The 144,179-nt window shown below is 33.1% G+C and overlaps 1 protein-coding gene and 1 long non-coding RNA gene across 2 annotated transcripts; one reads left to right on the top strand and one right to left on the bottom strand.

Moving 5' to 3' along the window:
• Positions 1 to 16,647: 16,647 nt before the first annotated feature.
• Positions 16,648 to 38,492, bottom strand: LOC146995808 (uncharacterized). The gene is made up of 3 exons (XR_015042563.1): positions 38,335 to 38,492; positions 27,696 to 27,884; positions 16,648 to 17,343 (listed from the first exon to the last, which is right to left on the bottom strand). It is a non-coding gene; the product is annotated as an uncharacterized LOC146995808 (long non-coding RNA).
• Positions 38,493 to 44,103: 5,611 nt separating this feature from the next.
• On the top strand, positions 44,104 to 115,351 carry LOC146995809 (uncharacterized). Its single transcript, XM_085822987.1, has 2 exons — positions 44,104 to 44,234; positions 114,415 to 115,351. The coding sequence occupies exon 2, from the start codon at positions 114,518 to 114,520 to the stop codon at positions 115,349 to 115,351; it is 834 nt and encodes a 277-aa protein (XP_085679113.1). The 5' UTR covers positions 44,104 to 44,234; positions 114,415 to 114,517.
• The last annotated feature ends 28,828 nt before the right edge of the window (positions 115,352 to 144,179 follow it).

A 144,179-nucleotide genomic window follows, 5' to 3' on the forward strand; every position in this document is an offset into this window, starting at 1 on the left:
TTTTAAACAAGGTTTCTTTTAAATTTTAATATGGTATATCAATAGAGTTTATGGATGGACATGGGTCAAGTGGAATAGCGACACATTCTACAGGATATTAGATGAATATGCGTTTAGACTAACATATAATATAACATCTTTCATATATTCCAAAACGAAAAAAGACTTTCGGCCCGCCGCGTATTTAGAGTGCCCCCCATGCCGCACAGACACTATACATTTACAAACATCCATGCAGTCTCCGGGATTCGAGCGCGAGTCTTTCGGTACGGTACTCAGAGTCACTAATCACTATCCCGGTTGGAAAAATGTGATCACATTTAATGGAGTCTTGGTGTATCACGATGGAACGGTGTTTGGACACAACAGGGTGCCCAGGCACAGTCGCCTTAACCCTTCTACAACAAGTAAAAAATTCCTAAATAGTGCACGAAATAACTAGAGCAACGCATATAATTTATATGTATATTTGTATCTAATTTAATTCTTGCTTTTAATTTATTCCTTTTACAATTGAAATTTTGTTATTCATGATTTAATTCCAGTCCCCGTTAAACATTTTTAACAATTTTCATTCAAGTTGCTTAAAAACATCTTTCGAAATAGAACTTACTAAGTATGGATTCACTCTTTTCAGATAAATCTACTATAATTAATCTTAGAAGATAAATATAATCAATATTATTTAGTAAATAAATTATATATATATATATATATATATGGATATGGTATGTGTGTGTGTGAGAGAGAGAACACGTTTTAATTCTAGTTTGCAGTACATACGGGATTCGGCGGCATTATGATGAGCAGTAAACGTGTCATTTTGGTGTTGGCGACGATTTTTAAAGTCGCGTCAAATGCTGTTCCGTATACTAGGATTTTACCTAGAACAGGGTTTCTTAAACTGTAGGTCACGACTCCCGTGTTGGTCGCGGGACCTGCAGTAGGATGTTGCCAAAATTTTAGCAGTTTTGATATTTCTTTAACTTAATATAATAATTTTACAGTTATCAAATATTTTTACACAATGTATCTGAAAATAAAAAAAGCTATACAATACAGACAAAGGGAAAAACGAAAACGTTTCGACGCATTCTTTTTATAATATAAACGTTCATTTTCCTTGCTTTGCACGTGAAGCTGTCATTTCGTTTGTTACATATTTAAAAATTTCACATCGTTCTATGTCTTAAAATTAGAAATTAAAGGGAATGACCTGAAACTGCAATAGTATATTACAGTACAAGTGAAAAAAATTGAGAGTTTCACTCACGCGTGTGTCTTATTTGCGCAATACTTATGGAGTCCCACAAAATTTGTGTAAATATTACGGGGTCCTGAGGTTTAAATGAAAGTTTATTGCAAGGTGGTAGTAGAAAGTTTTCCCTGCCATTTATATAACCGTACTTGCTACAATAAGATATTCCGCCTCTCCCGAGTAGCTAGTCAAATTATTTCGTTTGTCTAAAACTGAAGTGAAACTCATTTCAATTTAAATCTGACAGTTTTCGGAAGCGAAGTGTTTGTTTTAGACTAAAAAAATCACCAGCATTAATTGAAATGGTAACAAAGGATTCGAATTTGCAATGACCAATGCCTTTATCCCCACATCATCAAAGAATTATTTTTATCGCCAAAAAGAGGGTTCCGCAAAGAGGTAAAATTTAGTGCCAAATGTTAAATTTAACAAGAGTAACTGCCTTCTACAGTGAAAAAAAGGTAAAAACACTGAAGGACTTAATTTAGTAAATTTTTTTGTGTCAAAAAAGGGCCAGAATCAATTTTGTGAGGGGTTACATCATGAATTTTGACAAGCATCGACGTTTCCTTGATCAGTGGTTGTTAACAAGAGCAGAGTGAAAACGCTCGAACTTTATGTCGCCAAGTGCTTCGGGTCTGGGAGGGGGCCGAAATTTACAATTAGCAAACGGTGCAAATCCATCCAATGAAATTTTAGTGTAATTTTTAACTGATTTTTCTGATTGGCTAGAAAGGGCACATGACCGTTCGCCACTGACTTCGCGACGAAGTGCAAAAGCTTTACGGCTCATACTAAGGTTTAGAGGAGCCTTAGCTCATACTAGACTTTAACTTTGTTGGATCTAGGTGCTATTCTTGCGATTAAAATTCTCTATATATTTTTCATTGTCTAATTTGATCTAATTTTCTAATTCTTTTTAAGATCTTTAATAGCTTTCTGTTTGATATATTTTTTGTATAATTTTCTAATTCTTTTTAAGATATTTAATCTTAAATATCTTTGTATTTTTGATTTTTTTTAATATAATTTTCTAATTCTTTTTAAGAATCTTTAATATTTTTTATAAATTTTCTAATTCCTTTTTCAGATATTTTATCTTTGTATTTGATATATTTTTTTTATATAATTTTCTAATTCTTTTTCAGATATTTAAGCTTTAATATCTTCGTACATAAATATTTATTCTAACCTTACTAACATTTGTATATAATATCTTTGTATATAAATACTAATTTTTCTTACTAACTATTAACATTTGTACATAATATTTTTGTAAATAATCTTTGTAATAAATACTTTTTCTTGCCATTAAAATTTTTGTATTGTAGTATATATATTGTAATTTACTTGTGTAATAAAAATAAAAATTTCTGAAATGGAGTCCGAGCCTTTCAGCTCCAGGTAATGTATATTTGCGTATTTATATTGTTTTATTTATTTTTTTAGCACTTCACTCGGTTTGTCGGTACTACCAATGTCCCGGTTAAATCTTTGTTGATGAAAATTAAATTATCTGCATTAAGTTTTTCATAATAAACTGTAGTTAAATTCTTTTAATGTATTGCATCAGTCTATTCTATTGGTTATCTATTTAATTAAGTGTTAATATTTGTGTTTAATTTTTTACATCAGTAATTGTTACTTAACGAAAGTTCATCCACTCATTAGTATGTACATGATTATTAATTTTATTTTCATCGTATTTAAAAGTACAGTTGGCGTCGTTTGATTTGCGTAACGTTTGTCTAGAGCTATTTTGTTAACTATATATATCGTTGAGCATAGCAGCAGAATTCAATTAATTTACTATAAATATAACTATAAACGGATAAATCGATGCTTTCACAGTATATTAGGAAAAGGAAACAATTGGTTTAATCCTATTTATTCTCTGTTTGAAACAACGCAGCAAATATAAAATTAGGGTGTGAAGTGCAGAATCGCCCACTTATTTGGCGCTTTTTACAAGAGTAAGAAAAACTGGATTTTTGTCAATTTCCTTTGACTTTTTTACATCAATGTGTACTTGAACAAAGGAAGATGCACATTGCCGATATTGTGCAATTCTCTGATGTTTTTTTAAGTGAAAATACGTCGATGTGTTACCGGATAGGGTAAATCATCTTTATATGTCACAAATTATACAAATTTACACAAATTTCATTTACATGATCAGCGCAAACTGATGCAAAACGGTGATATACAATCTTTTCTAAATTTGAAAACTGAGATTTTAGTTGGAAAATGAGCTAGACAAGTTAAGGTACTGCTAAAATGCAGCTTTGTATTAACAAAACACAGAATCACAATGAACAGTATTTCGATAGACTTGCTTTCGATCGAATTTCGGATCCTTTAAATTCGGTGATATCGGAAAAGCTGTGATAGAAGTGGCGGTACGCCTCAATGCCGTATAGGCTATCTATCTTGTCCGGAAAAGGTCTAATATTTTTTGCCGATTTGAATATTTTTTTTAAAGTTTGTTCAGCATATTGTGAATTTCAGAAATGTTGCATGAGTATATGAACACAAGATTCATGTAATGAGAAGTGCAGTGCATATGGATTGCTTTTGGAGCAAAAGCTTTAATCTGAGCTCCAATTCCCTTTTTTAATCACGTTACCTGCTCCATCATAACTCATAGCTAATGTTGCTACCATCTAACCCGGATTTTGAAATTATTGAGATTATAGAATTATTATTGAGTGGACCTGTAATCTTAGCTAGTCTGAGAAAATGTAGGATGTCTTTCTTATCTAATATTTTTTGACTGTTCACAAATCATCTTGTACACCATCATAAAGTTTCCTTATTATTTGAAGTGACTTCATCAGTTATAATGGAATAAAAGTGAGCAATGGTATTGCTGTATGGGAAAAAAATTTCTTTACCTCTAGCACGCAAGGCTATTGGAAATTTTGAAGATAGGCCTTTTTCAAATATTTTTTTTATATAGCTGTTTACTTGAATTTTATGTGATTTATGTACGAAGAACAGGCTATTTGAGAATTAAAGGTAACACACAAAACATTAAAAGAATTCCCTCTGGGTGTAATATAAAATTTGAAATCTTTCAGCTTTTATTTTAATATTTTTAATTTTATATTTTTTTCTAAAGCACAAATGTGAATTACCCCAGAAGGGCTATTAGTTTCAAAATGGCATTTTGTGTCAAATCACTTTAAATGTCCGAAGCACTTTTCTAATTGTTGTCACCAAATATTATCACCCTGTATCGTATTTCATGAAACTAAATAATGATAATTTGCATGAACATATGTATGTTTACGCATTGTTGAAAAACAATGTTGCCTATAGTCATTAAATTTTGGATAACATAGTCCTCCACCCGAACATATAGGCACTTGGAAGCCTGAATTTGGAATTAACATATTTTTATTATCTATTTTATACTTTGTAGAAATTTAACAAATTTTTGATTAAAAATCATAGTTTTAAAGTGAGCAGTGTAATTATTTTACATTTTGTAAAAATTTAACTAATTTTATATTGTAAACTGAAATTTAATAAAAGTAGTTAAATAAGAAATTAAAAGATCCAACTCAGTAAGTCAGAGCCGGAACAGCTAATGAAGGTTATGAGACTGTGATATTACTTTTCGTTTTGTGAAACGAAGGATTACTAGGATACTTTCAGATTGAAGTTCTGTAGAAACAAAAGTTTAAGTACCCTCCCCCTTTCTGAAGCTCTTTATTTGTTTATTGACTTTTGCTTATTAAAATGTCACTAAAGGAGATATGAGCAGAAAAACGTACATTCGGAGTTGCGATTCGTATGTTACGCTGTAAGAAAGAAACGTAGTGCCAGAGTGTCACTATGGTATATAAATGTATTGAAAGTAAAAGTGTTATTTTCTGTAATGTGTGTGGTGTTATTTTATTGTGATATATAGCTATTCATGAGAAATAGAATAATTCAATTCAAGTGTGTTTGGTGAATTGAATTATTCTATTTCTCGTCAATAGCTATATATCGCAATAAAATAACACCACACACACATTACAGAAAATAACACTTTTACTTTCAATACATTTATTTTCCACGGCGACAGTCTAGCGCTAGCTTTCTTTCTTACAGAGTAACATATGATTCGCAACTCCGAATGTGTACAACAAGAATCAAGTTTATCGAAAATATATTTCAGCGGCGATTCTAGTGGCGCATGCGCTATTAGACAAGATTCTGCTCTGTCGCCAAGTATTTCTCAGCTAATACAAAACAAAGCCACTGTACTGAAGATAACACAGTTCAGTGAAAGAGTCTCTAAATGTCAATTACATTTAATGTTGCTGACGCAGACTCATTTTGCGTAGGATGCATATTCATAAATCGTTTCAGATGAACATACACTTGTTCGTGGTGATTAGAGAACCTTTCTTCTAGTAATGAAAAGGCTAATTTATAATTAGAGTCAACTATGGATATTGACTGAACAATACGATTAGCATCTCCTCTTAGCGCAGATTTTAAGTACTGTAATTTGACCACATCTGTTAAATTAGGATTTGAATCAACACTGGCTAAAAAATATCTTTAAGTGAAAGCTACTCGTGTAAGTTACCCGAAAACGTTGGCAAAATAATTTTGGATAATTTAACATTGACCTAAGCATTCGTGAAAACCAAAGGTTCCTATTCAATTTCTTTGGAAAGCTTAGCTAATTTACGATTTAATTCGACTTCTACATCTAAGACAATATCGTCAATCTCTTCTTTCTCTTTTACATAAGCATCAATACAATCAAAAGTCTTTAATCCGGACTTGTCAGGACTTCAGCGATTCCAGATTATCGGTTTTCCCGGATTATAGATCATCAGTTTAAATCTGGTAAAATGGCATGCATAAATTATAAAATTAAAAATATAAAACCGTAATTTATGAAATAAAGAGCAATTATGATCTAAAGGGTATCAAAATTTACAAAAAAATCTTAATATTTATTTGTTTACTTTATTAAACATTTCTTTCAACCCGCGCATGCGTAAAGCATACATTATGCATAGAAATTAGAAAATTGCAACCAGAAAACTATTTGATGTGTATTCGTGATATTTATAATGACGAGGAATTTGATTTAAATCATATCAAAGAGGGAGCAAATCGAGATGAAATACTACATTTAATAAGGAATTATAAGCCGATTAAAATAAAAACATCTGCCATGAAGATGAGGATAGTGCTGAGAGATCAATTTCCAGTTCATTGCACGCCGTGACGTCCCCCCTTCCCCGCAGAGCAGTTTGAAATTGATAAACAGATTTTGGAATGGTTAGAGAAACAAAGGATATGCCTTTATCCATTTTTTGCAGCAATTCCACTTTTTGTTTGATGGACATCGAAACATGCTTTCCCTTTGTAGATTCTTTGCAGCTCCAGTATCGGAAATTGTGTTTGACATAATCGAAAGTTCCAACTTACTTTTATTAAATTGCTCTAATAGTCTAAAAGAAAATAATAAGCCGTATCCAATTAGAAGATTAAGGAACAACACAATCTGCAACATTAACTGAAATAGATTATTTTAGCTTAGCTTACACCGTCCGTTATACATTAAACGCGCATGCGTAAACGTATTATGCATATGCGTAAACGCATGCGCGGAAAATTTGTAGCTTTGAGGTCCGGATTATAGATCATTCCGGATTATGGATGTCCGGATTAAAGACTTTTGACTGCACTTTCTTCAATACATAACCCGAACAAAGAATCGAAATTGGAATTTATCTTTGTCTCGAACACTTTAACCTTATTCTTCAGCACTTCCAAATCACTTCTTTGGATATTTTTGTCGGCAACGTTTTGTTTTAACTTTGTTTCAATGTATGTTTTTTCGCTGATATCTTCTTTAGTGACCTTTTAATTACCAAAAGTCAATAAACAAATAAAGAGCTTCAGAAAGAGGGATGGTACTTACTTTTTTGTTTCTACAGAACTTCAATCTGAAAGTATCCTATGTAATTCTTCATTTCACAAAACCGAAAGTAATATCACAGTCTCATAAACTTCATTAGCTGTTCCGGCTCTGACCACCTAAACAATTAATTAAACAACGTTGAACAATTTAATTAATTGTAACAAATTGCCTCAGGCTCTTTTATAAGTATTAGTTTATGTTTTATAAAAATTTAGCAAATTTTTGATTAAGAAACATATTTTTAAGGCAAGCAGTGTAATTAATAAAACATTTGTATTTTAAGTGTGCAAGACAGTCTGTCTGAAATTGTAGCTTTTAAATACTTTTAGTCCAAAGTAGCATTAGCCCAAACATCTAATGATTGTCTGTAAATGAAAAAAATTGCCCGTTTGGACCTAATTTTTATCCTATAAAATCTGAGATTGTTTTCATTATTTATTTGAGGGGTACTGAACCCAAGGTTTGCATAACTTTTCAACCACAAGGTTTGTGCTTACATTATTTTCTTATTTTTTATAAAAAGTTTTAGAAAAGTATTTAAAATAAATGGATCTTATATCGAGTTAAAGAAAGTGCTTACAGATTGTATTTTTTAAATAAGCTAATTATCTTTAAGATAAATGCTATTATTTTTTTATGATGACAATAATAGGAAAATAAGGGGAATAAAGTCTCCTGAATATTTCTTTTTGCAGAGTTATTTATATTAAAATAAATTTCATAATCTTTAATTTTATTTGCATGAATTTCACATATTTCATAAAAAAACAGATGCATATTTGTATCCTATAAAATAATTTGTTAAAATTCTACAGGATATTTGAGTGGGCTTCCCAGACACTGTTATTTCATAAAATAACAAGCAAATATTTATATTGTATACATCAATGCCTTTAAAGATTACGTTATTTCATGTAATTGTAAGATACCTGTTTAAGTATTTATTCCATGCTAAAAGAAATTATTTGTAAATTAGGTGATATTAATTTCTTTAAAAGTAATTCATGGGTTCAGTGCAAATTGCATTTTATTTTATAGAAGAAATTTTGTTTCACAAACTTTTTGCATACACAAAGCTTTCGGTCGAAGGCTTCTTAGTATTTTTCGGTTTCGGCACGAAAATCGCCTACAGGTCGGCAGATAGTGTGGCTGGATACGAGGTTTTTATTTATGAACCTCGCGCTGTAACATCTTTCTCTATTGATTGCTATTTCCCTACTGCCAGTTGCCGCATTCATTCGAAACCATTTCGTATTTATCAAAATCTGACAAGAATATTCTGCGTGTCGTGATTTGGAAAGCCATCTTTCAATGCGAAATAATCCGTAGATACACCTAGAAGATTAAAGGTGCCATTTAGTTGTTGAGTTATCGATGAAATGGTTTCATTTCATGGTTCTTGGACTATAGTTTAAGCCTAATTTTCTATCACGAATGAGGCCCACCAGCGGCCGAGCGGTGGAGTCGCCGAACGCTGGTAGTCGGTCCGAGGTTCGAATCCCAGGAACGGGCTGGGCGTTTTCGTGGTTTTCCCCATGTGTAACGTGTATACGAGCCAGTTTCCCTTAGAAAGTGCTCCACAAAGGCACAGGCAGATAGCCCTTGAGGCTTTGTCATAATCACACACAATCATGAATGATGCCTTTTCTTTGTCAAAATTTTATTGCAAATTTTTCATCTCTGGCAATTTCTAAATAGATAGATTCGATGCACTTTTAAAAAGTTTAAAAAGTATACCAGTATTTCAGTGGTAAATTAAAATTTAGAGCTATCTAAATTTATGTGCAGTCATAATTCACTTGCATTTAGAAGTATCTAAATTTATGTGATGTCAATTTATGATTTAAATGGATGTGTGTGCCAAGTTTGGTGCTTTTATGCATGTACTGTCACTGTGGTTTATTATGGTCTCGGTAATAAAATTGTACCTATTTTTGTTTATTATAGGAATGCGAAGCGCCCAAGAAGAGGATGTGAGCAAACAAGCCCTGTGGATGTGGAGGCTGAGAGGTAAGATACCAATTTTTTCTCTTGGCTTCTTTTTTTTGTTATTGTTGCTTCTTTGTCTTTGCGTATGGTAGTAAAGTCATGCTGCGATAATGATGTTAATGTCACACTGCGACTTTTGTATAACTTCACAAAGTGACATAAATTTAATTGCTTTAAAGCAGCGGTTCTCAACCTTTTGACTAACACATACCATCTAAACAAAAATTTAAAAACCTTAGTACAACCAGTATAATTATTGTACATTTTATAATACTTATTCAGTTTCTCAATATAAATAGAAAAAATAAACGTTTTGCCATTTGCACAAGCTATTGGCTATCTGTATTAAATAGGCACACATAAAAAATATTAATTAAGAATTGGTTACCATTTTAATTATCAAAATTTAAGTTATATACTTAAATTTAGTGTAAAATTTGGGCCTGTTTAAGAGAGATCAATTTCTTTATCTGGCCATATTTCACTTAGCTTTAAGTGTGATCCACTTTTAATTTTATTCTGTATTTATTTTTCAAATAAAACATGGAAGAAAATCCTTGTTCACACAAATAGGTTGTGCGAAAAGGCAATAAAAATTTAGCTTTATTTGAAATGCCTTTAAATTCTTTTTTTCGGTGTAGCCAAAAGTTATTATTTATGAAATCTTCAGTGGAAGTGCAATCACAGGAATTTTCTAACAATTGTTCTTTTTTTCTTCATAGAATTTTTGAACTTTGTTTCTTTGCCTACCACCTATTTTTTATCTTGTGTACCACCTGTTGAGAATTGCTGCTTTAAAGATCTGTGTGGGTGTCGCACAGTGTTACATTAGTTTAATCAGTATAATGTCGCAATAGCAGTATTTCAGACATCTCCTCCAGTAAAACTGATAACAGCAGAAAAGCGTTTTATTGATCCAGTAAGAAGTTACTCTTCCAGTTATTAAAATCTTACTGGAATCTTTGGAATTTTTTAATTATTGAATATAGTCATCACAATCATATCAGATTTCCTCAGTGATTATTGTTATATCTCATTGTATTGAAATTATATAACAGATGCGTTTATGATTAATTTACATTTTTATGTAAAACCTTGCTCTCATAAATTGCTATAAAACTATATGCTCATAGTTTTTGTGTATCACTTTTGTGTACTTGCGTGTATTGCTATAAAACATATGCTAATAGTTTTTGTGCAAATAAAACTTACATTTCTTCATTCAAATATTTAGTATAGCCAATAACTACAGTGAGCATAGTTATGTGAATGAAATTAAGCATATAAAACAATTTGTTTTCCAATAAATGTAAGAAAGTTTTAAATAGCAAATTTTCTAGTGTATAAGACGCACTTTTTTTCTTTGAAAATAAGTCGGGAAAAAAAGGAGGTGCATCTTGTATGTCGATACTCAGTTTTTGATTGCATTAATTTCTGGAAATTTCCTCTTTTTTTGGAGTTATGTGATTTTTTTCTTGTTTCCTTGCGATGTGTGGGAATATTACAGTTACGGAGAGCTTAGTAAATGTGCATCTGGCATGAAAACTGCAATTTTTGCGAACGACTTTTAAGTGTGGGAAATTTCAACTGTTTGGTGTTTCTTAAGTTTGTTGGCAAATTATGGTTCAAAAACAACGTTGAAATTGCTGTAACAAAGCATGCAAGCTGGATGCAGGCTTCAAATTTTGAGGTTACACCATCAAGAAGAAGGGGAAGGCCTAACATTTGGAAAGTTTGTGAATGGGTCAAAGCATCTTGGGATGCTGTGAAAACAGAGGCAGAGGTTAAATCATGTATGAAGTGTGGCATTATTAATACACTGGATGGTACAGAGGACAATCTGTTGTATGAGGACTCGAATGCTGATTTAGGAGAAGTTTCAAGTGACTTTTCATTTAGCTATGGTGATGAGTGTTTAGGTTTTGATGAAGAAAATTAAAAGCTCTTCCCCAGATGAATTGTGGGTATAAAGTATTACTTTGTATTTATATTTAAAAAACTGTAAATTCATTATAATGAAATGTGTATAAAAAAAGGGGGATGTGCCTTATGCGCCTGCAAATACGGTAATAAAGATATAAAAATATCCATTCACTTAAGAGAAACTTAAATTCATTTCCTGCAAAAATTTTAAAAGATCTTTTTAATATATTTAATGCAGCCTTTTCTTAATTAATAAGAAGTTAATATTGTTAATAACATATTTTATTTATATCGGCAATTCTGTCAATGTATACATGTTTTTCGAATGGCCTTTCATCGAATTTTACAAAATATGACTCGTATTCATAATATAAGTTTACAATGTCTCCTTCAGCCTCATGAAATTAAACAAAATATGCATTATTATTATAAAAAATTATAATGCTATTATATGCATTGAGATGAGCAGTGACTGGCAAGAGTTTTAAAGCTATTTATTAAATTTTAAATTACTTTAAAATTGAAAGAAAGCTCCAAATATTTAAATAGGTACTAAACATTTTGATGATTGTTTGATTTACTATTTTGAAGCTTTATTATTTATCATTTATACTTTTATTATTTTTGAAACTCGGACGCTTCCAAACATATGAATTTATAATACTTACAATTCAGTAAAAACAAATACAAACTTAAAATTTTAGATTCTAAGCTTTCAAGACAGCTTCTGTACACAAAAGTACTCGCTGTTATACACTCATGTCCATAAATTAAGGATAATGCAAAATCAGGCAAAGGAAAAGTTAGAAGCAAAACAAATTTGACTTATTTGTAAAGCTTATTTATTAAACAAAAGGTAAAGAACAAAAACAGATGCTATATGTTTGATATTATTAAAAAAAATTAGCCATTTTTTTTCTCCCTGGAGCAAATTACCAAAAAAAAAAAAAAAAAAACTTATTTACAAAAAACCAATATTACATGGTTGGTTTGATTGTTAATACATTGTATGTCTCCCAGACGATGCAATACAGTCCGTACAACGCCTAGGCATCTGAGTATCAAATTATCGATCTGATCTTGGGGGATATTACATCACTCAAAAAGCAATGCACTCCGAAGTTCCGGTAGACATGTAGAAGGAGGTTGACGGGCTGCAACTCGTCGGCCAAGCATGTCCCACACGTGTTCTACTGGTTCAAGTCTGGTGAGAATGCTGGCCAGTCTGTACGGGTGATATCCTCCGATTGAAGGCATTCGCTTACGATATTTGCACGGTGAGGACGGGCGTTGTCATCCATAAACAAATTGTGTGCCCATGGCACCCCGAAACAAATGTACATGTTGTTCCAGAATGACGTCCCGATAGATATGGCTTGTCATGATTCCAATTTGAACATGAAGGTCAGTTCTGGAACCCAGAATAATTCCACCCCAAACGAGCACTCCTACACCACCGTAACGGTGTCGTTCAATGATGCTTTCTTGGTGGTAACGAATACCTGGAGCTCTCCATATGAAAGTCCGGCGAGAATCAGACTGCAAGCTAAACCTGGACTCGTCGGAAAACATCACACAAGCCCACTGTTGCGGTGTCCACAGTGCATGCTCTCTACTCCAGGCTAACCGCAGGCGACAGTGAGTTGCAGTAAGTGGAACGCATCTGACAGGTCTACGAACATATAAACCAATCTGCCCTAAGCGTCTGTACACGGTCTGCCTTGAAATTGTCGTACCAGTGGCTGAAGAGAGCTGACGAGGCAGGTCTCAGGCTGTGCTCCACCTGTTTGTTTTGGCAGTAACTGCCAAATACCGGTCCTTATTCGGCGCTGTAACTCTGGGGCGACCTGTGCTGTAACGTCTACTCACATTACCATCATCTGGGAATCGTTGCCAAAGCCTGGAGATGACACTCTGGGCAATTCCAAGTTTGTCTGATACTTCCAGTTGGGTACGCCCACATTCCAGACGGCCGATAATTCTACCACGTAAAAAATCATCCAAATGCGTCCTTTGTCGGTTATTGCACTGAAATGCTTATAAAGCCCCTGCGAACTATTTGGTTATTGCACTGAAATGCTTATAAAGTGCCTGCAAACAATTTTACTTCTTTGCCTGTATTCGTTATATATCACTTTCCTACATTCTCGTCATTGTGAAGTACCATCGGTGTCATCTGGTTACTTCCTAAAATTTGCATATGATTCTTGAAGATGTGTGTAGTGATGTTACAGGTGATATTTTAGTATATTTTAGAGTTCGATTTCCGCGTGACTCCGAATTATCCTTAATTTATGGACATGAGTGTAGTAGCAACTTTGTTGCAGCATATTTTGGGTGCCCCCATGCTGCACAGACACTATACATTTACCACCCACCAACCTTTTTGAGATTAACTGTTATAGTAGCACCTTTCTTTTCAATTGTTGCAGGGAGATGAGTTTGCACTATCTCTAAAAAATACATTAAATGGAAAATTTACTTGTGAATTTTTAATTATAATTACTGCATATTTAAACAGAAAGTCAATTAATTAAAAACCATAACATTTTTGCGATGCAACTATCACACGGAGGACGAGTCCAAGGATTTTCAAGTTCTCTTTCCCTACGATCAGCTTCTTGAAAGAACTTTTCGGCTTGCAGCATATTTTCGGTGCCCCCATGATGCACAGACACTATGCATTTACAACCCCCGAACCTTTTTCGAGATTCGAACCCGAGTGCTTTGGTACGGCAGTCGGCCTGATCGAGCGGTAAAATATAATGTAAAAGAACAAAGCTTTACTTAATTCAGCTCAATTACTGACAAATGGATAGATAACAAACTAAGTAACAATACATCATAAAAATTAAATAGCAGAACAAATGAGGATTAAACATCATTTTAAGAATAAAAAAAAGTTAGACATTTTAAATAACATTTTAAACATTTGCGATCAGATAAAACTGCTATTTTATGTTGTCTTCTAATTCATTTAAAGTCTTCTTGACATAACAGGTTCATACACTAAATATATTACTCTTCCTTCATGCATTGGGATATCTTTCCAGATGCTAATATCTACCTGCTTTATTCCTTCTGGGATGGTCACATATGCATTTAGTAGCACTATGCATTATTCATGGAAGTCTGGTCTTATTTTATTCGATTTTTTGAATAATTAAGATTTGACTCAGGCTGAGAGCTACGGGTGCTGGGTGTGACTTAATTTGGCAGATTTCATATTATACGTAATGTAAATTATCAAGATATTTTGTAAATGATGATGTACATAAAAATATATTTATAAATGTTGACTTATGTAAAATAACCTATGATAACTTCAGGGATTTAAATGCCCCCCTTTTTTTTTCACTTACCCAACTGTACTCTTCGGCTAGCGTGTCCGACATCACTTCAAAATATTTGTTACGATTACTATTAATATGTTTACGTTAGTCTCCTTTAACATTAATATGTTTCAATTCATTGACCTAAATAAATAAATATATAAATAAAAATTGACTTTAATCTATAAATGCATAACCAACAAGATTTCTTATTCTATCATTTAAGAAAATTATTTCAACTTCACAGAACACTCAAGAAATCTAACTTTCCTCAAAATAAAATGCAAATGTAATGGAAACTTATTTATAAAATCATAACGTTTTCATTGCTTTGAGTTCCATATTTGTATTTTAGTACATTTTATGCAGTTAGTTTTTATGTAAAGAAAATAAGATAATACTGAAATAGAAAATTTCATTTAAGCAAAAACGTAACAGAAATTACTTTATAAAATGAAAATGTGTGCAAAAAGTAAACAAAATAAAAAAAAAAAAAAAAAAAAAAAAAAACTATTAGGATTAATGTAAAATATTATTTTACAATACCACAGGAGCTATGTTGTTGAGAAACATTCTCTCTAAAAATTGAAGTTCTAATTCAGTTTTTAATTGGAATATATTTAATTCTGAATTTTTCGGTTGATTGCACAGTTAGGAGTTTTCAGCAACTCCACCTTTTCTTGCAATATTTGTAATCTACTTGATAAAGAATTTAAATTTTTTAAGATTAGATGTTGAAGTTCTGCGGAAGAGAAAAGGTCAGGGTATTACATATTTAATTCAGAAGTCAAACAACAAAAATCAGCGTTATATTTACAAAATTTTCACAGTGACTGTTTACTGTGAAAATTTTGTAAATATAACGCTGATTTTTGTTGTTTGACTTCTGAATTAGTATTTATTCGGCGTGTTATTGTGTCTTTATTACATAATTATTCTAAAAACCTGAAAACAGAACACTTTTAAAAAATTGACTATTGGCAAATTCAGAAAGTTACTGTTAAAAAATTTCCAGCTGCGGTAAGATAGATTTCCCACAAAGCAGGTTTAGGATTTGCTAGATTTGGCGAGAAATCACCCATTTGGCAACATCTTTCAGCGAAATTGGCAATATGCCGTAGACGGATGGAGAACCATTTAGAACGAGTTCTTACTGGTTTGACTTAGAATGTTCTCGAATGCAAGCTAAAAGCTATATAAACCCTGCCTGTATGCGGAGTAGCAGTAGTATCTCGAGTCTATCGAGTTGATTTTCAGTCTAGTATTGCGTTGATTGGGGAGTGCGTAGAGAGAGTCTCTTAATGTATCGCGAGTTAGTGCATCATCGAGTCTTATCTTGGAGTGTGTTGAGCTCCAAGAACGATTGAACTGAGTCAGAAGCTGTATTCTAGTGCTTATTGTGGAGTGCATCGCGAGTTGTAGCGTCGAGAATCTCGACAGTACGTCGAGTTCTGAGAAGACTGAACCTAGTCGGGAGCTGTACTCTAGCACTTTGCTGTGAAGCTGTCTTCACTGTTATAGCCTAAAGGCTCTGTTGCTGATTGTTTCAATGTGCTTGTCGCAGTTTTTGGACGACTGTAAACATGTTTTTGGAGATGTCCTGAATAATACTGGCAAATACATTGTGTGTTTATTAAGTGTCATCGTTAATCACTCCAAATTGCATGAACCTGTACAGGAATGCAACAGTACGAAACCTTTATTGGGTCTTTCTGATGAGCCTGCTTTTGGAGTATTAGTCCTCAGATTTGCAGTGAGGACTAGCTAAAACAGATGCAGAAAATTCTGGTTGAAAATATTTTCCTTGTGTGCACTCTGGTAGCAATGGCAAGCACAGCTCTGCTAGCTTTTTTACTATAGTACTTTTTTACTGTTTTTTACTTGTTTACTTTTTTTACTCATCTGAAGAATCGGAGAATTTAAATCGCTGGTGTTCTTTTTTTTTTGTTGTTGTTTCCGCACCAAATTCTGCACTTTTCGATGTCTGAAAACTTCATAGCCAACTTTAACTTTTCTATGCCTTTTTCACTGAAAATTTTAAATTTCCGTTATCACTCATAAACAATAATTTAACATAAAGCAAAAAGAATGAATTAAATAATCGTTTAATGTTAGATTAAACATCTAAATGTTCTAGCAGCATTTATTTGCTCATGTATAATTATCGAAATATTTGATGTAAAATTAAATTAACAGTCATGGCTACATTATTTTATAAAATTCTGCAAATTTCAGATATTTTGCAACAATTTATTCAATAAATAAATCAAATAGAATTTTTATGGTTTCGAATTGTAGGATTATACTATTTCATTATTTTTCCACTGCAAAATTAAGGTGACCGAATAGATTTTGAGAGCATCAAATTTGTATAAAAAAAATGCAGTTAAATGTTAAAGCAAATATATATTATATCCTGATATGATTGTTAATTTTTGAATTTTTTAATACATGCATTCCTATTTTTAAACAACTAGTCTGGTAATTAAAATAATGTTAAGATTCAAAAACCAAACTACCAACTCGTACTAATAATTTATGGATAAAAGTACTAAAAATGGAGATGTTACTATATTTTAAAAATATTTTGGTACTGATGTCATTCATAACAGCATTTTCCATGTTCTATTCAGCTTTCTAAATTATACAGTGAGAAAAATGAGCAACAAGAACACATAATTATAGAAAATATCATACTTGTCGATGCAAAAATTTAGAGAACCCGGTGAAATTGCCAAAGTTCTCAATAATCTGGGGCTTGATGTGATGCAATCATTTTGTTCAGTTTGATTCATTTTTTCATATTACATATGTCATTTATCCATATCAGCCCAAAACCAAGAATTTGGCACCGTTTGTACACCTTCATCAAATTCAGCAATGTAAAAGAAACTCTTGAAAAGCTAAAATAATTATTTTAGGTATTTTAGGTAAATTTAAAATAGATCAAGTCTTAAAATAAATAAAAAAGCACTATTTCATTCAAAATATTTCAGGTTCAAAGCATAAGTTTAGAGAAGAACAATTTACAAATAGATTTGAGTTTTAATACAATTTATTCCTGTGTTCTTATTAAATACGCATTACTGTTCTTTTTTAATCGATACAGATTTAAGTTTTGGTAGAGGGATAATTTTTTTTTACTTTGGTGTAATAAAGGCGTTTCTTCGAAAACATAAATTGGAAGAAATATTCTTGATGAATACTTACAAAATAATCTCTCTCTCTCTTTATTTATTTATTTATTTATTTTTAAATCTTAAATGATCATAAACAGCGTTTTTGTTAAAAATGCTATCTGTAAAATTTTCTTTAGTAAACACCAGCAAAATGGAAACTGCCCTAACATAATTAGAATTTTATTTATTTTATTAATGTATGTATAATGATGTATCTAAGTATGAAATCAATTAAAAATCAGCTTGCCATTTAAAAAAAAGCCTTGCTTTTATCAATTAACCCAAGTACATTTAGAAACAAATTTAATTGGTTTAATTATTCAGAGACTACTTTTAAGGAATGACTATATAGAAAATATTTCATATGAAATAAAGTTGCAACACTTAACTAATAGGATCACGTTCATTATTCTTTGCAGAACTTTATTGACATAGCTAATTTTATCTGCATATACATGTTTATGAATTAAATGTATATTCAACTGAGTAAAAGGAAATAATTATTTAATTTAAATTTTGTATATTTTGCTCTTTAAACAACCTGTTATTAGTAGTATATTCTGAGGCAGGAAAGTGATGTTCTATTTTTATTGCATTGCATGATTATTTTCGTGTTATGTAAAAAAACATTAGCAAGCCTTGTGAAAACATAATCGAGTATATTTAGTTATCAATTAAATAAATTACATCATCAATTAAATAAATTACACAGACATCAGAAGTATGCAACCTGATAATGTAATGAAAGTATGTAGCATTTATGAAAAATTGTAGCTCGAATTGAAAGAACAGGAAATTTCTACAAATATTCTCATATTTAGAGTTGATTTTGGACTGACATCACTTTCATGAATTATTAGTTTTTTCTTCTTGATTGGTATGATGTCTCTTTCATCACTTGAGTATTCGTGATACGATTCTGCTTCAATAGATGATAAATTAGGGGAGATCTCACATCGACTAGACTTCATGATGAAATCCATAATTAACAATTGCCTGTTGTTTTTTTTTGTCCCCCTAAATCTTTTTAAACATCCGTATATAGATTTAAACACTTACTAAGCTCCCCTTGGAATCGGAGATTTCATTCGACATTTGTGTCATATTGTAAAAAATGATTACCTAATTTTCTTCCCAATTCAAGTCCTACACTGATGACTTTAGCTGTGAATGCAGCTGGTTCAGATTGGTCTTCATCATGTTTATTTGTTTCATGAATCATGTTAACTAACTCATCCTCATTTAGTTCTTCATCAACCATTATTCCTTTAATATATGCTTGAGCTAAATCCTCAAAACCTTCTCCTACTACAGTTTGAGCCAATTTAGTGATCTGAGAATATTCACACTCTAATGGTAATCTATCATTCTCATCTTTAGCAACATCCAGCGTATTGCTTTCCAGCATGCGTTGAGCATTGATTGTTTAATCTGAGTATATGACAGTCCAACACAATCTAAGATTGTAAATTTCTTCCAAGCATCCATAAGAGTAAGATTCATTATTCTCCATTTTTTCTAAAATATACCTAAAGGTTTGTTTGATATACACAATGTTGTAAAAGCCAGAAAATATTACTTGATTCAATGGCTGTAATAAAGAAGTTGTATTTTTTGGGCAAAAAGACTATTTCTACTTTTTTGTGTTGTAAATTTTGAAGATGACCAGGTGCATTATCTATTAAAAGAAGAGTCTTAAAAGGCAATCCTTTTTTACCTAAATAATTTTTGACATCTGGGACAAACATGGTAAGAAATCATTCATTGAACCTTATGGCAGTGACCCGTGCTTTCCTGTTAGGCATCCAATAAAAGGGAAGGTTATTTATATTTGTTCCTTTAAATGAACATGGTGTTTTTGATTTGTTAATAACCAATGGTTTCATTATATAATTGCCTGAAGCATTGCAACAGAAAAAAATTGTATGACTTTTCACTACCTTATGACCACTAGCTGATTTGCAAGGTACAGTCAAAAGTCGTTAATTCGGACACCTATAATCCGGACCTCAAAGCTAAAAACTTTCTGCGCATGTGCCGCGTTAGCACATGCGCACAGGCGTTTTACGCGAGCGCGTAAGAACTTGACTACTGCGCATATGCGTGTGAGCAAGCGCAGAATACGTTTTCGCCTGCGCGTTTAATGTATAACGGACGGTGTAGGCTAAAATTATCTAATTATCTATTTCAGTTAATGTTAATGATTGCGTTGTTCCTTAATCTTCGAATAGGATCCCGCTTATTATTTTTTGCAGACTGTAAGAGCAATTTTATAAAAGTAAACTTGAACTTTCGATTATGTCAAATAGAATTTCCGATGCTGGAACTTCCAAAGGATCTACAAAACGAAAGTATGTTTCAATGTCCAACAAACAAAAAGTGAAATTGCTGAAAAAAATGGATAAAGACATGAAGAATGTGACAGAGAGGTTAGTGAAAACGAAAAAATTTCCATTGACCAGTTAGTCGGTATTCTCGGCACAGCAATTAACGGGACTTGAACAGCAGAACTTTTTAACTGAAAAGAAATTATGTCTGTTTATAGAATTAAAGAGAAAGTATTAGTATCACATAAAATGAAGCAACTTAAACAACTTACATTGAAAGAAATGTTTAATAAAGTAAACAAATAAATATTAAGCTTTTTTTTTTTTTTTGTAAATTTTGATACCCTTTAGATCATAATTGTTCTTTATTTCATAAATTACGGTTTCATATTTTTAATTTTAGAATTTCTGCATGCCATCTTACGAGATTTAAACTGATGATCTATAATCCGGAAAAATCGATAATCCGGAATCGCCGAAGTCCCGACGAGTCCGGATTAACGACTTTTGACTGTATTTTTTTTTTTTTTCAGAACAACGTAGACACGTCAGCATTGAAGATCTGATCAGAAATGTAGGAGATCGTGGCAATTGATTTCAGCAAATTTTGCTGGATATTGTTGTTACATTCGAATCAGCAGATGCACTTTCTCCTTTCAATCTTAGATTATGTAAAGAATGCCTTTGTTTAAATATTATTAAATCTCTCAAACCAACCATGACTTGTGGAAAAAGATACCTTTTTTTCATCTGACAAAGTCGATAGTGACCGATTCTTAAGTGCTTTATAAATTTTTAAAGCCTTGTTTCTAATAGCATCAGTATCAATTGGAATCCATTTTAAATTTTCGTCTTCTACCCATATCTAATTCTTTTTCTAGTAGAGTCTTCATTTTTTTTTTTTAATTGTCCTTATTGTGGCTTCATTCATGGAGTAAAATTTAGCAACATTTGTTACTCCTTCTCTATTACATAGATGATCTAATATTTTAATTTTTGCTTCTAATTTCATTTTTGATTTTTTTTTAAAAATCGTTTTGGCATTATAATACTTTAAAAAATTTACATAAATTATAAAAAATGCCACAAAAACTATAAATGTTGAAAACTTGCTAGTAAACATTCAGATATGTAGATAAAAATGATGTAATCCTTGCTGCTAAAATACTGATGCTGCATTAGTTCGCGTGAACCATATAATTTAAAATTTTACTGTTATGAAATACATATACATACTATTGAGATTCCCCTAACACGGGGAATCCCCATCCTTGTTGTTGCCACCAGTGTTACCAAAGAAATGAGATTAAAAAATGACTTCAAATGTATGTATTTGCATTTATGCAGCAAATACTATTTTACTAAGTTTTTGAAATCTGTTAATTTTTAAACTGTGTAAAACTGAAATCATGTAAAACAGGTAAGTACTGTATAAATCGAGGGATAGGTGTATTTCCACGAGATGTTAATACATCAGAACTTTAAATGTCTGTACATATATACTTGAAGATGAAATCCTGCAAAGTTGACAAATGTTTTTAGGAAAATGAAAATTAAAATGGAAATACAAATTTAAATTTCAATAAATTTGACTTTCTTATCGTCAAGACTGCACTTGCATTGTTTTAGAGTGGAATTCATACAGAAAAGCTTCTAATTTCAAAATTGTCGTGTAGTTTTTGTAGTAAAATATATTCCTGTTTCTAACTTTTCCAGGTCTAATAAAGAATACTGCTTTAACATATGGTTAAATAAAATGAAAAGGCATGATCTTTTGTAGTATTTGTAATAATTTGTCTGTCATGTTACCACAAGTTTTTGTTGGTGTTAATTGTTTTTTATTTTCATTTTTTACTCAGAATTGCAGAATTCCAGGTCTTTAAATTTTTAAAAGATAAGCAACAAAGCATAGTATTTAAGAAAAATTTTTATTATTTGCACTTCAAATGCCGCATATGTCAACTAAGTTTAAAGTTGTATATTTTAATACAGAATTAAAAAGAATTAACACCAACGTGCTGCTAATTTGTGTGTGTCCAGTGAATTAGAGGAAAGACCATTCTTAATGCCCATCAACCATGATTTACCAACAATGCGAGAAACAGGCCATCTTTGGAAATCAGAATTTATTTTAGCAACATAAACGTTATTTATACTAGATTTGCATTTGCTGTCATGTAAGTTTTTGATGGGCTTCTGAAACAAAAGAAAATATTTGTTGGTGGTATGATGAAATAAAATATTTGATACTAATACTCTCCGACTGTCATCTAAAATCACACAATCGTTTCCTTTGTTGAAACAATTTATTGTGAATAGGTTTTCTTTTCCTTTTTTATTTGGACATCTGCAGCTTCATTTAGAGTATGCCCTTCCTCGATGAACTAATGTTCAGTTGTAGTGGGTTCCTGGGCATAGCCTTATCCCAGTGTAGTAAGTTAATACTTTTACGAATGTTAAAGAAATAATGTTGCTGAAGTTCGTAAAAATAAAAATTCGAAGAGCAGTTATGGCAGTGAAATGAAATGAAAGCAATTGTGACATTATAATCAGTAGTAATGGCAGAGTTTGCAGCAAATATAAGATGATGAGTTTTGAAGTTAAAACCTAGAGCTAGTTGGAGTGTGAGCAGCAGAGGCAATCGGGGGCGGAGAGAGAAGAAAAAGCCCTTTTCTTCCTTTTTCTTCCCCCTCTCCTCGAGTATTCAAGGCTGAATGGTTCAGTAGTCAGGTGGTAGGCGGGAGCTTGTTGAACTTCTGTTGGCTGGCAGAGGAGTAATCCTATTGGGTGAAGTGTGATTTACAGTGTGCTACGGGGAAGGCCTAGGCTGTTTTCAATCCATACTCCTTTAGAAGGGTACAAAGACACACATCATTTCCAGGTTCCTGGGTTGTACCTTATCCTGTGTATAGCACGTGAAATACACTGGTGTGCAAAAATTAAGGACGAAGTCGAAAAATTAGCATATCAGCTGAACGAAGAGGCAGAGCGGACAGAAAGACCAATCCCGAGATTAAGTAAGGTGATCTACGGTAGCACTTGCGCAGATATGCAGGTAGACATAATGGGGGAGTGTCTGAGTTGTATAAAGCATGTTCCTGGGTTGTACTTTATCCTGTGTATAGCACGTGAAATACACTGGTGTGCAAAAATTAAGGACGAAGTCGAAAAATTAGCATATCAGCTGAACGAAGAGGCAGAGCGGACAGAAAGACCAATCACGAGATTAAGTAAGGTGATCTACGGTAGCACTTGCGCAGATATGCAGGTAGACATAATGGGGGAGTGTCTGAGTTGTATAAAGCATGTTGTCGGTGAAAGATCAGTATTTCTGGCAAAGAGATTGCACACCGTATAGCAGTTAAAATCACACTGAGTTGCTGCCTCGGCGAGAAATGGCGAATAATCAATCTGTTAGATGACATCTGGATGCTTTTACCCGAGGTCATTGGGAAGTTGGAGGAAGGCCGCCGTGTGACAAGTGTGGCTGCAGAGATCGGAATTGCTCACAGCATCGTTTCACGACTTTGGAGACAATTTAAAACTACAGGAACAGCTATCCGGGGGTTTAGTAGTGGTCGTTCACGAGGAACCACACCTGCAGATGACCGGTATATTGCCTTACAGGCCAGAAGAAACAGGCGGCAGACAGCGGGAGAAATCGCTAGACACACGACGCAGGCGACTGGACGACAGATATCGCGTTTTACCGTGGCCAGAAGACTGCAGGGTGGTGGTCTGTTTGCACGACGCCCTGTACGGTGTGTACCTCTAACGCCTGCCCATCGGAGAAGGCGTTCTCTGTGGTGCCGGGAACACCGGAATTGGAGAGACAATGAATGGGGACGAGTACTCTTTACAGATGAGAGCAGATTCAGTCTGAGTAGCGATTCTCATCGCATACTCATCTGAAGAGAGCGGGGAAGCCGCAATAGTCGATCGAACATCATTGAAAGGGACAGGTATGGAGGTGGCGGTGTTAACTTCCGAAGGTTTAGCAAGACGGATGTTGTCTGTTTTTGGTTATGAAAAGTATAAATTGTTAGTGTAACTAACTGTGCGTTCTGTGTCTGGGTGTGAGATGTTAATGTAAAACTGAGTAGTGTAGTGATCAGCTAGTGACTCAGCTTTCTCAGTTTCTGTGTATGTGATCCCAGAGGGGCCATTAAGAGGCAGAATATTTGTGTAGCATCTATTATATCTAGAAGCAGCTTTCCATATACATGATCATCAGTAGAGAGTGATTCTAAATATCTAGACCATTTGTTTTGTGCGTGTACTGACTTCCTGATTCAGCCGATTTAAAATTCTCTTAACTTCTGGGCATCTGGTCCTCTGCCATATTTTTCTAGCTCTCTTTCTGTTAGCTAAAAGTTCTCTAATAGCAGGATCTCTGGCCCTACCAGTCAACGGGACCGCCTTGCTATTTTTCAGAGCACGGCTAAGTGTGCTAGTAAAATCTTCGATAACTGCGTCTAACTCGTCTTCACTGTGTATCGCGGGTAACGGGTACTGAGTGTTGTTTAGAGCTACCCAGTTCATAATAAAGGCTCTTTTGTGTGATGTACTATAGCTACTGATATTCACCTCCATTAAAACAGGGTTATAATCAGAGAATAGTTCACGTAATCTTTCTATCCTTGATGGTTGATAAATATTTTTTAGCAGGAAAAATTCAATAATGCTTGCAGATCTATAGCATGTTGGGTAGGAGGGAGCTACAACAGTAAAGTTGGCCGTTGAGGCAAATTGATTAACAATGTGACCATTTGAATTATCATTTCTGCAGTTCCGATTTTTGTGGTGTGAGTTAAAGTCTCTACCTATGATAATTTTATTGTTTAGTTTGGATATAGCCATTAAATCGGCGAAAAATCCTTCTGTGGTTTACGGTTGAGTAACTAGATCGAGACGAACGTGATTGGTTGTAGAGTGTGTGGTATGATTATGATAGCTACCGCCTTCATGGCCGAAAGCTGTTGAACTGTGATTACAAAGTGAGAGATGGAGCGCTTAAGGATCCTCGTTAAGCGCTCCATCTCTCACTTATTTCAATTTTTTCCACCAGCATTTTTGTGATTGGTTGAAATTCTTTCTTGTCTTCAATCCATACTAATTTAAAGGGATGGCTGAGTGAATGAGGGGGTAGAGGACATGATGGAAAAATTAAATTAAGCTTGCTTCAATATTAATTAGTGATCCGATAGGAATAAAAATTTTAATTTTCCCAATTTTTGGTGCTAAGCTAGGCAATTAGGTATATTACAATAATTAGTTAAAGAATAATTAGTTAGTTTTTTGGGTCTTTTTTAAACTGGTGTAAAGGCCCTTATTTTCGTGAGCCCGTCGTAATCGCAAAAATCAAAGCTTTGCGAAATACTTTTTTTTCCCCCCAACTTTACTTAAGTACTTTTAAAATTTTTCAACTTTCTGTTCTGTTCATATAAAATTCGTGAAATTTTCAACTCGCGAAATCACCGATATATTCATTTTTGTGAAAATTACGGCCTGCAAAAATAAGGGCCTTTACAGTAATTAAACGTTTATCAAAAACCTTTATTGTATGTCTCTGAGGATGGTTTTAGGCCTTTTCCTGTGTTCTTCGGATTTGATATGATTTAAAATTGGTATTGTGGACTTGTTTGCCCTGGTTATATCATTGTAGAATTTTTGACTGGAGGAACAACTTTTGGTTGTGGTGGTGTAGGTAAATTTTGACTTGAAGTGCTTCGTTGATTTACAGTGTTAACTGCATTCTGGACATAATTAGTATCGTTCTCAGGGTCCAGAGGACGAAATATATTTTTCATGGCAATGAAATTTGATGCATCTCTAAGAATTACAGTTTTTTAAAATCTGTTTTACACGGGAACCGATTGTCCGATTTTGATGCGGTTTCCTGCATTCAATAGCAATTTCATGCTCCACAAATTTTATATCTGCATCTCAAATAGGATGCAAGTTGTAGGAAAATGCTTTTGAAAGCAGCAAGCCGCATCAAAATCACACGACTCGAAAGTAATGATCCATTTTGATGCGTTTTGCTGCTTTCAACTGCAAATGCATGCCCCATCATTTTGATATAAGTTTTATGTCTGTATCTCAATTAGGGTGTAATTTCGCCGGGTTGTCTGTCTATACCAGGGTTTCTTAAACTGGAGTCGCTGGACTTGCAGCAGGGGGTTGCCTAGAATTTTAGCAGTTTTGATATTTCTTTAATTTATTATAATACTTTTACAATTACCAAATATTTTTACATAATACAATACATCTTAAAATAGATATGGCAATACAGACAAAGAAAAAAAAATGAATCCGTTTCGACGCCTTCATTTTATAATAGAAACGTTCATTTTTCTTGCTTTGCACGTGACGCTGTCATTTCATCTGTTACTTATTTAAAATGTTCACATTGTTCTATGTCTTAAAATTAGAAATTAAATGTAGTGACCTAAAACTGCAAGTGTACAAAAGAAAAAATTGACAGTTTCACTCACGCATGTGTCGGATTTGCGCAGTACTTATTGGGTTCCACAGAATTTTTGTAAATACAGTCAAAAGTAGTTAATCCGGACTCGTCGGGACTTTGGCGATTCCGGATTATAGATCATCAGTTTAAATCTGGTAAGATGGCATGCAGAAATTATACAATTAAAAATATGAAACCGTTATTTATGAAATAAAGAACAATTATGATCTAAAGGGTATCAAAATTTACAAAAAAAAGCTTAATATTTATTTGTTTACTTTATTAAACATTTCTTTCAACAAGCACATGCGTAAAGCATACATTAAGCATAGTCGAAATTAGAAAATTGCAACCAGAAAACTATTTGATGTGTACTTGTGATATTTATAATGACAAGGAATTTGATTTAAATCATATCAAAGACGGAATACATCGAGATGAAATACTACATTTAGTAAGGAATTATAAGCCGAATAAAATAAAAACATTTGCCCTGAAGATAAGGATAGTGCTGACAAATCAACTTCCAGTTCATTGCGCGCTGCGATGTCCCCCCCGCAGAGCAGCATGAAATTGATAAACAGATTTCGGAATGGTTAAGAAACAAAGGATATGCCTTTTTCCATTTTTTGCAGCAATTCCACTTTTTGTTTAATGGACTTCGAAACATACTTTTGCTTTGTAGATCCTGTACATATTAGTAAATATATATCGGAAATTCTGTTTGACATAATCGAAAGTTCAAGCTTACTTTTATAAAATTGCTCTAACAGTCTGCAAAAAATAATAAGCCTGATCCAATTCGAAGATTAAGGAACAACGCAATCTGCAACATTAACTGAATTAGATAATTTTAGCTCAGCTTATACCGTCCGTTATACGTTAAACGCGCATGCGTAAACGTATTATGCGCATGTGCACAGGCAAAGTCACAGCCGTAAAGGTCTTACGAGCACACGTAAACGCGACGCATGCGCAGAAAGTTTGTAGCTTTGAGGTCCGGATTATGGGTGTCTGAATTAATGACTTTTTGACTGTATTATGGCGTCCTGGGAATCGCAAAAAATTCTCAGTGGTAATAAGGTATTGCAACTGAAAAATATACTATACGTATGTATGCCTTATAGGCTTACCATCCTCGTGGTTAGAATTAGCGTTTGAATTATCCGAGATTTCATGTTGTTTTCTTTTTATATTTAACTTAAAATTATCATTAAAAGCATTAGCAAGGCTATCTAAGGGTTTTTTTAGCATACTGAGATATTTAAAAACACACTTACCCTTAAGGGGCTCCAGTACTTTCAATGTATCACAGTTTGCTTTTGCCGTAAGAGGTGTATGCTGGTCCATGTCCGATGCGACTCGTACAGCATCCAATTGTTGCTTGAGGAGACGAGTATTCTCAATCTTAGCTTCTAAGGGGATGATTTGAGTATGGAACGAGTTAAGAGAAGATTAAGAGACATATCCTAAAATAATATGTCCAATTGTATCAAAATATTAGCAGTTTACAGCTATAAGGTGAATTATTCAGTATAATGATTTTTTAATGTTGACACTGATGGCAAATTGCTGCTAGAAATTCTGTGGTTTAGAGATATATAATCGTCCAGAATATAATATTTCATCACAATTATTCTTTTTCAAAGTAAAAAAATAAAATTTACAATAAAGCTTAGAATTAACATGAAAACTAATAGATAGTTCTTGTAACTATGCAATACATCTGGATTTATATCATAAAAATATTTTTCAATAAATAATAGATCAATAAATAAGTATCTTAATATTTTATTCATACTTACGAGCCAGATGATGGGTAACAGGTATAAGAACACACCTCTATTTTCCATGCAGTGCAGAAAAATACATAGTAGCTTCATCTGCCAAACGGGTCTAGTACATTTATGCAGCATTGTTGTCTAACAAGACTCCAGGTAACTCGAGAATCATGGGAATATTCCAAGTAAACACCACTTTCCCATTGAAATTTTTAAATTTCAGTCACTTAAATCTAATATCCATACATAATTTACATAATCTTACCACATAAAAGATTAATCATTATTATAATTAAAAGATTTACTTCAAAAGATATTTTACAAATAGATATTTTAGATAGGAGAAAAACATATTTATTATATATGCCTTGTACAATGACTAGAACTTTAAGCACTTAAGTGTAACTAAGCAGATGGAACAAATAAATATAATACTGGTTTTTGAGTAAATGGAATCTAATTTCAAATTTTTAAACAAAGTAAGGGGGTATCAAAGTATCAATATACGACAATTCCAATAATGAGTATAAGGATGGTACCTTACTCTAGATATAATATTACATGAATAATTAATTTTTATTAATCATGTATAAATATTCCTTTCTTTAGTTTTGTTAGTCAAAACATACTTTTATTTTTAATTATTAACTGTACAATGTTTGTCATTTCACAGCAAAATGCATTGTGAAGGAAATACATAAAGTCCATGCGGTGACCAGACAAAAGGACGAAAGTGCACACGACAAAAGCCCACAAAAATGACCCCACTGGGATAATTGCCCACGCGACTAATACCCACACCGATGAAAGCCCACACAGATAAAAGCCCACATAGATAGAAGGGCACGCTGATAAAAGTCCACACTAACAAAAACCCACACCGATATATACGTCATGAATAGAGATAAAATAAAAAATAAATGAATAAGAAATAATTGAACAATAAATTTAAGTAGCGGAACACATTTCATTTTCGTCTCCGGCTGAATTAAATTCCTATATATATATATAGTACAGAGAGTCAATCAAAATAATATAATTAAAAACATATACATGTATGTATCTTTGTTTTTACATTTACGCAAGAAATGGAAGTGCCTTTGTATAAGTGTGACAAAGGGAGGTGAAAGGGAATACTGGCCACACAGCTTATTTTAATTCTACAAAATTATAAGCAGTATAATATGTATGTAAATTTTCATCATATACAGAGAATAATTTATGAATAATTTAACACTACAGAAAATTTTGCATTATATGAATTTAATATGGAGAATTAAAGCCGAACTTTCATTTTAACGAAAAAAAATAAAAGTACAGTATTCTATTATGATTAAGCGCAAACACCGTTTTAATGGTGAATAAAAAGCATGGTTTCAAATAATCCAGTTAAATTTTGACAACTTGGATTTTACATAAATTAATTTCATTCCCACTTGAAATTTAATTTTTTTAATCATAATAATTACTCGTAAAATTTTTCAGGAAGTCGTAGTTATTTTGGATTTCCTGAAAATGTGTGCTGGTTTTAAGTGGGCATTCGTCTTGTGGGCTTTTGTCATGTAGTTTTCTAACTGGCCGCTGGCTATTCAGGCAGGAAACCATTGCCTTCCTTTTCTTTTGCCCCCAGCTGTGTGAAAAAGCAGTTAAAGAGAGGAGAGCCTTGCTTAATTGCTTTATTCCCTATGGAACCTGGGGCGCCAAAGAAGGCCTCAGAAGGGAGGGTGTGGCAGGAGAACAATTAAAGAGGATTTTAAATGTTTTTTGTTAGTTACCTACTAGAAAATAACATTATCTGAAATTCCGCTTGTAACTGAAGTTAACCCCTTTCTTACATTTCTTTAGTATAGTTCTTGAATAACCTTTTGTCTAAGGATTTAGTTAGAATTTCAATTATTTTAAAAATTTCAATAATTGGAAAATGAAAGGAATTAAATATTTTTTAACCATTTTTAAAGGGATAATTCACTGTTTTTGCAGTAAAACTGCAGAGTGGAAAAATATGCTAGTTCCTGATTTGATAGTGTCTCTAACAACTTTTTGATGAACTAATTAAACATGCTTGTTATATCAAAGCCATTGTTTAAAAGTAAAACTACTGAACTATTTCTAAAAACATTAAATTATTACATATATTAAAATTTACGTACAAGTAATATTTTTCATTTTAACTTTCATATGGTTGAAAACGCGAAAGTGTTTCGTCTGGTGTCCGCCGACAACATCGCGGCAAAAACATCGCGGAGAAAACAACGCAAGGCGAAAACGTCGTGCTACAAAACATCGTGGGAGAACACATCGCAAAGAGAAAAACATCGCAGTTCTAAAACATCGTGGTACAAAATATCGTCGTCGAAAATATCGTGATAAAAAATAAAGTATCTACAAATCATCGCATGACGATAACATCGCAGACATGCTTTAATAACTGTAAATGGATATTCCCATAATGATTCGTGAGCGCAAGAGGGTAAGAAGGATAATTTTTACTTTCATATTTTTTATTAATACATTTTTGCTGAGAAAATAAAAAGGAAACTTAAGCATAGAAAATTAATGCAACTTATAGCACTTAATAGAATTTTAAATCGACATAGTTAACTAACAAAGACCATAATAAATTATTTTTAATAAAGATTTTACAGGTAATTTTTCATAAAAAGTATAATCTATTAAGTTGCATTTAATTTTCTATGCTTAAGTTTCCTTCTTATTTTTTCAGCAAAAATTTATTAGTTAATAAAAAAATGTGAAAGTAAAAATTATCCTTCCTTACATCACTTGCGCTCACAAATCATTATGGGAATATCCATTTACAGTTATTAAAGCCTGAAAAAAGCATGTCTGCGATGTTATCGTCATGCGATGATTAATAGATACTTAATTTTTTACCACGATATTTTCGACGGCGATATTTTTAAACTGCGAAGTTTTTGAACCGCTTTATTTTCGACGACGATGTTTTGTACCACGATCTTTTAGAACTGCGATGTTTTCTCCCACGATGTTTTCGCCTTGCGTTGTTTTCTCCGCGATGTTTTCGTCCGCGATGTTTTTGCCGCGATGTTTTCGGCTGTAACCGTTTCGTCTTTACTCGAGTTATAAGTTAAAGCCAAACCGGCAATTCTAGTCAGGCCAAATATTTCCGCGAATAGAAGGAATTATGAACCAATGCTGATATTGAAAGAACTTATTCTTATGAAGCATTTTAGTCAATTCAATTTGGAGTAAAAATCAATTACTGTAGAGAAATCCTATTTAACTCGAGTAATCGTCCCCGACACTTTGATGTTTATGCATTTGAGTACTATATTATTTGTAGAAATTAAACATTGGAAATTGTCATTATGAAATCGAATTCAAAGTAAAGTTGAAATAAACATAGAAGATTATAAAAAAAGATAAATAATGCAAAATTTGTAAAAACAAATCAAAGACAATATAAAAATAATATAAAATATAATATAGAAAATAATATAAATAAGATCAGTGAATGTACATGAAGATATAAAGGCCAGAAAAGGTATTAAGTAACTGTCTATTAGCTCTTGGACAGTGAAAATGCTTTTTTCCTTTCTTAAATTCTTAATCATTGCGACACGACAATTAGCCAGAAATTAATTAATTTCCATTCACTAGTATTTTCAAAAAAATCTTAACAGATGGTGTCTTTCAGATAAGAACTCCACAAAATACATCCCTCGAGAATTCCAAGTCCCACCCACTACCATAAATTGCTTCAAGTTTTACCGACTGATATTATTCAAAGCCCCTACTGCCGTTAAGAATTTTCGGACACCCTACACTTCTGAGTCAGACACGAAGAGAACACTTTGCCAACTCCCCCACTAGAAAGAATGTAAGTTACTTAATACCTTTTCTGGCCTTTATATCTTCCTGTACATTCACTGTTCTTATTATATATTATTTTCTATATTATTTTTTATATTATTTTTATATTGTCTTTGATTTGTTTTTACAAATTTTGCATTATTTATCTTTTTTTATAATCTTCTATGTTTATTTCAACTTTACTTTGAATTCGATTTCATAATGACAATTTCCAATGTTTAATTTCTACAAATAATATGGTACTCAAATGCATAAACATGAAAGTGTCGGGGACGATTACTCGAGTTAAATAGGATTTCTCTACAGTAATTGATTTTTACTCCAAATTGAATTGACTAAAATGCTTCATAAGAATAAGTCTTTGAATATCAGCATTGGTTCATAATTCCTTCTATTCGCGGAAATATTTGGCCTGACTAGAATTGCCGGTTTGGCTTTAACTTATAACTCGAGTAAAGACGAAACACTTTCGTATTTACGTATTTTTATCAATTATTGTTCATTGAACGGGAGTTGGTTTGTTCCCCTTGAAAAGTCAACTAATTTCCGATCAATGACAATGATTACATGTTTTAATTTTTCCTTTTACAATTGAAATTTTATTCTTCATGATGATTTAACTCCAGTCCCCGTTAAAACATTATTAACATTTTGCTTTCAAATTACTTCAAAACATCTTTCAAAATATAACTTACCAGTATGGATGCACGCTTTTAAAATAATTCTACTTTAATTAAACTTAGGAGATAATATAATCAATTAATCAATACTGTTTAGGAAATAAATTATTATATATATATATATATATATATGCGGGAGAAAGGAAAAATAAGCAATGCCCTCTTCGAGACTCGAGCCTGGATCTTTCGAATACGAGCCAATTGTACTAACCGTTACACCATGAAGGCATTCTAGAAGGAGGGAGAAAATACCTTATTTACTCCCCCTTTTAAAGGCCACTGGGTATTAGGGGACCCAGTCGTCAAATCTTGGTGGAGAAGAATCATCATCCACCACCTTTTTTTTAGTTCAGGCATCATGCAGGAGATATGAAAATTTAGCAATGTGCTTGCCTGGACTCTTAACTTGAACCTCTCGAATACGCGCCGAGTGTGCTAACCATTACACCGCGAAGGCATGCTGGAAGGAGGGAGAAAATACTATCCTGTTATGTATTATTTCAGCCTGTACTGTCAATTCTACTTTCCGCTTCCTCACCCGGATGTAAATAAGTTAGTAAGTAAACATGTTTAGAATGCAAATGAGTGAAGAGTATTTATGGCGACGCTTTTGCGATTGAAAGGAATTGCGAGAATTGGCTATGTCAACTTTTGCTGTCAGGGTTTAGCCGTTGCATTAAGTGCAACAGTAAGTTAATTTTCTGAAAAGGCCTGTTAGGCTAATCTTGAAATCCTCTATTTATTACCTTGAAAATTTAGTTTTATTGGTTGTGCTGATGCTTTAGCAACTCAATATTTTGTCGATTGAGTTGTTAAAATATCAACACAACAATTTAAGTATTGTTGTATGGTTGTGCTGAAACTTTAGCAACTCATTCGTCAATACTGAGTAGCTAAAGTATCAGCACATCTGTACAACAATATTTAAATGTAAGCAGTAAGCATAAATATGCAGAATGAAGTAAGCTTTGTAAACAATTTTATAGCTAACTTAATTTTGATAGCAAACACTCATGAAAACAGATCATATTTGCAAACACGCCCTAAAAGAACATCATCAACATCATGCCTTTATCTACTGCAATATGCAATGTCCTGAAAGATGATGCCTGTACCATTACAATAAATAATGCCATAAAACATATACATGTACAACTATGTATCGCTATATATATCATGTAATGTAATGCATTTTAATTTAACGCTCGAAGGTGCAGAACTTGCGGTGTTGGCTGGAGTCACAATTTCATTGTGACTCGAAGACGCCGGAATGTTGTTGTTTTTCTAGTTTGTGTTTAGAGCTAATGTGTACTTACTTCAGGTAAATATTAGGTGGCTCCTTTACTTCTACGTAACATAACATCACAAGCAGTAGTCTATATGTTAAGCACAAGGTGTACTCTTGGATAAAAGGTTTCAACCTTTAACCTTATTCTATTGTTACTGAACATCAAGTTGATTAGTGAGTTTGGTTTGGTTTAGTGTATGTGAGCACAGCAAAGCCTCGAGGGCTATCTGCCTGAGTAGAGGGATGCCTTCGTGGAAGTCTTTCTAAGAGATACTGGCTCATGTACAAATTACACATGGGGAAAACTACGAAACGGCCCATGCAGTCAGCCCGTCTGCGGGATTGGAAACTCTGACTGAACTTCCAGTGTTCCACGACTTTACCGCTTGGCGGACTCTTTTGACTAGTGAGAAGTCACCAGCAATCTTACAGAAGGTCATTGACAGTTTGCATGCTCCTGTGAAGGATTATAACTTGTTTGTTAGCTCCATTCTTGAAGCTAACATTCAAACATAAAATTCTATGTTTTACTGGGGTTAGTTTCATAAAAAAAATTTCTATTGATTTCAAAAGAGAAAAAAAAATTGAGCATTTTTTGAGATAAGAATAGTTGAGATAAGCAGTATGCATAACAACTTACATATGTTACATTCTAAACGTGAAAAAAAATTTTTCGATTGGTAGAACGTATCTCATCTAAGACTTAATCATTTATTTTGGATTCGCAAAACTTTCTAGACATTGTTCCTTTGAAAATAAATCTGAGAAAAAGTTCAAATATCAGAAAAAATAAATAATTAGTTAGACAAATAAAAATTAATAAATAATGGAGTAAAAGCTGTACATTAAGCAAGCGTCAGTCATCCAATTCTCAAGCTTTTCATGTAGGCACAAGGCTCAACAGCGGCTAAGCGGTAAAAAACATGGAGGTAGGAAGTAAGATGAAGTCGTCCTAAACAAGTTTCTCCGTACCCTGCTCTGAAGCACCGGCGATCCCTACGTGGTGACCAAAAAATTGGGTCATTTACCATTGAGTTCTATGGGATTTGACGCGTTCTGGTGTAAATATTTTGTAATTACGTCGCAAATATACATATAAATGTATATATTTTCTTCATTCTGAACTGAATTAAATGCTATACTTTTCACAGGACGGTTTAATTTGAATGAAATATTTTCACAAGTTTTCGTTAATTACATTAGGAAAAAAAATTAAGGTAATTCGATTTTATTCGGTTAAGGTACAAAAATTAAGATCAAAGTTTATTGTATTATTAATATTAAAATTATGCATTATTTCTTTTCTATTTATAGAGCTTCTTCCTAAAATTCTTTCTTAAATATGACATGGTTTTTTGGCTTCTTTTAAATCGAAAAATGTAAGTCAATTTATAATTAATGCTCTATTCGGTTCATTTTAAATTAGAGAATTATTAGGAATTAGCGAAAAGGGAATAATTCTTTTAATTATACTTATCAGATTTTTTTTTTTTTTTTTTACCCTTCATTTCAACAATACATATTCCAAAACTCTTTATTACGTTCTTAAGTGCACATCTCATAGCATTTGCTTTACAATACCTTTTAGCAGATTGCTTTCCAATACGAACAATTCTTGCTTAAATAGTTTTATAACGTATTTGTCAACAGGATTTCAATTTATGTTTACAATTCAATATTAAAGTTATTATATATTTAGATAATATTTATAATCATTATAAATTAGATACATTTAATCATTAGATTTCTTCACAGTACTTTCACAGTTGTTTATAAGTGAATAAATTCTTCATTTCAAATACATTTATAAATAATTTAATGAATATTTAAGTATTTTGTCAAAGGCAGATATATGCTTTTTGCAAGCACGTGCATAAATACCCATACATATTTCCTATTTATCATTTCCGGCATGTGCAAATCTTTAATTTCTGTGCATTCACTATATTTTTCGTGTAAAGTAATTTACACTAATTTAGCATACACCCGAAAGTTTTACATAAAAAATATATATGAATATAATTTGAATGAAAATTATAAGTATTATTTTTAATACCCACTCAAAGGTCAGTTTTTCTTCAAAATTCCTCCACGATGGCATCTATCTCTTTAGGCAGATAGCCCTTGCATGCGTTACTCTATTTAATAAAATCTTAATCTGACCTATGTGCCTAATTACAAATATTTTAACATACATAATTTTATATTTACATTTAGCCATCAAGTTTCAAACTTTTCAAATCTTCTAGAAAATAAATTTTGGCAGATCTCTTTTAGCAATTTTCTTAAAATCTATATTTTTGTAGTGCAACAGCTTAGAATTTTATAAAACAAATTCATAATCAAAATCGCTGTTGTTAGTTATCGAAAAATAACCAAGATGCGATTTTTGCGTAAATGTCAGTAAACTATACAAATTGCTATTATCCATCACACTATGAATGTTTCTTTCATGCGAAAGTGTCCCTTTTTCGATTTCTATGGAACTGTCGTGTGTCGAAATACTATCAGAATCTTGTCAAGCGAGCTTCTGAATGTAAACAAAGAACACCCCGTCTGGTGACCCAAGCTTCAAAGCAGTGCTTCACTTCTACCGCGGAATGGCCCCTCCTCCCTTTCCTACCTCCATGCTAAAAAACGCTGAACACTGGTAGCTCGGTCCGGGGTTTAAATTCCGATGGAAAGGCTGACAGCATGGGCACTTTCGTGGTTTTCCCCTTGCGTAACATGTGTACGAGCGAGTTTCCTTTAAAATGTCCTCCACGAAGGCATGCCTTCCCTTGGCTTAGTGTCATTTCGTCCGTTCTCTTTTCATGCCGAGTTTGAAATAGTGTCGTTCGTCTGCTGCCATTCGCACTTATTCTGTCTTTCCCATTTCATTCGATGTGCGAAAAGTCACATTATGATTAAGAAAAGATATTCAAACGAACTGACCCTTACTACTTTGACCTAAGTTAGCCTTTGTGTTCTAATATTTATTAAACATTTTCTTTAGATAAATTTATTCTGAGCAGAATAATGAATTTCAGACATGTTCAAGAGGTGTGTGTTTGAATGTAATTCCATTTTTGTCATATAGTGTCTTTTTTTTTCAATTTCACATACTTCTAAATAAAAATAGAACGCCTGTTCCTCTGCTTTGACAGAAAATCAAAATGTAGCAAGTGTATAACGAAGATGTACATGTTTTATTAAAAATATAGCGAGCCCTCTATAACGCAACCGTTCATGGTTTTAAAGGATTTTGGTTGTAGATATGGTGATCTTAGAAATGTGATATTCACTGGCAATGTTTGTTTATGTTCACAAAAAATACAGGTTTCTTTCAAAAGGTGACCTCTTAGAAATGTCGTCAATAGATATAATTCACTGTAATTATTTTCTAATGGATAATGGAATTAATTTAATCTAATGTCTAGAAAACAGCTATTTACCGTAGGGAGATTTAAAAGCACTATAACTGTAATTAAGAGCACTGTAATTGTTCCTTCACAATCAGCTGTAATATAAGATTAGCTGGTTTCTGTGTATTTTTCATGTTATGTAACTGATATCCATAAATCTTGAACAAATATACAGCAAATGCAAGAGAAATTATTAAAAAATTACAATTTGAAACATTAATACTATTTTTCTATTACTATATATAATACTATTAATGAATGGTGAATTTATATAATATGTATACTTAGAATCTAAAAGCGATGAACTTTGATGACTCTATAAATATATATTTATGTAGTTACAAAATTTTATTAGATGTTATTATATGCATAGTTCTTTATAATCTTCCCAATCTCTAATGAAATGTTACATATTTATTACTACAGTTTGAGATGATTTTACTTAAATTTGTAGATATGCTGACTTCTGAGAGTTGTTCTATCCCCACCCAAAATAAATAAATAAATAAAATAAAAATTAAAAACACTATTCCGAATTGCTGTAGTTTAAAGATTAAGAGGTTACATTTGGAATTCATTTTTTTGACAGGGTGTCAGCTGACAATTTTAATTTATTCTGAAGTCCAAAAGAAACTATTTCTAGAAAATCACCAAATTATAATTGTTACATTCAAAAAAGCTTTCAGTGAGAAATATGTTTAAACTTTGATAATAAGCTCAGTTTAAAGTAAAGAATAAAGTATCTCTTAGCCAAGTTTTCATTGTGCTTAACTGTTTTAATATTCCTAAACTAAAAAGGAACTAAAATGAACTAAAGGAAAAACTAAAAAGAAATTTAAAAAAAAAAAAAATCTGAAATGTTTCAGATTTTAAATTACGTCCGAAGGGGCGTTTTTTAACATTTTGTGTGTTACCTTTCTTTATCAAATATCATGTTCCTCGCACTTAAACCATAAGATCCAGTGCAACAGCAATATCGCAAAATACTCGTAGTTTTAAAACGAGCATATCTTTAGAATTTCCGATACAGAGACTCACGCGCTGGAGATAAAAATGTTTTTTCTGCACAACGTTGCCATTGCTCGCTTTGAAATCCTTGAGTTTGTTAATCAAAAATTCGTCAAAGTTTTAAAAAATAGGAAATCGATCATAAAACAAATTTCAAATTTCAAATTTGGTCTTCCACATGCTCATATTCGTTGGAGGATTACGTTATTCAAAATTCGATGACTCTATGTACCATTGTTTTATCACAATACGAGAAATATACATACATTTATGCAGATTTTTCATTATTTAATTTCTTCAAATGTAATGCAGGACTCTAACATTTTGTGGCAACAGTTTGAAAAGTGAACCGACGTTTATGAGTCCGACGCAAAATGCCAAAACGAAACTAATAGTCCTTCGGGATTCAAATCCCTTTGGACTAAAAATAAAATTCAAGTGTTTTTAATTAAAAAGTTAATAATTTTAATAATGAAACATAATTATATTTAATCTCAGTCATATTACCTTAAAAATGGCATGTGAGAAACTCCGCAATGATATTTTTCATTTTCACATACTCATACCAAAGTTAAATAAGTAAATAAATAATAAAATGCAATTTCAGATTTATCATCCAAACGTTATAGCTAATCACTTAATCAGAGAGTATAAAGTTTGCTTTCAATGTAATAAATTAAACAAATAAAGAAGTGATAAAATACAAACTAGACATATATTTGAAACATTGAAATTCACATTTGAGTCCTCCATTTATTATAATTAAAATTATAAATACACGATTTAGTAATAAAAAAATAAGCCCCTTTTATCGGCGTGTGCTTATATCTGTGTGGACTTTTATCAATGTGCGCTTTCATCGCTGTGGGTATTTGTCGCATGGTCAATTATCATAGTGGGCCTTTTTTTTTTGTGGGCTATTGTCTGTTAACCAGTCCATGCATATCATTAAAGCTTCTTTTGATAAACATTAAACATAACAGTAAATGGCAAAAAATAAAAATTATCTAATATAAAGTATAACTGTGTGTGTCAGTAAGATAGAATAAGAAACAGACTGTTGTTTAATGCAATGAATAAGTAAGAATAACAAATAGTTTATAAAATACACATCATAATACGTGTACATCCAATGCACATTAACTTTTTGGAAAATTTTGGAATGTGTATATTGAAATCACTTGTGAAATGCAGAGTTGCCAACTCTCCCGATTTAGGCGGGAGACTCCCGATTTTCGACCGCTCTCCCGCCAATCCGATTTACAATATATTTCTCCCGACTTTTTCTCACGAATCTTTTAATTTTTCTGGGGGCTTCATAGTTCGTGCTGGTCTTTTCTGTACAGAATTTCCATGACTATCATTTCCAGGTTCTTCATTTATTTGTGGATACTCGGTTGGCTTTTCCAATGAATTGTTATCATCGTGTTCATCATCACTGTTGGATGGCAAAATTTTCTCAGCTTCTTCATCTGTTGTATTATCTTCTCTATGGTATCTGTCAGTTATTTCTGAATTATTTACATTTCCATTAGTTTGTTCCTTATAAAAAATAATAAGTTCTTCTAATATTTGATTTTTATCGAATTTTAAATAATTTTCTTTTAGTAAAGGTGATCTATGTTTCTGTTCATCAAATTTTACATCCCTCACTTCTTGAATTTTATTTAGTTCAGGGCTATAAATTTTGTATGCTTTTCTCTTCATGCTATAGCCTATCATAATTCCTTTTTTAGCTTTTAGATCCATCTTTCTATGTTTCTCTCGTCTTATATGAACATATGCTTCACATCCAAATCTTGTAAGATAAGTAATGTTAGGCTTGCGTTCTTTATATAGTTCATATGGTGTAAACCTTTTATCATTTTTGTGACTCCTGTTATTCACATGTACAGCTACCTTAACGCTTTCAGACCAAAATTTTATCGGTAATTCTGCATCAATTAACATAGTTCTAGCAGATTCAATTATAGTACGATTAAAACCTTCAGCTTTTTCGTTACTTTCCAGAGTATAAGGCGTTGTAAGTTCATGTTTAATTCCCATTTTTTCAAAAAAAAAAAAAAAAAAACTTATATTTTTAGCTAAAAACTCACTACCATTATCACTACGAATTCTTTTTAGTTTGTTTCCTGTATGTCTTTCTACTTGAATGATAAGTTTGATTAGAGCTTCTCAAGTTTCACTCTTCTTCTCAATTGTTATCACAAATATGAAATTACTGTAATCATCTACCACTGTTAAAAAATAACAGCTTCCATCTATTGATTTCTTAATTGGTCCAACTAAATCTATGTGCCATAATTCTAAAATATCTTCAGATTGCTTAAATTTCACACTTTTATAAGATGTTTGTGTTATTTTACCTAATGTATAAGGTTGACAATTGTTTTCAGAAATTTTTACATTTTCTAACCCAATGACCGATGAGTGTTTTTTCATTTCTATCAGCCTTTGATAATTTATATGACCTAGTCTCTGATGCCATAGTACATCATTAACATAACTAATTTTAGCTTCTTCAACAATATTTCCTTCAACTTCAAATTTATTTCCATTTCTGTTAGCTATATATAGAATGTTTCCCTGTTTATGATCACTTCTGCTTTATTCTTGATAAAAATTACTTTTAAATCATGATCTACAATTTTTGATACTGACAGCAGATTTTCCCTTAAATTCGGTACTTGCAGAACATTTTCTATCAGTTCTTATTTCTATCAGTTTGCATTTTAATGTTACCAATACAACTCTATTTGATCATGGCCCCTTTTTCAGCCGTCATTATTTGTCGTTCTTCATCTTTAAAATGAGTAAATATTTCTTTATTAGTTGCCATGTGAGATGTGGCTCCTGAATCAATAATCCATTTAATTTTTCTATTCTGTTGTTCATTTATTTTATTCTTTCGATAATTTCTATCTTGATTAAGATATGTGCTTTCTATTTTCTTAGGTACTTCAAATAAGCATGTAGCTGATTCATATTCTCTTTCCTTGACATTCTATAAGTTTTATTTGTTACATTTCTCTGCTGTCGGTGTTCTTGTTTAGTTTTCATTTTACATTCAGTTGATTTGTGGCTGAATTTTCCACAGCAAAAGCATTTTATAATATTATTATTATTTCGACATTCTTTTATTAATTGTCCTAATTTTCCACAATTAAAGCATCTTCTTTCATATTTCGATTTTATCCAGTTTTCTTTTGCCTTAGAACTTACTTCTATTTCTTTTCCTCTTTGTTTATTTTTTCCTTCTGTTTCTTTTAAAGCTTGTCTAATTGAAGCTAGATCTTTCTCTTTATTGCTTTTAATAATTTTAACATCAAATTCCTTTCTAAGTCCTTCTAGTATGAAGTAAATTAATTCTTTATCTCTTATTTCATCTCCAACTTGAATAGTTTTACTTTAGAATTACAGCTCTATTCATATAATCATCTACTGATTCATTTTGAGTCATTTTCAGTTGAACTAATTCTATTCTACATTTGATTTGAATATCTTCTGTTCTTGCTGTGGGCCCACCAGCAGCCGAGCAGTAAAGTCGCTGGACACTGGTAGTTCGGTCCGAGGTTCGAATCCCGCGAACGGGCTGGCTGCATGGGCGTTTTCGTGGTTTTCCCCATGTGTAACATGTATACGAGCCAGTTTCCCTTAGAAAGTTCTCCACGAAGGCATCCCTTCTCTTAGGCAGATAGCCCTAGTGTGCTTTGCCATAATTAAATACACCAAATGAATGAAATGTCTGTTCTTGCCGCCATTTCATTTTTGATTTTCTCCCATAACTTCTTTGCGTTCTTTTCATTCGCATGTTTTAACGCTTGTGGAGCTGTCATAGTTTGATTCATTATATTTCTTGCTATCGCGTTATTATCATCCCATATTTCCCAAGTTTTTATTTCATTTTCGAAATTAACATCATCCTTTTTATATGGTTTTGGTGGTTCATCAGCTTCTATCATACTTCTCCATATTTTTAAACTTTTTAATTCACTTTCAATTCTGTTGGCCCAAATAAAATAATTATCATCACTTAATTTTTCTGTATGACTCAAATTTATCATATTATATGCCATATTTTCTGATTTATATTCACTAATTATAATACAAGTCTAATTTTTCTCTTAGAGAAATTGGCGATTTTGTTAAGCCTAAACAACATTAATGTTCTGAAAGTTATAATGAAACTCTCCGTCTTCCAGATACATTTTTAACTTATTCATTTTACAATTTACTATCAATGTTGCCAAAATATTAAAACTTAAAATTATGCTTTATAAACAAATACTATCATTTTTTCCCCTAAATCTTTGTAAACATCCTCATATTGATTTAAACTCTTACTAAGCTGCTATTGGAATCGAAGAGCTCGTTCAACGCGTCATATTGCAAAAAATGATACCTAATTTTCTTCCCAATTCAAGTCCTACGCTAATGACTCTAGCTGTGAATGCAGCTGGTACGAATTGGTCTTCGTCATGTTTATTTGTTTCGGGAATCATGTTAACTCATCCTCATTTAGTTCTTCGTCAACCATTTTTTCTTCAATATGTGCTTGAGCTAAATCCTCAAAAACCTTCTCCTCCTATAGTTTGGGCCAATTTAGTGATCTGAGAATATTCATACTCTAATGGAAATCTATCATTCTCATCTTTAGCAGCATCCAGCCATATTGCTTTCTAGCATGCGTTGAGCATTGATTGTTTAATCTCAGTATATGGCAGTCCAACATGCTTAACACAATGTAAGATTGTAAATTTCTTCCAAGCCATCCATAAGTGTAAGAGATTCATCATTCTCCATTTTTTCTCAAATGTACCCAAAGGTTTGTTTGATATACAATGTCATAAAAGTCGGAATTATTACTTGATTCAATGGCTGTAATAAGGAAGTTGTATTTTTTGGGTAAAAAGACAATTTCTATTTTTTGTGTTGTAAATCTTGAAGATGAATAGTCGCATTTTCAATTAAAAGAAGAGTCTTAAAAGGCAATCCCTTTTTACTTAAATAATTTTTGACATCTGGGACAAATATGTTTAGAAACCATTCATTGAACGTTATGGAAGTGACCTATGCTTCGAGATTGTAACATGAATCTTTGGCATTCGGTAGCATTACTAGATGAAGAGTCTGTGCTAGCAGCTAGATGAATATGCGTTTAGACTAACATGGGAACAATGGTTATACCTAAAAAGGGAGAAAATATATATTATAAATAATTCTGCATGAATTAAATGTTTTAAATTAGCTATATTGTGAATTTTTATTTAACTGAATTATATTCAAAAGTTAAAAAAATTAATCTATTGCTTTGTTATTAATATTATTAATCTGTTTCTTAATGTCTTAGTTTATTCATCAGTAGGAGACCAAATAACTTTAAAACATAATTATCTTGTATTTTTTCGAATGGCCATAGGCTAGTAAATGTGTTAAAGTAAAATAACATAAAAATTGCATTTCAAGACTATTGGCCCATTTGGGCTAATAAATTCATCTCTAATTTCTATGATGCTAACTATTTTCTTGATCCATTGAGTATTTCTGTAAGAAAAGAGTATGTATTAATGTTATTATAATTCATATTGTAGTTTTTACAATTGCTGAACAGTATTCTTTACAAATTCTTCTGTTTAAACGAATTATAATATAAAACTGTGTAATTTAGGCCAGGCAGGATGTTAAACTCCCTGTCGTTTCAAAACCTGGTGGCGTAGGAGGTGATGTGAGGATCCAGAGGAGACACCACCGATGTCCCCTCGAGTTGGGACTGAGACACAAAATGTGCCTCCAAGGAGCGACCTGGGTAAAATTAATACTTTATTTTAACTTTTTCTTTTTGTACTTTTCATGAACAGCTTTCTTTTATAAGCTAAACGTTTGGAATAGTAATTTTTCCATCTTTTCTCAATAACAAACTCTTTTTAGAAAAGGCCTGGTTAATTTCAAATTGCGTTAATAGGGAATCTTTCATAAACTAGCAACAAGCATTCCAGAATTCCTTTGTTATTAAATTAATTTTGTCCCTTGTGCTGAGAAAGGACTATGATTTGACACAAGATGCTTCCTAACTGCATAAATAAGACATTTTTCTTAAATCCTTTATGAAAGTCTTTTTCTATTGAGTTGAATTGAATTTATGAATTTTTGTGGAATTTTTGCATGCTAAAAACAGACTTTTTTGTTTTACATGATGCTAAATTTGACTTTTGAGTGCCATTTTTTTTAATACAGTTGCAAAATGTATTGCAACTGTATTCAGGGACTACTGTAGTTCTCTAGGAAAAACGATTTGACGATTTAAATGAGCATCTGAGATGCTGCAATTTCTTCTTGGTCTATGATATCTAAAATAAATAAAATAACAGCATTGGAAATTTTTGCAGATTTTATGTCCTTCTAGGAAAGTGAATTTTTATATTATACTGATATATGACATGCTTTTATAAGATGGTAATGTTCTTTTCCATGTAAAGTCATTAAAAATGGGAATCTAAAATATTTTTTGTTTTATGGAAGAATTACTTTTTCCAATATCTACAATTAAAATAATTTGGCAGATTATTTTTCTTTGACTGAAACATGTTTACTACGGGTTGAGAAGTGAATAGAGTGTTTATATCAAACATTTAACTGTATAGAAGTTTGAAAGTGATTTCAAATATCAATACTGCTTATATTTCCTTTCAAAGAAAAACCTTTAGCTGTCCCCATTAAATTTTAAAATATTTGCCAGAAACAAGAATACTGCTTGCACTGATTAAGAAAAAGCAGAGCTTTTTGCCAACTCTCTCAAAAATCAGTTCAAGCCAAACGTTTTTCCAGCTAACAACCCTCTGGATCAAGAAATTACGAACTTCATGACTGATGGGATTTCCTCCCCAAAGAATATCACACTTTACCTCTCCACCTGAAGACCTCATGCAGCTCATTAAGCTAGATAAATTAATTACTAATATATTTCCACATATTTGCTTTAATTCCCACATCTAATGATGAACTTGCAAATCAGTCATTTGCCTGATCCATATGGCAAGCCGCCACTGCCTGTCACTTACGATATCTGATAAGAAAAATCAAACATTTATTTAAGAAATTAAAATTTTGTATTATTTCATGTTTCCATTAAAGTAGGGGTTTTCAACGTTTCACGCCTGAGAGCCACATGGATAAATTCATAAAGATCCGCGGGCCACGTGTCTGACAAAAAAATAGTGTAGTCTGAAAATTTATAAAAAAGGGAGCTTTGTTTTGTAAGACTATAACTCATTCTAGCCAAAGATATAGTGTTACAGATTTGCATATATATATATATATATATATATGACTTTTTGGAACCAAAACATCAAATGGAAATTGAATTAAAACGTTTTGGAACTTTTTTTTAACTATGAAAAAAAAAGCGTAAAGATGATTGTAAGGAACGATGTTACAAAATGCATTTACAATAAAAAAAGAAAACAAATTACATTACTGGTGGGATATGGTAGATACTTTAGTTTTAAAGTAAAATTTGACGTTGTTTTTGCTTGATTAGAGCTTCAATATCCGGTTTAATCTGTCTTGCTGAGTTTCCTCCAAATGTCTGTTTGTCAGCCGTGTTCTTGTTTTCGATTTTAGGATTTTAATTTTACTACAGAGCTGTTCACATATGTAGGTACTGCCAAAGAAAGAAGACAAGAAGTGTGTATGTTTACGAATTCCCTGGATACTTGTCTTTGGTCACGTACTTCGAATAAAAATTAATTAGTGTAGGATTTTCAAGAAACTTGTGTTTTACTGCAGTCACACTCTAAATCTGAAGTTCAGGTGAAACACTTGCAACGTCTACTGAAAATGGTAAGGAGAACAATCTAATTTCATTTTTACGAAAATCACAAAATCTGCTTTTGAATTGAAATTTGAAATGCATTGTACATAATTATTTGTATTCCACGCTGTAGAGTTCTTTGCACACTCCACCAATTTTAGAAAAGTGAGTGGGATTCTTATTTAACTATTGACTTTCCCAGAGGATTAATTTTGTATTAAAAGCTTTTTACAATATAACAAAGATTACGAACAAGTAGATCTTTTAATTAAGACGCAATAAAACGTCGAACAAATATAGTAGACGATACTTTTACCCTGTTTGAAGGTAATAAAGATGATTTAAATAAAGTTCTTTCAACAATGAATTCCATTGATCCTGCTATTCAATTCACTTTTGAACTTGAGACTTGAAAATCTCTTCCGTTTCTCGACACTCTAGTCACGCAAAACACATCCATCTTCAGTACTACGGTTTACTGAAGCCTTCCACCTCACTTCAAATCATGTCATCCGACTAAACAAAAGTTAGCTTCATTTTATTCCTATGTTTTCCGGGCTCTTCAAGTTTGCTCCTCCAAACTATCCTTTGATGAAGAACTAAATTATTTAAAAGCGATAGCTATTGACAGGGGCTTTTCACCCAACATTATTAATGAAGCAGTTAAAAACTTCTCATCTCAACACACAAAAAAGCCCACTCTTGTTTTAGGAGATTATAAAAATTCCGTTGCCATTCCCTTCTTTCCATCAATTGGCTATAAGGTTGCACGTATTTTGCAGAAAATTGACTTTCGGGTCATTTATTCTCCGATCAATAAAATTCCGAGTTCTATACTCAAGGACCCCATTCCGGATATGAATTCCTGGGGTATTTATAGGATTCCTTGCCAGTTTGGTTTAAATTACATCGCCCAAACTAAGAGAGCCTTAAAATTTCGCGTTAAAGAACATGAGGCATATGTTAGGAAAAAGGAAACACAGAAGTCTTCTGTTGCCCAACATTGTTGGTATGAAAATCACAATTTAAATGTTTCTGCTGCCAAAATTATTCAAAAAGCATCTTCCATTGGTGAACTGGATTTTCTAGAGGCATTTCACATTAAAAAAATCTTTCTGTTCTAGTTAATGACCCTGATTCCAATCCACTTGCCTTCAGCCTTTAAAGAAACTATGTTTTAGTTCTGGTTTCTTCAACAGATGGCGCCAGTAGCTTGTTTCTTGTCCTGGCTTTTCTTGTCTTATGTTGTCATTATATCTTATCTCGTTCATTTGCTCTTTTGCAGCTGAATATGATGGTTCGGTAAAACCATCGAAACTAGTCCTGCGATATTTGAAAATATAACGCTGATTTTCGTTGTTTGACTTCTAAATTAATATAGGTAGATCTTTTCCCTGTAAGCGGTAGTTCATATCATTGAGATGACCTGCAATGTCTGCAAGAAATGCAAAGTCTCTCAACCATATCTCATCACTGAACTCGTGAATAGAGTTTCCTTTAGATTCCATGAATTGTTGAATTTCGCTCTTCAAACAAAACAGACGCTGAAGCATCTTTCTTCAAGAGTGGACAAGATCAAACAAGAGTGGCCTCAACCAAGGTACTTCCACATAATACACAACATCACCATATCCAGCTTCCAAATCAATCAAGAACTGTTCAAATTACCTGTGATTAAGTCCTCTAGACCGAATGAAATTAACCACTTTTACAACAACACTCATCACATTGTTCAAAGTTTGAGAATAACTTCTTGCACAAATTTTCTTGAAGAATGATGCAGTGGAAAATCATCATAGTATTATTTCCACTAGCCTTCATATGAGATATGAGTAATGTTCTTAATTTCATTTTGTCTCCAGTCATAGATGTAGCACCATCCGTGGTTATAGCAGATATATTACCGAAGTCAACATTACATTTATCCAAAGTTTGTGTCAGACTGGAATATAAATCCATTCCTCGTATTGTACTTTTAAGTGCAACAACTCTGGCTTATTCCTCTACTATTGTGAAGTCTCTATCAACGCAACGAATAAAAATGGTTACTTGTGCAATATCTAAATTGTTGCATCTGTCGATTCATCTATCGCTACAGAATAAGACTCAAATTTTTTGCATTTACATTTTAATTTTCTGAATATATCTCTTGCGAGATCCTATATGCGCTTGGCTACTGTCACACCAGACAAGCTAATATTCGATATGACTCGAAAGCCAAAGTACATCAACTGCACTCTGAAGACATTCTTTTGAAATTCTCCATAAGAAAATGGTTTTCCACCCTTAGCAATTTTTCTGCTATTACGTAACTAACACGAACACTATTTTCATATTCTTTATTCGCTGTGGTGAAGAAAGACTGCTGAAAATTTAGTTTTGATTTTAATTCACTCACCTTATCACTTCGAAAATGACCTTCCAGTGCAGAATGTGTCTCACTGTGCTTAGTATCATATCTCTTAATGTTGTATTCCTTCATCACAGATACACTGCCGTTGCAAATAAGGCAAACTGCCTAAAATTCATCATTTTCAGAAAATTTTACCTCAAATAATATGAGGCATGTCAATAAAATGTTTTAAATATCAAGAATAGGAGGGATTTTTTTTTACGAGAAAAAGCTGACAAGGCAAGTTTTCTTGAAATCAAAAATTCTTCAATGTTTCTTCAAATTCAAATGTGGGGCCACTAAAACACCTTCAGCGGGCTACGGGTTGAAGAACCCTACATTAAAGTAATGGCAGCAACATCGAGTTAATTTGCTGACTTGTTTGACATTTTATACATAAAACATTATAATAAATTCAGCGGCAATGATTAGACCCCATAAAATTTGAGTTACTTTCGAAGTTTGAGAAAATAATGAATTAATTTTCATTTCGATTGAAGTGGTTGCCATTTGTATGAGGTTTATTATGCTGAAAGCCAGCTTTGAACTGCGACCGCAATGGTTAAGTGTGGAGCCATATTTCTGTGACCCTTCACACGCGCATCGCGATTGCACTAATACCTGCTCTACTATTTCTTTGGTTATTTTAACGTTCATCTGGAATCTCTCCGCTTAGTTTTGTACAATAACTTATAGGAATAACTATTCATGCTCGATTCAAAACTGTTCGATAATTTTCTAAAATGTTTCAAAATTTATCTTTGTATGTCTGAAAACGGACGACATTCGCATTTTCAGACTTGTCTTTAACAGAGACGATTTCAACGAGGAATATCTTCTATACTTCAAAATCTCCTTATAAGTTGGCTGTGATTCGTATAATATATATGCGTTCCGATGCAAAACACAACGAAAGACCATATTAGTCTATGAAAGTCAATATTACGTAAAATGAAATAAAAAAATTACAGTATTCAGCGTTAGTAACAATTATTATGTCACTGGAAACTGCATATGTGTGCCGACAATAAAATAATCACCAGTATATGAGGCGAATGAAGAAATATGGTGAAGTGAAAAGTGGAAAAAAGGTTAAAAGCAGTAAGAAAAAAAATTCAAAGGTTTCAGATTTTAAATTAATTAAAAATTTAATTGCGTTAAATTACTTTTTTAACGTTTTCCTTATTTTTTAAATATCATGTTCTTTGTATTCAAACCATGAACCTCAGTTCAACAGCAATATCACAAAATAATTTTTAAATGAGTATATCTTTAGAAATTCCGATACAGAGTCTCGTGCCCTGGAGATAAAAATGTTTTTCTTTCGCACAGTGTTGTCACTACTTGCTTCAAATCGTTTAGTGTTTTGGTCAATAACACGTTGAAGTGTTTCTGAACAAGAAATTGATAATAAAACAAATTTCAAATTCAAACTAGGGCTTCCACATGCCCATATTCTATGGAAGATTACGTTATTCCAAATTTCAATGGCTTTAGGTTACGCTATTTTACAGTGCGAGGAATATACATACATTTATGCAGATTCTTCACTATTTAATTTCTTTAAATATAATATAGGGCGATAATATTGGGTGGGAACAATTTGAAAAGTGATTCGCCGTTTATAGTTTTTAACGCCAAATGCCCATGTACTTTAAGTTTACATTTCTCAGCTTTAAAACAATACTTTTATTCTATTTGGGTCTTTCAAGATGACGTATTTATCTGTTTTGGAAAATTTCAAGATGCAACATTATTTGACACATCTTTTCAAATCAAGAAAGTATCTCTGCCCTGAATGCTGTTGATGTGTAGTTGTGAAGAATATCCAGTTGCGTTGATAATATTGTATGATACTTCAGTATTCCTTTCTGCAATGGCAATGAAATTCAAGTACTTATTTAACGTTCAAAATTGCATTTCTTGTCAATTTTTTGTCAGCAGTGTATTATACAAGCAAATAAATATTTACTTAATTATATGTAGTTGAAGAAAGTCTGTCGAAGAGAAACCTTTATTTACAATGTATTGATTATACATTACGGTTGCAAGTAATGAGGTTTTCTATTCGTTCAATTTATATCTTTAAGACAAAAATATACCCACTGGCAAAATGATTTGTGTAACATAATATGTATATTATTTGATTACGACAAAGCATGCATGGGTTGTCTGCCTAAGGGGAAATGTCTTCTTGGAAGGAGTTTTAAGGGAAACTAGCTAGTATATTCCTTAAACAGTAGACAAATCATGAAAACGCCGATGCAATCAGCCCGTCTGTCTAGAATCGAGCTCAGGTCGAAGTACCAGTGTTCAGCATCATTATTGCACGGCTGCTCATAGGTCAATGTAGCTGGATAACACAACAACTCTGTTTTCACACCATCTATATATATAAAGAAGAAAATTTGTGCGTTTCTCACCAAACTTTCTAAAATTGTTTTCTGGGTCTTGCAAAGGTCGACCACCACTTTTTTCCAAAATGAAGTAGCTAAAATCAGAGATATTAATTAAAAACTTTGGAAAATGATAATTTTCGCCCTAATATTTCTGAGTGGCAACCCTCTCGCAATCAAATCCTAGAGATTATTAATAAAAAATTTCTAAGTTTGACAATGAAATAAAAATAGAATTGCCAAACATTAAATACATTATTCCCGATTCCAAAAATCCGTGGTAAGCCATTTCGACTGGTCCCATCTTCTTTCGAATTTAATCAGCTGACATACTAATTAGAAACTCTGAAAGCGCTGATTTTCGCACACATTTTTCCGAGTGGCAACAGTCTCGAGCTTTGGAGATAAAAATGCTTTATTTCGAAGTGTTGCTACCGCTCGCTTTCAAATCATGGAGTTTTTTAATAAAAATTTGTAAGTTTTACAAAATCTTTACATATAAAGAAGAATGTATGTTTGTTTGTTCATGTTATTAATTTCTGATGAATAAAGGTCAAGATTTTGCCACATTTAATCAACTAAAATTAATTATAGGTGAAATATTGAATGGAAATTAAGCTTTTAGGACTATTTGATAAGAAAAACAAAAATCATTCAAAACTGCGTGCCATTGTTGCTGATATAATGAAACAGAATTAGCTTATTTTTCTATCGAAAATTTTTATGTGGGTTCCATATCGCATCAGACTGAAAAATGTATGAATGTGAATTGTACTTTTTTTTATCGTTTTTAGAGAAGGATTATAGCGGTATTACAGATCTGTGCTGTTAGATGCATTGCTCTCAATCCAACTTGTACTTCCGCTAGTCTCAAAATAAATTTGCAAGTTTTATTCTTTTGAAACTAGTTGAATTTTATCTGCAATCCACGTTTACATGGAAACTTTGAAAGAGAAATTAAAGGGCCTGTTATATACCTTGATGCAGATATAAGGATACTGCACATAGCAGGTAATTCTCAGTAATCTGAAATACTTCCACAATGGATCTTTGAGAATTTTCCTAATTAAATACCAAAGGACCAACGATATAAATTTCCAAGCACCTACTATCTTAAATATCGTTTCATTCCACGCGCTTTACCAGCTCATATCAAGTGAGATGTAATTAGTACTTTGACACATACGTGATTATACTGAGTTTCTGCTGTTGAGTTCTAGAGCCAGGTGAACCTGAATAAGAGTTAGGGGGGGAAATGCTTAATGTTGTAACAATTCTGAGGAAACATTTATGTGGAACAAAATTTAAAAGAGTATAAACAAACATGACACTCAGAGAGCAACTCTAAATTATTATTAGGTCCCAGGCAAAATTTCTGTATATGGAACATGAGTCGTTTTCTTAGAAATGTTTCTACTGTTGGCTTTTTCGGAGGGAAGGAGAGTTTCGAGTTACTTGAGGGTTTTGGTTAGTTAAACGAGACAGTCCGAATTTCAATGTGCTACCTGTTATTAAATGATTTAGCTTAAAGAGCTATTTTGAGCTGTGATTTACATGATTATTGGATGAATGCTAAAACTTTCTAAAAAATCTTTTTAGTATCATAATTATAATACCTGAGACATGTTGTTCTGTATAAAGGAAAAACGGTGACAGATATCAGCGATAGAAAACTAACAGCGAAGTGATTTGTTGAGGCACTTGTGTTGAAAGCGACCTCTGTTATTTATAAAAAGAATGATTATCCTATCTTAACGTTGAGCTTCTATTCAGAAGACTATGAGATTTCTTTTCTACCTTATTTTCTATTACGTGATATCAGATATTTAGAAGAGATCTGTTTGGCAAAATATACTTTAACAAAAAAAAAATTTCTTCCATCAATCTCAATAGTGGCTTCTTTGGACCTTGCACGAAAGAGACTGAGTGGGCCGGACTTGTGTTCTTCACATCTCGGAAGAATATCATGTGATGTACCAACAATTTACGTTGTGTGGTATTAGCGTTTCATAATACAGCCAAACCCCAAAACACACGCCAAAATAATAGTAATACATATTTATCTTGTGAGTAAAATTGAGAAGACTTGGACTGTTGATGCTTTAAAAATGAATTAGGTATAAAAGATTAGGCATTAAAAATTGTTTGCTGTATTATTTTATAATTATTTATCTAGTTATTCGAATTTTTCAGTTTTTAGCATTTGAAATCATTTGTATACTTTGTTTCAGAAATTTCTTGCAAATATTTCTGAAGAAGTAAGGATTCTGAAACTGAATTAATTTCATGTAACGGTTATATTAAAAAACGAAAGATGATAAGAAGCAATACTTTTTTAGTTTAATTAATTAACTGCTGGAAAACACAAACTGCAATCATTATTCCAGCTCCAATAAAAGTAAAATATAATTATCAAAATAAAATATTCTAGCAACGATAATAACGATAAGTCATATAAATAATTAAATATATAACTTCAACTCTTTGAACAAGATTTGTATCTGTGATTGTATTCTTATCCAAAGATTTGTAATTTTTGAATAAGATGTAAATTTTCAGAGGCCGGACTCATGTTAATTTTTAATGGTAATCAAAGTAATGTGAAAGTGAACTAAAAGGCAATAAAATTTTAAAATATCTCCCAAATCTGTATACAGGAGGACTGGACTGGTTCTGTTAATTGGCAAGAAAACTTGATCATGCTTTTATTGTCGCAGATAATTTAAATATAATTCTAAAAAAGCTTTCCTTCCATGCAAATGTTATTTCTTGCTTGGTGTTATTTATAACAAAAGTGCTTTTATTGGGTTACAAACTTTTCCATTTGTGCATTGTTTCGTTGTTAACATATGATATATGCACACCTTTCTTCTTGCTTGTTTATACTATAGATATAGCGCAACTTTTATAAATTATGACAGCAAATATTGTAAGAATGTAAAATAATAAAAGAAGTGTTATTTCAGCCCCCTCAAAAAAGGAAAATGCATACTTAGCAATATTTTACCCTTTATTAAACTTTACAACTCAGTACATCATACATAATTAGAATAATCATCGTACATAATTAGAACAGTCTTTGGGTTGTAAGCGTCTTATTAATAATGGAGGTAAACCCAGTTGAAAGGCATCTCTTTCTACATTCTGAAGTCTTTTCCTGATACTAATGTAACACAAGTTTTCCAGCGTATGACACTGCTTGGATTTATCATTTATATATATAAGCATCTTAATGCTTTCTTCATTTCCAGAGATTATCAAATTATTTCTCCAATTCTGTGTGCATAATTTAGCACCAGCAATTATAAGTAAATCCACAAATCTCTGGCTACCTCTTCTACATGCATAGAACAATGGGGTAAAACCATACTCATCACGCCTGTCGATTTCAGCTCCAGAAATGAGCAATTTTCGCACTAAAATTTCTTGTTTTTCGATAACTGCCAAGTGAAGAACAGTACTACCCAACCTAGTGGCATTAACGTCACATCCCCGTTCTATGAAGAGCGTAAATAAATCTGCATATGAATATTTTTCACTACCTGAATTTATTTCGTCGAAAGCAGATCTGAATACAACAAACATCAATAATGTTGTTCCGATATCATCGGTGAGGTGAATCTGAAAAAAGAAAAAGTTTAGAACTTTGTAAAAGGGAAAATATTTTAATAATAAAAAAATTACAAAAGCATACAAAAATAATTGATAAACAATAAAGTCATAAAAATGTCTATTTTTCATCTGAAGAAAATCCACAGCTGTCAACAATGAAATCTCAAAAACTGGAGATTTTTGTAACGTGATTGAAAACCAGTAGAGTTAGCATCTATGAAAACCCTAAATATGAGCAATCTCTATGCAAGATATACAGAAAAATGTGGTTGAATATTTCCCCAACTGAATTAAATAAAAAAACAAATGCATGTCCAGTAATTAACAATATGGATACAAAGCATTATAAGAAATTCCTTTTCGTCAAGAAAATAATGCATTTATTTATTAAAACACAGAATTTTTCTAACAAAACACCTAATAGTTGTAACATTTTTGACCCTTAAAAGAAATTTCACTGCTGAAAATGCAGCTGAGAAATGAATTGCTTAATTTCTAACTTAATTTCGACCTCACCATCGTTACTGAGATTTTCCAGGTACTTTTTTTTTCCCCTCGATTTTGTACTAAAATTGGAGGAAATTGTATATGTCTCATTTGAAGAATTTCAAAGTAAAGAAAAATGAAGTTAAAGAATGAGAGGGGCGTTCTAAAATACAATTTTGAAAAATAAAAATGATAATATAAAATTAAATTCAGTAGGTAGGCAAGCATATAATAAAAAAAAGACATGTAAATTTTATTATTATCCTCAGTATTGTAACATGAATGGCATTTCACATCAAGAACAAAATATTTCAACACTAGTATATGTGTCTGTCACAGCTCTGTTATTATATGATACATGCAAACAGTTAGAACTGGATAAACCATTTAGCAAAATAAGCATATTTTTAGGGCAACAAGGAAATGGTCATTAGGAACAAAACGTCGTTAGAAACTCGAGGAAAGGATGTACTTTTAAAGGAAAATATGCAGTAAAATTGGCATAAAAAAAAATTTATGCCAGTTTTACTGTGGATTGAACCAAGACCAAGAAAGAAGAAATGGGGGGGGGGGAGAAGTAAATGTATATGAGGCTTAGTCTAAATCTGGGTCTACATATTTTATATATACAGTATGTATATATAAAATAATAATAATCTTCATAATATGCACATGGAAATGTAAATTTTAAAATTTAGTTTAATTAAATATTTATTTTATAAGGCAAATGGATAATTTTAAGAAAAAAATTGAAAATTATTTTGAGTTTTCTTTTTCTGTGTGACAAGTGAAATATCTGTTAAGAATCTATGATAATTATTTAGGAAGATCAAATTAGATTCAACATTTCAAACCTAACAATTTTTATTTCATCTTCACCTCCAAACTACACACGTGCACCATCGCGCGCGTTCGACGACTGACTCTCTCCTTGAGAATCTTGGGATAGAATTTTGTGGTCTGTAATTATATGCTGCCATCTCTCAGCTGTTCTGGGGTTAAATTGGTATGATATTTTTTTAGACTTTTTCAAATAAGATAAACCACAACAAAAGTATCCCCCCAGTGAACAAGCGAAGTGAGAGAACGACAGTATTTACACATACATAGCATAAACAAAAGGGAATTGGGATGCTGGGTTGTGTCAGTTGCTGAAATCACTTACATACATGAAATTAAATAAAAGTAGAAAACAAAATAAAGTAATACAGGTTAAATCTAATTGACATGAATAAATGAAAATAAAGGTTTTTCAGTTCTGAAATTTGTAGAGAATAATTGTGATTTGATGAACATTGAAAATCGAGTAACTCAAGAGTAATTATGATCAAGTTAACCAATTTCTGTGATGAGTCTCTTGCTAAATTTCACAATTCATCCAGATTTTGTGGTTTTGGAATTGTTGACAGAGTTTCCAGTAGTATTTCCTGGGACTTTAGGTTCATGCTCGTGAGGAATTTGTTGTATTTCATCATTATAATTGCCTTTCATTCGGGTTGTCGTACGGATACGCGTTTATCGAATATAATTTCAGAGGATAGTAGAATTTTAGTTGGATGTACGTTAGTTATTTTAAACTTTATGACATATAACCGCTGCAGGTTACTTTAATCTCTATAGCATTGCACATTTTATTACCGCTATAGGCTGTTTTTAACTTTATGATATGTACCTTTTCTTATTGTAAAAACTCGTATTTGTTTAATAATTGTGAGAGTTTATTCCTACATATTTTTTTTCATCAAATGACCATTAAAAAAAGCTTGATATTCGCGGTTTTCAAGACCCTTTGACGAATTCATATCGATTCCTACAGCCAAAGGATCCTCCTCTATACTTGTGTTACGTCGCGATAGCTTCGTATGTCGCACTTCAGGTGTATAAATACACTTTCAAATTAAACGCCTGTATACATTTCAGAACTACTATGAGAAATATGAACTTATAAGAAGAGCTATTACTGGATACAAGATATAGGTTACTTTATTTTTTTTTTTTTTTTTGGTTAAACAAATCTAAAGCGACCGAATATAGTTTCGTGATTGTTCACTGTATTGTTGCCACGGTTGAGGGATTAGGGTTACCATCTCGGTAAATCTTGAAAGAAACCTCATTCTAATGATAAACCTACTCCTATCGGGCGGAGTATTTAACGTAATCTGCGTGAAACGTTCTTCAGACTCCAAGAAATGTTGCAAAGGGAATTCTTTACGGCTTCAGATGCGCTTCGTGGTATATTTATTGTTTGTCTATGAAATCCTTGATTTCTTTAAGAATATCAACCGCATGTAAGCCTGTTGAGCTGATGCTTCAGGGTCTATAGCCAAATTTCTAAACATCAATCTCGCGATTGAGTGACTGCAGTAAAAATGCAAAGTATTGGAATTTGTAAAATAAACTTGAAAATTAATACATACTTCACATCAACAATAATCAGATAATAGACTTGCTTAACGGATGTATTTCGCGCTAGAGTTTTCTTTTCAGTCAACGTCATAGAAAAATGTATATTTCAGTGTTTTATAGGCATGCTCATGCTTTGCCAGCAGGATCGCCATTTGCTAGACAAGCTTTATTTACGCGTAGATGAAAAATGTTAGAAAAGTTTTCCTGTCTGCATTTTAATCTCCTTGGCAAAGCATAAGGTGCAGAGATAATTGAAACTGATCTCAGAAACAACGTACTGTCAACTACTGAAGAGCCCAAGGTCGATATCAATGCCAGGATCATTCGGAGCTTCTTCGTCGAAGGCGCCTCGCTTCTGTGACTTTTCACTTTGCGCATTTTCGAATGTTATTTGTTTGTTATCATTGCGTATTGCTTTGATTGCTTATAGCCAGGCAGCAACAGTCCCCATTCCGTTATTTTCTATGCAGTCACCCAGAACATTTTTGTTGTATTTGAGAGGTTGACTATGTCTTCTTGGTGTAACCTGATTAAGAGTTTATAGCTATTTTTGACAACAAAGAATGAAACAAATTAAAGAATTTCGAATCTTGTCGTGGTCTAGGACAACACACCCTGCGGGAAGAGGCTAATACCAAGCTAGAGAAAATAGATGTAAAAATTCATAAGGGCATGCAGCCTGAGTTCTTGATGAACACTGAGTCGGTTAATAAACCTCGACTATTGATAAGTGATAATTAGACAATGGTTTAAGGGTCAACTAGAATAGGTGGAACTAGAAAAAGAAGACTATCTTTGCACAAGAGCCTTTATTTCGTATGATTGTTTCACAAGCTCTGGAATGGAGGTTTCTATGCAACTGGGAAAAAGAACGGAATTCAACAAAAAATAATATTGAACTCTCCTTTGATGAGTTTTTAAAAGTGCAAAAGGCAGATGAAATATTTATTTCGCTGAAACGTGATAAAGAAAGAGAAAGAGAAGAGCATGTTTTTTTTATTATATCGAAATAAAGCCAGAGGTTTTTTGGAGAAGCAAAATCAAAATTTCTAGATGTAATAGATGCCACGAAACTTAAAACCGGTATCAAGAATGTAAGGAAAAAATCAGAGGTGGTATACTGGTTGAATGCATGCATCAAATGCACACGAAAACTTTAGGTGTATAAATAAAGTTAAATGCTTTATGAAAAGACGAAATTTAATCACCGTTACCGGCTGAAATAATATAAGATTATTACTTACAATGCTGAAATGACTCGTGATAAGAATGAAGGTGCTATCAAAAGACAAAATAAAAGTTTTGTGATGGTGCTTTTCAACTTTCTATAAAAGTTTCTATAAAAGTTAAAAATGGTAAATTGCGTGGCTTTGCTGAAGTGCATCGAGGAAAATATAAACATTTTCTTAAAACTGGAAAATTTAATTTGAAATGGTTAAGAGAATACTTGACTGAAGAATATCGTGAAGAATTTATCTTGACGTGATAAAATATTTTAATGCCAAGGTTATGGACATTTTATCGGAACGAAATCCAATTTTCTCTATATATAAGATCAGGATAAAAAGAGCGGGAATATAGGAGTGATTTTGAATGCATGGATTGTAAAAATGCCAATGTTAAATATACATTGCGTCTTTGCGTAAAAGTCTAATGTCTTGACAAGATATGCGTCTGCTTTAAAAGATAAATAGACTTCTTAATCAGAAAACCAGATTATGGATCTTAGAATATGGAAACATCTTAAGAAAGATAAAAGCTTTAGAAGTATTCATACTTCTGAAAAAGATGTTTAAAAATATTTTTGTTAAGTGTGAATGTGAAATATGTTTTTTTACTATTTGATGTTAGCGAATTTGAATGAAAATTAGTAAAATAAAAAATGAGCAGAATTGCATTTTAAACGAAAAAAAAAGTATATTTTGTTGACTATTACGGACTAATTTGTAATTTATTAAATGTAATGAAAAGCTTTTCTTCAAATATATTTGTTATATGAGATGTAAACGTACGATTGCGTAGTATTCTGAGTTTTCTTAGTCATGATGTACTTGCCTGTTGTGTATTGAACTACTGCATATCAGGTTTATATATTTTGGTAATCCACCAATCCTGAGATCGAACACTCAAACAAATTTCAGTCCCTCCAACTAGATGATGAAATGAACTAGGGAATAACAGACAGTAATCCTGAATCAGATCATGCAACAGCAATGAAGACATGAGGAGTATCACGCAACAGCCATCAAAACAGAGCCACTAGCAATAAAGATAGGAATCGGATAACGAAACAGCAAAAATGACATGAGAAAATAAAATCTGTAAGGAAAGCTGTTAATAAAATTCAATCTCTTATTATTTCGGATTTACATATTAACTGGGAAAAGATGAAAGAAAATATAGACTTACTCTTCAGCATATATATATATAGAGAGAGAGCCCTTAAAATGGAAAACTTAAATTTTAAACTCTACGATGCCGAAGATTATAAGAAAGCTACAGGTTGCAGACTCGAAAGGAATATCTATTTACTTTGTTTTTAAACCCAAATCCTTCATAGTAATGCGCAGTTGTAGTATACTAAACAAGAGGAATAATAATTTTTAAGCAATCTGAAGAGCTTTGTGCTGAATGTGAAATGATACTTGCTCTTTTAACAACTTTTACATGTATAGAGATTAACGATTGTGTTTTCTTATTAGATTACTGAGCGTACCAGCGGCCGAGCGGTAAAGTCGCTGAACACTGGCAGTTCGGTCCGATGTTCGAGTCCCACGAACGGGCTGGCTGCATGGGCGTTTTTGTAGTTTTCCCCATGTGTAACGTTTATACGAGCCAGTTTCCCTTAGAAAGTCCTTAGAAGGCATCCTTCGACTTAGGAAGATAGCCCTAGTGTGCTTAACCATAATTAAATACACACACACACACTCTTATTAGATTACTATAATACATATGTTTTAAATATTTATGGAATATTCTGAGGAGGGTAGGAAATGAAATGTTCGCAACTCAGTAAATAGAATATTCGCAAGCTTGTCTATCAGCACCATGGAATCTGCTATCAGAACAAATGTTTAGACTTGATAAATAAGCACGTTATATAATTTCTGTTAAATAAAGACCTTAATAGCAATTAATTAAATTATATTAACACAATTTAAATTTACGACACAACACATATAAAACTGCAGAACGATTGAGATTTAGACCTGTTATGGCTTATATTTTTCTAAACATTCTTTAAATATTTTCTAATACATTAGTCATGACGTAATCACCATGTAATTACTTTATTTCTTTAGCGTGCTATTTTTCAATTGCTGACTTATAATAACAAACTCTAAGAAATATAGAAAAAAAAAGGTAATTTCCTTCAGTTTTGCAGACACATATTTATTACTAGTGAATTAATTTAAACTGATATTTATAAGAAAAATCACGAAAAGGTAATTGCACATTATATTGACTATTACAACAAATAGCACTCAAAACTTGACATGCCTTAAAAAGACATGCAATGTTTCCCTTTTTAGCCCTTCCTTCAATCAGGAGGCCCACCTATATGTTCTCTACACTTTATATCTAATATGAAGTTATTGGTAATGAATTTCTGGACAAACCTCTCAAGGCCTTATGCGCCAAACACAGGAGACATTAACAGGTAACAGGTGACGGAGGACGGGGACGCTTGGTGTCTAACATAGGTAAGCAGGCATGTGTCCCGCGTCCTCCCCTATTTAGAAGCATTAACTCCCTGGAGCCATAGAAGGCTCCACCGGGAATTTATAATGATTTGAAACATAGAGGTAACAGTATCATACTGGAGCGGTTTCAGATTTACATTGGTGATAGAATAACATAATGCTGTGATTGTACAAAGGTGCATATAAATATAAATAAACATAGAAGAGTAACAGAGAGAGAAGGCAGGAGAAAGAATGACAGTAACAAAATGCGGTACTTACAGTACTTACAAGTTCACAAGACTGGAGCAGATACACAATATTTACAGATACGCTGATGCTAGTTATTACAAGTACACAATTCCTACATTAGCAAATACGTAATACAGTTTCTAACACATGCGCAAATACATCATATACATGCATATACATGCGCAAATACATCATATTTACAAATATGCTGGCACTAATATTACAATTGCATGATACTTATTTTTTAAAAAAAAAAAAAAAAAAAAAAAAAGCAAATTCGCAATTCAAAAGCAAGTACGCAATTACACATATACAAATACCCTAATGTAGATACATTAAAAGCAGATACACATTACAGTTACATCGATTATAATATTGTATAGAAATCGTAAATAGGGGGACAATAGCTATGCATGTTGACATTCCTATTATGTAAATAATTATGCTATTATAGAAATGCTGGTGTTGTGGATTATTCTGGTAATACACCGATATAAGTGCTTACAATACAATACTTACAGGTGTCAATACTGGAGTAAATGCATGATTTTTACAGATACGCTGATATTAATATCTACAGGTACACAGTTCTACGGAAGCAAATACACAATACAATCGAGAATACGCAAATACAAGATATTTACAAATGCGCTGTCACCAGCGCTAACAAGTACATGATACTTACAAAAACAGATTCGCATTACAAACGCAAATACGTAGTTAAGGAGACATTAACACCAAGTCGGGCTATATTACCTGGCTGCTTCTAGAGCGCCTTAGCATGATTCACAGCCTCCCTCGGACGACTGTGCCGGCGGGGCGCCAACGCACCGAACAGCTTGCAGAGACTTCTCATGTTCATCGCAACAATTCATCACACTGCGGGCTGCGTGGGGAGTGGTCCCCCCGGCACAGCGCTTAATATCTACATGAGAGCGTCCCTATAGCGAAGGCAACAGACACGACAGTACTAGTACGGTCCCTGCCAAGCCTGCAACTACCATAGGATAGACCTATGGTTCTAGTCCTGTGAAGTCTGATTATATACCCAAAGAGACCGACGCTGTCAGGACACAAGTCTAGCCAGTGGTCTGAGAGAACCCCAGGGCTCCTCCCATAAATGGTCGGTTCCGGAAATTCCCAACAGTCGATCCCCTGGAATCGGTTTGCCCAGCGTCATTAGATTATACGAGCCAGGGCTTGGACCAAGGCATCGTATAGTTTCCAGCGGGGCCACGAGGAGGCTGACGCTGAGCTGTGGGAGACGCAAGCAGGCGAACCTGAAGCCATTCCCACAGCCCCTGCCCATGGATCAAACGTCGGGTTTCCTGCCTTCCTCCACTGCTTACGACAATGTCCCGCGCACGGTTCACGTCGCTTACAGTGTTTTCCAGCCGATTCCAGGCATCCGACCCCCGGGTCAGGGAACCGGCAGTTCGGCTTTGGATCAAACAGCAGGTCTCCTCCCGCTATGCGGTCGGTTCTGGATATTTGTCCTCGGGTCCGAACACCACCCGCTTAAACCCAGGAGACAATATGAAGTTGCTGATTTAAAGTGCCAATTGAAAGAACTTCACACCTAGAGATAAGAACACATGAACTAAGTCTCACTCGTAAAGACTGAAAAGAAAATATTAAAATTGAATATTGATCAATGAACGAATCTTAATTCTTTTGTCTGTCTAAAAAAGTATACAATATTCCAATCATCTCTTAAAACAACGATAACCTACTCACCAGTCTTTTTCTACGTTTCGCATGATATAAAAGATTTTTTAAAATCGGTTTTTAGCACTCGTACAAACTTACTTTGAACAAAACTGCGTTGCTTTTATAAAGCAAAGCGGTGGATGTATATTGCACTGTAGGCATTCTGAGACCATAAAATTTGAATAGCGTAAAACTTTCATAGAATATAGGCGTGCGGAAGCCCAAAGTTGAGTTTGAAATTTGTTTTATTATGTTTCGTAGCAATTCAACGAATTTTTGATTAACAAACTAAACTATTTCAAAGCGAGCAATTGCGACACTGTACGAAAAAAACATTTTTATCTCCAGCTCGCGAGACTCTGTATCGGAAATTCTAAAGATATGCTCATTTTAAAATTATTTTGCGATATTGCTGTTGAACTGAAATTTATGGTTGAAGTGCGAAGATCATATTTAATAAATAATGGTAACACAGAAAACGTTAAAAAAAGTTCCTTTCGACGTAATGTAAAATCAGAAAACTTTCAGATTTTTTAATTATTATTATTATTATTTTTAATTTTATTTTGCTTTGGTTAGGACACTATTCCGAACTTCCTAGTATACTTGCGAAGAACATGATATTTAATAAATAAAGGTAACACACAATATGTTACAAAAACGCCCCTCTGGACGTAATTTAAAATCTGAATCCTTTCAGATTTTATAGCCGAAAGGAGCGTTAGCTCAGGAGGGTTGTTAGTTTCGTTTTGGCATTTTGCGTCGATTCACTTTCTACGTTGTTTTAATTTTTTATTTTATTTTATTTATTTATTTATTTATTATTTTTATTTTATTTTATTTTTTTTTTTTACTTTTGGTGCTCCAAATGTCAAGTGGACGAATTGAAACGAGTCTTTACTCTTTTTTTTTTTTTTTTTTTTAAATTTTAGTGCTTTGAATTATTAGCCCTTTACGAGTCCATTTGAATCATTAAAATGAATAATTAATTTGCATTTTCATAGTTTTTAGTTTAAAATAGTTCTAAAAAATTTCAACATATTTAACATTTCAATTTACATTTTACTTCATTCTATAATTTATCCTTTTAAATTGGTTTCCTAGGATACTATATTCTATTTTATTCTGATTTGAAATTTAACTTTTATGTATATATATATATATATAAGATGTATATTTATATTATTAATATTTAACGAAAGAGAAGCAAGTTTATATTGTTTGATAAATGCAAACCTGACCAAACTTATTCAGTCAGTGTACGTATTTTCAGTTTGAAACCGAATATATCGAAACAAACTATTATTCGAAGAATTAATGGATTTTGAAATTAAATACAATCTAACATAATTAACTGCTAACCTGCTGACCGCCAGTTTTTTCTTGCCCTTTCGCAGCATAAAACTTTGAAGACGCTACCAAACTTAAGAGAAAATGTTTTTCAAAAACCTCCTTCTTTTAAACAAACAACTGTGCGTTGACTCTTCGGGGCAAAGTGGTGATTATAGAATAATTCTTAGAAGGGGGCGCAATTAATGTGATACCTTACGCAAACTAGTGGGTGAAGGAAAGGTTTTTCCGGTAAAGAATAAGGAAGAGATAACCATGCATTTGGAATGTATATACATGCATGCATACGCCTTACAGCATAGTTCTGTACTTGACCGTTCCCATCAGCGGAATTGTTTTCCTATTTCCATATGTTTATGTGGGTTTGTTCCCTCTTGATGAATTTTCTGCCTTTTCTAAAAGTGCAAACAAATATGCGTGATGGCAATCCATCACGCTTTATAAAATGAGCGGAATTTTTTCTTAAATTCTAAAATATTTATCGAGAGTTTTTTGCATCGAATTAAGTATAAACCTGCAAGGTTTTTCAACTAAAAATATATATACAACTCAGAATATATTGCCCTATAACTCCGACGAAAAATGTATTTGTTCTGGGAAAATTCGCCTTTGAAGATGGATTTTCTTTAAGCTCCGTGGATAAATTTTTAGCAAGTATACATGACAATTTTCCATGTTACGATACTATGAATAAGTAGAATAGGTAGTATTCCACAAATTCATGGTCATGATATACAGGTCATGATTTCTCAATCGAGAGTAGACTTGCCATTAAAGAAACAAAGCTTCTACGGTAAGCAAAATCTTACTTACCCGGACAGAATTTTAATAAGACACAGAAAGGACGATTAATCTATATTATATTTAACAGAATATAGTAAATTCATCTAAATTTCTAAACAATTCATATAAATTTTCAATTAAATTAATTTGGGAACTAAGTTAATTTTTTTAAATTGAGTCAGGATTCAGAAAAAGAAAACCTTTCAAATTAGAAAGCGAAAATTTTGTTCATATTGTTTTCTTTATTTCGATCGGACTCAATGTGAAACAGAAGATTAGTAGGCAAATATTTAATATGTATTTGGGATTCAGTAATTTGGTTTCAATGGAGGATTTAACAATACTTATGTATTTTAGATTCTGAACGTTTAAATTAAGCATATAGAACTAAAATATGCGAATAAAAAATCTTTGGAATCATAAATATTTTTTAATTATCAGCTGTTACTTTTCGTTATCATGCTGATTTTCTACCTTTGGATTTCCCGTAGAAATAGCTTCATTCTGATAGTTTATGACAGTAGTTTTTCCTACGTTCCGGCAAAAGAAAGCAAAAATTGAAATGGAATACAAATATAAAATTTTAAATTATTATTAACCCAAAAGGAAGCTAGCGCAGAAAGGCTATTAGTCTCGAAGTAGCATTTTACTTGGAATCACTACAAACGGCTCTATCACTTTTCGAATTGTACCACCGAATATGATCGCACTGTATTCTATGTAAAGAAATTAAATAATAAAAAATGAACGTATGTTTTTTTCTTGCAGTGTTAAAGATCAGCGTAACCTAGAGCCATCAAACTTTAGAATAACTTAGTCCTTTGTTAAAATATGGGCATCTGGAAGACCGAATCTTTGAATTTCGCTTTGTTTTATTATCTTTATCACATTTTTAAACTTTTAATGATTTTTTTATCAAAAAACTCTACGACTTCAAAGCTAACAGTGGCAACACTGTAGGGGGGAAAATTACTTTTATTTCCAGTACATGAGACTGTGTATCGAAAATTCTAAAGATGTGCTGTTTCTAAATATATTACCTCAAATGTTCTCGAAATTTGTGTGAATGAATGCATGTGTGAATGAAATTTGTATTCATGAAATTTGTATGCATGTGAATGAAAAAAAGCCTCCGTGAGCGTAATATAAAACCTGAAACCTTTCTGATTTTTTATTACTTTAAAATTAATGAAAAAAAACTTCCTTTGGCGCATACCTTCAGTTTTTTTCCTACAGCAAGAGACCCGTGTCTTATTATCTTCTAACTCCATTCCTCCTTATTCAGAGCCTTTGCCTCATTCAAACTGCTGTTTTGTCTTGACTCTTTTTTTAACACAAAGGCCTGGGTCAAACGCCCTGGATTTGTAATCGGTATCTGATCCTGTTTGGATTTTTCTTCATTATAGATGGTATTGATTATCTCATTATTGATCATAAATATATAAATAGATCTACACATTCAATTCCCAGGTTTTTTTTTTTTTTTTTTTTTTTTTTTGGTTAATTTCATACAACAAGATATAAAGTTTCTTACACTTCACGTTTTATTTTTAAAAAAGTATTATTTCCAAGAAATGTTTTCTGGGAAACTTTGCATACACACTATTGTCTCCAGACAGATTCCCTTTTATTTGGCTTTGCATTAAAATTAGAGATATGAATTCAAACCTTCTCATATAATTATTTGAGAAAAAGTGATAAAGTAGAGGAAATACGTTCTGTCTAATTTGAGCGTTGCAAAGTGTTTTATATAAAATATAATTTCGGAGGTTCGCTTAATGTTGCAAATATTTTGCTTGTAACGAATTAGTTACAAAGTAGTTTTGCGCTGAGTGGTGTGGTTTCTTCCGAACATGTGCTGTACCACTACGGTAGTTAGATACCAGGGTACATTTGCACACTCTGATACCACTTCTAAATCCATTCTTTAAAAGTTGCTAAATAAATTTGAAAAGGTAACTTGGTGAGTTAGAATAAGGATTAAAAAAAAAGGGCTATTCAGTTGGTAATTCAGAAAGCCGGTGAGATGGGGACAACAAATGCAACTTACCATTAAGCGCTACTGAGAAAACAATAAAATAAATGCAACATATACACACAAATCGTAATTAGAAATCCAAAAACACAGCACAAAGATGAGCATATTCACAGATGACCCTTTTGCTGATGATGGGTGTCTTAGAGTTTTAAACGTTTAAATTTCGTGGTTCTTTATATCGCGGAAGACGCAAGAGCTGCCCATCTTTCAGTTTTTTAACCTAAATATTTTTTCTAAGCAATATTTGTTTTTTATTTTTCGAAGTAACGGAAGAAATATTACAGCTTTTTCTTACAGAATCCCTGTCTATGTTCCCTTTCAATGACAGAGTTAATCCTATGTTATTTAGATAATTAATAAACAAAGGCGAAGATCTTATTGTTATCGCATAGTCCTATATGCATATATACGTATTTGATGAAATATATTTTTCTAGAAATTTATTCACTGAAGTAAAAAATTCCATATACCATTTACTAAAATTTCCTCCCAGTTTATATCAATCTATGTCAGGATACGAACATTTCATTATTAATTTAATAGAGTTCTTTTGATAGCGAGAACATAATAAAGCCCTCGTACATGAAACTCAATTTTTTATAAAGGGCATATTTATAAAGTTATAAAGTTATATAATATATATATTTATAAAGGGATCCTTTAAGCATGAAAGATGAAATTTATACTTTTACGTTTCAATAGTAAAACATAATCGTTAGTGAACATAATCAAAAGTGAAATTAAGGGAATATTCTCCCAAGAGTATACAAATAAATAGTTATTTACAGCAATATGTACTTTGTATTGCTTTTGCATATGATATAAATATTCGTTGCTTTCTTCGTCCATTTTGAACCCTAGCCATTTTAATCTTAGCCTAAACCTAACCAAATTTTAGAAATAAAAGTGGGTGTAGCAAGTATTTTATATCTTAATCTCTTTTCAAACTGAAATAGGATGTAAATTTATTTTATGTGAAACTTCAAGCTACTTTCGTAATAGATGTTTTGTTCATATGAGGTATTATAACCAGTTACAGAAAGAGTTAAGTCTTCTGTACTGAATTCAATATTCGTCATAGAGTGTAAAGAAGGACTCCAATCTTCAAATATCGTTTTGACTAGAAGTATCAGTGCGTATTTTGTGCTTGCAGTTAAAAAGGGAACAGGGCTGATTTAGTGCATCAGTTTAACGTACAGTATTACCAGAATTATAATCTGAATTAACACCAGTTTTAATTGTATAATTTTAAAAAGACAGGAATTATTTGGCACCGCAACATAATACTAATTACTTTTCTATAATAAACAAAACTTCTATTTCAAATATTGGTAGTACATATAACATTACAGATCAAAATAAGCACTTACATGTGGTAACTTTGTGTTACTTCGGACATCCGTTTATTAACATTGGGATCCGGAAAATGTAGAAGATTTCTTTTTATTAGTTTTGTATTTTTTTAGTTATGCTTAATTTTAAGTCATTTTGTAAAAATGTTACATTATCAATATTATATTGATAATGAAACAAATTAATTATGAGTGACATATTAATTATCAATATTAATTTGTCACTATAAGTAAACTGAATTACATTGTTGAAGTCATTATTTATACAGACCCGTTTGTAGCACAGTTATTTAAATCTTGTTAAATAACTTTTAAATTATTTAAAAAAAGGCTGAATCTTTCTTCATCAAACGAGATGTACTGGATAAGGGAATTGATTTTATTTACCATATACCCCATTATGTCCATTGGATAAAGATTCCGGAATATTTGATACTGAAAGGGATGCTGAGAGGCACATTTTGGGAGGCATATTTTTATGCATTGCTTCTGTTTGTAGCTTTATTTGCAAGCTAGTCTAAAGAATTTTAATTTCTGTAGACATTACGATCCATCATTACAATAACCAGTGTCAGTTGTTAATTAAAATGCCGAAATTTGACGGCACAGTAAGTACAAGTTCTATCAGAAATCCGAATTCATATTTGGGAAAGATGAATAATAATAATAATATCTAGTGGTACTTAATAGGGCTTCTTGGTGAATCATTCCATTCAACATTTAGCCTTAAATAAATTCCTGAATGAATCTTAACTCACTTTTATATCCAACTTAATTCCTCATTTTCTGAAAGAAAAATGTCTAGACTACGATTTTTGAATTTTATTGCAATTTCGGGCGATTTTAAATTAGCAGAATTTTCTTCACTGACATTACAAATAAAAGTTCCGAATTATATCGCAGACACATTTAGTAGCCAACACCATTCTTAGGAATAATTAGCTACAGAAAAAGCAAAACAATAATCTAATGTTTTCCTAAACCACCGCTTTGCCTTAAAAAGCAACGCAGTTTTATTTAAAAGCTTCAGCACGCCATTTCAGACACACGATTAATCTTACAATTGTTTCCAATTATTTATACCTCAAGACAGAACGAAAAAACTGGTGGTCAGCAATTTGGCAATGCTTTATGTTACCTATTACACTGTGTTCCATTTTATTTTAAACTCCGCTTTTCCTTAAAAAAATTCGATTTTAGAGTTTTCATCCAAAGTGAAAATGCATATATATATATAACCCAAAAGAAGAAATCTGCCTAGTCCATTCTCTAAACTGTGTATGTTTTCTTCCCTTTCGTTAAAAATTAGTAATTAAAATACATATCCTGCAATTTATATATATATATACGTACATATATATATTAAAAATAAAATAGTATCTCGAAAAGGTTTTTAATAGATTTTAAAAATAAAACATAACTAGCTATTAAATTTTAAAACCAAGTAAATTGTCAATTGAAATTCTAGAATACATTAGATTTTTTTTATAAATATTTTAAACTAAAATGATAAATAATTATTTAAATGTATTATTAAAATAATATTAAAATTTTAATATTATTAAAATAATATTAAAATGCAAATATGTATATGTATATTATTTCAAAATAACTCATCAAGGGGTAATAATATAAAACATTAACATTCGTAGAAATATGTTCTTTTGGCCACGCGTTTCGTTCCACTTGACATTTTGAGCTCCAACGAATTCAAAAATATAAATCTTAAAATAAAAATAGCATCATAATAATGATAATATGCATGTATATATAGAGAGATGTAGATAACTAGATGAGATAAATAAACGTCTCAAATAGATAGATACGCATAGGGAAATTCAGGCGTTAATCTAGAATAAATGTAAAATTAATTACAAGGACAGTTACGATGCAGAGTATTTTAAATTTTAAGATTAAAGTCCGAATATGCAGCACTCAGCTAAAAGGCAAGTTGCCTCAAGCAACCGGAAGATTTTCCAATTTTAAAACTTCATTCCCCTTAGGAAAAGTAAGCAAATAAGGGACTTGAGGTCTTTGTAAAAGATATCTCTCACGTAAAACTAGGCGTACTAAAAACGTACGTACATACTTTGGATGAGGTGGTCGTGGCATTGCCCATTTTCTGTAATGATAACTTCGTTCTTAAACTAAACAGTAAATCTTTTTTTAATCTACCAGATGAAGTACTTTATCTACAATACGAAATACAGCATTCTGTAAATAGAAAAAATTGAATTTAATTCACAGTTTTTTACATTTTAAACATGCTTTATATTAATGGTTGGTTTTTTTGCCTCATTTCATAAAACAGGTACTTATTTTTGGGATAACTTCTCTATGCGACCCCGTGGCCGTCATTCGCCCAGTAAAAATATCTGCGAACATACCAGTGATTTTGAGGATCTGAAAAATTCAAATAAATCTTATAAAACGAGCTTTTTGTGGGGGAGGATGTAAATATTAGATTTGTTAAGTTTTTCGATTGTATGTAGCCGTTACGAAAGTCTCAAAGCGTGTGAGGGCCTCTCTTGTAGCGACATCAAATGACATTAAAAAGGTAATATAGGGCTTTCATAATGATTCATACGTTAGTAATACATGCCCGGAAGAAAATAATCCACTCAACTCAAAAGGGTTTTGTAGCTAATTCATTTATAACGTTAGGTAAGTCTTCGAAATTATATTTTATCTAATACATTTTGTAACTCTCAAATTAAGGAGAAATTTTCGCCCCATATTTATAGAGGCCGCTGCCTTTCCACGCCCAATTTATCGTTGTTTCTCAAATCATAGTATGAGAAGGTTTGAATTAATATCTCTAATGGTAGAGAAAAACAAATAAAATACGCTGTCTGCATGTAATAATGTATGCAAAGCTTCACGCAAAAATATTTCTTCACATTTTCAAACATTTTTGAAAGCCATTTTGAAAAAGGAAAATGTTAAATGTAGAATATATGTATTTTGTTGTATGAGAATCAGAAACAAAATCTAATAATGGACTCTTTCTATATTGCCCACCAGCAGCCGAGCGGTAAAGTCGCTGAACACTGGTAGTTCGGTCCGAGGTTCGAATCCCGCGAACGGGCTGGCTGCATGGGTGTTTTCGTGGTTTTCCCCATGTGTAACGTGTATACGAGCCAGTTTCCCTTAGAAAGTCCTCCACGAAAGGCATCCCTCCTCTTAGACAGATAGCCCTAGTGTGCTTTGCCATAATTAAATACACACGTTTCTATATTTATTAGTAGTAATGCGATAATCAATACCATCTATAGTGAACAAGAATGCAAAACACAATCAGATACCGATTAGAAATCTTGGGCGCTTAAACCAGTCCTTTTATAAAAAAACGTTAAGTGACGAATTAATATGATTCCTACAACAAACGATCGTCTCCTAGACGTGTGTTATGTCGCGACAGACTCGTATGTTGCACGTCAGGTGTACAAATATATTTTCAAACTAAACATATGTCCACATTTCAGAATTAGGATGAGAAATGTGAACTTATAAGAGGGGCTATTAAAGCATATGAGATATAGGTTACATATTTTTGGTCAAACAGTTGGAAATAAATCTACAGCGACCGAATATAGTTTCGTAATTGCTCACTGTATTGTTACCACGGTTGAGGGAGAGGGGTTACCATCTCGTTAAATCTGGAAAGAAACCTCATTTTAATGAGTTTGTTCGCAAGGCAGAGCCAATAAACTCAGAAATCCTGATTAACTGATGCGTCGTAGAAAGACCCTTCCTGAAGCCGTATTGCTCATTTGGGAGAAATCCTAGATGTAGTAGTAGTCTGTTATAGAAGAGACCTTCGAGTATCTTCCCTAGTAAGGAAAGGATGCTTATAGGGCGATAACTTGGATGTTTGCCCGGTGGTCTTTTGGGCTTGGGATTGAGAAAGATATCAACGTGCTTCAAACAGATGAGAAATGCGAGTTATTAAGACAGGCGTTGTAGATGCTCACAAGCGTGCAGATAGCACTGTGTGGGATGTTTTTCAGCAGTTTATTTGTAATTCTGTCGTTTCCGAGGGCTTTCATGCTTTCGGAGTGCTTTATAATTTCCCAGACCTCTCTGGGAGTAGCAAATTTAATGGTATTGTGCGGAGTAGGAGTTGCAATCCAGTCTTTAACGTTACCAGTAATGGCGGCGATCGAGCCTTGATCGGAAGGAGTATCGTTCGCGATGAACTGCTCGGATAAGTGACTTGCGAAAACAAAATCATTTTTTTTTTTTTGTTGTTGTTTTGTGAAGGCAAAGCCGTATTGGCTTTTGATTGGCGGGATGATCTATGAGGGTTTCTTGATTCTTCTCAGATAGTTCCAGAATGAACTGTCTTCTAGATTTAAATTTTAAATTTTTGCATTCCAAGTTTCAGTGCGATGATCTTAAATTTTGAACTTGGTTAGTCTATTAATTTCAGTTTTTATTGCAGAGTTTCAAGTGCGGTTAGATTGTTTCCTGGTTATATTTCTCAGGGTGATGATTGATCTGATGTGTGAGGAAAAGGTGCCGTGAGTGTAGGAGTCGATCTTCTCTGTCGTGGCCTGAATTAGGAAATCATTCAACTTTTTCTGAGAATTTTTTCACAGCCGTGTCAATATTCTCTGGAGTCCTTAGGTTAACAATATTAATTGGTGATGTCAATGCAACCTTATAGAAAAGCTTCCAATCTGTTATTTTCCTTGGGTGAGTAAAATTAAGTTTGTTAACACCGAGCCTTGCTAGTACAGGTACGTGATCCGAAGCTAGATCCGTAATCACTTCCATAGAGAAGGGAAGATTGAAGTTTGCAATGAAAATGTCCAAGATATCAGAGCGTCTGTTGAGGATGTTTGGACGATAGGTCGGCTGATCTGGTACAAATATAAATAGGTTCGTTTTCCACGTAATGGTGAATTACATTCCCATTTGCGGTCGAGTTGAAGTCGCCTCCAATATTTGTGGGGGTTTGATTACTGAGATAGCATTCCAGGTCTTCTTCTGTGATGCGATTGTTAGAGGGATTATAAATTGCACAGAAGCTAACGTTGTCTAGTTTAGGAATATTTACATTTGAACATACGATTTCAAATGATTAAATGCAGAAGAAAAACCCTTTTCAAAATTTAAAATAGATTTTAGTAATCTAATTTATCTAATTTTCTTTCAAGTCTTGCAAAATGATTTAGAAAGTGTGTCCAGTGAGGGTACAATCATTTCTCTCGAGCTATCTATGACTTCGACAGAAAGATTCAGCAGTCTTTGTAAAGAATATCTTCTGTCTTTCATAATAACCCCCAAAAAATTAAAAAAAACCCTACCAAACGCTTATCACTTTTAAAATTTAATAGTGCTAAAATACTATAGTTTATTATTAAAGTTCTTAGAAATTCCAATAATTCAAAAACAAATCTACTATTCATTAAAAATTAGGTAATTGTCAAAATCCAGTTTTAAAAAATTGCATTTTATTCTTTCATATAAAAAAACTTCATTCAGCCATCGATTTCAAAGGAAAAAAAAAATTAATGTAAACTTTTTATAAATTGAGCTCTTATTTAAAACTTATAAATCTATTTATGAACTCAAAGGTGGAAAATCTAAAGAAAATTTATTTAAAAGATCTGTTCATCTGTATCTGTTGGTACAAACAGTAATAGTTTCTGAAATTTTCCCCTTGTTCGGTAAATGAAAATATGCGCGGAAAAACGGTTTCAACAGAAAATATATATATAGATAGATAAAATTGTAAAAAAAATCGTTTCTGCACGTTGCCTTTTGTAAGCAATGTGAACACAGAACTTAGACACGATAGTTTATTAAAAATTTTTTAAAAAAAGGATGCATTTTTGGACCATAACGACAGACACCAAGAGTTTAGCTAAATAAAAGCTTGAATTACAGATTAACATCGATGACACTTCCTTACCCGCAATATATGTCAGCAGTAAAAGCTGTTTTACAGACGATAGCTTTTCACTAAATTTCAGAATACTCTTGAAATACTTGCATATTCTGCTATTTCTTCTGTACAATAAAATGAAGCTTTTTCAAGCGTGGGTTCAACTACATAAATTTACAGCTCTATCGATTCAAACTGAAAACCACATATAGCTTTCTACGCTTAATGAACGCGGCTGAAGGTATTCAACGTTCTAATCTAATGAGCATCTTTTTAGACAAGAAGTTGCACACAGTTGAGAATTTGATTCAGAACGTGAGTTCCAATTACAACCTAATCCTAACCTAGCTAGTATGCGTAAACGTCTGGACTGAGCGAGAACATTATGAAACAAAACATAAAATAAGGAAATTAACTTGAAGCTAACTGTTTAAAAAACTAAAATTACAAATGTCGCAACTCTGGCATTAGGTCTGAAATAATGTGCCATTAGAACCTGTAGCGCCTTGGTCCTATAGCCTTTTTCTTGTAGTATCAAACAAAAGCCAGCATTGGAACAAAAAACAGGTTTATTTCTGAAATATAACTTTGATTTAAGACATTTAAAATTAAATTGAAGACCATTAGTGCGTATAAGAATAATTAAAGCATTTTCAAGTTGTGCGCCATCTACAATTCTTTAAAAAAAAGTATTATCAAATAATTCTGTAACTTACTATTACAGTAACTTTAGTTTTAAAACAAGTAGTGGCTAGGTAACAGTACGTCTTTACAAGAAATTCATAGTCCACATTTTTATAGTTAACATATTTTAAGTTTGGTTATTTGTGTCTGTCCGTTAGTTCAAAATTAAAAGGACATTTTAAATGGGCTATAAAAAGACGATTTTTTTAATAATTTAAACATACTGTTTTTCAGTTTATTAAATACATTAATTAAATTTTCTAAAACATTTAGTAACATTTCATTTAGTCAAATGTTTAGAGGCATTTTGCTACGAAGTGAGAGACTGACGACATACCAGCCTACGCATGGATTGATTTCGTGTATTTAATTATGGCAAAGCATTCGAGAGCTGTCTGCTTAAGAGGAGTGATGTCTTCGTGGAGGAATTTCTAAGAGAAACTGTCTCGGAAATGCGCTACAGATGGGAGAAAACCACGAAAACGCCCTCGCAACTAGCCCGTTCGCTATTAACAGTGTTCAGCGACTTTACTGCTCGGCCGTTGGTGGGAACGAAGATCACGCTGGGAAGAGCGTCAACATCCTGGTACTTTGATGATGATCACGAATAAACGACAGCTAATTTGAACATATAAATGGTATTAAAACAATTGAAATACCAAAGTAATAACAATTTTACAAAATCATATGACTTCAATTCATACATTACGTGTATAGAAAATCTATGAGAAATATAACATTTCGTGTAATATTTATATTAATTCACAAAGTTTAAAGCTGTAAGTTGCATGATATTTTATTGCTATTGTGTTTTAACTTTATATCGTAACACCACTGGTAATATTGTCCTTATCATTATGCACGTTGACAATTCTCGCAAGATAACGTTTTAAATATGCTACGCCATCAGATTCTTTTTTTAATTATCATTTCATCGAAGGAAATACAATATTTTTCTAAGACTTTAAAAATAACGAATTCTATTCATCTTCTGAGGACATAGCCCTGTTATAATGCTGCAGGAGTTACATCTGACCGGAAAATCATAAGACGATATCACAATACCAGCAAGAACATAATTTTTACTTTATGGATCCATAGCCAAAAAGAGAAATTTCCGCTACGCCATCAGATTATCACAAGAACTGTAACAGCCCGAAAGGAGTACTGCTAGCCACAGCACTCGTCCACCTATCGAGGACTGTTTTGTCCGGGTGAGAGTTGCCAATGTAACTGATAAGGAGAGAGTTATTCAGAATGAAGTAGTTGCAGCATGTACTCCAGTGACCAGTACTAAACGAAACCGTAACACCCCGGAATCCGTCTTCTCACAAAGCATTAATAAGAGTTATTGCAAAATGCACAATCAACTAAACGATGAAGAGAGGAATGCTGCCAAACATGTCAGTTAAGAAATTCAAGTAATTTTTCTCCCGCTCATCTTCTGACGTGGGTCGAACCAGTTGAGAATTGATACCGGGCTTCATCCACCAATTAAGCAACATCCAAAACGTCTACCAGTTTCTAAACAGGAAGAGGTAGAATCATTTCTAAAGGATATGGAAGAAAGCGATGTAGCATTTAAAAGTCAAGTATCATATATTGGTAAAGGCCGTTAATGGTCGATTGCCTCTTACTAAGTGATATGACATAGACATAGAAAGCGATGTTATCAGTAAGTCCACGGGCATCCCCCAATGGGCCTTGTCAGAAGGAAAGACGGTTGAAGAAGATTTTGCATTGACTATCGCCAGTTGAATGACGTAGCAAAAAAAGACAGCTACCCCTTTTTCAGAATTTGACGATATTCTGGACACTCTTTTCTGGAAGCAAGTTGTTTTCGACGCTAGATCTAAACAGTGGAGATACATTCGATGACCGAGAAACGATTACCATTTATGATATTAAGCATTTAGCTCTGATAACTGTAACATACGTCTGTGATAATTTATAACAAACTTCTAAATGATGTGAATGTAACACTGCAGCAACTGGCAAATTTATAGTTTTCTCTGAAATCCATTTCGCACTTCCGCTTGGGTTCTCTATTTTGGGTAATAGGCATAAAATCTTTCGCGGCTGCATCTTAAAATGATCCAATATTATGCTTATCATGAAAAAATAAAAATTTCTGTCGAATCTTTGTCTACCAATTCCCTCTTGCAAAAGTGTGATACAAAGATTTTCAATAAATGTGCCTCACATCCGCATTAAATTCCATGATGAACTCTTTTAAAAAAAACTGCTTTGTCACTTTCAGGCAAAGCGGTGGCTATGAAATATATTGTTGATCACTCTCCGCTGTTCCTTAATGTTGCAGCAGTAGTTTCAAGTTTTTGCGTTTTGATATACCTGCCATCAATATTTAGAACTTCTGATGCTGTTATATGCTATACTTCCTCAATCCCAAATTAGTTGCATTTTAGTTTGAAAATTTTGTCTCAAATTAATTGCTACATTTCAAGTAGGAGTCATAAATAACTTTCGATTCAGTTAGTAAATCCACAAAAGTAAAATTATACAATGTTATACAATGAACACAAATAGGTAATGTAACTAAATTTTCATTGTCAGTTTTTACTTTTCAGAAATGTAGCACATATATTAGGACAATTTTTCGTAGCAAATTCACAGGGTTCGCGCGCTCTTAAAATTCACGCCCCATTTTGTAAGGACTCTACGCCAGTATATCCGAAAGATCATGTTTATATGATTAAGGTAAAGCTTCGAGGGCTGTCTGCCTAAGGCGATGGATGCCGTCTTGGAGGACGTTATATGTGAACTGGCTCGCATACACGAGACAGATCATTGAATTCACAATTTATTAGCTAGAAGTTAGTTTTACGCAATTACTGATGGAAGAGTCCTTACAAAATGAGGCGTGCCTTAAGGGAGTCCGAACCCTGGATTTTTTAAACTAATTTGGTACTGATTTAAGGAGGGAATGCTTGGTAAGTAAATGTTGATTGATAACGTAGCGCTCTTAAATTTCTGAAAAAAATATACAAATGATTTCGTAAGATCTTCAGTATCAATAATCAGTACAAAAGTATTCAAATGTAGGAACTAATTTGGGACAGAGTTATAACGTGTACTTTCCTATATTATACTCAAAAGATTTTGTTTCTTCATATGTTAGAAATGCTTATGGTCCGACTATGCTACTATGCTTATATAAAATAATGTTCTTTTAATCACCATCACCTGCACTTGTTTCGTAAAACTGCTGTCATGGAATGCTTTTTTACATGCTTCTACAGCATGGGCACATTGTAAAAATAAAATATAAGGCATTACCAATTTATAAACTCTGAAGATTTTAGTTCTCACTTTTTTTTTCCTTCATGGATAATCTTTCTGATGAAACTCACTATCCCTGATATTGTCTGAACAATATTTCCCCGTTGGCACAATAGTAACATTAATTTATTGGCATTCTTTATTTCACAACAAGTACAGTAAGCCATTTTTTTATTGTCACCTTTCAAGTGATCCTTTTATTCTATTGCGTCTAACTATCCATGCCTAAGATTGAGAGCTTGGTTTTTATATCACTGTTTAGATACCTTTGTTACGAATCTTGTGTTCGGTTAGGTATTTTTAGTAGTGCTAAACATAGAAAATGCCGTGGTCTACAAAGCTAATATTTATTATTGAGATATCCAGAGATACAAGCACAGATAAGTAGAAGCAGAATAATACTAAGTACAAACAAGGATAAGCGGTTACAGAGGTCATATATATAACTTTATAACAGATCATGGTTTAACAAATCATAAACAAGACACAATAAATAATCAATCAAAAGTAACGTACAGAATGAGATTTAAGTTTCAGAATAACTCGGACCTGGCTGAAAGCTAATGTATGTATCGGACGTGACAGAAAGCTATACTTCCTTTTAACCAGTAAGAATGCGATTACAAATATCTCAACATTCCCCCTTAATCGCACATTATACATAACATAGAAGAATTACACAATTTTTAAACAGCTCAATGATAGCAGTTCATAGAATTTTGTTTTTTAACAAAGACTTAGTTAACATGTCTGCAATTTGTAAACCTGATTTTACATATTCAATTCTAATATTATTTTCCTTAACAATCTTACGAGTGAACTTTAATTTTGTATCTATATGTTTCAACCTACTTGAAAAGTTTTCATTAACAATACTTTTAATACATGATTGGTTATCCTAAAAAATATAAACATTTTTATTACTGGAAATTTCATTTACTACATTTTTTATCCATAAAACATCTTGAATACCTTTACATAAAACAATTATTTCAGCTTCTGTTGATGAAAGTGCAATACACTTTTGCTTGTTACAGCACCACATAATAGGACAGTTTGAAAACATTATAAAGTAACCAGTAATTGATTTCCTATCTTGAGTATCTCACCCCCCCCCCAATCTGCATCTACATCTGCACAAGTTTGCCCTTTCCAAATCACCCTTGGTGCTACTTTGGTAGACGGTTGCACGGATTTTGGCGATTTTTTGGCGACTTTTCTTTTGGCGAGTAATACAACTTATGGTAAACCCATTGCTGGATAAGTTATTTATGGTAACCGATACTTTGTTGTCATTTTATTAAAAAAATAATGCGTTTTATTATGCACAACTTCCATGTTTTAAATATTATTTATGGCTTCTAAATATTAAAAATCAATTTAATTTTACATTTTTATTTGAAATAAAAATTTTGTTGTTTATAATATTTTATATAATTTTATGCTGTTGATGATGTAATCAATGACGTCACCTTACTTAAAAAGTAATTGGTTTTATTAATATCTATAAATTTAATCTAAAGTTTTAAACATTATTTATGGCTGTTAAATATTAAAATACAATTTATTTTTGCATTTATTTTAAAAATGATTTTATTATGAATGATTATTTAAATAATTTTAATTCTATGCGTGATGTAATCAGCTGCCTGATTGGTTACTGAATATTTGGGCATTACCACGCCATTTTAAAATTTTATTATTCATCTCTTCGAATTCGTCAGATTTCAAATGGAATGGATATATTCGTTTCGAAGATGAATGTTGGTATTGGAATAAAAAAATTTCCCTTTGAGACCTTATTTTGGCCAACCTGGCTTTCCTAATCAAAGGTTTATTTATAAATTGTTAATAGCGTCAGAGGAAATTTATTTAAAATTTTTGGAGGAAATGACTACCTCTTCAATGAAATGCGAGATATGAGGATAACAGATGAAGATGATTAAAAGAGACGATTCAATTATGATTTCGATTTTTTTGTGGTACTTATCAATAAACACGACGTTAAATTACTCAAAAAATATAAGTACATATTTTTCTTTTATTTTGTAATTGTATACTGCAATTTTTGTTAAAAAAATTAATACACTATTTTCAAAAATTGCTGAGATAATTATTGTCACATATGTTTTAATGCTAATTATATTTCATATAACGTATTTTAAAGTATTTGAATTTAATAATATTCTAATTCTTTTAAAAGTTGGTAGGATGGTTTTTAATTCGATATTCAATTTCAGTAATATTTTATCAAATTAAACGTTTGCACAATGTTTTTATAGCCGTGTTTTTATTCTTTTTCTTTTTTTTTTTTTTTTTTTTGCTAAGTAATAATAGCCTTACTTTAGTATTTTATACTCATAGTAAATGTATTTATTTACACTTGCCTGCCATCTTAAAAAACAACATTTTCAACAAAAAATTAATCCAATTACTTTTAACGATATTTAATTTTTTTTTTTTTTTTTAAGTTTCGAATACTTTACTATGCGTAAAAACAGCGTTTTTCAAGATGGCTGACGATTGCAAAAATCGCGCCAACGTAAATCGCCAAAAATCCGTGCAGTCGTCTACCAAAGTAGCACCTCACCCTTTTTGTATATCAATTTTAAATTTAAGGTGTTTTTCAAGTACCTAAGAATTCTTTTTAGAGCACACCAGGTAACATCAGTAGGATGCTCCTGCAGTTGGCTTAAGCAATTTACTGCAAAAACAATATCTGGCCTTGTGATATAGGCTAAGTAAAGTAAAGATCCAATTAATTCTCTGTATGGGCCATGAAATGCATTTCCTTTCTGAAAATCAGCTGCTGTAGATTTTGGTTCAATGGAAGTTTGGGCTGTTTTACAATCAGACATTTTAAATTTATCAAGTAATTTTCAATATATGGTTTCTGATCTAAATATAAACAACCAGATTCAAATTTCAGTCTAATGCCTAAAAATTCTGAAACCCTTTCAGATTTTGACATTTGAAATTCACTAGACAACAATGATATTATAATATTTGTTTCTTTTACATCTGAACCTGCAATTAATAAGTCATCAACATAAAGAGCCATAATTACTTCCTTACAATTTAAATTTCTAATGAAAATACATGGTTCAGAGTCCAATTGCTTAAAATCTAATTTAATAACATAATTAAATTTCTGATACCATTTTAGCACAGATAGCACAGATAAGTAGAAGCAGAATAATACTAAGTACAAGCAAGGATAAGCGGTTACAGAGGTCATATATATAACTTTATAACAGATCATGGTTTAACAAATCATAAACAAGACACAATAAATAACCTATCAAAAGTAACGTACAGAATGAGATTTAAGTTTCAGAATAACTCGGACCTGGCTGAAAGCTTATGTATGTATCGGACGTGACAGAAAGCTATACTTCCTTTTAACCAGTAAGAATGCGATTACAATTATCTCAACAAGTAGAATTATAATTACATTTTTTTTTTATATTCCGTGAAATGCAGCACGAGATATATTTTAAGAGAAATCTACGTCCGAAAAGTAAAAATACATGAACACGCGCGTTTAATATTTAACAAATAGATATCTCGTAATTTATATTTAAATTGAATAAATGTAACCGTAATTCTACTCTCTTGGTTTTTAGAAATCTGGAGAAAACAGAAATGACCAGAACTTTCCCGTTACCGATTAAAGAGCCTTAAAAAGGAAAGGTTTTCTTGTAGTACTTCCATCGGCTCTGAAATAACAGGAACTTTCCCATGACTCTTGGGAATAACCCATTCCTTTCCTTTGTCTTCATCAGTAGGTAGACGTTTTTCTTCTGTGCAACGTTTTTTCGCTTGTTCATCACCCTTTTTTATCTTCTATTTCGCAAAAACTCCAATAACATTTTAAATTCCATGTGCTTTAATGAATTTCATTAATTCATGGAAATTTGCATCCTCTTTGTCCTTCTGCGGGACTAGAACACTGCTTCTTCCTGTGTCGGACATCGCTTTTGAATGCCTTTCTCCCTTTTCGTTTCTTTGGGATTGTCGGATGTTTCAGGAAATCATCTCGTTGTGGAAAGACAGGCTGTGACATCGTAGAATTCTCAGGATCAGCGTAATCGCTGAAATCATCCTCGTCTCGAGAATTAGCTGTCCTAAAAGAGGACATTTTAAGTGAAACCCGAAGGTAACAACTGCAGTAGTTGAGCAAATTATTAGACTGATACTGGAAACAGAGCTATGTGTAATACGTTTAATAGCCACTTAATGATTGACAAGTAAAAATGGAAATGAACGCTGATGATCAAAGGCCTATACGATACCGCGACATTAATGGAGTGGGTTATTTTATTCTAGAAATAATGACGTTAACTGCTTCTTACACAGGTCAAAAGGAATCTGAAGCGTCTCCAATCGCTAAATAGAAACTTAAAATGTATCTTTTTGTTCTTATTTTTAAAAACAATACAGTTGCTAAACCAACCTCCATCGCAAATATTTCGATAAAATGTATAATTCAAGAATAACATTGATTTTTATTTCCTTATTCAAATTTGGAACTTTCTTGTCATTTTGTACCATCTTATTTATTGAAATAAAGCCTATAATTCCATTTTCATTTGGAAGCACTGTTGCATGATCTCACGAGCGGAATAGTAACGAAATGTGAAAAGGTAAGAGATAGAATTTTGAAAGCGATGGGAAGAGAAGGATTAGAAAATTAATGTCAGTAAATCAAGAAGAAATAATATTGTTAATATGAAATTATTCAGAGAACACCGGATTACTAAATGAAGAAGCTTTGTGGACAATTAATGCAGATACAAAACAAAAAAATAAATAAGTGTCCTTCGGTGATTATTTCTCCTTTTCAAAAATACGATTCATGTCCCCTGAACAGAAATTTCAAAGCTTTTTCGATCGGATATGTTAAATCATACAGGAATGAACGCAGAAACGTAAACTTTCCCCGAATATGGGCATCTGGAAGACCAAATTTTGAATTTGTTTTAATTATCGAGTTCATATTTTGTAAAACTTTAACGAATTTTTGTTAACAAGGATTTCAAAGCGAGCAATGGCAACGTTATGCAAAAACAACATTTTTATCTCCAGGGCGCGAGACTGTATTGGAAATTTTAGAGATATGCTCATTTTCAAATAATTTTGAGATAGAGCTCGTGAACTGAATTTTATGGCTCAAGTGCGAAGAACATGATATTTAATAACTAAAGATAACACACAAACCGTTAAGAAAACGCCTCTTTGGACTTAATTTAAAATCTGAACCCTTTCAGATTTTTTATTAATTTTTTTTAATTTTATAAATTTTGGAGGATTTTGTATTTTTTAAACATATATAAAACACTAAAGCAGAAAGAGGATAAGAAAGATTTTACGAATTAATAAGGATCTTTGACATGTGTGGCTAAATCAAAGAGCTGTAAAGTTGTCGAAACGCTTGGAAATATTAGATCATCTTATATATCATAGACCATCACTCATAAAAAGGGTATATGACCCTGAGGCTTGTGCCCTACTATATTTGTTCCATCTGGGAGTCCTAAAAAGAGAAGAGTAATCCAATAAATGTGCAAATCTATGCACTATTTGTTCTGAAAACTTCATATATACCAGAGGAGAAATATCATAAAATATTGTTTAACATTTATTACTGGTAAGAACATTGGAACATCAATTTAATTTTTAGCAATCTATGCAGTACGAAACCCAAGATTGGGAAAGTCCGAACTTCTGAAAGTCTTCATTTTCAACGTATTTCCTCTCTTTCATTTCTACCAATTAGCTATATTTCCTGTATTTAAAAGAATAGTGGAATTGCCTGTTAATTTGACGATGACTGGGGTTTTGTCACTGCAGTTAAACGTCTGATATATCTACTTCATTTAGTGTCCCTTTTCAAAATTTCGTCTTAAATTCCATTAATTAGACCATTTTTGTCAAAGTCTCGAAAACAGCAATTTATTTCCACCAATGGTTAAAAGTGTCGTCAGAACACACTCATACTTCTTACATGGCCGCAGACCACAAGCATAGACCTTATAAGAAATAGACTAACCCAAGCGGGTTTCCTCCCTTGTCTGAGGCGTTGCCGGCTGTCACCTTCATCACATCCGGAGGAATGGGGACGACTTCCAGAAATTTACATTGATTGCCTATTGCAGCATGTATAATTGTCAAGAGAAAGCTAGTTGTAGCGTCTCATTTCACAAATTAGAATTTCTACATGTTTTTATTTTTGAAATTGAAATTAATTTTTAAAAATGTAGTATATTTATCGAGCATAATTAACATTCCAAATTATTATAAAGCTATCGCATGCTTTCAGGACTGGATATTTTTTTAGCTTTTCGTATGCTGTAAGGAAATTTGTAACTACTTCTTTTAGAAAATAATATTTTAAATCTGAACTAATAGAAAATTTCAAACAAGCAATTTTCTCTTGCAATTTTTATGCTTTTTATTGATGTAAATAAGTAAAAAATATTAAAATATTTGAAAACGAATTTTTGAAAGTTTTGTTTAAAATTCTAAATTGTGCTGCTTTTTTAAAATTATAGATGAGTATTATAGCACAATTTCTGTAAGGGAATTTTATTTCAATTATATTTCATAATACATCATCGTGATAAACACTTTTGACTCCTTAATAATTTTTATACATTTAATTCTAATATTAAAATTGTATTTAACCATAATAATTAATTTTGCTTGCATTTTATAATGATAATTTTTTAAAATTTATTTTTAGTTCTGCATAAGATTTTTTTTATTTATCGTTAATTTAATTTATTAGCCCATGCATGAATATATGTATGTTTCTCGCACTGTGACAAAAACGACAGTATCTAGAGCCATCGAATTTTGAATAATGTAATCCTCCACGCGAACATAGGCATCTGGACGGCCGAATTTCGAATTTGTTTTAATCTATTTTACATTTTGTAAAATTTTAACGAATTTTTGATTAACAAACTCAGCGAGTTCAGAGCGAGCACTGTACGGATATGCTGTTTTCAAATGTATGTGGTTTACGGGCGAAAAACATGATATTCAATAAATATAGGTAACACACAAAACTTTAAAAAAAGAGTGCTTCTAGATTTTATTTTATCTTTTCCTTCATTACCCTCAGAAAATTTTATGCTCCGAATTGTATGAATTATTAAAATAACTAATCCACCTTAATGTTAATAATTTAATGATCATATAATCAAATAAATATGATCGTTTTGTAATGTTATAGTTTCGAAAATCACTGCCTGAAAATGCTCATTAAATTTTAAAAAAAAATCATCAGATCTTGTTTAATTTTATCTTATTTATTTCAAAGCATCGCGTACTATCAATCTCATTTAATTTTACTTTATTTTTAAGCAAAATTAAGCTCATAAATTTTGTGCTTAGAGTTTTTAGTGTTTTACCAAAGTAAAGATGTTTGTACAAAAATTACGCGTGAAAAGTGCGCGAAATGCAGTAAAAAGTGCTTTAATGAGATATATTAAATCCTATTTGGAAAAAACTGTGGCTTTCATAATCTCATCATTATACAACGTATCACATTTAATAATTAAAAAGAGTTATGTGATACAAACGCCATAGGTTTCAGTGTTAAAGTAAACCAGATCGTCCCTACTCTTTCTTGCCGACATGTCGGTGCCGCGTGCCCCGCCCACTGGGTTAGTCTATCTCTTATAAGGTCCATGACCACAAGGTGTTCCTGGGCAGAAGTCCTATCCCGAAAATCCACTCCTAAGAACTCAAGCTTTTACAAGAGAAGGAATTGTGATTCGCATCATTAAGCCTATAAACTCAAGAATTATGCTAATATTTTGCGTCTCTTACAAAGTTACGAAAATGAACCATTGATATCCGCTAGATATTATACATGATATCCGCAGAACATAATACAAACTGAACGGTAGGCGGAGCTTAGAATGGAAACAGGTGTAGCAATAATTTGACATATGTCTTTTTAAACGAAAAGAGTGCAAATTCAGTTTCTATTAATAGAAGTTTTGTAATATGAGATACTCTATTGTAAATAAGATGTAAAGGTATTTTGTTTTAATAAACAATAGGAAATGCTACTAACTCATTAAAGAAACATATTTAATATATCAACAATCAATCATTAATTACATTAATGCTTTCTGAAAATCTTAAGAGTAAATCTCTGATCTCATAACACAGATCATTTTTACTAAATGCCGTTCTTTATCAATAAAATTAGTTCTTATGCAATTAAAGATATGCTTCCTAACTGAAATCTTGATTTATAAAGGATTAAGGACATAAAATCACTGCCGTTTGGTGTCTCTGCCAAGTTTTTCTTTTGTATATATTTAAGTTTTCAAAACCTAATCTATCCATGCATTAGATACCACAAAATATTAATTTAGACGTTAAACAACAAAAATAAGCGTTATATTTTAAAATTTTCACAGGACTAGTTTCGATGATTTTACCGAACCATCATCCTCGGCTGCAAAAGCGCAAATAAAGGAGATAAGATATAATGATTAGATAAGATGAGATAAGAAAGCCTGGACAGGAGACAAGCTACTTTTGTTCGGCGTGTTATTGTATCTTAATCAGAATAGACGTTTAAAATTAATGTTTTACGCTAATTTACCTAAACAAACTAATTTAATTAACCAAGAATGTAAATGGCATATTAATTTTTAAGGGTTATTATAATTAATTTTGTTACGAAATGTACAGGCGCTGTAAGATAGCTTCCCGGCAAAGCAGTTTTAGGTTTGGCATAAAATAACAAGGGAAGGCAGTGTTGCCACATCAAGCAAAAAATTGCCCATTTGGCGACATTTAGAGACAAAATTGGCGATATCCCATGGAAGGATGGAGAACCTTCTGGAACAAATTCTTACAGGTTTAGCCCAGAATGTTTTCGAACACAAAACGAAAGCTATATAAACCCTGCTGGTCCGCAGTCAGTTAGTGCGCGTCTTTCATCGAGTGAGTGTGTCTCGTCTAGCGAGTCAATCCCTGCGGAGGCGATCGCGTTGACAGCCGGCTAGCGAATGCCAAGTGGGTTGTCGAATGCACCGAAAGAGTCTCGTAGATTATCGTGGTTAGTGCATCGTAGAGAGAGGGTGTTGAGCTCCGGAAACGACTGAACCGAGAGTCAGGAGCTGTGCTCTTTGTGTCGTCGAGTGCATCGCGAGTTGTAGCGTGGAGTGTCTCGAGAGTACGTGGAGTTCCGAGAACGACCAAGCAGAGTCGGGAGCTGTACTCCGGAAAGCAGAGTTGGGTGCTTTGCAGGAAGCTGTCTGCACCGTGATAGCCTGATAACCTGAAGGCTGTGTCGCTGATCGTGTCAGCGTGTCTATAGTAGTTCATCGACGACTGTAAAACGTGTTTTGGAGCTGTCTAATTGCGTATTGTCTAAGTAAAGTGTGTTTCGATACATCATCAAGTGCCGTCGTTATTCACTCCAAATCTACGAACCCCGTACGAACGTGAAGGAGGAAAATAACGTAACAACTGGTGTCAGAAGAAAAGAGAAAAACGCAACAACTGGTGTCAGAAAAAGAAAAACGCAACAATTGGTGTCAGAAGTGGGATTTGAGGGTGAATGCCAGTGACAAGACCAATGGAAGATCTATTAAAGCAGCTCGTGACTGCCTTTGCTGAATTCCAAGAAAAGATGGAAGCCGGACAGGAGAAGTTGAAAGCCGGATATGCTGATATAGAAGTCGGATATGATGAGATAAAAGCTGGATATGAAGAGATGACAGCTGATATGAAAGCTGGACGAGAAGAAATAAATGACGCGAAAGAAGCTTTTTATTCTCTAGTGCCTGGAAGGGAAGTGGGAGAAAGTGAAAATGAGACTTAAGTTCGTCAAATCTGTTAGTGAAATTACGAAGTCGCAGTTCGCAAGAATTGAACCATCTGAAACCATCATCATGCATGTGATGCAGAGATGGAAGAGTCTAACGTAGAGCTTATGCAGGGTGCACCAGTATTGCAAGAAGATTCTCCCATTTTACAAACTGAGTGTGTATCTCCTAATACAAGATGAACAGACACGAACTTGATTTTAAGCGAGGATTCAGAATGGGATGCAGAATTTGGAGCTGGTTCCCAGGAAACGAAAGAAAATAAGCACGTACCATCTACTAAAATTATCGCGGTGAACTGTACACGTGATGCGAACAAACTTCAGAGTAGTGAACAAACTGTTTCAGATTTTCCTGTGGATGAAAATTCTGAAAGGACTGAATCTTCAGACTGTATGCAAAACAGAAATGTACTTGAAAACTGGAGTGGAAAAGTATTTGACCCGGGTATATTTTAATGAAAAGACTGAGACTGAATTTCATTATGAACTATAATTTTGGGATGTTTTTAATTTGTGTATATAACTTGAACATAGTGTAAGCATTTGTTTCCTTTAAAATTGTGATGTGTCTAATTTGTGCATATAACTTGTATACAGTGTAAATATTTGTTCCTTTAGTTATGTTATTTTTAAGTTTTAAAAAATTTTGTATCAAATTTGGCTTCTGACCAAGGGTTGTACTGCCCGGGACGTGCAGTCCTTGGGAGGGGGCAGTGTTACGAAATGTACAGGCGCGGTAAGATAGCTTCCCCGGAAAGTAGTTTTAGGGTTGCCATAAAATAACAAAGGAAGGCAAAGTTGCCACATTTGGTGAGAAATCGTCCATTTGGCGACAAAATTGGCGATATCCCATGGACGGATGGAGAACTTTCTGGAACTAATTCTTACCGGTTTAGCCCAGAATGTTCTCGAACACAAGCCGAAAGCTATAAAAACCCTGCTGGTCCACAGTCAGTGTGCGTCTCTCATCGAGTGAGTGTGTCTCGTCTAGCGAGTCAGTCCCTGCGAAGGCGATTGCGTTGACATCCGGCTAGCGAGTGCCGAGTGGTCGTCGAGTGCACCGAAAGAGTCTCGTAGAGTATCGCGGTTAGTGCATCGTCGAGAGAGTGTGATGAGCACCGGAAACGACTGAACCGAGAGTCAGGAGCTGTGCTCTGTGTGTCGTCGAGTGCATCGCGAGTTGTAACGTGGAGAGTCTCGAGAGTACGTGGAGTTCCGAGAACGACCAAGCAGAGTCGGGAGCTGTACTCCGGAAAGCAGAGTTGGGTGCTTTGCAGGAAGCTGTGTCCACCGTGATAGCCTGATAACCTGAAGGCTGTGTCGTTGATCGTGTCAGCGTGTTTATAGTAGTTCATCGACGACTGTAAAACGTGTTTTGGAGCTGTCTAATTGCGTATTGTCTAAATAAAGTGTGTTTCGATACTTCATCAAGTGTCGTCGTTATTCACTCCAAATCTACGAACCCCGTATGAACGTGAAGGAGGAAAATAACGTAACAACTGGTGTCAGAAGAAAAAAGAAAAACGCAACAACTGGTGTCAGGAAAAGAAAAACGCAACATTATCATTATTGTTAGTGAAAATTAGTTGAAAAGAGAATTTCGCCTGTCTTGCAAGGTAAGGAGGATAAAGACCATGTGAAAGATCCATTTTAGTATTAATTCAATTGCATTTTAATTCCCTTATTAAGAATTTTGTTTTAGGAGTCACTACTTTTAATTTATAGTGTCTTTGTTATTAATTAAGTCACGATCTTTACAAGTCACGATCTTTACAAGTCCCCCCACAAGAAGCACATTCGTCACCGTAGAGACAATGCTGCTCAGAGTTCATTAAGAGAGAAAGAGTTAACTGCTAACCTTGACAAAGCATCAGCATTCCCATGTGAACTTCCTTTGCGGTATGTCACAGTCTGCCCATTTTAGAGAATCGCCTATCTGTAGATCACTGGGTGGTCCATTGTCGCTGCTCCAGAATAGCCGCTGGCTACGCATTATTTCCCTCTTCTTATCAGTTTGGCTACATTTTGGCAAAAACCGCAGGTTTCGTCTCGCGCCAATGTACTTAAAAATCAAATAGAGGCCATCTCTTTCTCAATCTGTCTCATAATTTTAATGCTAATTTTTTTAGTACTGACTTTTGCTGTGATTAAAATGTCAGCGATTTTAAAAGCTAAGCTTACCATATTTAGGGTTTTTTAATCATAACAAATAAGAATAGATTAATATTTTAGATTTAATGCCCTTCTAGAAAATAGGTAAAACCGCTTTTATCGTTTACTTCCTTTTCATACTTATGAATAAAAAGATTTTATTTTGACATTTTTTGTGGAGTGCATAAAATCCTTAAGAACTGTTAACTCTTTCAAAGTGCTTCTATTATGTAGGCAAGTTTGTCTGATTTATCAGGAGATAAATAAGAGACAAATGTATGCATAATAATTTTTGTGATTTTCATTCATTCAGTGATTGCTTTCAATGATTTTCATTGATTGTAAATTAAATAAAATCAATTTATCTTTAGACCCTCTTTTAGGGTAAGATCTGCCAAAAAGTATTTAAATATCAGTAAAGCTGACGTTACTTCTAAATTGAATCAAAACATCAGTTACATTGTATAAAATTTCGGCCAGTTTTATTTGCTGGAATTCTTATACTCCTCAAGAGATAAAGGATATTCAGACAAGTTAATAAAAAAATACCTTTAGAAAATTTTGTTATTTTGTCTGTAATAAGGTGTATGTCAACTTACTATTAAATGTATGAAAATTAGGATTGGATGACAGAAAAGAACGCGAACGCTATCTGCTTAAGGGGATGGATGCTTTCGTGTAAACCTTTTTAAGAGAAAATTGCTCGCATTTACGTTCCTGGTGGTAAACTCCACATGTAATCAACCCGTTCTTCGGGTTTGATTGGATTAATTTTGTTCGCTTACTGAATTACATCAAAGCACACAACAATTACCTGTATAAGGGGAGTTATGCCTTCGCGGAGGACTTTCTAAGAGAAGCTGGCTTGCATTTACGTTACACAAAAACCGTGAATCCAACTATTTAGCCAGGATTCAAACACAAGCGAGCTACAAGTGTTTAGCCAACTTTACCGCTCTACTCAAGAGCCCGTAAAAATATTCATAAAGGAAAAGTATTGAAATAACCGGTTTCATTTACTAACCTATATTTCTCAATCGACAGTACATAAATTGCGCATATGAGGGGGATTATCTGTGAATAAATAAACTGTATTGCACTTTTCTCCACTATTTCATATTACGATGGAATTATTGCATTTCAAAGTTATTTCTCATGAATTAATTTTGCTCAGTTCATGATTTTTGATATTTTCAAAGAGAAAATTCAATACTATAAATAAAAAAATACACGAGAAGATACTTTATGCAAAATTTGGCTTAAACGGTTTTCTTAATTTTGCTTTGAAAATATTCCAGGGTAATCGTTTTCATTACTGGAAGAAATATGAAAAACAGATTTACTACATTGTGTCAACACCCAGTATATCCTTATTCTTTTGAAAACGTGAAAGATTACTCTTTCTAAAATAAATTAGAAAATATATTATGTGCAAATAGAATATTCGTTGAAAATGAAATAGACTTCAACCTTTGGATATAACGATGGTTTTAGACGAAATTTCTACTTTTGAAAAGAAATTGACGTATAATTAATTCTTCATGAACATTTAAAACTGTTCTCAAAATTCTTTTGATGATTGCATGTGTAGTTCACGGATTTTTTTCTCTCCTAGCATAAACAAAAGCCAATTTTACAAAGAAAAATTCTCGTTAAAGATATACCTTCTTTGCCTGATAGTCCAATGTAATATTTGTTAAAGTTAAATGATTAAACGCAACCAATGTATCTCGGATTTTGATTTTTATATTATAATAACAAAATTATCGAAAAAAGCAGATTTAAATCTCTGTTATTGTTATGTAAAGCTTTATTATTGCTGTAAGTTCATCTCAAAATCTAATTGTATTGAATCTCATTCTAATCACCTAATGGTAATAAATATTATTATTATTATTATTTCATTAAATTAGTCATTAACATTATTTTATTAATGAAAATATGTTATTAAAAATCGCATTCCAGCCTACAGACTTACAAATCTAGTCCGTATTTACTATATTTTGTTAAATTTTGTTCTCGCTTTCTAATTTCTAATACGAAAATACGCGAATATAAATGAAGAGTGAAAACAAAGTTAAAAAATTCACAAATTATTTACGAGATTGATTAGAAATAGTGAGTGAAATGTAAACATTGCATACATTTTGTTCTAAATAAATTGTGCACTGGATATGCATCCAGTACTGCATATTTATTTATGCACTATTTCTTTAGAACTTCATTTAAATGAAACAAAATTATCAACGAAAAGATTGCAAATCTAGCAACCCCTTCACTATGGGACGTAAGCGTCCGACTAACATGTAAATTTTACTTCATCCATGGAGGGGGACTAACGACCTTTCTCATTAGGAAAATGTCAAAGAGGGGGAAAACCTGTTTCAGATCGCGCCGGTCTGAAGGCTATATTATGAGAATTTTGGCCCGGTTTTAGAAGGTTAAATCACACTAATGAGAGTCAGTAAAGAACAACTAATGTCGGCAGTATAGTATTTTCTATGAAATTTTAGTCTATACAATTCGTTACACAAAGTGTAATTAGCTCACTAAAGCTACTTGCAATAACAAATTTTAATCTTAGAAAATATTATATACACTACTGTGAACGTTCATGTCTTGTGAGAATAAATTAATACTATTAGTTTTTCTTATTTTAATTGGATAACTTATAACACAAAATTCTTTTAATATTCACTGAACTATTCCGAAATTAAAAGTTCAAAATCAGAAGTTTCAAAAATAAATTTCTGAATTTTCGATCGAATAGCTTATTTGTCACCCTTTCTATTTCTTCACCTGACACAAATGCCTCACCTTCCCCACCCCCGTCCGGCCCTTCTGAGAAACAAATTTAATGTTTTTGTTTTTTGCAGCTGATTGCGTGCTTTGTTTCAAATATCATATCCTGTAAATTTGCTTCACTTTTAGCATAATATATTTATAATTGCTACCGAAAACATTTTGGTTTGATTTCAGTGTAGAAAAGCGTCCGTAGGGCCTATGTATCTACCTAGAGAAAGGAATGCTTTCGTGGAAGACGTGTTAATCACAATAGACGGATTTATACAATTAAAACGTAGCGTGCCATTTTGATACAAGTTGCAGGAAGTCCAGATAGCAATTGAAAGATCCATCAATCTAAACCCGCAGAGTGTCGTTACTTTAGATCACTAGATTTTTCAAGTTTCTAGTTTCAAAAACATTTTTAAAGGTCGAGTATAAAGAAAATTAATTTAAGATATTCGTTGCTTCCGTACCGGTTCGTAATGCATATAATACACAAAATAGTAATAATATTTTGACAGAATTTATTTTCCTGGAGAAACTATTTACAGATCTCATTAGACAAATCTACTTGTAAAGGTCTTCTCTATACAACAGAGCACAATATCAGTAGTTACAATTAGTAGTTACTCCTTCAAACTACTTAAAATGTTATTATGTAATTATTAAAACTACTTAAATGTTGGTAACAGTTATATATAGGAATTAAGCACAGATAAAGTATCAGGTTAATTAGATAGACAGGAATCACAGGAAAGACTTCTCAAGACGGCTTCGTGTGGCATTCGAATGTTGCCGCCGTATTACTAAATTCAAACGATATTAGCTTAAACTAGCAGAGTTGTTGCTCGGTAGTAAATGTCGTCTTTTCTCAGACATCAAGATGTTTCTCTACCTGTCTGTATCCGCTCTATAAGTCAGGTGTCGCAGACCACTTGCTTCCAAAAGAAATGTCTAGAATGTAGTCAATTCTGGGATCATAGTAGCTGTCTTTCTTCGTGATACTGAGGTCGTACAACTGGCGATAGTCCAACCACAATCGTAATAAACTAGTCTTCTTTCCGACTAGGACACTGGGAGTGACGCAAGAACTCACTGAAACCTCGCTTTTCTGCATTTTCTTTTGTATCTTCTTCCTGTTTAGCAATCGATAGACGTTTTTGCTGTTGTGAGATTATTAGATGACCACGCGTATCGATTTTATGCTGCCCAAACTGAATAAGTTTATTATACCTATATCAGAGGATAAACAACAGGAAACATCTTGAAATTCTTCAACAAAACTCTCTTCAGAAGTGCTGTATTCAGCAAAAATTTGAAACTTAAGGTTTCTAAAGACACAGAGGGAGAGGGACTGTTGGTTCGCTTAAGGGGTCTCATACACCTTAAAATCTCAAAAAAAGTGATTTTTCAAATTTTGGCTCACTTTAAAGCTAATTTTTTTTTCTGCTTATTTTGACACCACTCCCAAGGTCCACTGCAGTAGTTTTTTCCCTATGACCAAATATAAAATATAAGTCAGGCGTCATTTTGTTGATTTAAAGGGGCCATTTTGTTGATTTAAAGGGCTGGCGCAGCTGGCGTCAGCAATGAGGCTGTCTGTTTGGGTTTCAACACGGATATTTTGTAAACATTTTTTGCACAACTTGTTTTATAATTTGTATTTTTGCTTGAGTTTTTTCTAAGCTGTGTGTTGAAATCTAAATCCAGCTTTGGATTAGCGTGAAGCGTGATTGTTTACAAGCTCTTTTGCGATTTATAAATTTCTTTTGACTTTTTTGAAGGTGTTTTTATTATAACATTGCAGTTTTTGTTTAGTATTTTTATCACCTGATAATTATGGAAAATTGTGAGGAAGATGTAAAAAATAAAAGATCTTCTGGTACTCGACCAAAAAAAAGAAAGTTACAGGGAAATCAGCATAATGTTACAATGAATAAGAAGTGTGGTGTCAGTTCTTCGTTTAAAAAATTAAATAGTGACACTGTTTTGCCACCAAGAGATAAACATAATTTTAGAGCCTAATTTTAGTGGTTGTAGACTATTTGATTTGGATATCCTATTTCAATTTATGGAAAATAATTTATGTTGTAAAATTTGTAAATGTAATGTTCATTTAAGTGAACTATTTCATCATGGTTTAAGCTCAAAATTTGAGTTACTATGCTCAAAGTGATCATGTAAAAGAACTTTTAGAAACTCTCATATGTTGGGTGTCCGAAAAAATATATCAGAGCTAAACAGAAGATTTACTTTTGAAATGCGAACTCTTGGTCAAGGGAAAGCTGCTATGCAGAAATTCTGCTGCGTTATGGATCTCCCTCCTGTTATTGCACATCGTTCTTTCAAATTCGTCGTTAAATGTGACTGTAAGTGGAGACGGTACGTGGAAGACTCGAGGACATACGTCTTTGGTTGGAGTCTGTTCCGTAATAGGGTCAGAAAGCAACACAGTAATCGATACAGAAGTACTGTCTTTATATTGCAAAGGTTGCGAGTCATTTCTAGGAAATGGCGTAAGTGAACACAAGGCCTGTTTGGAGAATCATGCTGGTTCTTCAGGAAAAATGGAAATGATTGGAAAGATAAAACTTTTTTCATGTTCCATGGAAAAAAGAGGTGTAAAATATACTTCTTATATTGGTGACGGTGATGCAAAAACTTTTGCAGGTATAACTGACGCCAAACCATATGGTTCATTAAATATAGAAAAAATTGAGTGTGTTGGACATATTCAAAAACGAATGGGAACAAGGCTACGCAAATTAAAACTTGAAAGAAAAAAAGTAAAATTAAATGACGGTAAACCTCTGTCTGGGAAAGGGAGCCTAACAGATAAGTTAATAAATGAAATAACTTCGTATTATGGTAATGCGATTAGAGAATATAATGAGTTCGTTAGTGATATGAGAAAAGCCATTTGGGCAATTCACTAACACAAAATATCGAGTGATGAAAAGCCGATTCATGACTTTTGTCCTACAAATGAAATCACATGGTGCAAATACAATAAATCTAAGCAAAATAAAACTGATTATAAGCATATAAATTCTGTACCAGTCGCTGTAATGGAGGCAATAAAGCCAGTTTTTATAGATTTGTCACAACCTTCGTTATTGAGACGTAAGCTTGGCGGCAAAACACAAAATAATAATGAATCATTTAATTCCTTAATTTGGAAATTTTGTCCAAAGACATATGGTGCTGGTAGTAGGATAGTTCAAATTGCTGGAAATGAAGCAGTAATTGCTTTTAACGAAAGGTCTGTTGGTAGACATTCTGTAATGGATGAGCTACAGCTTTTTAGAAGTAAGTTTTCTATTGAAGGATTTTTACAAATTGATAACAAGAGAATAGATAACGCAGAAAAGAAATGCTTGTCAGAAACAAAACAACAGCGTAAACTTAAAAGGCAGCAAAAAATGTCAGAAGTGCAGGCCTCCATAAAAATGATGGGGATGTTTATTGTGCTGGTGCGTTTTAATTTGTAAATAAAATTTTAGCAGTTTAGCGTACAATTTGAAGTAAGTCGTAAAAGGTTTTTTCACCCATGTTAAATAAAATATATATGATACAGTATAATACATATCATATGCTTAAATGCTTGAGTTTATTTAACTAAACTGGTTATATAAAAATAAATTATTTGTGCAAATATGCTACATGTATTTTAATATACGGCTATCATTCTGTCATGGTAATGTATATAGTAAGGAAAATTTAACGTGTATCATACTAACAAAAGCTTATGCAATTTATTAGGATTTATACTTTTTAAATATATTTTGAAAATAAATATACTATGCACTTTATTATTAGAAAGTTATATACTGAAGTATTGGCATTAAAACTCAAATTTCTTAAAGTACGGTTTTTCGCAGTTGTATACATAGCATTTAAAGTATGCTAAAGTTACCCTGTGGAAGAACTATTAAATGTTTTATATGTTTGATATACAGTAATATATTATAGAAAACTTTAGCTAAGACATTTGGCTATAAGTAAATTCTAATTTGTAAGGAAGTTTTAGTTGTATCATTCTTAGTCGGTATGTTGTACTTCGATGAATGTAGCAGTTTAGCATACAATTTCAAATAAGTCGTAAAAGGTTTTTTCCCACCAATTTTTAAATAATATTGTATAATATGATACATTTCATATGCTTAAATGCTTGAAAGTATTTAACTGAAGTGGTTATGTAAAAAGAAATTATTTATGCAAATATGCTACACCTATTTTAATACACGGCTATCATTCTGTCATGGTATTGTATATAGTATGGTAATTTTAATGTGTTTCATATTGACAAAAGCTTATGCAATTTATTAGGATTTATGCTTTTTAAATATATTATTTTGAAAAGAAATATACTACGCAATTTATTATTAGAAAGTTGAATACTAAAGTATTTGCATCAAAACTCGATATTCTTAAAATACATTTTTTCGCAGTTGTATACATAGCATTTAGAGTATGCTAAAGTTACCCTGTGGAAGAACTATTAAATGATTTATATGTTTGATATACAATAATACATTACAGAGAACTTTACCTGAAACATTTGCCTATAAGTAAGTTCCAATTTGTAAGAAAAATTTTAGTTGTATCATTGATTGCGTAGAAGTTGCAAATCATTTTTAGTTGATATGTTATACTTTGATGAAGGCAGCTTATTTTACATTAATTATGCTTATACCAACTATTGGAAATTGTATAACATTACAGTATCTCTCAGAAAATAAGCTTTTTATATATTTCATAACAAGAAAAGTATTTAAAAAAAATATTTACATTAAAACTTGATTATCTCAAAACATGAATTTTCACTGTTGAGCGCATGATATTTTAAAAACGGTTCTTGGTACACACTTTAAATTTAATGGACTTCTTTATATGAGAATTATCATCTAACTGAACCAAAAATATATTGAATATTTTAATAGTCAAAAATTTTATGCATGGAAATATTAAATTTTTTTTTATTAAAATGCATTGTATAAATTGAGTTCTAAATAAAATGAGAATTTAACATGAATTTCTTAAGATTTTTGGTTCGCAGTAGTCTTTAGATGCTATACAAGCTATATATTAACTATGAAGTTAAAATATATAACAGAATGTTTTAAATTGTGTGCGCAAGGTGGGAGTATTACGTGAACATATAAAAAATTACCTCACAAAGAAGGTTAAATTATAAAAACATTTGTGGAAACACAAACTATTTGCTTACTAATTCACAAAGCAGCTGTGCTATGTAGTCAGCTGTAAAAAACTGGAAGTAATTGCTTTAAAAATAAATAAGCTATCCCAATTCTTACAACAAGATCATGTTCAGAGATTTTGAGGGTTTTAAGGTGTACGAGACCCCTTAAGGTAGTTCAATGGAGAACGTGATGCAACCACTTCGCATTCCGCAATGACTTTCGGTTTGGCACTTACGTTTCAACCGTCACCGGAATGACGGCCTTGATAATTTAACGAAAGCATATATTACTGTTACTCCTTTCGTGCTCTTAACGTTCTTAACATATTTCATAAAGCCTTACTGGAAATTTCTGTTTTCAGCTATAATCCTGGAAGGAAAAGTTCTGTTCATGCTGGTTCTATCATCTCGACTTATTTTGGTTTTTGGGAGTTTTTCGAAAAGCCTTAACTTGTTTTTAATTCCTAATAGGATTACATAACCAGATGCTGAATGCCATTCCATATTTTTAAAGTAAAAAAAAATTAAAACAATATTTCATTAGAAAGACTAATCCGAGCAAGGGTCGGTACTGTTTGCCACATAAGCCATGTGATGGTTGTCAAAAATTCCAAACGGGACATTATCGTATAAGTTTTCATCGATGTCGCTTTTATCACCGAATACTTTCAAGGCAGGGCAACGTTCAGATTCGTTTACCTTCAATCGTTGAGCCAGAACTTTTCGGATGATGGTAAATTACTCCTGTATCGATTGTTATACTAAAGGAACTCTATTTGTATGCCTCATGATTGAAAAGTCCATTATTGCCACCAACCATAACAGAAATCTGAAAGGATTTTATGTGGGACTTCTCAATATCTGGCAATCTCTGGCAAATTCCGCTCAACATCCACGATTTGTTTTCGTGACTTCTTGCTGATTAGCAGCATTATCTTCTGTGTCCTAATGTCTTCTGCAGTTCTTTCGTAAGTGTTCATCACCACTGCAGTTCTAGCATTCTAAGGTCGCTTTCGTCTGACGTCTGTTCCGCCTCAAGGCACTTACTTAAGTAGGTAGACTGTCTGGACGAGCTGTCACTTGTCCACTAGCTTCCGGGTTGGAGTAGTTCCGATTGGGCAATGGTGTGTGCAAGTTTCTGAAAGGACTGCCACGTTCTTCATGGCGTATACTCTAGGCATTTTTTAAATCCGTGAGATCCACTATTCGCAGTTGTTTCGATACCTCAGGTTCCCGTGTGCCACCGAGGAAGTATTTCATGGATTGTACTTCACGTATTTCTGTTGAGCAGTCAAAAAAGGAGAGATGGGAGAGCATTTCGATATCAGTTGAGAGCTTCTGGATTATTTTGGTGAGCTTCTACTATCGAGATATTAACTGCAGCCTTCTGTAGCCTTTTAAACACTTCTTAGTAGAGCTTTAGCGTACCGGTACAGCATCAAAATCTAGCCTCTGGTTTTCTGGAAGAGTGGGACCGATATAGTCTTCTTCTATTCTCAAAGAATTTGCGAAATTTCAGGTTTTTCTTCGGAATCCTACCCATTTCCATTTGGAGCTATACAGAACTGAGCCTTGTACATATGCCGAATGTTTTTTCCATCACACGTGTAATGCATGAGAAATGGGTCGGAAAACATAGGTACCAATTTAAAGGTATCAGAATCGTCTCCAGTAGTCATTATGAATGTGTTCAAGCTGTCAGATTCTTTGGCGACAACAGCAGAAACTCTGTCACCGATTTGTTGTTCGACATCAGAAACTCTTCCTTTGATTTGTAGTTTGACAGCATTAACTCTTTCTTTGATTTGCTGTTTACCAGCAGAAACACGTTCTCCAGTTTCTCTAACTCTCCTTTCGACCATGTTATTTCTGCTTTCAAAATCCTCAAAAATCTTCTACTGTTCTCTTTTATTTTTTCTTGACAGGCTTAAGTATCAATTTTGGATAGATTCCATCTTTCCTTGAACTGATATTATTTCCCCTTCCCCTCTTTTGTTGGACGCATTTATTTCTTCTGTAAAGGATTCAACCTCTCCTTTTATATCTTCCTGGAACGCAGCAAAGACTGTCACAAGCTGCCTCAGATGCTCCTCAATTGTTCTTGTCACTAGCATTCTGTCCTACTTCCAACACCCAAAATTGTTCCTGGCATAAAGGTTCGTAAAGCATGCGGAAGAGCTGGTAGCTTGTTAGAATTTATTTGTCCCGAAAAAACACTAAACAATTCTGGAGTTTTTCGAAAAGTACGAGTAAAAAAATATAATTCCAAAAATATTCGAAATATAAAGGAACACTGCTAGTAGTTATCACTTTAAAGTGCTGAAGATGATGAAGAAAATACGATGAAAAGCGCACGTAAAGAGCGAACTTAAATCTGTCAACACTCCTTACTCTATGCTGAACTGCAAAGTTCAGAACTGAAGTTCATTTTGGTCTTATCTCATTTTCTCACTCTCCATACCAAAAGCCCGAAACTGACAAAACTGTTGGACGTTCAAAATTTTGGAAGAGAAAACAAATGAAGCCACAAGGAAAAATCTACATGGCTTATAATGATTGTCACATTAAAAAAAACTATAAACTGTATTTATAGTGGTACCTCGATATACGAGTGCCCCAACATACGAGTGTTTTGAGACACGAGCTACCGAGCGAGCGATGTTTTTGCTTTGAGACGAGAGCAAGATTTGAGATACGAGGAATCGCACACTACACCGCTGTACACGACCGCAACATGCGCGCGCATGTTGGTGTCGTGTGCAGCGTCCAACAGTTTCTCCCACCTCAGACTAGTCCTCAGTCTGAGTGCTTGTTTCCCTCGTTTTGGAAGCATTTTTGATAAGTTGGGTTCGCGTTTTTTGCTTTTTGTACATTTAGAAAACATTATCATATTTATTATTATAACCATGGGTCCAAAGAAGAAGATGATGTCTATTGAATTAAAGCGTTAAATAATAGAAAACCATGAGCAAGGTGTGCGAGTAATTGACTTGGGGAGGATGTACGGGCGTAACACATCAATGATATTTACTGTGCTTGAACAAAAGGAGTTGATAAAGGGTATAACGCCAACTAAGAGTGTTACAATAATTTTTAAGCTCCGACCTCTCTCCGTCAAGAGATGGAGAAACTACTGATGGTGTGAGTGAGAGAGAAGCAGCTTCAAGGAGGAAACTTAACACAAAGCATCATATGTGAGGAGGCACTATTACGAATTATTTACGAGCGATTTACGGTTATTTTCTAAAGAAGACCCCACACACTTCTACAAACGTGGAATCGGAAGACTCGTTTAAAGCCAGTCGGGGCTGGTTTGACAATTTTAGGGAAAGGACCGGCCTTCACTCCGTCGTCAGGCATGGTGAGGCAGCAAATCCGGATGTGAAGCAGCTGATTTTTACATCAAAATGTTTTCCGAACAGATAGTAGCCAAAGCATACATCCCCCCAGCAAGTCCTCAACTGTGACGAGACAGGGTTTTTCTGGAAAAGGATGCCGAATAGAACTTACATAACGGCAGAGGAAAATATGCCAGGTCACAAACCCATTAAGGATAGATTAAATTTAGCAATTTGCGTCAATGCGAGTGGCGACTGTAAAATCAAGCCTCCGCTAGTATACCATTCGGAAAACCCCAGAGGCTTTAAGTCATATAATATTTTAAAAGAAAACCTGCCAGTTATAATTTTAAGAAGATATGTGGAGGGCAAATCCGAAGGCGTGGGACAGAATGAACTTCTTTGTGGAGTGGATAATTCTGGTGTTCTGTTCTGGTGTTGGCCTCGACAATGCCCCTACTCACCCATCAAATCGAGAAGATGATTTACTCGAAGAGTTCAAGTATATAAAATTTCCCTACCTACCACGCAACACCACTCCTATCCTGCAGCCCATGGATCAGCAGGAGATTTCTAATTTTAAGAATTTGTACACCAAGCACATTTTTCGCCGCTGCTTTGAGGTGACAGAGAACACAAACCTTACCATTCGAGAGTTCTGGAAAAACCACTTTAACATCGTGATGTGCCTAAGAATTATTGTTCAGGCCTGGCTGGGTGTTACAACGTCTGCATGGAAGAAGCTGTGGCCTGAGGCTGTAGCTGAAGGAGAATTCGAAGGATTGGAACCCAAAGTGTCAGTGGTAGAGGAGCTTGTTTCTCTGGGAAAATCCATGAGTCTGGAGGTGGAGGAGAGAGATGTGAACGAACTCGTAGAGGAACAGTCTCAGGAGCTGACAACCGAGGAGTTACACGATCTGCATTTGCAGCAGCATACGGTGGTTCAACGAAAAATTAGTTTTGAAGAGGAGCCAGAGATGGAGGAGGTTATCCCTACAAGAGATATAAAACAGATCTTGAGAATGTGGGATAAAGTTGTAGAGTTCGTGGATAAAAATCACCGCGAAAAAGTTGCAACTAGTCCTAAATCGGAGTTTTTCAACGAAACTTGCCTAACTCGATTACGCAATACCTTGACAGGTAGGAAGAAACAAACCTCCTTGGACAGTTTTTTTAAACGATCTGCGGGTGAAAATGAGCAGATCATGACAAAAAGAGCGAAGACCAGTGACAAAAATTAAGCGCTTCCGTAGGCACTTTTTCTTTTAATTATGTTTTTATAGAATATGTATTTGTTATTTATAAATAAATGTTTCTTCTTGTTTTTGAATAAGAAACTACATTTTTCTTATTCAAAAACACTTAAAAAAACAGCTGAGGTCGTGTTTTGGGAGCTGGAACGGATTAATGGCATTTCGATTACTTTCAATGCGGAAAATTGCTTTGAGATACGAGCAAGGTTACGAAACATATTAAACTCGTTTGTCGAGGTACCACTGTACTTAATTATATAATCGTTAGCAAGCAGATAGTAATAAATAATTTTAAAACTGTGCTGCTATCAATATACAAATTATGTTGACTAGTATAATTAATTTAGAATTATGCGAATACATATAATATAAGATGATGTATGTTACCACAGATACGTGTTAATATAATACATATATAAGTCTGTGCATATATATGAAATCATAATTCTTTTTATACCAGTTAACAGTTAGAATTACTGAACAACCATGAAAGGTTCCCCAAGAATGAAATATGGTGTAACAATGAACACTTAGTTTAGAAATTCGATTCTATTATATATTGTTGTAAAAGTCATTGTAAGAGTGAAAATTCTTCATTCTGCCTTAATGCGAGTTTTTGCGTTTAATGCGTTGTTTGGTGATTTTATGATCCCGAATTATATTGATGTGATATATTAATACTGCATCTGTAGATATACGTTTTTTGAGAAACGAGTCAAAGCGATTGATTTTTTGTAAAAATTTGGATTTATCCTTATTTTATTGACGTGCACCAGCACTGAATTGAGAATGGCTTGTGCTATGCTTCAATGGATGAAGAAGCGTTGTAAGTAATGAATATTATGAACGTTTGAACATATTTAAATGAATAGTATTAAAAGTATATATTTACTTATATCATATACTAATACTTTATGGTAAATTTTTCATTATAAATCTCATCACAGTTTCATTTCTCATTCTATTGCATTTCTATAGCGGTACATAAATTTTGTGGTTTACATATTGTAGATTGCATCAGTTTTGCAGCGCAATTTATTCCTCGGTATGTTACTTGTAGTGTTATTAGAAATTCCATTATTTTTGTATTTTTTCTGCAATTGGTAGTATCTGATTAGGAAATTTATGTTTTATTTCAAGATATATATGAAGTTGGTTATATCAAGTGTTAAATAAACGTTGTTATTCGGGCAATAGCGTTAGCTCTTTCGAGATAGATAAATGCAATTCTTATTTCTTAAATACTCAAGATATAAAGACACACTCGAATAGTAGATTCACTCACTTTACGTTTTTTAAGGGTTATATATATACATTAAAGCGTGTTCAAAACAACCATTGACGAGTAGTCTTGGCGTAATTCGTATTCATACCAAGATTATCCATTTCTCAAGGCAATAATTTTTGTTATTTTTGCTAAACCGTTTACGAAAATATAATTTTCCGAATCCTGAACTCTTATGCATGGAAAGGCAGCTTTTAAGATATTTGTTTTGCAATTTGATGCAAAATTCGTATTTTTAAAACACTGATGTATATGTTCTTTTTTTAAAATTCTGCCAGTATATAACATTATATAACATTCTTGTGTTATCACCATTTATAGTTGTCGCTTGCTGTACAGCCTGCTGAATACATTTTACTTTCTAGGTATCTACAATTACATCGTGTTGTTTCGGTACGAACAGGGGCGAAGTATTCATCACTTAGATACATTTAAAGATAATTAATTAATTTTTTCTGATTTTGATATCTATAATATATAGACAGGATTACTGATAAGAAATTTAAGAAAATAGTAAATGAAGAAGTAAATAGAAGAATTTCTTTCAGGTATTGTGAGATGTCAATAGTCTACGAGCTCTACGTATACAGTGTGTTGCTCAAAGTAAACTTCCTGCATTGTGAAGAGTACTACGTGTATGTCGTGATGCGTTCATGCGAAGCTTGTTTCCTCGTATGAGCTCTGCCTCTTCGAACCGATATTGTCCGTAATCTGCAGCGTCTTGAGTTGTTTATGCAGCTTCTTGAGCTGTTCTGGTATTTCCTGTCGAATCTGACGATGACGCGGACAGTCTTGCATCCTTCGTTTACTTGCGACTTCTTCCCGTCATCGCGCATATTCTTTTGACGTTCCGCTTGCCTAATGGGCCTCCGTTTCGCTTCTGCTTACCTTTCCGGAGCACACAGTGATTCTTGGTTTTCTGAATGTCTTTTGCGTCTGCTACTAATTTCTGATACAGTTTGAGCAAGCGAAGTTTCTTGAGTTGTTGCTTGTCTGCTGGAACTCCTATTCGTTTCTTCTTCAGTTTCTTGAATGCGTAACCTTTCTTGTCACTATGCTTGCCTGCTGAGTTTCTAGTTGTATCTTCATTCATTTTTGAAGCATGCAAGTTTTCTTCTACTTGCCTGCTGAGTCTCCTAGTGCTTTTTACTTCATTTTTTATGTAGCTCGCTGTAACATTTGTGCTGTCTTCTTGCGTTCAGACATTTTAGTAAATTGAAAAAAAAAATTATGTAACTGTAGTAAAGTAACATTGCATCTAAAATATGTTAAATACCTACAGAAGTTTAAACTTCAACTCAGAAAGGTTCTATACAATAAAAGAAACTAATTTTTTATAAATAAAATTAGAATAGCATAAAATGCATAGAAACATTTCATTATGAAGAAAATGTATTCAATCTTTCCAAGCAACCAGCTATTGGTAAATAAATTTTTCTTGCCAAGTCAGGAAACAAAGAACTTTGACACTTGGGGTAATACATTTGAAGTTATGATTTAAATTTATTTTAATATAACAAATTTGCAAAATCTCAATAAAAGAATTAACGTAGCGATAGCATATCGTGTCACGTATCTAAAGGTGAAACATAAAAGTTTCCAAAAGCAGCTATTCATTTAAAATACTGAAATTAACGAAATATTTTTCGACATACAGTGACGTTATATAGAATCACGTGCTTTCTTCAACTCAGAATATAACCGTAAATAATAACAATAAGTTTCGAGTTTGGCAATACTATTTATTTCATATTTTTTTAACTTAAAAATTTCTCTTAAACAATACGATTTGAGAGTGAGAAGAGCCATCATTTTTCTAAATAAAGCAATTTGATCTCCAGCGCTTTCCGAAATTTTAGATAACATCTCTAGTGATAGTCGTAGGAAGATAACAATAGTCGAAAAGTTTTACCAAGAATTTTTGAAATCCGAGGGTACCTCCTTCTAAACTCAAATCTCCCACCCCCCGTTCCGGAGGATATGATGTTACGAAGAAAAAAAAAACAAAGAGGCAAAATCCCACATATATTTAAACTGCTGATTCCTGTTTACAATATTCAATTTCCTTTAAAAACATTAAGCTTCATTTAAATAAAAGGAAAATAAATTCACACATTTTCCCTAGCTTTCAAGCTTTTATTGTATTTTTAAATATTCTTTTTGTCACTGTTGCGCACGTTTTCCGCGGCGTCATTAGGAGCCGTAGGTCGAAAACATATAAGAATCATTGCTGTAAATAATGATCATATAATAAATTGCATACATATGCGATTCTTTTGATTAGAATTTGAGTACAATTCTTTATACATCAGCTACTATGCCCCTTTATGTAACGACAAGAATTATTTTCAATGATTATCCGATGAGAATGATTCTTTACAATGATTATTTGATGACAATGATCATTTGCAAAGAATATTAAAAGCCGATGACTACGATTACTTAAATAGAATATGCATGTCATTCGATGACAACGATTATTTCCAAAGAATCTTCTATCACGTCACTATTGTATATCGCTATACTTCTGGGGTTGGGGGAGGGTTCTGTATTGTACTACGGCCCTGTAATTAAGCGTTTTAAATGACATCAAAAACGTTAGTAAAACTTAGGATCCTTACATACTATCCGCCAGAGTTATTAGTTTGAAACTGAGGTCTAAAACGACCTTGTTGAAAACTTTTAGCTCTAGAATCTAACGCGAGGCCAATCTTTTACAAACATTTCTCTCTAGAAACTAGATATTAAAAAGTCGTTTTTACATTATCATCTCTATGGACAAGTATTTTCATCTGTACTGCATCTATAAACAGGAGTTTCTTAGTTGAAATCTGGTTCCTTATGGAAGGAAAACTAGTTTAATGAAATGTTACACAATCAAATGGCAAGTAACATGAATATTTATATTTCTCCTTTAAAATTCTTATTTCATTCATGACGTTATTTAATTTTCTACCCGTGCTCTCTGACTTGTGTTGTAAAGAAAAACACCAAACACGAGCAGGCGGTAGTGTTGAACACTTGTCTATGTACAAGTGTTCAACACTACCGCCTGCAATCAAAACACTAACGTCTTAAAATTCAACATAACAAAACCTCAGAACACACCTTATATTCATCTCTAAACCCTGAGGTACTATTCTGAAAAGTGGCTAACTCTGAAGTGTAGCGTCAGAGAGCCTAACTACATTCATTCAACCTCTATCACATATTCACAATAATTTGCTCTTTTTACAGTCACACGAATAAGTTAAAATTTTTGGCATTACTCTAATATTTTTACTTTTAACATATCACAATATTTCTTAACTTTTAAGATAACAGTTCACATTGTATATAAGGACATATTAACATGCCGTTAATTTTACGCATTTTAAAACATACATTAGTAGTACATTGTTAACTTCTATTCTTTTCCAAGCAAGTGCCAATTCTTCTGCATTGAAATTCTACATTTCAAAAGTCTTTCAGATTAAAACTTCTTTCTTTCCAGAATCTTTTAAATAAAATTTTATACAATAATTTTTACAATTTTCTTAAGGTACCTTTCTCAAAGATTATCAATGCTTTTTCAATATTCAAGTATTTACACATTCCTATTATACATTAATTTTAGTTTTACTCGCGAGTAATTGAAAAACAATACCAAAATAGGTAACAACTCCTTTCTCGCCTTTTTGGCGATAAAGGTAGGACTCACATGAGGTAAAAATTCTTGAATTCTGCCACTTGCAGTAAGATTGAAAAATTAACTTATGGTTTCAAAGTAACATAAAGTTTTACTTATCTTTGTGATATTCAGACATCCTTTTTTCTGCCCAGTCCTGGAAGGTGGCGAAGACTACGGTCTGGTTGATCTTCCTTCTTGTGCGGGTTCGCCCTTCGGTTCCTTCCTCCATGAGCTTTCTTTTTCTTCCAGTTCGGTCACCCTTGAAGACCTTTTTTTTAGCATCTGCCTGTGGTCTCGGCCGTTTGATGGCAGCTGGTCTTGGCGGAACCGGGACAACTGTCTCTCGTTGTTGCCTGGATCTCGTTGCTGGCTGTTCAAATTTTTCTTGCGTCTTTGCATCTGCAGCTGGTCTTCCTTCATCAATTCGTCGACATTTGCTGCGTAGACTCCTATCCGATGGGTAGATCTTCTGTTTTGGAGCCGTGTTATAGTTGCTGTCATTTCTCCTGGCTTTCTTTGCATTAGTCGTACTTCTCCCTTCTTCATTCTGGGGGTGGTCGTGCCCTCTCTTCTCTGGTCGGTGGAACGACTTCTTTTTCTTGTTACCTTCAGTTTTCCAACGGGGGAACTTTCTTTTCAATTGCTCCTGTCTACTAATGGCTTGCCCTTGGGATTGTCGTTGTTCCACCTCTGGAGCTTGTGCCTGCCGTGCCGGATCCTGCAAAAGATCTTGAAATATTGGCATTTTATTACGATTATAAAATAGTTTTATATGGTCTACGTTTGCGTTGCAGGTTTCACCATTCCTGGCTTTTAACACCACTAAGCCTGAGTTACTTTTTCTATGACATATGGTCCTTCAAATCGTGGATAAAATTTGGCAGTTTTATCTTCTGGTGCTGAAGAAAGTTAATGCTTAATTTTTAACACTTCATCTCCTACTTTATAAGTTACTCCCCGTCGTTTCATATCATAATAAAGCTTCTGTTTTCTCTGTGCTACTTCAGTGTTCTTTTTTGTTTCTTTAATTTATTTTTCTATATTGCCCATTTTAAATTCTGGGGCTCTTTGTTGAACATAAAATAATTTATCTAACGCGTTATAATCTTTCTACCTAAAAATAACTCAGCAGGAGTTTTGCCCGTCGTATCATGTTTTGCGGTCCTAAGGGCGAAACCTAATTCATTGACATAGTTAACCCAGCTTTTATGAAAATTTTTAACATAGCTACGGACAATTTTCATTATATTTCTTTTGACCCGTTCCGCTATATTTGATTGCGGCCGATACGGGACCATTTTTAAATGACGTATGCCCAGTTTTTGGCACATGTCTTCAAATATATTACTTACAAATTGAGGACCATTATCCGATATTACTTTTAGGGGCGCCCCATATTTTAAAATATATTTATTTAAAATAGAATCAGTAACTAATTTCGCGGAGGCTCGTTTTAAGGGAACAATTTCGATCCACTTACTAAAATGATCAACCATAACAAGGAAATAGCGACTTTTATTTAACTGACTTTTTGGGAAAGGGCCCAATAAATGGATGCCAATTATTTCATTTGGAAACTCCGATTTAATACTATTTAGAAACCCGGCCGGGCGGAAATTAATATAATTAACTGCTTGACATGTTGGGCAGGACTGGACATACGCCCTGGTTAAATTTTGCAGCTCAGGAAAATAAACTGCTTCGCGTACGCGTTGGATGGTTTTTCGAATACCAGCATGAGAAGCTAAAGGAGAGTCGTGTAACTCCTGCAGTATATTTAATCTAAGACTAGCTGGGATAACAGGTCGAAATTCGTTGTTGGAATTCGTAGTTTTTGTATAAAATAATAGACCATCTATTAGTTCGTAATGGGCCGCCCTATTTCTTATCGCTACAATATATTGGTGGCTAAAATTTTCAGGATCCTTTAAATAATCATAAATATTTTTAAATTCAGGATCCTTACTCAGTTCGGTTATCACAGTTTCTCGGGAATGTAACTTACATGCTGTGAGCATTGCCACCTTTACAGTATTACCTTCTTCATCTATTTTTATTCTGGATAGGGCATCTGCTACGATATTTTCCTTTCCGGGGCGTGTGCTTAATTACCAGATTATACTCTTGTAACTTTATTGCCCATTTTATTAACCTTGGGGATAAGTTTTTCCCTGAGTACAATCTAGTTCCCGCCGCATGATCAGAATACACTGTTATTGGACCTTTCCAAAATAGACTCGGAACTTTTGCACTGCTAACAGAGCTGCAAGTGCCTCTCTCTCAGTCGCGGAATAATTTCTTTGTGTTTGATTTAAAGTTCTACTAAAAAATGCCACGGGCTGCTGATTTTGCGAAAGTACCGCTCGTAGCGCATAATCCGAAGCATCCACTGAAATTTCTAAATTCTCATCGTTTTCAGGAAATTTCAAAACAGGGGCTTGCGTTAATGCTTGCTTTAATTTTTCGAAAGCACTATTGGCTTCGGCCGTCCACGAGAATCTTGCATTTTTCCTTTTTAATTTTAACAATGGTTCAACAATAGCTGCAAAATCTTTTATAAAACTCTAACTTCAATCTTTGCAAGAGCCAAATTTTTCACAATAACTGTATTTAACTTGAAGAAAGAAGGCTTTTCTTGGCCTTCGGATTACCGCACCCTCCCGTCAGCAGAAATCCGTTTTAGTTTAATTTTCTTTCTTCCTTTCCATGCCTTCCTTGTTTTTCCGCTGGCCTTCAGACTTTTTTTCTGGCTTACTATTGAACTGTCGACGTTCGCCGGTTGTTTTTGGATACTCAGGTTTCCTTGCCCTCTGATTCGTTTTGCTTCCGTAGCCGTGTTCTTGCCTTTGCTGTGGTCTTGGCGCACCAAATTGGCTTCGTTGCTCATACTGGCGTCTTCATTCGATGTCCGCCGTTCTTCTACTTTCAAACTGGATTGTTAGTTCAAATAACTTTTCCAGTGTAGTCGGATTCCTTAATTAAATAAAGTCTTGTACTTGGGGAACTAAACTCGGCAAAATCACTTGGATTATCTCAGGATGCGGACGGTTTCCATACAAGAGTTTAAAGACGTGAATGTTTCTTAAAATAAAGGTGGAAAGATTTTCGATTCGTTGCTGGTATATGCTGAAGAGTTCCGTTTCTAAACTTGCACGATCTCTTACGACAGGGAAGGCTTTTACTAAGGCAGTCTTAAAATTTTCGTAAGTATAGGTGGGACTTCCCGCTTGACCCAAGAGGCTTCTGCCTATACATTTGAACCAATTAAGCGCTTGGCCCCTCAAAGCGCTGATAGCTAAGGTGACTTTACGGAACTCATGGACTGGATACAGCATGAAGTGGTCATCCAATTTTTCCAAAAAACTGGTTACCGGTGAGTTTCCATTAAATGTTGGTTCTGGTTTCATCGATGCGCTCATGGTCTGTACGATGTACCCAAATCCTTCCAGGGCGGCAGCTGGCATTTCTGGATTCTGAGCCGCTTCTGCAGGCACCACAGGTTCTTCTTGAAACTCGGCCATGGTTATTCTTCTTCGTCGGGCGCCACTATCAGGACTTGTATTCCTCTTTACTTGCTTTGGAAACATGAACTATCCTGACTCGGAACAGGGAGCTTACTCAAGCTATGTTTACTAAATTACGTGATTCAAATCTTATTTATTGCAACAACTTAAACTGTTATGACACTTTCAATTGCACAAGAGGCCCTTGCTTTTACAACTGCATTTATTTGCGGAACACTTCCTTTTGCAATAACAGTGTGTACATATACTCCTCTCTTTTCAATCTACACCAGAGCATATCTGTGATTGTCGACATACACCGGTGAGGGTCCGAATGTAGAAGAATGTAATGCAATATTCGATCTTTCACCGACGTATTTGGTGAATGTTAACATTCTCCGGTGAAAGTCGACATTCTTTAATTTCGGTCTTTCAAGGTAACATATTTTTATATGATTATATACATATATATATATATATATATATATATATAACACTTTCAATTGCGCAATAGGCCCTTGCATTTACAATTGCATTTATTTGTGGAACACTTCCTTTTGCAATAACAGTGTGTACATATACTCTTCTGTTTTCAATCTACCGAAAATCGACATTCTCCAATTTCGGTCTTTCACAGTAACATATGTTTATACGATTATATATATATATATATAATATATAACACTTTCAATTGCACAAGAATCCCTTGCTTTTACAACTGCATTTATTTGTGGAACATTTCCTTTTGCAATAACAGTGTGTACATATACTCCGCTCTTTTCAAGCATATCTGTGATTATCGACATACACCGGTGAGGGTCCGAATGTAGAAGAATGTAATGCAATATTTGATCTTTCACCGACGTATTTGGTGAATGTTGATATTCTCCCGTGAATGTCGATATTCTCCAATTTCGGTCTTTCACGGTAACATATGTTTACAAGATTATATATATATATATATTGTTTATATATATATATATATATATATATATCGTTTATTGCAATGCATTGTCGGAAACGCTTTCCTGGCCCATAGTGACGAGAGACAACACAAGAAAAATAGGGTACGAACATTGTAAAGATATTTGTTTATTTTCCTTAGCGCAGCGGAAACCAAGAAATAAGAACAAAAGCAGGGGATCGCCATCAAAGAAAGTATTCGAAAGTTCCTTCGGAACGTATCTTAAACATGGGTATGGTAGGGATAGTCCAGTGCATTGTTCAGCAAGATCACGAGACCTAACTTGCATTATCAGTTCGTCTCGGGGTACTTCAACACATAAGTGCACGAAACCCCAGTTAGAAGTCCAACAGGAACTCGTGGCACATATTGTGGCAGGTGCTGGGAAAGTCCTGGGGATGCACGGTATTTTCCAGAACATCTCATGTTCGATGTGCGAGAGATGGAATACCTTTAACAGGGTGCAGGTCGTAATTTCGAACACCTGTTTTGAGGTCCATAAGTGTCTAATTTTGTTCCTACTTTTTAATTTATCTTGTGCTAAGCGTAACTGGTGTCCGATCTTTCTTGTGTTTTGTGTTGTTTGCACTGGCCAGGAAAGTGTTTTCGGCCATGTTTTGCCATTTAATTTTTCGTCATCGTCGTCTCTCTCATATATGTGTATAATTACTTATGACTCAAGTGTTGCTACTATATGATGACATTTACAAACACGGTGTTTAAAATGCTACACATTCCCATCCGAAAATATCTTTTTCTTTTCCTCTTGCCCTTCAAATAAGATATATGTGTCCTTCATTGCAAAATTACCTGGAACTTTAATTTTTCTTTTTTCGAGGACAATGGAGAACATATTTCAGTATAGGCAGCTGCCAATATTCAAACATCAAATTGTAAAAGCCATTAAAGTGTGGCCGAAATGATCAGAAGGGCTAAATTCGCATAAGGATTTAGGAAATACATTTTGAAAGATTTTGTAAATTTTCCTTCAATAAATTTAATGCAACAGGCAAAAGAAATTACAGGGAACAATAAATATAGGAGAAAACAGGTATATCTCTTCCTAATTTACTTTGATTTGATTGATTTCTTTCTTTCTTCCTGTATAAATAAATAAACTTTAAGAATGCAACTGAAGAATGAGAATAAAAGTTTCAATTGAAAACAAATGGTGGCAAAAATCCTAGTGCGGCTCTGCTGGACTACGAAAAAGACCAGTAATATGATCCGAATTTGGAATAACGAGAGAAAATTTGAAATCTGTGCAGCCAGCGATGCAAAGAGACTCGTTAAAATACAGGTTTTGCTGATTCAGAAAGAACGTTACGTGTATATCTTCTAAAATGCTTTTTCCATCCTTTGTTTGTAGTTGTTTCCCTTTTCATTTCAGTTTCCTTTTTTCCTCCTATTTTGCAATTTTCGTCATTGTTTCCCTCTGTTTTTAAGCCACCTGTTTATTATTTCTGTTATTTTTATTGCAACTTATGTAAAAATTAAGTAAGGAAAAGTAAGGCACTGAAACTTTGCAAATTATTACGCTCTACGTGAGATTCATGGAGACCGCTTATTGCATACAAATAACGCAAAGTACTTTAACTTATCTGCTTGGCTTTAGGTCAGAACAACGAAAACAACAAATTCACCGTTTGTAGAAAACAATTCTGCCAGGCAATAATTTACGGGGAGTTTTTTCCCTATGAAACTGAGCCAAAAGTGTTATATAGTATCTAAATATGGAAGTGTTGTACATGTTAAACGTGATCGTCATTGCATTACTTTCACTATTTTACTAGTGAAATAAAGATATACCGATTTTTTTGTAGATTGGAAAATCCTCCTTGTGATCATGAAAAGGAGCAAAAACTGGAAAACGAGAAAGAACTGGAAAACGAGAAGGAACTGGAAAAGAAGCGAGAACCGGAAAAGATGCAAAAACTGGAAAAGAATCAAAAACTGAATAAAAAGGAAGAACAGGAAAAGAAGGAGAAACTGGAAAAGAAGCAAGAACTCAAAAACAAGAGAAAACTGGAATTGACACAAAAACTAGAAAAGAAGCAAGAACTGAAAAAGAAACAAAAGCTGGAAAAGATACAAAAACTAGAAAAGAAGCAAGAGCAGGAAAAGATACAAGAATTAGAACAGAAGCAAGAACTGAAAAAGAAGCAAAAATTGGAAAAGAAGCAAGAACTGAAAATGAAACAAGAGCAGAAAAAGAAGCAAAAACTGGAAAAGAAGGAAGAACTGAAAAACAAACAAAAACTGGAAAAGCAACAGAAACTAGAAAAGAAGAAAGAACTGGAAAAGAAGCAATTACTGGAATGGATTCAAAAACTAGAAAAGAAAGAAGAACTGAAAAAGAAGAAAATACGGGAAGGAATACAAAAACTAGAAAAGAAAGAAGAACTGAAAATGGAGAAACATATTGAAGAGATGCTAAAACAAGCACACAAAAATGAACTGGAAAGGCAAAAGTTGAGGGAAAAATTGCAGAAACCAAAAAAGAGAGACCTGAAAATGAAGAAGGAACTGGAAAAAATGCAAAAAGTGGAAAAGAAGCAAGAGCCGGAAAAGATGCCAGAAATGGAAAATATAGAGGAGTCTGAAAAGACGCAATACCTGGAAAAGAAGCAAAAAACGGAAAAGATTCCAAATCTGAAAGACAAGCTGGAACCGGAAAAGAACTGTCAAACCCGAAAAGGAAACCGGTTGAACTGCGAAAAGAGCCAGAACTGGATACCGACTGTAGAACGATTGATTTAATGACCAAACGAAGCAAGACCCGGAAAAGAAAAATAGAACAAATAAATCATATACCTGCTTCATTTTACCAAAATTTATTATCAACAACATTTTTATTATCAAGAACTTTATGGTATTCTTAGTATATGGACGGCATTTGATAATATTTTGCTCGGTAAGTGTAACTACTGATATATTATTAGCTAGTAATTAGTCATGCTAACTTAAAGATACCAGTATTATTTTAGCACCAACTAAGTACACTCTTTCGTAGTTCAGATCTATGTTTTCAGTGCCTTTCATGGCTGCGAGGTCTTCCGGTTTTACCTGGAAAGTCACAGTTTATTGACTTTTTTAACACATAGCTTTACACATGACAATATTTTTCAACAATAAATTTAAGTTGTGCTACTGGCTTTAAATTGTGCAAATAAATATTGCACGGCATATCTTTCATAATTGAACTCATGAAATTAATTTATATAAATTTCATTTTAAAATTTGTTTGACCCTGAGCTGTCTTATCCAACTGCAGATATTCATAGAACTTTATATCAAGGTTCAAAGAAACGTTCAAAAAGGAATGTTTATCCACTTTTAATTATGTGTTAATCAGCATGATTTGCATTACTAAGATTGTAATTCTAAACAAATTAAAAGCTGTTGTAGTATGTACATTAGCTTTTCATTTGCTTTCACCTTGTTTAAATTCAGTTTGACATACCACAGTTTCCGTCTCTACTCAGGATTTTTTCAGTGTAAAAATTCAAGATTACAAATTGAAATGAGCGAAAGAAATAACTTTTAAAATGTGTGTATACATTACATCAGAATCATAATATAATTAGATAAATAAACTGAATAATATGTTATAAAGCGAATTTATATCAATTTCGATTTCTTTCAAAATAGAGATTCCTTCGCACCTCACAAATCTCACAGAAACTCTCGGTTTGTGATTCGTGAGCTTTAGTTTTTTATATTTGGAATTTGGCAGCAATATGATTCACTGTTACGATGCAAATTCTTGCTCACAAATTGGTTATCTAACTAGAAAATGGTATAATTAAAATAAAATGAGTATTATTAGATGGAAATGTTGGTTTCCTTTGCGTTTATCTGAATGGTATCGTATATATAAACCTGTTGGAGACGTTTTTTTCCCACACATCGAATAGAGACACATAGTCACATATTACAAATAATATGAATACAAGAATATAGTGTAAGATGAAGCTCTACCACATTTCTCTATTACTTAAGACTGCGAAAGATTTGTTAAAGCATTACAGGATCATACTCTGATGGATCTCGCCGTTCTGTTTCATTTTCTGCCCTCGAAAACACATTATCTTAGTACAATAGATTACTTTTGAAGGAATGGATTATTTGAAAACATTGTAACTGTAAGAATTATTCTCTGACGTTATTACTGAAAAAGCGGTTGAGAGCATAATCTTTGGCTATGCGCTTTAAGCTGTATTAAAACCATTTTGAAATGTAAGGCCTACAAACTGAAACGTAGCTTTATCTTATTTCTGTACTATTCATTAGAGTTATATACATTCCCATCAATAGATACTGAATGGCTAAATATTCTGCTTACCCAAATCAGTTATTTATTTTCCTCTCTTCTTTTTCTTAATTTTAATTAGTCCGGAAAGTAAAGCTATAGAGAATTTCACTTCTTCATTAGAAATCTGATTTAGAATTTTGTTTTCGGAGATAAAAGTTTGAATTCTTTATCCCTTTTCTAAACACAAAGATTGAAAAACGTAACATCGAAATTTTTAAAACATTTATACACTAATAGAAGGAAAAAAAAACAGAATATAATGCTTCAGCAAGCATGTAAATATCTCTATCACTTAAGTTTCAGCTATGTTTGTTATAGTATATTCAGGCGTATAAGGCGCACTTTTAAAAGAAAATGCAAGATGGAAATTTATGGGTACGCGCTGTACGCCAGCTATAAAAATGTTATGTTTAGAAATATGGAAAAAGTGATTAGAATTAGATAAAATTAGATTTATGCGTGTAATTAAATGCTTTTTATTTAAGAGAAATAACATAGTTTATGTACTTAAAAATTTTCGTTATCGGATTCTGTTTCATTTTCACCTTCACCTCTGATCCATACTTGCATAGACAGATCCAAGTTCCTCATATACGTCTCAAGCTATAACTTCAAGCACATCATCGAATTCTGTTTCAGTTTTGCCGTTACTTTTACTCTGATCCACACATAAATAATCATCTTTCGTTGCATCTAGACCGTCAGATATACCACATAAATTAAACGGGGTTTAATTTTATTACGTGATTTTATTATCTACTGACACACTATTTATGCACTGGCATGACGTATTTGGTCTCCATTTGTAATTGTTTTTTTCACCTTCACTTTTGTTCGAGTATTCCACTAACGTTTAAAATATTCTATCGATGATTTATTGACATATATGTCTAATATCTGAACTAATGGCAATAATCCGCCTGGATAAACTGTCATATCTGTATAACACTCTTTCAACAACATATTTGTGTTATCCGTTAGATGGAGGCTGAGCATGTCCCAAAGTATTATACTTTCTTGATTATCTGAGGCAAAAGGAAGCTTTTGCCAAATATTTCTTATCCACAGTTTCACAACATTTTTCTCCGCCGATCATTTCTCGTGAATACGGATGAAAACACTTTCGGGAACCTGCACTTCAGCAAAGTCTTTCTTTTCAAGATATCGATGAGCTTTTAATTTCGTACGGTCGGCTAAGCAGGAGATCAGTACAGTGAGGTGAGATTTCTCGTTGGCCTACTGATGTTATGTTAACCGTTATTTTTCTTTCATATCATTGTTTCTTTATCTCCTACTATATCAAAACTACAGGAATGACATCCATATTTGCAACACGTGATAGTAAATAAATTTTTACATATTTTTAAAAACTCATCAAAGTTTTATCTATATATTTTCGAAGCCTTTGAAAAAATTTTATCTCTTTTTCTTGGAGAACTGAATTATTCCGTGAAGTAAATCGAATACACAACCTCAGTTTGCTTTAGAGTTTTCACTTCCATTTGCACTCCATTTTTCTATTTTTAAGGCAAAGAAACGTACGCTGTTTCTTGTTACAATTAATCCATTCTAGTGATGATGGGGATTTTCTACAATGCAGTTTCCAACACTTTCGCCGACGGTAAGCTATTTCATTACTTCTTTATGCAATACACATTTATTCTTTGGCGCAATAATCATTGTAAAATTTTATGCCTCTTCCACTCGTGTACGAAGCATTCACGAAAACCAAACTGCATGATTTCCATTTTCTTTCGCAAACTGAATGACGTAACATTTGAAACTTGCATTGTGTTTGTTTCGTTCGGCGAAAGCCATAACTACTGCTGAAGAAAGCACTGGATGAACTACACTTCACTAAAATCAAATGTGATATCTTTAAGTCTTTGATGTTGACATCAGAACCACGGCTTCAAATGACTTCAGAAAGAAGAAACATGACTCCTAATTCCGCAAACTCACTTTGGTCGAAAGTGCACTCTTATCCAAATTATGTTCCTTATTTCTCGAAGTCCTAGAATAACATTCTCTTCCACATCCAGAATGAATACAAATCACCTCCTACCTTGCAGAAATATTTTCCCCGATAATCAATTCTCCTGCGCACCACCTTATCGCTTGCCAAACTGCAATGTTTCCGCAATTGACATATTTGCTCGTGTTTCCTAAGGTATGAAATAATCAAGAAGAGCTGTTGCGGGATATGATGTTTTTGGTATTGCCAAACCACCATGTGTATTTTATTGCTTTCTTTATTTACTAAAGATCTGATGCATCGTAATTAAGCGATATAAGAACTTGATTTATATGCGATTACGTTTTCTTATACAAAATGTTCCAACAATGTGCTTATGCGTTGTGATTTCATTTATTCAAAACTCAGTCTAGTTATATTTATAAAATTTTCAATAGCAAACGAATGTTTTAAGAAAACAGTTTAAACGTTTTGGGTCAAGATACTTTTCAAAAAAAGTCTAATCCAAGAATTATTTATATGAGAAATTTTATGTAAAAACAAATGGCGCACATTTTTACGTTTGAAATTTACTGGCATATTCCATGACAAATTTACTAAGAGATTTCAGGTTTTTACCATCTATAGGAAGTCAAGGATTTCTAGAATAATTTACAAAGTCAAGGACGAGTTCTGTCTATTGTTAATTGGTATTTTTATTTCCAAAATAGAACGTTGAAAATTAAATTTTGAGAGAAGTCTTTTTAATTTTTTTGGCACGCTGCATAATGATTTCATTTCAAAAAAGCTGAAAATAAAAGTATCAGTTTTCTACATTTTACTAATTATTCTTTCCTCCAATACCTAGACTTCATTTCGAAAACTTTCCTTTTGGTTATAAGAAATAAATCACAAAACAATTGACTGATGTCAATCGAAATCAGACGGAGATACTTATGTTCAAAATTATTTCATAACAAGGCAAACTTTTTCCTCATAAAATTATGAGTGTCGGAGAAACATATGAAGAGCTAGGCTTCGTAATTTTTACAAAACAAATGACTTTAAATTTAAAAGTACCAAAGCGCAAACATTTACGTTTTTCAAAACACATTTGTACTTGCAAGTCAATGCCTACCACAAACGACCAAGATCCGGTCTGAACTTTTGCAGACATTTTTATGTGATGTGTAACAATAATTTTGTTTATTTTTCAGGATGAAGATTCAGGCCCCCTTTGCGCATACCGACTGTAATTTGAATAGCCAGTTTACAATAACAAGCTTAATAGTAACCGACCGTCATAGGAAGACGCCCGAGGCTTAAGGGAACGCGAATCTCTATCAAAGTTGCAACTTGTGTAAATGCAATTTTGACTTTTAAATTCCTTTATTTTCCCTTTCTCGTGTCAAAAATGTTTTTCTCTTCAACATTTAGTTTAATAACGTGAAACTTTAATTTAAATTTTTCTTTTCGCTATTTTTACTTTAAAAAGATTTTAAGTTCTTTCATTTTACAAAAGTAATACTGATTTTAAAAACTATAAATATTTCCTTTTGGTTTTTTATTTTAAAAAATTGCTTTTAAATGCTCACTTTATTTATTTTACAGAAATATTATATACTCTTATAAGCTAAACATATTTCTATTTCGTATTTCCATAAATGCCATTTTTTTAAAAATATTTTACTCCTTTTTATTAAGGGGTGTTGGAAACCCTATAGCAACAATGTTGAATTGGCCATTTTTGGATTACCTTTTCTGAAAATCTGCTGTTCTTACAGGTTTGAAGGTTTTTACGTAATCAAAGTACATCTATCACCTCGCGCTCTTTCAAGCACGAGGCAGCTTCGTCTATGCACTCGCCATAGTAGGAAAATAATCTCTATCTTTGAAATTTTATCCTCTAATTTATTACACATGACGGTACACAATATACAATAAAACAAATATCACTATTATAGTATACATTTAATTATATACATAACATAAGGCGCGCAAAACATGTTTTAAGTAATCTCTTTCCACACGGCATGGCTGCCGGTCCAATCGCTAAAGTACCAAGTCTCGTATTCACGCCACCAGCCTGCCTCGATCGGTTTTTCCGAGGAATCTCGAATTCTTTTAATACGGTGTCTTTAATCATAATATTGTTATTTCAATCCATTTCATCGAGAGTCGCGATCAAACTTTTAACTTTTGTTTTTAAACTCTGCAAAATAATTTTCCCTTCTTCAGATATTTTATAGAGATTAAGAATCACTTCAGCATGATGTAAAAAGAACAGCCATTTCTCAGCTTTCGATGGTGGTCAAACATAACTCCTTTCATTATTTTCAAATGTTTCAATAATCGTTTCCCTTGCTCTAAGAATCTCTAAGAATCTCCTATATCTTGATAAAAATAAGAACCTTAATTTCTCATTTCCATATAAAATATACTTTCTCGGTGTCTATTGGCTTTAACGCCTGACATTCGAATCATGTTATTAACAGACATAAAAACAATTATAATTTTCTAAGTTAATATGGTTAATATATAAATTAAGAAGGACTTACCTTTGATCCCGATAGTGAAAATATCGAACGAAGAGCACAACTTGACGCAGTTAACTTTAATCATGAGCACACTGCAGTGGCACGTAACTTGACATGATTACAACACGGTAATTCACATTACCCCTGATTTAACTTTTCACGATTTCACTAGGATGATGAACACTGATGATCCCATTTTACCACTCACTGGCTGTTAACTTTTTAGCACATCACGCTTTCACAAATCGGATGAATTTATTCGCACACATGGCCCTAAACGCGCCATTTTCTTTCGTCATAAAAATCTTCTCTCATCGTAAATCCATTCGTGAACTATCACCGAATTTCATTTTATAATTTTCAGTAACTTTTTACAACCATATTTATTTATTATTTTCACTATTTAGTGATTTCCTTTTTCACAATCTTATCCTATCGACTGGGCCGATTTGCACCTCGCGCCGTTTCAACTCCGAGGCGGGTTCGGTCATTTCTCATGCACTCGCCATAATAGGAAAATAATCTCCATCAGCTTTGAAATTTTATCCACTAATTTATTAAACAATACACAATAAAACAAATACCACTACTATACATTTAGCTTAAATTATCTCTTTGCACACGGCATGACTGCCGGTCCAACCGCAAAAGTCACAAGTCTCGTGTTCTTCCCACCAGCTTGCCTCCACTCTGTTTCCGGCGTAACTACGTCCCTTCCTTTAACCGTCTTTCGCCCCTCGCGGATAAAATGTTCTGGAAACGTCGTTCGCTAAGGGAAGGAACATCACAATACCTAGCTGAATATCCTGAAACGAGCTTTTTTATCATTTTAAATTTTAGAGTATTTTACAGTATATTTTGTTACGCATAGTAAAATTTAGCACTGATTAGAATCAAAAGCTCATTTCGGCAAATATTTGGAAGCGTAGTAAATAAGGTATAAAAATTTCAGATACCTGTGAGCAGTAGTTCTTGAGAACACGTACTACATCGAGTATAAAAAATCACGTTTGGGGGAAAAACGCGATTTTATGTAAAAATTCTCAATTATCAAAGTATTCAATGACAAATTAAAGCTAGATTTTGTACAGTCTTAATTTTCATAGAGATTAAAGAACGGTGTTTTAAGAAAGCTAAAATTGTAGAGAATTTGAAAATGCAAATATCAGAAATCCTCATTTTATGAAATGTTTTGGCTTTCAACACCCCTTCAACTATTCTATTCTTTAAAGTCCTTTCTCTTTTTTTTCTATTCTGGTAAAACTTGATATATAAATTTAATTCTTTGTCTTTTAATTTTTAACTTTATATCTCTGGTCGCATTTCTCTTTAAGGATTAACATTTTGCATTTGGCTTATTATCATTATATTAAAATTATGCGAAATGAACAAACAGTAAATAATGAGATGCTCAATTAAAAACAAATACAGATTTAATGATAAAAGGGAAATTTTTAATGTCATTACAAACAAGATTTCAAGGGGTTCAAGAGGCCGTTGCCTAAAAAAAAAGAAAACAATTCGTCGTTTCCGGAAGAAATGAAACTTTAAAAAATATTTTCGTTGTCACAAAAACCAAACTTTTTGAAACATTACGTTATTCAAACTCTTACGTCACTTCCGAGTGTCACGTTATCTAAGATGGCATAGGTTTCGGCTACGTCACCAAGCCTCTGGCATCTCCTGAGGGCGGTTGGTTACTACACCTGTACCAACGATAGTGAACTTCCGGTGATATCCTTCTGTCTGTACCTGAATGAAACTGGCTCTATTTGACGGCACACTAGCGAACACTAAGAAGTCATGATTTAAACGAAGATTATTTGAATAATTTAACTGGAATTTTGAGGACGACAATTTAGATTAACTGCTGCTGATTTTTTATTTAGGTGATCGTGAGTATATGGTTTAGTGATGAAGAGTATGAATAATTGAGTAGGATGATAATAAAACTTTAGTAGATCGGGCTTTGTATCTAGGTGAAGTTCTTTTATTCTGACGACGACTTCAATGATGATGATGAAGATGATACATAGGATGGTTTAGAATGACTGATGTGATTTGGGTGATGATGGTTTATCTTATTCTGACGATGATCATGGTGACGCGATATACATGATGGTTAAAATGACGATGTGTATTAAGTGATAATAAATATTTAGATGAATTAGATGGTGACATAGTTTTGACTGATGACGATTTTATACATGATGTGAGAGTGATTTATATAATAATTTAGAGGACTTAGACAATGAAGACGATGATTAAATGAGGATGAAGAAGATGATGATTTGGTTGATATTGCTTTCTATTTAGATGATCTGGAAGATTATGATTTATCTATCTCGACGATGATAATGGTGATGATGACATATACGACGGTTCAAACTGAAGGTATGATTTCGATGATGATGATTATTTAAATGATGGTTTGTAATTATCTGGTGATAATTTTATAATTTCTTTCTTGGTTATTCAGATAACAATTTTGATGGTGAATTAGAAGGTTGAGGTGATGAAGACGATGATCAAATGAGAATCATATTGTTGATGGTGGTGATTTAGATGATACTGCTTTTTATTTAGTTGATTTGAGCTATGATGATTTATCTTAATTTGGCGATATTTTCAATGACGATGATGATGATAATATATATATGATGGTTTAACATGAAGATGTGTTTTGGGTAGTTATGCTTAGTTAGATGTCTTAGATTGGCAGATGAAGTTGATTGGATTTAGAAGGAAATTTATATAGATGATGATTTCAATGAGTTAGATATTGATTTAGATGAAGGTATATTCATTTGATAATGATTATTTAAACAATAAGAGGGTCGTCCGAAAAATTACTTTGCCGTAAACCATAAAAAACAAAGTCTTATTACCTGGAAAACCTATTGCAAAAGATACAGCTATATTTCTGCTACTTCTCAGCATAAGAAACATCGGAACTATACCAATTGTCATAGCGTCGGTTACCTATTTCCATTAGAGTGTCATAGAAGTCTGTCGCCTGGGAAGAAAGGCAGCCCGTCACATTTGTCTGCAACATTTCACCTGTAGGAAAGTGTGCCCAGACAAGAACGTCTTCAGGTGCAATAACACGTTGAAGTATTTAACAGCAAGATCGGAGCCATAGAATGGATGGTCAGACATCTCCCAGCGAAACGTCTGCAACATCTATTTTGTGGAATTATGCGTCCTATTATGCGTCCGATGTTCTCGTAGGACACCACAACACCAGCACTGTGCATCCCAAACCATTTGTTCTGAATGGCTCTTCAGATGTTCTCTAGTAAAGCGCAATAAAGATCAGCTTCCACCGGAGCACCACTCGCCAATACGTCAATGAGCAGTATGCCTTTACTATCCCAGAATACCGTGGACTTCAATTTCCGTGCATAGACTGAGGATCGTCCGGCGCGTGGATCCCTGTGACGCCAATCAATCGTGAGTTGCTGTTTTCTGTGGTGAAGTGAGCTACCCACATCTCATCACCTGTAACGATTCTGTTAAATTGCGTTCAATAAACTGATTTATGTATCTGCTGCCTCTAGTTCTTTGTGTTTAAGTTTTGAGTATTCGAAATGGAACTCAAATACAATCAATCATATATATAGATTACATATCAATTCATATATTTGAATAAAATACATATTTACTTACCGGCCCGAAACTTTCTGAACACGTTGAGCGCGGCGCCGGTCTCTGGGGACCGACAGTGAACTTTCCGTGTGGCCGGCGTCGGTCCCTGGGAACCGACACTGGAATTTTCGTTTGCCTGGCGTCGTTCCACGGAACCGACAGTATAAGTTAAAAAATAAATATAGTCTCAATGAAATGTGATCAAATTTAGCATTAATGAAATGTATTGAAACATTCTAAACAAAAATACGGCTTAGCTTTAAGGCTTAGCTCGCTGCCGGCTGAACGGAAAGGACAGCAAATTCGGCGCCGGACTCAGCGTGTTAATTAGAAAGCTACCGCTCGGCCTTAAAAACGCACAGCAGTTTGGTTTAAATAACCATTGATAACACTATTCTATAACGTTCTTTCTATAACGTTCTATAACGTATTATTCTATAACGTTCTTTGTACGTTAAAGTACATATAGCACAAGAGTGTGCAAGGAAACTGATATATAACAAATTTATTTAATATTTTTCATATAATAAGGATAATTTCAAACTGTAAACATAATTCTAAAAATCCATGACATTATCGAATTGAGACCTGTTTCGATGTCAGATATATCTCGTAATGAAATCTGAAATTTTTTGGAATTTAACAACTAATTTTTCGAGGTATTTGACAGTCCAATCTGTATAAGTTTCATTTATTTGTTTAAATGTTTGTAAAGTGTTATCACAGATTTTCATAAAAAAAGGGTGTGAGAGATAAATGATAAAATTGATAGATAGAAATGGCGGGAATATTATGCATTTGTTCAGAAACATAAACGTAGTATTTGTGAGATTTCTCGCACAGCCAAGTTATAATTGTTTTGTTAAATTCTTTTTTTTCATATTTAATTCTTTTAAATTAATTTCTCAAAGTTTGTCATAATTTATGTGACTCAACTAGATACGAAAAATTGATTCGGAATGTAAAAGAAATATATGTATTCTGTAACATTATTTTTTGTAAAGTTTAATTTTTTTTAATTAACAAAGTCTGTAACCAATATTTGCACTTATTTAATGCACGGAGTTCCAAGCAATTTCACTCATCATCCTACAAGCTGCAATAAACACAAAAACACAACTCTGAAAATGAAATATTCTAACAAGGATTGTAAAGCCAAAGGCATATAATTAGTCTCCTCTGTATGCTCAGATCATTCAATATGATTTCTCTCACAGATTATAGATTTTCAGATGAGTTACTCACGTTCGTTTTTAAGCAAAATAATGTAAAACTGCAATTAAAAAGATTAAAATTTCGACAAATTGACTAAATGAAAAATATATTCGCTGGTCGCTTAAAATTGCTTCAACGGTACCTAGTTCCAAATTGCAAGACGGCTATTCCACACACGGATAATCGAGAATTAGTATAACATTCTACAGCAAAATAATGCAAATTCCTGGTTTTTTTTCATATAATGCATTCATGCTGTCAGATTTATAATGTCTAATCTTATAATATTATTGTAAAATTACTGCCGGTAGAAATCATTCCTTGAAAATGAAGGCCCCTTGCCACCTTCTTGATGCCTAATTTCAAATGGATAATTCAAACGTGGCCAAAGGAGAAATATTAAAATTTTCAAAAATTCGTGTTTACGGTTTTTTAATACCTAGATTTACCACTGCTAACTAATATTATGATATAATAATATATTAATAATTAGTCAAATGAAATTTATGTGGCTTCGTGTCAACCACTTGGTATTTTTAACCCTGTGTTTGAGCAAAAACAGAATATTGTTTATTAAGCTATAATAAACATCCTACAGTAACATTTAGTTATTGTACATTGTTTTTTATCAGCACTTACGAGCTGAAGTTTCGTCTTATTAAACTATCCATATTGGTGTTTTTCATGCTCCTGTATTGTTTTTGTATATAAATAATGGAAATTACAATTGGGATGATCAGTTCCATAAAACTCTCAGTATTCTGCAATCCTAACCACATGACCAATGGTGCCCCAAACATACAAGAAACAAACAGGTATTTACAAGTAGGAATGATTTTCGAAACGTTTGCTTGAACAAAACTCAAAATAAAATTCGGCGAATCAAAATGTCGAATCAAAATGTTAATGTTTCATAAAAATGTGCAGGATAATGTTAGATGTAAAGCCTGTTTTCGTTTCCCTGGCAGACGTACTAGGAAGTTTCATAAATGAAAGTTTTCTCTTTTGGTGGGGTAGTGGCTGTGACCTATACATCGAGCATTCATTGCTGGACAGTACGTGTATAATTACAGATAGATAGAGATAAGTAATTAATAGAGTATTTGACATATATAAACTCATCATTCAGATCTTCGAAAGTGTTCAAATAGTAAAAACACGATACCGTATGCTTTCACCACTTCACTTATGATGTATACTATGCCCATATGAGGTACTTCTCCCTGTTAGAGTTAACTAAATCTTAGCTATTGAAATATAGCATTTTCAAATTCTTTCCATTTGAATTTAACATGAATAATTTTACTCTGATCTCTCTCTTTCTTTTCTGTTTGTTTCTTACTTCTAGCCATTTATATCCAATTCTATATCTTCTACTTGTGCCTCTGATATTTAATGTAACGGCATTTTGCTTTAGAGTAAATAGATTTAAAATAATTAAAAATTACATTCCTATTTTCAAAATACTTTTATTAATATTTCAAGGTAAACATTTTGATATTCGTCAAATGGAACTCGAACCTAAAATTTAATTTTTATTAAATCTTTAATCTATTTCCAGCACTATGCATAAAAACGCCCTTTCTTGTTAAAATAACGAAACTGATTTCAGGTTTACTAGTAATGAATCAAATTGCAAATTGCTTAGATGACATTTTTCAGCTCTCAGAATACATTCCATTTAACTATGCAGTAAATCGAATGATTGTTTGCAGTTAACAATATGTAAAAAGCTGTTTGGGCCCGGTCGAGAAACAGGTGGTTTACATCTGGAGGAAACGAATGTTTGACAATGTCTATATACTATATATAAACTAATAATTAGAAACTTCCTCGTAATGCCCTTATGAAATAATTCACTGTATATTAGAAAAGTACGAGAAACAGACGCATATTTTTTCGAATGAAAAAAATCGAAAAATTATGTGCTTACTAAAATCAAAAATCTCAGGCGAACAACAAATAAGGCCTTGTAAGGCCTTATGTGTTGTTCCTTATAAGTTATGTGAATTTCCTTATAAGGCCTACTAAAATATACACACTTTTTGCTGCTGATCATTTAAATTTATTTCTTCGAATTGCTTTTTCAAACTTGAATACCCGATTCCTAAAAGAAAGTTGCTGATTTTGAAATTACGTATACTGCACAATTTTGGTCGTGCGTTTATGAATTTTTTCTAATTTTATTTCTTTATTAGCGGAAGTACCCGATGTCAATTAAGTTAGATTGAAAGCAATGTATCTAACAACAGAGAGAACGATACCGTTGTAATCCTTCTCTAACGATGCAAAAAATACGATTCATAGTTATACATTTTTCAGTCTGGTGCGATATGCAACCCCACATAAAAAATTTCGATAGAAAAATATAATTCTCTCTCATTGTATCAGAAGCAATGTCACTCAGCTTTTAGTGATTTTCGTCTTTCTAATCAAATGGCCATAACAGCTCAAGTTCCATCCAATATTTCACCTATATTCAAATTTAGTCGATTCAATGTCGCAAAATATTTATCATAATTGATCAGAAATCAATAACGCAAACAAACAAACAAACACACAAACAGACATTCTTCTTTATATGTATAGGTTATGTAAAATTTACAAATTTTTTTATTAACAAAATGTACGATTTGCACGCGAGCAGTAGCAACACTTTTCGAAATAAAACAATTCTATCTCCAACGCCCGAGCCTGTTACCACTAGGGAAAATGAGTGCGAAAATTAGAACTTTCAGAATTTTTAATTAGTATTTTGGCTCATGAAAGTGGTTAAGATGAGAATAGTCGAAATGGCTTCCCTCGAATTTTCGGAATCGGGAATAACGTATTTAATGTTTGGGAAAGCTATTTTTATTTCATCTTTTATCTATTTTCGTATTTTAACAAACTCTAGGATTTGAAAGAGAGCAATGGTAACAACTTTCGAAATAAAGCAGATTTTCGTCTCCAGCTTGCGAGACTGTTGCCACTCGGAAAATGAGAAAAATTATCGTTTTTCCGAGTTTTTAATTTATAGCTCTGATTTTAGCTACTTTTTTTTTTTTTTTTTTTTTTTTTTTTTTTTTTTTTTTGAGAAAAGTGACGTCGACCTAATTGTAGAAAGTTTGGTGGTGATAGCTATAGTAGTGACCGAGTTATGAGAGGACAAACACACAAACTTTCTTCTTTATATACTATATAGATAACAAGTATGAAACGTTCCCAAATGTAAGTATACGAACCGCGAGACTGTATTAAAATTTGGATTTACTTATTTGTCAAAAAAGAATTTTTTTAATTATTCGACATCGCCAAAACATGAATATTTTCGTGATTTAAAAACATTTCGATAACTGGAAGTATATTACTACAAGCAACGATTGCAAAAATAAAGGTCGTGTAGGGACTTTTAAGCCGGATAAAGGATGTTGGTGTACATATACGTGAGCATATACATATACGGTTGGTACAGCTAACCTGCAATATAAAGAGAGAAGCAAGCCTACTCTTTAGAAAATTTCAATATTCTTCGGCTAATCGTTTTTGAGTTATGCGAGATACATACACACATATATTATATCTACATACATACAGAGAACACGAAAAAATCCCTTTTGAATGCATTATAAAATATACTATGAAAAGGAAGAAGTCTTTATTCTGTCCGTATGAGATGTCGCACAAAAATCATCCAAATGGATTCAGATATGGACAAAATGGATATTTCCACTGAAATGTGATACTTGAAAATTTTCGTGATTATAATACCTCCTTTATATTGTAAAATGCAGTAATAAAATATTACCTAAATGGGAAATCTTAAAAAGATGAGAATTAGTACCAGAATTCCACAGCTGTACTTTTAAGAAGTGGTCGTAAAAAAAAGTGGTTCGCTGAGAACTTCGTTCTAAAAGTTCAAGCAATAACTAAAACATTTTCGAATAAATTGTGTGTGAAAACTGTATGTCCCGTCGTTCAAAAGTAGTGGACTGTAAATTCACTTGATGTTCCCTCAGTGTAGAACCCAAGAAACCTCAGAGTCATAATGTTGACCGAAACTACTTTATTGGCTTTCAAACATTAAGTTGGCTGAGGAACGGCGAAGAACTCTTTGAAACCTCCGACTTCAGTAGCGGCTCACCAAGTAAACTCAGGAGAACCTCTGCTTAGTTGAAACTCACCGCAACTTAAAAGCTCTAAACCCGAGCTTTGCGATCCTAACAAATTTGTGTCTGCGCCTCTCCTCGGTACAAAGAGAGAAATACAATTTGCGTAACATAGAACTAAAATATTTAATCCTTTGCGACGCACTGTACGTTAAAGTCGGAATTTCAGCAAGAAACGTTGTATTCAGTCTATTTTGTCCTAAATAAGTATACAGGTAAAATGTTGTAAAAATTGCACTTACCGTTTTAATTCTGTGGGTGTTCCATGAGGTGGAACACTGCGCCGCCAGAGCTTTTAAAAGTGCGACTAAGCGAGCATTGCAGTGAAGCACGAAAATGAGTAGAAGCGTTTGCATAAGAATGAAAAACCTCTGTATTATGGCTGTATACATGGTTTCCTGGATATACACAATATTCTTGAATATATACGGATAAATGAGGTACATATCTATATACACAAGTCCTATATACAAAAATGTTTATAAATTTTCCTATTTCTTATCTTCGTGAAATTGTTCAAAGCAAGTCACACCTTTTTGATGGAAGCACAAACCAACTAAGATTAAAATAATTAACTACGATTAATATTAACAAAAAAGAAAAATAAGCTTATAATATATAGATACACGAAAAATATCTACACAATTATTGAAAATAAACGGGAATGAGACTAAAATGACAGCAAAAAATTCGCGTAGGTCTAAGTAAAGATGAGTCAAGCTACTAATGAAATTCCCGCCTAAAACCTACCCCCAAAAATTTCGAGATGCCAATATTAATGCTTTCATAACCCAAAAACCACCTCGCCCCTCAATGCTGCTTTGTTTGAATTCATTCCCTCCCCAAAAAAAATCAACGGAAACAGAAAACGAAAACAACGGATGTTCTCTCCTAAGAGCACAGATGTTCTGATTAGTAAGAGCATGAGATTGCTAAAGGCGCAGTGTTCCCGCTAATGGAACACCTAGTTTTATTCAATGATTCTGCGTATGATTTTTGTATGAAAGATTAAAAAAATAATTTGGAGTACAGCCAGCAAAATTATGCCTATTTTTTCTCCAAATAAAATTTTTATATCATTAAAAAAATAGAGAAAATTACTTGAAAAAAATGGATTTTAATAACACATAATAAATTAAAGTTATGTCTCCTTGTGATATGCTGCTATCTACTGTTTAAAAAGAAAAGTTCAAAGTATATTATAAAAGCATTTTTATCTATTTACGGTTGAATTTAGAGGCTTTCGAAGCGATTCAATTTGGGTGTTCCATGTAGTGGCACACAGAGACACAAAAGCTTAACCATATTTTAGAATCATTTATAAAAATATATAAATGTAAAGTTAAATATAAAATATTCGTTTCAAAGCGATCGTTGACGATTCCATATCTCTTTAGTCTTCCGTTGATGAGGTCATCTTAGAGAGACATTGTGAAAAACCTATATTTACTTATTTTCTCAGAAACATCGGTCATCTTAGGATGGTAATCGACAAGAGGATTTATTGTACCTATATTTTCTTTTTGTAAAATTCTGCCTTTACATTTTCTAGATCTAAATTTAAATTTGATCTTTCTCAAAAAATAGTGTGAAAATGAATGCATTTCCGTTAATAATCTATTCAGTTAATAACTCTATCTGGCTGCAGTGGTCCAGAGGTAAAGTCGTTGAACGCTGGTTAGCTAGACCCAGCACAAAAACACGCTGCTTGAGAATTTTGTGGTTTTTCTAATGTGTAATGTGCGTACGAAACTTTTCCTGAGAAAGTCCTCCCCAAACGCTTCCCTCCCCTTAGGAAAAGAGCCCTAACGGGCTCTTCCAATAATCCAATAAACATAAATACGGTACTGAAATATTACGTAGTTCATCCTGACTTGTGTCATCACAACTAACGAATCGCAACATGCAAAGGATACTTATATAAAAGGATTACTTTGAAGAAGCTGAAGGAAAAAGAACAAAAGAAGTCTTAATTTTATTCAAAGAACATAATATTAGAAATTTCAGACATGCATAAAACTTTTAAATACATTTAATCTAAAGTAAATGCTCCTTTTCCCTTTTTTAATTTTTTAAAAATATATTGTTCATGAAGAACTGCCAATACAACTTTATGAAATGACTTAATTAAATAACAACGTTTAATAGTTAAGTAAATAAATTTAAAAGTCTCTTAAAATAAAAAATAAAAAACTGCGTAGTACTCCCATACATATCATTAATTTTCTACTTTTCAATGCAAGAGTTCCTTCTTGGATTTTTAGCAAAAATCCAAGAAAACTTGATGTTAGGATGAACAGTCTCTGCATTCTCTTCTAAATCCGATAAGGTCTCTTCTTCATCTTCTCGGAGTTTTAATTACATCATCATTCAGTTTTCCGCAGACTTCCAAGTTGTCATCTACCGTTATATAATCAGAAAGAGTAATGTTATCACATTTAATTTTTTTTAATTCAGGGAAAGCTGTATCAGTATCATCACATTCTTCGCTATAATTGTTCTCTTTGGCATACATGAATTTAGCATTACAAAAGCAATTACTAATTGTGCTTTCTTTAACAGCATCCCATGCAGCGTATATAGATCATTTATAGCTGTCAGCAGAGTAATGTCATAGTTTTTTCTGCAATCTAAAGAAAAAATTATTTGTTATGAGCCTCTTACAATATTTTGTTTTTGTGATTTTGGAGGATTTTTTGATCCATTGGTTATAGTTTTGCAGTTGTGTTTGATGGCAAATATTCAACCTGTATGGAGCTCAGATTCAAAGTAATTGTGCCAGATTATGTTATCCACAAATAAGAGAATTTTATGCTTTTCCCTCAAAAACTGCTTATCTTTTCCTTTTAAGGAGTTACCGAAGATGTCTGGTGTCATCCACGCTTTTGTATTGGATACATAAACAACTGGCAGTGTTAAAATTCCTTTCAAACACAGTGGACTTTACAATCACTAATAATTTAAGCTTTTCACTCCCATTCATATTAGCACAAACTAAAGCTGTAATCCTCTGTTTACTGCGTTTACCTTCTATAAAATCATTCCTTTAAAATGTAATTTCTTGTTTGGCAAGAGTTTATTAAGAAATGCAGTTTCGTCCACATTAAAAATTTCTTTCAACAAGTAAGTAGAGAAAAGCCTGGCAGTTTCCTACCAAAATTAGTGTGTACATCTTCATTTACATCTGAGCTTTGGCCTTATGCAGTTTGATAAGAAATACTGTGCCTTGTCTTAAACAGAGAAAACCATTCATTACTGAATTTAAAATCTTCAATATCAATTTGATTTGCCAGTTCATCAGCCTTTATCTGCAAGAGGGCTCCATTTATCAGAAAATTTAACTAGCCTTCTGGAATTATAGCAGTAAAGCTTTTTCTATATCTTTTTCGGATGAATTTCTCATGCGTTTCCTTCCTCTAGCAAATTTAGATTTTTCCTATGAATCTGAAATTCTGCTGACTTTGTTTTACATTCACTATTCTCTGCTTTCTTTAAAAATTTCTACCTTTGTTTCCAAAGTTTTGTACTTTGCACATGTAGACATCCTGAATTTTTACATCTTCACATCACACACTCTGAGGAAGAAAAATTAGAGCACATTAACTTACCTGCAGTGCAGGCATAACTGATGCAGCTGTCTAGAATTTGTTGTAAAGACTGAATTTTGAGAAATTCTAAGAAAATTGGAAACAAACAAATGATATTTCTCCTGCCTCAACCTATTCATAAAGAGTTCTGAATGAATCCAAAATAAGAGGTGGGCAGTAAGACAATAGCCACTCATGTTTAGCAGAAATGCAGTAGTCTAGAAATGCAGGCATGTGCATCTTTACATAAAAAGAAATACAGATGATTTTGACATACAAAATAACAAAGTGATGAAATTTTAGTTCGAATTAATGAGATATTTTTAACATTAATTCCAATACATATTTTGGGGAGGGGGCTTTATAATGATGAAAGAATGTAAAAATATACTGACAAGAAAAAAGAATAGCTAAAGAAAAAAGTAAAATTTTGCAAGACCTTTATCTTCTCATGTGTAGCATAACTTCGAAGCATAATTGTTTATTTTTTTATTTTAATATGCAGTAACATACCATATTTACCTGCATGCAGTAACATAAGACTGATTTTAAACTGCAGTGATCTGCATTTTGATATTACATTTTCATCCAGATTTTTAAATAGTTTCAGTAGAATATATGGGCAGCCCTGAGTAACGTGCGAGTTTCGCATTAATTTTTCATGGTTTTGGTTAATGTCCTAAAAACCTGAGACAAAAAGCATATTACATTTACTTGCATATTTCTCCCCCATTTTCCCTACTTTTCTTTATAGTTTTTTCAGCATATGATTTAAAATGCCTGATTTATGGTAAAAGAGTAAAATGTGTGCATGAATGGGAAAGTATTTTGTGTAAGTAAAAAGAATACTATTGAAAATACAACCTTTAAATATAAAACCTTTTATGAAAAAATACATAATGTGAGCTTTTTAACGTGCTGTGTTTATCAGCTATGCCATCTCTTCAGAAATAGTATACACTACGTATTTTTCCACTTTCTGCTTTTCAAATGGTAAAATTAGTGGGAGTATATAGAAGTAACATACTATTTCGTCCCCACATATTCAAATGGACTCAAATCTAGTGAATCTATCATCCATGCTGTTTGCTCGATTCATGAACTAAGATCATGAAAATAGTGTAATTTAACCCTTTTGGCCCTAATGGGCACATGCGTCCCAGAGATTAGATTTCATACCCTGTTTGGGTTAATAAAACCCACCTTAAATGGGTTTTTACATTTGCAGTGTTTTTAAGGAATTAAGGAACAAATGTATGACTAAAGAAACCTGGCAACACTTTTAGACTGCAGATAACGTACTTATGTTTTTGAGCATGCCGATTACTGAAGTTTTGATTTGTTTATTTTTTTTTAATTTCACAGTATAATTATGTTGAAATAGTTTGTATTGTTTTCATTTAGTAATTTAACATTTTTAATGTCAGATTTAAGAAATTTTGAATAAATTCTTTTTGTGGGATATATTGTCCTAATTATATTTAACAGTGGGCATATGTCCTACCAGTGATCAAATTACTGCATGCTGATAAATTATGTTTGTGTTTATGAAACATATATGAAAATTTCTACTGTGTAAGAACTAATACATGTGAAAGAGTTTATATTTTGTAATATTCACATTATATATTACTATAAATTTTAGTTTTGTTTTCTGAGAAAAGGTAATATCCTAGACAATTGTGACATATAGTCCCAGTTGGCGATACGATTGGGACATATTGTCCCAGGAAATGGGAAAAGTTAAAAACTTTAAACTCCATATTACATTTTTTAATATATCAACATTAAATTAAACTTCTTCTCATAGTTAAATCATAATCATGTAAAAGTTCGGTCGAAAGGGTTATGGAAATAAATTACTTCTCTCCAGGGTAAGCTTTCAAAACATTCAAGTTAAATACATTAATCAAGATAAAATTATGGAAATTAAATGTAATTTGTAATAGAAATTAATGTGGGTGAATTTCTTCTTCTTGGGCTAAACTTCTATAAAAACCAGATTTTAAAGGTGAATGCCTAAAAAGTGAAATTCAATGAAAAAATGAGTGATGTAACAATTAAATATCATCAGGGGTATTATTTTACCCTAATTACATCAAGTATCCCCTTAAAAAGGTTTATCATTTCTGATAATTAAAAGTCACTTGATTTTGTAATTAAATTATGGGCTCTTTGATAATTTATTAATTATTTATAATTTTGCCCCCTACTTGTTAAAACAGCAAAGTTGTTAGGTACATGGTTACCACAGTTTGGTGAATGCTGAAAATTTGGTAACTTTAAGGTACGCCTAAAACGGCAAAAATTCCTGTATCATCTTGACTTATTACTTAAGTGTAAACATAAAAAACTAATCCCCAATTCCATTCAACTCAAATCTAATCAAAAAGCTTCCAGTCGCGTTTCAAGAATTCTGTTAAACTGCAAGGTTGCCTTACTTCGGTCCATCATAAGGGATACACGTCAACAATTGTCCAAAATTGAACATGAGCTCTATAAGCTTTATCTGGAACTCACTAATACATATCCAAAATTCACTGCTATTGAACAAAAGTCTTGGTCTACAATGGAGAATACAGTTAACCGTCATAAAAACACTCTTGCAGTTAAATTTTAAAAACTTTTTTTACAGTCTTCCAGTTCAAGTAGTTCAAAAAAATCTTCCCATTGTAAACATTAAACCAATAGTTAATATTTCTAATGTTAGTTTATCAGAAGAACAAGAGAGAATTCTAAAATATAATTTTAACTTCTCACAAACCTGCAAACCCTCGATTCCAAAGATTTTGGCTCCTATCGAAAAAACTTTCAAGTTCAGTAAAGTTTCAGATTCACAGAAAGAAATGATCAGGCATCTTATCGCTCATAGTGTGAAATTCAATAATAAACCTTTGAAACCAAATCTAACGGCGAAAGAAAGAGCTACAATGTGCGAAATTCATTCTAACCCAGATATTATCATTTCAAAGGCTGACAAAGGTGACCAGATAGATAGTCGTCATGGATAAGAACTCTTACATCCATGGTGTCACTAAACTCTTAAACAAAGGACCATATAATCCAATCCCTGAAGATCCTTCACCTTCGGGCCTGTCAAAAATAAAAACTGCGATCAAATCTTCACAAATCATAAAATCACAAATCACAAATCATAAAGTCGTTAATCCGGATTCGGCGATTCCGGATTATAGATCATCAGTTTAAATCTCGTAAGATGGCATGCAGAAATTCTAAAATTAAAAATATGAAACCGTAATTTATGAAATAAAGAACAATTATAATCTAAAAGGTATCAAAATTTACAAAAAAAAAAAAAAAAAAAGCTTAATATTTATTTGTTTATTTTATTAAACATTTCTTTCAATGTAAGTTGTTTAAGTTGCTTCGTTTTATGTGATAATACTTTCTCTTTAATTCTATAAACAGTCATGATTTCTTGTTCAGTTACAAAGTTCCGCTGTTCGAGTCCCATTAATTGCTGTGCCGAGAATACCGACTTCAAACTTCAAGCAACTTCAAACATTCGCTTATCCCATCTGTTGCGAATTGTGCCAGATTATATGCTCTTCTCAAAATTCATAAAAGTGGTATTCCTTTCCGCCCTATTGTATCAAATTTAGGTACTGCCTTGTATCCATTAGCTAAATGTTTAGCTTCTAGATTTTCAACTCTATTAGACAACAATATTTACACCATAAAAAATTCAATAGAGTTTGTAAAAAAGGTTAAAAACATTTCTGCTAGAAATTTACTCATGGTTTCTTTTGATGTAAAATCATTATTCACCAATGTTCCATTGGAGGGTGCATTAAGATCTCTAGAAAACAAACTTTGCGAATATCATTTTTCTTGCATCGAAATTGATGAGCTAATTTCTCTCTGTTTGAAACAAACACATTTTGTTTTCCAAAATAAATATTACAAGCAAACTGAGGGATTAGCCATGGGAAGCCCTCTCAGTCCCATCCTGGCTGATATCTACATGCATTATTATGAATCAAAATTGTTTGAAACTTTAAACTTCCCGGTATCGTTCTGCTACGCAGACGATACTTTTACCCTGTTTGAAGGTAATAAAAATGATTTAAAAAAGGTTCTTTCAACAATGAATTCCACTGATCCTGCCATTCAGTTCACTTTTGAACTTGAGACTTGTAATTCTCTTCCGTTTCTCGACATTCTGGTCACACGTAACACATCCAACTTCAGTACTACGGTTTAACGTAAACCTTCATCGGTTTGCCTTCCACCACACTTTAAATCATGTCATCCGACTAAACAAAAGTAAGCTTCATTTTATTCCTATGTTTTCCGTGCTCTTCAAGTTTGCTCCTACAAACTATCTCTTGATGAAGAACTAAATTATTTAAAAGCAATAGCTATTGAGAGGGGCTTTTCACCCAACATTATTAATCAAGGAGTTAAAAAAAATTCTCATCTCAACACACCACAAGGTACACTCTTGCTTTAGGAGATTATAAAAGTTCTGTTGTCATTCTCTTCTTTCCATCAATTAGCTATAAAATTGTACGTATTTAACAGAAATTTAACTTTAGTGTTGTTTATTCTCCCATCAATAAAATTTCGAGTTCCATACTAAAGGACACTATTCCGGATATGAATTCCTGGGGTATTTACATGATTCCTTGCCAGTGTGGTGCAATTTACATTGGCCAAACTAAGAGAGCCTTAAAATTTCGCGTTAAGGAACATGAGGCATATGTTAGAAAAAAGGAAACACAGAAGACCTTCTGCTGCCCAGTATTGTTAGTCCAAAAATCACACTTTCAATTTTTCTGCTGCCAAAATTATTCAAGAAACATGCTCCATTGGTGAACTGGATTTTCTAGAGGCATTTCACATTCAAAGAAATCTTTCTGTTCTAGTTAACGATCCTAATTCCAATCCATCTTTGCCTTCGGCCTTTAAAGATATTATGTTTTAGTTCTGATTTCATCAACAGATGGTGCCACTTGTTTATTCTTGTCCAGGCTTTCTTATCTTATCTAATCATTATATCCTATCTCGTTCATTTGCATTTTTGCAGCTGAGGGTGGTGGTCTGGTAAAACCATCGAAACTAGTCCTGTGAAAATTTGAAAATATAACGCTGATGTTTGTTGTTTGACTTCTGAATTATTATTTGTTCGGCATGTTATTGTGTCTTAAACTTTAAGGTAGATGCACTAATGCATAAGTACCATTTAAATACTTTTATGCATGCTTTACGAAGATTTTTAAAGCTGGTTTCAAGATCTTTCCAAACTTAAACATCTTTAGCAACATTATAGTTATCCTTCTGTATTATGTCCATTGAAACTGGCTTCAAGCAAAATGAGGCCCACCAACGGCCGAGCGGTAAAGTCCCTGAACACTGGTAGTTCGGTCCGAGGTTCAAATCCCGTGAACAGGCTGGCTTCATGGGTGTTTTCGTGGTTTTCTCCCTGTGTAACATATAAACAAGCCAGTTTCTCTTAGAAAGTCCTTCACAAAGGCAGCCCTCAGACAGATAGCCCTAGTGTGCTTTGCCATTTGCTTTAGGCAGTGATTTAAAAAAAATCTTACGATCTGAGTTACATGTTTAGTAGCATTTGATATATTTAAAGCTTCGGCCAATAAATATGTGCTGAAGTATAAGCTGGAAATCCTTTTCTCCATTATTCTGTATTATCAGTTAAAAAATTATAAATTTTACATTCTAATTTTCAACTTTTATAAGTGCATCAACAAGAAGGATAAGTAATTTTTCTATTGTAGGTGGTGTTAATGACGTATCAATAGTTTCCACTACGTGTACTATTTCGTCTGTTTGTACAAACACAGAATGCAGATTATCAGCTGATTGTGGATATTAGGTCCATTATCTAGAACAAGAGTTCTCAACCGGTGGTATGCAAAGAAGCAAAGTATTTTTAACTATTAAATTCAAAAATTAAAACCCCAACATCCTGATTAAGTTTTTTCTCTAACACTCGTAAATGTATACAATCTGAGCTTTGTACAAAAGTGTTAGTGGTAGTAATACTTTGTAGTGGTGGTACAGTCAAAAGTCGTTAATCCGGATTCGGCGATTCCGGATTATAGATCATCAGTTTAAATCTCGTAAGATGGCATGCAGAAATTCTAAAATTAAAAATATGAAACCGTAATTTATGAAATAAAGAACAATTATAATCTAAAAGGTATCAAAATTTACAAAAAAAAAAAAAAAAAAAAAAAAGCTTAATATTTATTTGTTTATTTTATTAAACATTTCTTTCAATGTAAGTTGTTTAAGTTGCTTCGTTTTATGTGATAATACTTTCTCTTTAATTCTATAAACAGTCATGATTTCTTGTTCAGTTACAAAGTTCCGCTGTTCGAGTCCCATTAATTGCTGTGCCGAGAATACCGACTAACTTGTCAATCGAAATTTTTTTGTTTTCACTAACCTCTCCGTCACATTCTTCATGTTTTTATCCATTTTTTGCAGCAATTCCACTTTTTGTTTGATGGACATCGAAACGTACTTTCGTTTTGTACGATCCTTTGGGGAGCTCCAGAATCAGAAATTCTTTTTGACGTAATCGAAATTTCAAGTTTACTTTTATAAAATTGCTCTTACAGTCTGCAAAAAAATAATAAGCCGGATCCAATTCGAAGATTAAGGAACAAGGCAATCATCAACATTAACTGAAATAGATAATTAGATAATTTTAGCTTATACCATCCGTTTTACATAAAACGCGCACGCGAAAACGTTTTCTGCACTTGCGCACATGCATATGCGCACGCGTAAACACCTATGCGCATGTGTCAACACTGCGCATGCGCAGAAAGTTTTTAGCTTTGAGGTCCGGATTATAGATCATTCCAGATTATGGGTGTCCGAATTAACGACTTTTGACTGTACTAAAGATTTTCAGTTTTTGTTTAGATGGTACGCGTTAGTCAAAAATTTGAGAACCACTGAGCTAGAATCATACATACAATTGATTGACAAAACATTACTGCATTTCTCTAATAGTTCTCCATATATATCATTTAATAAAATAACCCCTTTAATTACTTTTGATGAAGGTAGCATCTCCATTAATTATATAAAATAAGGGGTTTTCTGTATAATAAGTTATGTATTCATAGTGTAAAAAATGTTATGTATGAATTGATCTATTTTAGATTTTTGAGAGGATGGCATTTTTGCAACATATTCTCGTACATCATACACTATGTGTTTTGAGTTAGCGCATTCATTATCAGGTATATGCTTGATACTAGACAGGCACAGAACAGACAAATTTTCATTCACTGTACTAATATGTACATCTGTTCTGTTAGTTCTATCTATATGTATGCATACAAGTTTTGATGATCCCTCATGTAAAAATTATTAAGGAATTTTATTGTCAGTCCTGGATAATTTATTGAATTCTATTTTCACTGCAAATTGATTTCAGAGTAATAAAACCGATTTAATTAAAAGTTTGCCTTCAAAGAATTAATATTCAAAGAATTTATTAACGTAACCTAACTGCTACTTAATCAAACAAAGTTCAATTTCGAGTCAAAACAGTTTTATCCAACAGTGCATTGCCACTTGCTATTTATATTTAAAATTTAATCAGAAAACTTAACTGTTTAAAAGAAATGTATTGCCATTCAATAAAGCATGTAATATTCGGCCTTCAAATTCAGTCAACCAGTTCAGTGATCTGAAAGAAAAAAAAAAGTCTGAAAGATTTCAGATTTTATATTATACCTAAAGGAACTTTTTTACTTCCTTGTACGAAGTAAAGAAATGCAATCACAAAAATTTTCAGGTATCATAGACTCTTAGGCAAAAAAAAAAAAAAAAAGATGCACCAAGAAGGAGTTATCCAAATGGGACGAAAATCGGTAGAAGTGATGTACATGTACAGAAAAACAAATGATTACAGTTTGAGTAAAATTGGATGATTTATTTAAGTAATAAAACTTCACAAGTGAAAAAGTTAGTAATGCGTTCGTCCACCTCTGGCCCTTATGCAAGCAGTTATTCGGTTTGGCATTGATTGATAGAGTTTGCAGATGTCCTCCTGAGGGATATTGTGCCAAATTCTGTCCAACTGGCGCATTAGATCGTCAACATCCCAAACTGGTTGAAGGGCCCTGCCCATAATGCTCCAAATGTGCTCAATAGGAGAGAGATCCGGCGACCTTGCTGGCCAAGGTAGTGTTCAACAAGCAGTAGAAACATGTGAAGTGTGGGGGCGGACATTATCTTGCCGAAATGGATGCCCAGGGTGGCTTGACATGAAGGACAACACAACAGGCCTTAGAACTTCGTCAACGTACCGCTGTGCTGTAAGGTTGTGACGGATAACAACCAAAGGGGTATTACTATGAAATGAAATGGCACCCCAGACCATAACTCCTGGTTGTTGGCCTGTCTGCTGGAAGATAGTCAGTTTGGTATCACACTGCTGTCCGTGGCGTCTCCAGAATCGCCTTCGCTGGTCATCAGGGCTCTGTTCAAAGAGGGACTCATCACTGAAGACTATTCTACTCCAGTCAGTGACATTCCAGTGCGAATGAGCCCGACACCACTGCAAACAGGCTTGACGTTGCTTGACGAGGTCAATGGTAGTTGGTGCAAGGGGTGTCGTAACCTCAGCCCCCTTTCTGTGAGCCATCTATGAATGGTCCTTGCGGTCACTGAAGGTCTAGTTGCACGTATAATCGATGATAATGATGCATCTGGGGCTGTGAGTGCCGCTCTGACGATTGCTTGGTCTTCACTTTCTGTCAATTCTCTAGGCCTACTGCTTCCTTCTTGACGCTGTGTGCGGCCATGGTTTACCCATTCCTGCCAACATCATCTAATAGTGGCATCACTCTTGCTCAAATATCGAGCTATTCGCCAATAAGACCAACCGACTTCTTTGAGCCCAACTACACGAGCTCTTTCAAATTCTGACATCTGCGAAATCATCCATGCACATGTATGCGAGGCATACTTACTCTCTACAAGAGTACATGGAATGAAATTCGTGAAGAATTTATGACCTGGAATCATAATTCCTCCTCTTAAATATCCTGCCAGCTGTGCAGATCAGATGCGCTGTAGCACAACTGGCAGCCAAAATGTAAAATTTTGGATTTTCCGTCGAAAATGTATGCATATTATTAATTTGTGTCCAATTCGCTTTATATCTTCTCAGTGCGGCGTGATGCGTCTTTCTCCTTTTTTTTTTTTTTTTTTTTTTTTTTTTTTTTTTTTTTTTGTCTAAGAGTGTATTTAAATGAAAATGTCCATTTTGACAGCTATTGAATGCAATTTAACAATGTTTTCGTATGACATCTGTACATGAGAACAGAATAAAGGACTCTTTTTCCCCAAAACAAATTATAAAACTGATTTAAAACAATTTCAAAAGAGATTTTTCTTGGCGTCTATACATACATATGTATGTATCTCGCAAAACTCAAAACTGATTAGCCTCAGAACGTTGAAATTTTATATATAGGAATGCTGTAGCATGTAGTTGTGCACCTCCCTTTTTGGTTTTAATTGGGTGCAAAAAAAGTGTATAAATATGTATATATACTCACTTAGCTCTCTTTCTTTTCTTATATGTTGGTAAATTGTGTATTTTTTGCTTTAAAAATGATTAAATTGTGTTATTCTTATCTTCCGGTTAAGGATTTTGTGCCTTTAGTTAATCTGCATGCAATAGTTGTAGAGTCATCAACAATTTAAAAGTTGTTTAAGTGCGGCTAAGCCGAATTTGTTTTTACCATAGCAGCCATATTTGTTTACATAGCAGAATAGTGAATTAAGTTTATTTCTGCACCTTCAGTGTCATTTTGCCGAATGGAATCAAAAGGAAACTCTTAGTTTTGAGTGCCAAAAGATCTGCCTTCTTGCCTGCTGGCCGAATTACTTGTTTTTGCGTAGAAACTCTCAATTTTAATTGTAATGTTTTTTAATTATTTCAACTGTATTTGGTGTTTTATGTTTTTCTATATCTTTCAATTTTTAATGAAGATATTTTGAGGTTTTATGTATTTTTGCCTTGTCACAAAGTAAGAATGGAATTAATTGAATGAGAAATGTGTCTCTAAAGAAATTCAAGGAAATAAGTTTAAATGAAATGCAGGGGGGGAAAATGCGTATAATTTAATATTCCATACAAGGAAGTCATAGTGTCCACATCAGATTGT

The sequence above is a fragment of the Stegodyphus dumicola genome, chromosome 8 (assembly GCF_044657685.1).
Source record: "Stegodyphus dumicola isolate Sdum_Otavi_A_Nest chromosome 8, ASM4465768v1".
Taxonomy (NCBI): domain Eukaryota; kingdom Metazoa; phylum Arthropoda; class Arachnida; order Araneae; family Eresidae; genus Stegodyphus; species Stegodyphus dumicola.

What these genes read in the sequence shown, in the direction of transcription:
- LOC146995809 (XM_085822987.1), top strand. Translation starts at nt 114,518, where the DNA reads ATGCAAAAACTGGAAAAGAATCAAAAACTGAATAAAAAGGAAGAACAG.